Below are 144,179 nucleotides of genomic sequence, written 5' to 3'. Positions count from 1 at the left end.
CTTCCTTATAATATTTTCTATCGTTATGTGTAATTTCATTGTATTTGAGTAAGTAAATATAAAATGGCAGCCATTTAAAGTCAAATTCTTGTTGTTAAAAAACACATGTTTGTCATTATTTCGAAAAAAGCTTATATCATGATTGACATTTTTCTAACTTATTTTGTAGCCCTGTTCATTTCCTGCATTTTAAAGAAAAAAAAAATGGCCGAGCTATTGATAAATGAACGCATGCAAAACCGGTGCGAAAACACCCAAAAATATCGTTTTTTGGGAATAACTCGACTTCAGAATGTCCTACGGCAAAAAATAAAGCAATGAATTGTTCGTTGAAACATTTTCTATCAATTTAGTGCACAATCTTTTTGTTGAAACAAATAAAAAATAAGTAATAATAAGTCAAAGTCGTTTTTTTGTTTAGCAAACTCTTGCCTTATTATTTTGCAAACGGTGCGAGTATTGGCTAAGAAAATAAAATATTATTGTAGTCCTTTAAATTATCTACAATTCAAAAAAAAATTTAGCTTTTTACGACCCACGGGAGCCGAGTTATTATAATTTTAAGAAAGCATTAATACGTACGAAAATTCAAAAAAATTTCCCTTGTTTATGATTCGAATACTAGTTCTCAGTGAGAGGGGTTGTTTTCATTGTTTCTTGTTATAAGAGAATTTGTCTTATGTATGTTTTTTCGTTGGTCATTTGGACCTTTTTTAAAAAATTAATTTCTCGGCTCGTGTGGGTCGTAGAGAGCTAATTTTTTTTTTAAATTGTAGATAATTTAAAGGACTACAATAATATTTTAATAGCCAATACTTGCACCGTTTGCAAAATAATAAGGCAAGAGTTTGCTAAACAAAAAAACGACTTTGACTTAATATTACTTATTTTTTATTTGTTTCAACAAAAAGATTGTGCACTAAATTGATAGAAAATGTTTCAACGAACAATTCATTGCTTTATTTTTTGCCGTAGGACATTCTGAAGTCGAGTTATTCCCAAAAAACGATATTTTTGGGTGTTTTCGCACCGGTTTTGCATGCGTTCATTTATCAATAGCTCGGCCATCTTTGGTGATAAAGAGCTCATTTTTTCTTTAAAATGCAGGACATGAACAGGGCTACAAAATAGGTTAGAAAAATGTCAATCATGATATAAGCTTTTTTCGAAATAATGACAAAAATGTGTTTTTACAAGAATTTGACTTTAAATGGCTGCCATTTTATATTTACTCACTCAAATACAATGAAATTACATACAACGATAGAAAATATTATAAGGAAGAGAATGTATGTTTATTTTTTGGTCTACGATAATCTGGAGCAAAGATATTAGCTTAGAAGTAAAATATCCCAAAAAATGAATTTTTGTGAATAACTCCGATAAAAAGAATGATCAGGTGGTGAGAAATTGGGTTTAAGCCTTTTAAATATACCCCTATCGATCCATGAAATAAAAACAGACAGTGCCTCTCAGCGCAAGGTCAAATGACGCTTTGACTGGAGTAATGGCATCCATGTTGGATTCAAAAATTTTTTTTTTTCACAAAAAACCAAAAATGATCTGTATATTCTTAGCTACATTTTAAGACCATGACCATTAACATTAGTTGCGTCGTTCTTGTGTTATAAGCGTTTGAAGGTAGCCATATTGAATTTTTTTTCGATTCTCTTAAAATCAAATGTGAAAACTTTTTTATTTTTATTTCTAATTTTTCGAAAAAACTTTGGTAATTTTATATACATATCTGTTCAACAATCTTATTAGGATCCATTTAAGACTTTTATCTGAAAAGTGCATTGCGTATATCTCGAGATATTAACATTTTAATGCAACCATGTCAAACAAATTTTTGATTATTTTTTTCTATGAGAGTTTTTTTCAAACCTCGTTTTCTCCGCTTTTTTTTTGTTACTATTTTCAGATATTTCTATATGAACACAACAATTAAACTACCTTGGCACTACTGTTTTTATCGAGAGAAAGTAAAATCTGGATAATTATCTGGATTTTTCAAAAATCTATACAGATAAAGTTTTTGTTGTATTTAACACGTAAATTGTTTTGATTTCAAAAATCTCGATGTCGTTTTTTTGCACAAAATGTATATAGATAAACAAAAAAACACACCTAATTTTAATTTTATGTTGTTTTGTATTTATTATTGGAACTAATATACTATTTTTGTTATGTTTAACTAAACAATTTCCTAAAAATACTCCATCTTCTATTTCTTTTCCTAAACAAATCATTGCTTCTTCATTTTGTATTGGTAGTTCTATTATCTTTTTTGATCTGGGAGGAATTCTTATTTCCTTTTTCAAAGTTAAACTAATATTTTCTTTATTTATGTTGCAAGTGTTTTTCATTGATTCTAGTGGTAAATTCTGTTTACCTATTCTAGTCTGAAGAAATGTGTTTACTAACATGAGTCTATTTACTACGATATATAATAATGTTATAACCTTTGTCTGGATAGGTGTGCTTATTAATATAAGTGTATGTAAAATTGTATATGATAATGTTATTATTAAATTATAAATATTTCTTGTAATTTTGTTGTTGTATTAATTGAGGTTATTTTGAGGTTGTATTAATTGAGCTAAATTTTCATCTTCTACTTGTTTTATAATTTTATTTGTTTGTTGGTGAAAACCATTTATTGTTTCTTTTTCCGATGTTTGCAGTGTATTAATTTTTCTATCTAAATTGTGGTCTGTGTGTGCAGTACCTATTTTCTTCTGGTTTCTATGACCTTTCTTATTATTTTTTACATGTTTATTTTCAGAAATATTTATATTCATCATTTTTCTAATTTCTTCTTGTATTTTTGAAGAAATACCATTATTTGGGGTACACGAAGGTGTTTTAGTTCTGATATTCCTTTTTCTAAGAGATAATTTTTTCTGCTTACCAGAGCCACGTCGCAATGATACTTTCTGCAGTTTTACTTCTTCTCCAGTTGCACTAACTTTTTGCCCATCGTCTTTTTGTTCCACTTTGCGAGGCAGATATTGAGACTTTGGTGATTGCAAACTAGTGGTTGTGCTCAAGGAAGCTAAATTGGTGGTCAATAAACTTTCAGAACCTTTGTCTAGGCCGGTCGCAATGTTGCGCCGCAAACTACATTTTTCTTCAAGTAATTTTTTCTCCAAATTAAGTGTGTTTGAACCTTTTCCCCTCACCTTTTGATTGTGGCGTGTTTGGGTTTGTTGCTGTGTTTCGTTCTAGTTATACACGTGCGAGTGATTTCTCGTGAAACAACTTCCATTGTGCGAAATGGACAACCCTTTCTCTGTAGTTACATCGGATTCTAGCAGTGGGATACTGAATACTTCACCAACGTGTGTTCCCGTGATACTTCCGTGTATTTGTGAAAATGTTAATAATTTGTTTGGGCCATCTACATTACAGTATTTTCCCAAAAAATTATACCCTAGAATTCCATCACCTGGGATGGCTAGGTCATCTTCTATAACTTGAAATTCACATTTGGGTAGTGTTGGTATTTCAATTTTTCCTATACATTCTCCTAATGTTCGATCAGAACCACAAGGTGTGTTAATGGTTAACTTTTTTTTAGTGTTAATGAACGTTTTATATCCTAATGCTCCTTTTTTAAGGAGACTGACCTCTGAGCCGGTGTCTACCAATAACCGTGTTGTTTTGGTTCTTCCGACTCCTATTCCTATTTTTATTGAAGGTAAATTTATCTTTTTATTTACTGTTAATAATTCTGAGTCCTGTATAGGATCAGGTTTCCTTGGAACTTGGTGTTTCCAATGGGATTGCCCTAAATTTGTCTTAATTTTATTTAAAGTCGAACGGGGAAACTTTCGGTCGACTAGTTGGAGTTTCCCGACTGGGTATTCTCCCACTTATTTCTGAAAGAACACTCATTGATTGTGTGGTTTTTTCTTCCACAAAAATCACAAAAGGTTTCCATATGGAATACTCGTTTTTCATTGTTATTTTCTATTCGGTTTTGAGAGTTTGGATTAATATTTCTAAAAGGGTTTGATCTATTTTGATCTTGAGTTCTCTGATTATTGTGATAGTTATTTTGTTGATTACTCGTGTTGTAGTTCTGATTGCTGTTGTTGAAGTTTTTTCTGCAAGTTTCTGCTTCATGTCCGTAATTTTTGCATAGTTGACAAATTGGAGTGTTTTGTCGTTCAAGGCATTCACTGTTTGTGTGACCTTTAATGCTGCAGAAGCTACATATTATATTTTCTTTCGCTTGTAATAAAGTATTTAGATCATTGCAAGTAGGCGCGGCCGCTTGAGTGTGGTTGCACGATGTATGTAAGAGTGGTATTGTTTCCATTCTCTGCACGTGTTTTTCCATGCTAAAAGCGGTTCTTATTAGTTCTTCTAAAGATTGATTTCTTAAAGTAAATAAGTATTGGCCTAATTGCTTGTTTGAGATCCCAGAAACAAGGGCTGATTTAGCAAAATCTTCTAATTGATTTTTTACAATATCAGATTTATCACCATACTTAATGTCTGCTGCCTCTCGACATTGTATTAACGAATGTCGAAGCCTATTTACAAAAGTATTCAAAGTCTCGAATGGACTTTGGCGACTGGTGATTAAACTATTTACCAGATCATTATAATCTTTAATTGGTAAATATGCTGTTTAGGATTTCTTCAAACTCTTTAAATGTAGAGGGCTTTGAAGTTGATATAAGGTCAAGAGCATCCTCTCGTAATCGAGTAGTTAGGCCCATTTGCTCATACGGATCATAAAATTGATTCATAGCTAGGTCGAACATAGTCCTTGTGTTTTACTTAGTTTATTCTAAGTTGTTAAAAAAAATTTATGTTTAACCTAGCAATGTTTTACTTTCATGCGAGAAATCGCTGAGAACTTCAAATTCGAATGTCAAATCGATACAAACACGTCAGTTAATTTTATTTTTTTTTGAGCAATTAAGCTGAAATTTTTTAATAATTTTGTTATTTTGTGGTTTTTTATTGCAAAAATTAATTAAATATAGTGAAACTGTTAAAAAATGTGTGTTTGATTTGATAAATTAATTATTCATGTGATGGAAATTTTTTACAAATGTGTTTGTGTGTCACAATTAAGTGACAGAAAATTGACAAATATATACAAAAAAAATGACAAATACTTCTGTAAACATTTATGCGACCATGGTTAACGTATAAAAGTGAGTTGACCATTCTTTAATTAATTACTGATGTAAATTTTATAGACAACATCATTTTTAAGGGATGTTATGGCTTTTTGCTCAATAAAAATTTCTTATGTAGATCATAAAACCCTTATGTTCTACTATTTCTTGCCCCTAAGTTATGTTATACTTAGAAGAATTTATGACACGAGTTAAAGTTCGTGCAAACGATTATGTAGAACTTTAGGGTTTATGTTTCACATAAAGATTTAAGTTCCGTTTCAGCAAATGGGCCTTAGTATTTCTATGAATAGTTTTTCATCTATTTTAGGTATGTGATTTTGAATGGGACGTAAGCATGTCCAAAAAATTTGTAACTTCTGTGCTATCCTTGGGTCACCTCCCGAAAATTCAGGAACGCCGTGTGATAGCTTGAGAAGTTTTTCAAGCCCTAACGACATTTTTTATCGCTTATGTTGGTTTTTTTATAACGAGAGTGATTTTATTTGACTCTGAATTTTATCAGGATGAAATTTCATTTTTTTTTTATTTTATTATTTTATTTTTAAATATTGAAATCAGGAAGTAAATTAAAAGTTTGAAGTGACTTGACTTCAAATAAAAGCATGTCAGTGGAAACGAAATTGTATTTAAAATTTTTCTTTTTTAGGTTCGTAGGATGGCATGCTGAAGCTGGAGGATGCTTCAGTTTCTAAGGCAATTGTTTATTCTCCAAACGCCATACCATCCTACCGGCTGCGCCATTTCATGTTACGTAATCTTTCATACGTAACGAATATTAATAAAAAGGGTTTGCCGTAAAGGCAGGGGATGTGAACCCGACAAGTGGGTTCTTCTCCCTTTTAAAGCAATTTCCCTAATTTCCCTATGGTCCAGTTGTTAGGCACACTGGGGGCCAGTTATGGTAGAGGCAACTAAGGCCCACTTCCTGAAAGAGAGAAAATAAAAGATTAGTTACTTTGTTTTTGTTGTTGTTCTTACATTTATTCGTTATATTTATCCGTTAAGTAATTCTTCTAGCGTATAATCCTCTATTCAGTATAGTTCTCTGCTCAGATGTAATTCTTACTCCTCAGTGTAATTCTTACTACTCTCACTTAGTAATTCTTAAACTATTTATACAATTCAATTCCACTACCAAACACTAATACTAACAAGGCCAAAGTTTACGATATAAAGTATTATCCAATTACAAAACTAAGATTGCTTACATCGCAATCTTGGGTAATACTTTATTTTATTGCTAATTAAATTGACATACAAAGAATTACCCAATTACAAAACTAATATTGCATACATTGCAATTTTGGGCAATTCTTTGCTTATTGTTTATTAACCTATTTTTAAATTATACCTACTTAATTTCTTCTACTTTATTTTGCGTCATCCTCAATTTCTTGGTGACGCAATTTGAGCCATCAACACTCAATAACCAATATGACCCATCAGCAGTTTTCTTTCGCTTATTTTAATTGTGACGATCCAGTATGTTTTGTCACCGGATCGTCGACCTGCCGTCGCTTCAACTTATTGTTGAAGTTGAATCATTGGCCAGGTGTTTACAATTATTATTGGCCCAATTAATTTGAGTAATTCGTTTGTTTTGTTTACAAAGCGAATTACTCTTGGTGCCCTTGAATTAATGAAATTAATTAATTAATGAATTAATGAAAAGGTCATTGAAAAACGCTTTGGAGATGGCCATATGCAGGAGGTCTTCCGCGTCCAACTCAATACAAGAGTCCAGAAAAGAGGAGAAACTCTGCAACAGCTCCAAGCTGATATTGAAAGGTAAGCTCATCTTGCATATCCGACAGCAGGAGACGACATTATCAATCAGTTTGCGACAGAAGCCTTTGTTCGTGCTGTTTCTGACATAAATCTTCAGCGAGCGATACGAACAGCTGGAAATGGTTCCCTTCCTGAAGCATTAGCGTTCGCACTTACTATATGGAAGCAGCAGAACAGGCTTCTCAAGGCGTTCATCGGGTAAGAAAAGTTGCAGTGGAGGAATGCTCTTGTCAAAAACTCGCATTCCAAAGAAACCAGCGAGACGGAGCTGCTCGATGCTGGAACTGTAACAAGACAGGACATCTCCAGCGGCAGTGCAGATTGCCACCAAGAAGAACTGCTTGCGAACACTGTGGAAACAGGAATATTGCCCAACAACAGGTAAGCGATATTACCAACACTCATGCTCAGCTTGATTCCCATTCGGGAAAACGAGTAAGAACCAACTTCGAGGGGCAGAAGCTGGTTTCTGGTATCGATGGCCCCAGAACCACAATTCAAGTCTCACAGACTAAACGAGACAACGAAAGTCTGACAGTGGAGGCGACCATAAAAAACAAACAACACGTGGCTACAATTGTGCCACCGGTGCCACCGCCTCTATTGTACGAAGAGACTTGGTGAAGATGACATGGCTACATAACATCAACAGCTACCGTCTGAAGACCGCCACAGGAGAAGCAGCAAGGGTGTACGGTGAAGTTCGTCTTACGATCCGTATGGCAGAACTAGAGTTTTCGCATGTGTTTTTGGTGGCAGATATATGTGACGAGTGCATCATTGGAATCGACTTCATGAAGGACAATGTAATCATTTTGGATACAGGTAATCAAGTCCTGAAATACAGAAATGTGGAGATCCCAATGGTTTTTGGAAACGAAAATTCAACAACAATTAGAACTGTCATCAAAGAAGACATGTGCCTGCCTCCTTCTTCAGAAGTTTTTGTGTGGACGAAACTAAAGGGGAAATTTGGAAGCCATCGATACCTGATGGTATCAGAAGTTGAGCAAAGTTCCGAAAACATCATCATCGGGAAGACTCTTGTGGCACCAAAGAACAACATGGTACCTGCACGGATACTTAACATCAAACCGTACCCAATCAAGCTTAAGAAAGGAGAAGTTGTTGGGCAATGTCTAATATGGCCGCAATAACTAATATCAACGAGGTGGATACACAGATGACTATGAACTCGGAGAAACTAAAGAAACAAATTCTCAAATCAGACAACTTGAGTCAACATCAGCTTAATGTTGCGGGAAGTCTTCTTCATGAATATGCTGATATCTTCTCTTCACCCAGCGGGCAATACGGCCGAACACAACTGGTGCAGCATCGAATCGATACAGGATATGCTAGGCCGATTCGTCAACCAGCAAGACGTCTCCCCTTGGCCAAACAAGGTGAAGTTGAAGAAATGATAACAACAATGAAGAAAGACGGGCTAATCGAAAATTCAAAAGCCCTTGGGCATCACCGGTAGTTCTCGTCAAAAAGAAGGATGGAAGCACTCGATTTTGTGTCGACTACCGCAGGCTGAATGATGTGACGAAGAAAGACAGCTACCCACTGCCAAGAATCAGCGATACTGTAGATGCAATGGAAGGAGCACAATGGTTTTCGACTTTGGATTTGAAGAGTGGCTGCTGGCAGGTAGAAATCCATCCAGAAGACGGCTTTCTCCACAGGAAATGGTCTGTGGCAGTTTAATGTCATGCCGTTTGGGCTATGCAATGCCCCAGCTACTTTTGAGCGCTTAATGGAGTGTGTTTTAAATGGATTAACCTGGAAATCTTGCCTAGTCTATTTGGATGATGTCATCGTTTACGGGAAAACATTTGATGACCATTGTGAAAATCTAAAGGCTGTATTCCAGAGGCTACGAGAAGCCCATCTTAAGTTGAATCCAAAGAAATGTGCACTTTTCAAGACCGAGGTTAAATATTTGGGGCATATCATCTCATCCCAAGGAGTGAAGACTGATCCTGAAAAAGTTGACACTGTGAAGAACTGGCCAACCCCTCAGGACAAGCATCAACTTCGGAGTTTCCTCGGTCTGGCAACGTACTATCGACGATTTGTGAAGGATTTTGCGAGAATCGCCAAAAGCTTGCACCAACTTACGGAGAAGGGCAAACCCTTTAAATGGTCAGGTGAGTGTGAGAAAAGCTTTCAGGAACTGAAGCTGCGGTTATGTGAAGCTCCTGTGCTTTCCTATCCGACTCCAGGGAAACAATTCATCATTGATGCAGATGCAAGTAATGTTGGAGTTGGTGCTGTTTTATCGCAAGTTCATGACGGAGAAGAAAAGGTCGTTGCCTATTTCAGCAAAGTACTTTCGAAACAAGAAAGAAACTATTGCGTGACCAGAAGGGAACTTCTAGCTCTAGTATTGGCAACAAAGCACTTCCATAAGTACATCTATGGACAGAAGTTCCTTCTTCGCACAGATCATGGTGCACTAAATTGGCTTTTGAACTTCAAAAATCCAGAGGGTCAAGTAGCAAGATGGATCGAGATACTTCAGACGTATCAATGTCAGATTCAATATCGAAGAGGAAAGCTGCATTCAAATGCAGACGCATTATCTCGGCGCCCATGCAAGCAAGACTGCAAGCATTGCACACGACTAGAAGAAAAGGAAGTTGTCGCTGTTAGAAGAACGAGAGCTGATCCCATTTGCGGCTGGAGTAATGAAGAACTCAGAATGGCCCAACAGGAAGATTCGGACATCGAACCCATCTTTGCATGGAAGGAACATGAAGAGAAACCAGAATGGGCCTACATCTCCGACCGAAGCCCCACTCTAAAAGCATATTGGGCACAATGGGACTCACTTCATGTGCAAAAAGGGCTACTCAGGCGTAAGTGGGAATCCGCAGATGGTAAACCTTATGTAATGCAGCTAGTCGTACCTCAGTCAAAGGTAAATGATGTTCTCCGAGAGATGCACGGTGGAATTTCTGGAGGCCATTTAGGCATCAACAAGACGCTGGAAAAGCTACGACAGCAATTCTACTGGTTACGTATGAGAGAAGACGTTGAAAAGTGGTGCCGAAAATGTGATACTTGTGCCGCTAGCAAAGGACCAGCTAGAAAAATCCAAAGCAAGATGCAGCAGTACAATGTGGGTGCACCTTTTGAGAGAATTGCAATAGACGTAGCAGGTCCTTTTCCCGAAACCAACAACGGAAATCGATACATCCTTGTAGTGATGGACTACTTCAGCAAATGGCCTGAGGCATTTGCCATTCCAAACCAGGAAACTAAAACAGTTGTGGATAAGATTGTCTTTCATTGGGTGAGCAGGTTCGGAGTACCCATGGAACTTCATTCCGACCAAGGAAGGAAGAGAGGTTTGCTCACTCCTTGGCATCAAGAAGACGCGAACAACACCGCTTCATCCACAATCTGATGGGATGGTTGAGCGATTTAACAGGACACTTAAGGAACACCTGTCAAAAGTAGTCAATGATAATCAACGAGACTGGGACCGACATATTCCATTATTCTTGATGGCTTATAGAAGTGCAACACATAGTTCTACTGGACATACACCATCGGAAGTCCTATTTGGCTCAACAATACGCCTGCCAAGTGAAATAAAATTTGGAAGTGTTCCAAACGAGCCACATGAAATGGATGAGTACGTAGATAACCTGAAAGGAACACTGGCTGACATTCACCAACGGACAAGGACAAATATAAAAGCGTCTAGTGACAGGATGAAAACAAGATATGACGCACGAGCGACAGCAACAGGGTTTCAAGAAGGAGAACTTGTGTGGTTTTACAATCCCCACCGACAAAAGGGACTATCACCGAAGCTACAACAAAACTGGGAAGGTCCTTACACAGTAATGACCAGAATTAACGATGTGGTTTACCGTATACAAAGAGGGGTAAGAGGCAAACTAAAGGTAGTTCATTGTGACCGTTTACATCGTTATAATGGTGAAAGAAGCAATGGAGTTGTTCGGGACGAACAATCCTAAGAGGGGGGCAATGTAACGATGAATTACTGAACTACTTTTAAGATAAAAGTCTGAACACACTACCTACTACTGCAAAGGTAGAAATGTGAACGGACCTTTAATAATCAAGAAACTACCTACCCTCTGAACACATCCCAAAATATCCAACTAGACTGGAAGTATGAAGCGCCCTTTCTTGGAAAGGAAGTTTCGAGAAGCAAAGACGAGAACCTTCGAAGACATTCTCGAATCTCGAAATTCCGGTATAAAAGGGCAGCGTAAACACCGACCGGATACAGTTTAATCTTGAAAGTGAAAGAGTACAGTACAAAGTGAAATAAAGTGTTGCGAATTGTTAGTAGTAAATAAAGTGATTTAAAAGTGTGTTTGTTTGAGCGAATAATAAAAGTAAATTGAGTTGAAATAAAGTGTGTTCTTATTTGAACGGAAATATAAGTGGAAATTAAATAAGTTTTATTGTGAACCCGGAATAAAACGTTACACTATATTTTGTTTCCTTCACGGAAGACGAAAATCGTCTTAACGTACACGCAAAAACGTTGACGTTTGGACGATAGCTAAATAGGAAATGGTAACGGAGTTACGAATAACAGAGTTACGCGCGACAGAGTTACGGCCGTCAAAGTTACGCGAAACCGAAAATGAGTACGTAGATAACCTGAAAGGAACACTGGCTGACATGCACCAACGGACAAGGACAAATATAAAAGCGTCTAGTGACAGGATGAAAACAAGATATGACGCACGAGCGACAGCAACAGGGTTTCAAGAAGGAGAACTTGTGTGGTTTTACAATCCCCACCGACAAAAGGGACTATCACCGAAGCTACAACAAAACTGGGAAGGCCCTTACACAGTAATAACCAGAATTAACGACGTGGTTTACCGTATACAAAGAGGGGTAAGAGGCAAACTAAAGGTAGTTCATTGTGACCGTTTACATCGTTATAATGGTGAAAGAAGCAATGGAGTTGTTCGGGACGAACAATCCTAAGAGGGGGGCAATGTAACGATGAATTACTGAACTACTCTTAAGATAAAAGTCTGAACACACTACCTACTACTGCAAAGGTAGAAATGTGAACGGACCTTTAATAATTAAGAAACTACCTAGCCTCTGAACACATCCCAAAATATCCCACTAGACTGGAAGTATGAAGCGCCCCCTCCTGGAAAGGAAGTTTCGAGAAGCAAAGACGAGAACCTTCGAAGACATTCTCGAATCTCGAAATTCCGGTATAAAAGGGCAGCGTAGACACCGACCAGACACAGTTTAATCTTGAAAGTGAAAGAGTACAGTACAAAGTGAAATAAAGTGTTGCGAATTGTTAGTATTGTGTGTGAAAATTAAAAATTCGACCGAATTTTTAATTTTCACACCTCAAAATTGATCCTCACGTGGGCAAAAATTTTTTCCGCTTCGCATTAAAATTCGGATTAGAAAAATTTTTTTCCGCTTCGCATTTGAACATTGGAATTAAATTGAATCTACTTATGTTACTACGAGTAAGTATATAACTCAATTTTATTTATTTTGAATTTCTTAAATGTATTTTTGTTCTTCAAGTTGAAGGGAGAAATATTTTGACACAAATTTGGATAAACTTATTTTCCACCATAAATGATGGAATATAACGGAAAAGTAGAAAAATTACGCACAACAGATTTAATTTTTAAGTTAGTTCCCTGCACCGATTAAAGGTGGGTGTTAGGTTGGGTTTGAGCATATTTTCTTCAAAATTTTAAAGTTTCTAGGAAACTAAAAGAAATATTGAATTCACTCAACCTTGCCTCCACCCCAAATCCTATAATATGCCCTAGGAAGGGGGAAAGGCGTTGTAGGGGGCTGCATCCCCGCTTATTCATCTGATGTTTATACGCTCTGAACTTCACATAACATTTAAATTTTTTTTAAAGAATGAAGTTTGGAAGTTCAGATGTTCTTGTTTTCTACTTCCAAGTAGAAAAAACGAAATAAGGACCGACGGGCCTAATTTCGTTGTTGAAATGGAAATAAGGCCGCAAGCACTGTCAGGGCCTAATTTCCATTACAAATGGAAATAAGGGCCGATGCGACCTTATTTCGTAGGGCGTTATTTCACGTCACCAAATTGAGTTGAGTGTGTTCTTATTTGAACGGAAATATAAGTGGAAATTAAATAAGTTTTATTGTGAACCCGGAATAAAACATTACAATATTTTATTGAAAATATATTAAAAATTGAGATGACAAGAGTGCATAGAATAACGTGAACATTTATGTAATTTTCGATAGAAAAAAAGTGTTTTTATTATAGTCTCGGGTACGATCGGGTAAAAATGTTTCTTTTATATTTAGGTGTACATCTTTGTCATCTCATGCACATAAAAAAATTTCCCCATATTGCCAGCTTTTTTTTTAATGGGTATTTTTAATCAAATTGCCTTTTGTTGCTACTTATTTTCAAATTTTTGTTTTCTTTAACCTGAAATATTATTAAAATTTAAAAATTTCATGTAAAAATTAGTAGGTAATATGAATTAAATAAAATTGAAAAAATTACTTAATTAATTTTATTTAATTAACTAGAAAATTTTTTTCAGTGTAACTTTTTAATGCATTAAGTTATAGAATAATATTTTAGGCCAATTCCAATAAGAAAAACTTAAAAAATATTTTTGACCGGATTTTGAGGTCGAATACTCCTCTGTGCGTCGCAGTGTGGTAAATCGCCAATCTAACTGGACAAAATTAAAAAAAAAAGTTTAGACCTTTGATTTGAAATTATGAGTTTAGCTTCTCAATACAATGGGTAACAGTAAAACATGTGTTGTTTTTGTGTCTTTATCTCGGATTCGTGAAAATAAGGCTTGAAAGTTGGTTCTTTTCAACAGTTGATAGAAATATGAAGTCGTATTTTAATTTTCGTAAGAGTTCGGTTGACGTTTGAAAACACAATGTAGCTTTTGATGTCGATTTTTTTTTTATTATTGTTACTCTATTGTCGTTTTCCAAAATTATGGGAGTGAATCACTCCTTTTTTGTGCAATTTAGGAATTTGTTCACGACAAATTTGACAAGTGGAGTGATTTGACATTGGCTTTGCATGTGTTTGTAATACTAAATAATAAATAAAATAATAAAACAATCTTTTAAATTCATTTCTATTGATTTTTTACAATACTTTATTGAATTTTTTTATAAATAAATATAATTTCCTTCACAAAAAAAAAAATTAAAACAACCACCCAACAATTTGACAAGCAGTCCATTTTTTTTTTTTTTTTTTGACGGGAGGAAATCTTCAAAAGACACTTCGCAGTATTCGACACCACTTTATCAGGACCAATCTTGAGAGATCGACATCAGATTTTTCTTTCTTAACTTTGTAAAATCACTTTGGGGGAAGTTTAAACTTTTAATACTTTCCCATGTTTTTTTAGACCATAAGCTCATGAGGCTTGGTTCTTCTTAATCTCCGAACATGGTTTCTTGTATTCAAGACGGACACCATTTCAGAATTGGTATGACTTTGCAGTCTCTGATTATGCGATACAGCGTATTTTTTAACAACTTCTGTAACCGTTTCTATTTGTAGGTCACGATGTAGATCGCTATTTCTTATGTACCAAGGTGCATTAACTATTCCACGAAGGACTTTGTTTTGGAATTTTTGGATGATTTCGGTATTTGTTTTCTTTGTACAGCCCCATAATTGGATACCATAGGTCCAAACAGGCTTTAGTACTTGATTATACAGCATTATTTTGTTTTGGGTTGATAAATCAGAGTTGTTACCAAGTAACCAGTACATTTTTCTATATTTCAAGTTTAGTTCTTCTCTTTTCTTTTTGATGTGCTCTTTCCACTTTAGCTTTGCATCCAAAGTCATTCCAAGGTATTTGGCCGTATTGGCGTAAGGTACAGCTTGATTATTAATGAATATTGGAATATTGTTTATCTTTTTATTTGTAAAGTTTATATGTGAAGATTTTGTTTCATTGAGTTTGATACGCCATTTTTCGGTCCAATCTCTGACTGTGTCGACGGCATATTGCAGCTTTACTGCTCCCCTAGAGACACATTTGTCGGGTACCAAAATTGCGGTATCATCTGCAAAAGTAGCCATTATGGTGTGATTCCCAACTGGGATATCCCTTGTGTATAGTAAATACAGGGTAGGACCTAGGACACTTCCTTGTGGTACACCGGCTTCTATTTTCTTCAATTCCGAATATTCTTGATCGTACCTTACTCTAAACAATCGGTCTGAGATGTACGATTTTAATATTTCATAGTACTGTCAGGGAAGATCCCTTTGCAGTTTGTACTCAAGTCCCTCATGCCAAACCTTGTCAAAGGCTTGAGCAACATCTAAGAAAATAGCTGAACATACTTGTTTTTCTTCTAATGCTTTTTCTATTACATCCGTTATTCTATGAACTTGGTCTATCGTGGAATGTTTATTTCTAAAGCCAAACTGATGATTTGGGATTAACCTTCTTTCTTCTATAATTTTGCTAAGTCTCTTCAGAAGCAGTTTTTCAAAAACTTTTGCCATAATTGGTATAAGCGATATTGGTCTGTAAGACGTCACTTCTGTAGGTGGCTTACCTTGCTTGGGTATGACAATAACTTCAGCAATTTTCCAATGGTGTGGGACATACCGTTGCTTAAGGCATGCATTTATTATATATTGGAGTTTTATGAAGGCTTTCAAAGGCATTTCTTTCATAACCTGAGCAGTAATTAGATCGTAACCTGGTGATTTTTTATTTGATAGTTGATGTAAACACATACTTTTTATTTCTTTTAATCTAACAATTGGTATTTCACTTTCATCTATCTTATCAACTAACTGTAAGCTATTTTCAGCCGCGTTTGTTGGGTATGGCTGAACATGGACAAGCAGTCCATGAAGTCAAATGTAGAAGTATTGGTAATCACTCCGTCACTCCTTCAAAATTTTGGGAGTGAAGAATTCACTCCTTTTTCAATTTTGGAATTTGAAATCACTCCTCTTGGGAGTTATTATATAGCTAGGAGTGACACAAACAGTAGATGGTGACACAAAAGTGGAAAAGAATTTTAAAAAATTTAAAAATCTCCTAAGTGCACCTATCCATAAGGAGATAGTTAAAACCAGTGAAATCGCTCCCCGCAAAATTGGAAAAGCATATTCCGATAAACCGTAAAGGATTTATCGAAATTTTCTTTGAGAGAAAGAACAAAATGTATAAAAGATTAAGTTTTGATCGTCTTGAACCGCTGAACCACTGGAATTTTCAACTAATGACGCATTATCATTGATGAACAATGCTTTTCTGTTGGAACATCAACTAAACAAGTTCAATGCAAAAAGCAAGCAAGTGCAAAAGGCCAAAAATAGTGTAACGAAGCAGTTTTGACCATTATTTACTTGAAAAACATCGAAGGTAATACAAACACACTTATGTTTCAAGTTTGCATCAAACAAAAGAAGTTACTTTTTTAAATTATCTTCAGATATTTTTAAAGGTGATGCCATTTTTTATGATTGTGAAATATATTTAATTTAAATCATTGCAAAAGTTTTAATTTTAAGCACGATATTGAGAAAATAAATCATGTATGTCACCTATCAAACACGTGTGTAAAAGTTCTGTTTCTTAATAAAAACTGATTATTCTGCCTCTCTTTTTTCGTGAAAAAACAATAGTTTTTATTTATTGAGATTTTTTCAAGCGTTTTTAAAAATAATTAAGTATATCCAATCATAAAATATGTTTATGGAAACATAAATTCAAATACTATATACACTGCGGTTCACTTGAATAAAGGCACTAATATTACAAAAGATAAAAGCGATTGGTGCTGTGGTTTGGTAACTTAACAGATTTTCGGTTTTGGATTTTCAAAGAGTAACTTATTACAAACAATATTGTAAAAACAAAAAACCAAAAACAGAAACTGTGTGGCTATTAGTTGCGTTTTTTCGCATGTCGTCACAAAACACTTTTTTTTTGCGTCACTAGAATAAAGGCAGGCTTTTAAATAGTGTTAAAATGATGAAAAAGTGTGGACAAAATTAGTTTTAGTATAGGAAAGTGAAACTTTGTAATAAGTTGTGTATTTTAACAAAATCTGCGATTAGAGCTACCATTAGGTACCACAGAAAATGCAAAAATAAAAGCTAACATTAAAAATGAATGGTGTTGATAAATACGCTAAATTTGTATGAGAATATTTTAAAATTAACGTAAACTAGTGATTTAATGTAAAAGTAAAGCATTGGGCACCTAGACAAAGAGCCAAGAGAAAAATAATTCAAAAACTAGCTGCACGTTCCATAAAGGTTGGCGCTAAAATCAAACGAAAAGTGATGTTTATTTGATGTAAGTGTGATGGTTTATACCTTCACTGAAGTTATGAATGTGTAAAATATTTAAAAAGCCTCAAAATACAGAATAAGACCACTATTATAAATAAGGTAATATAAAAAGTTCATTATTTACGGTTGAATTTGAAGAAAACAAAAATGGGGTGGTGAGTGGTTTTTGGATGGAAAACAAACCATCTGAAAAGTTCCAGAACGATATTAATCTTATTTCTTGGATTTCGAAAGGAGGTACATTTTTTGCATCACCAACAAAGGTCGCTAAAAAAGTGTAATAGGAAACAATATTTTTTTATAATATGCAACAATTAACTTTAAGTTACATGGTTCGAAAATAATCGCAAACTTTGACAAACAAATAACAGTGGAAGCTTTCGTTATGGTTAACACTAGGGTTAAACAAACGTCATGAGCATTCCATAAGGTAAATGCCCGAAATCACATCTCAATAGAAATAAAACTGATGCATATTGGACCGAGACGAAGGTTCACTGGACTAGCCTTCATACTCATCGAATGTAAATGTTATCGAAAACTATAATTTCTTACTTTTTAAGATGTTACCAAGCATGTTATGAAATTTCTCCACTTTAGTCCGTGATTGTGCACTGTGAAAATGTATTTCCAGTGCAAACTTCGATTTTCTCCTTTTTCGTGGTTAATAATAACAGCTCTTGGTCCATATTTGGTTAAAAAGCACAAATAATATCAACGCTTCACTTTTCTATACTAAAACCAGTTTGATCCACCGTTTTTCATCATTTTTACTCGATTTGATAGCCTGCCTTTATTCTAGTGAATTACTGTGTTTTGTGAAGAGTTGCGAAAAAACGCAACTTGTAGCCACACGGTTAGTGTTTTGGCTTTTTGTTTTTTCAATATTGTTTGTTATAAATTGCTTTTTGAAATACCGAAACCTAGAATCTTGTAAGTTATAGGTCGTTTCAAATCAAAAGTCCTGACTCAGAGTTTATTTTCTCCCTTCCAATAAAATTGAGAACAAATAAACAAAAAACTCAATTTTATTGGCTCATTGCGACAAATCAACTCAAAAATAACAACAAATCATGTTTGTTTGAATGAAAGAAATGCTAGAGAAAAAAATAAACAAACGAAAAATCTGAATTTGTTTATTAATGATTTCTATGGTAACGACTCCAAAATAATTGAAAAATAAAAATAAGATATTTACTGCCCAATTATACAAATGAAAAGATGTGAATACTATTTTAAATTATGAATTGCTATCATATAAACTGGACATTTCTGGTCCATCTTCACCTAGTCCTATAACAATATCTTCGGCAAAGTTATCCTAACTGCCTTCAAATGATAAATAATTAAATAATGGTATGTTTTTTGTATTGTCCGCGGGTATAGAGTGATGCAAGCCCGGGAGACTTCCCTCCGCTTTCTGAGGCTAACCCAGTGAATCTCACAGACGGATTAATTAATTAAAATAGGCATATCAAGAACTGTTCTTCATTATTTTATCGTAATTTTAGAAAAAGTTCTGCTGCCTTATAAATGCTTCCTTCCAGTAAGAGAATGAGTTTTTTTTATTTTTGCTCAATTTTCCATGGGACTTTTGATTTGAAACGACCTATACCTTACCAAAGCTCCAATCGCTTTTTTTCTTTTCTAAAATGTGCGCTTTATTCAAGTGAATCGCAGTGTATATGCATTTTTTTCTTCAATATTTTGACCCACTTTTTGCAGAAATTATAGATTTCTTTTTAAAAATCTTTCTTTTTTATAGAATTTTATCCATTCACATTCATTTGCTTAAAACTGTTTTAACCGATTTAACGCGAGTTATTAATTTTGTCCAGGGACCCTATTTCGTATTACGAAACGAAAGGCAAAACAACGATACCCAGGGGCCCTATTTTGTAAAACGAATATCGTTGAAACTACGTTCTTTTTCAAATGCGATTAGCTACTACGATAATCGTTTGATTTCAACGATACTCGTTAATGCTTACGACTGTCATTTCCCTATCGTTTGACTTTCGTTCTCGTTTGTCTTGCTTAGAAAAAAAAAAAAAATTGCCAAACTTCGAAGCCAATTTTATTTCCACTGATTGCAATGAAATAACAAATATATAAACATACTCAAATATTAAAACGAAGAAGCAATGTTTTTTTATTATTATTAAAGCACCACAAGACAAAAAAACGATAAAACAAACAATTGATCTCAATCTTCATGTCCAATTAACAATGGCAGAGGTAAAGTTATCGGAAAGATGATTTTCTTCTTTAAACTTATAAAATAAATAGTAGAAATCACAAAATATGTCCATAAAGTCAATTTTATTAAGTTTTTGAATAGAAAACATTATTAAATAGCACAAGAAAAGTAAAAGAAATTTTTTTTGCGACTGAAAATTTTGTTTATCTACTTATTTTTTGACAGCTTTTCATTGGCGTGAAGTTGGTACGCTTGAAAAAAAATTTTTTTTTTTCATTTTTATCTGGCAATATTTTCAACCATGCATTATTGTTGTACTAAATCGCTCTATGTCGTGACTATCGTTGTCCTGGCCTCCTGGGTATCGTTGTTTTGCCTTTCGTTTCGTAATACGAAATAGGGCCCCAAGACAACGATAGTCAAGAGTCACGACATAGAGCGATTTAGTACAACGATAATGCATGGTTGAAAATATTGCCAGATAAAAATGAAAAAAAAAAATTTTTCAATCGTACCAACGCCAATGAAAAGCTGTCAAAATATAAGTAGATAAACAAAATCTTCAGTGGCAAAATAATTTTCTTTTACTTTTCTTGTGCTATTTAATAATATTTTCTAAAAAATTTTTTTCTATAACCTCAAAAATATTGAAAAAAATGTAAAAATACGATTTTTTTATTTTTATCTTTTACAAAAATAGTTGGATTTTAACAAAACTTGGTTAAAAATTACTTTGTTATGTTTTCTATCTATTAAAAATGTTTTTTGAGCAAAAAGTTAATTTTTGGATTTTTGACGAATTTAATTTATTTTTCATTCAAAAAAGTTACCGACAAAATTTTTGATTTTTGAAAAGTTTGGAATACAATTATTTAGCTTAAAACCGTTTTTTTTAAAATTGTGTGGAAAAACTATACTTTTGTTTTAGGAAATATTGAGAAAAATTGAAAAAAAAAACAAAAAAACGATTTTTAAAATTGATTTTTCCGTAAATGACAGTAATATTGGCGAGAAATAATTTTCCATAGCAACCAAATTATACTTTTCTAATGGTCATTGACCTTTTTAATTTGAATCAAGCACTAGAATAGCTCTAACGTGCAAAGTTTTTGAGATATTGAATTTTGAACGTCGCAAATACTATTTTTCTGATTTTTGGCATGGTAATATGTCAAAAACGTGATGTGATAGAATTTTTCTGACTTCAGATTCGAGCTCAGCGCACAAAAAACCATTAGAAAAATATACTTTGATTCCTATAAAAAAAAAACTTTTTGACTAGTGAAACCGAACAGGGCAGAAAAAATCGAATGCCTTTTGGGAGTTACGAGGTTTGCTCATGAGACCGACGATATTAATTATATGTTAAGTTAACCTCTAAGGTTTCTTAGCTACTTAGTAAATTGCTTTCTTTTGTTTATAATATTTTAAAACTTCAATAACACTGGTCAACAAAATTGAACTTATTTTTTGCCACATGAACAAAAATTGAACTTATTTTTTGCCACATGAACAAAAATATACTTTTCTATATGTTTTTGATGTACGGAACTCGAATCTGAAGTCCGAAAATTTTTCTTGGCCTCCGTTTTTGAGATATTACCGTTATAAAATGCTAAAAAACGTCATTTTGGCTGTTTTCGAGCTTCTGTTTTTATGTGGTGTAATTCATTATAAACAAATTTGTACCGGTGATCATAAGAACAGATATTCTTCTTTCAAAAACAGTTTAAATTTTCCCGATATCTCTTTAATTGCTCGAGATATCTTAAGTTTCAGTTAGTAAGCCAAAGAGAAACTAAATTTAATCTAAAGTATAAGTCCCTGGTCATAAAATTTTTGCCACAAGAACCAAAATATACATTTCAAGAGGTTTTTGGTTTGCTAAACTCGAATCCGCAATCAGAAAAATTCTATTAGCTTCCGTTCTTGAAATATAACCGTTATAAAAAAACCCTTTTTTTGCATTTTATAACGGTAATATTTTAAGAACGGAGGCCAATCGAATTTTTCTGATTGCAGATTCGAGTTCAGCAACCCAAAAACCTTTAGAAAAGTATATTAATATGCTTGTGGCAAAAAAAAGTTTAATATGGTTGGCCATTGCTGTTTCTGAGTCAAAGACCACTCATTAAATTTTAAATATCTCGGGCAGTAAAAGAGATATCCGAAAGATTAAAACATTTTTTGGAAGAAGTTCTTATAGGCACCGTTTCAAATTTTTTTCATAAGGAATCACCCCACATAAAAACATAACCTCGAAAACAGCCAAAATGACGTTTTTATGCATTTTCTAACGGTAATATTTCAAAAATGGAGGCCAATAAAAATTTTCTGACTTCAGATTCGAGTTCAGCACATTAAAAACATATAGAAAAGTATATTTTGGTTCTTGTGGCAAAAACCTTGTTGACCAGTGTAATTGAAATCTTGAAAAGGAATTTCGTTTTGTCAAAATTTCAAAATAATGTTTAATCAAAAATAAGTTTAATAATTTCTTTTGGATAAGAAATTCAAATTTTTATCAAAAACAAATTTAAATACAATTCTAGTCAATTTTGCAAGAAGCTAAGAAACCTTAGACGTTAACATATATTTCATATCTTTAACTCAAATATTTTAAGTATAGATAAATTTATTTCTTTTCTAATATTTTTAAGACATGTTTTTTAATAGAGTCGTGAAGAAGGGTATAAGTATTCCCGAAACGTATACTGGTGTTGTATAATAGGATCATTAGAAAAGACCTATAGCCCTCAAAACAAAAGAATTTATTTTTCTCAAATAAGGTCACGCAAGAAGGAACAGTGAGTAATAATAATAACCACCAGGAAAAAAAAAAACAATTTCATACTGTATCTTTTTTCCTGATGTATATTCCTGAGCGCTATAACCTATAACCCACCGCTTTGCAAACGATATTTACAAATTCCAATCCAATTAATTCTAATTGCAATACCAAATTTTGTTGGGCTAGAATGGAAGACATGTAGTTTCAGAAATACGCAGGTACCACAACTCACACAACATATTCGGTTTTTGCTTATTACAACAAAAAAGCTCTTGGTACTTTGACAAACGAGTGAAAATCACATCATCTCCAAAATTGTCATTTGAAAACTTAAACAACTTTTAAATTAATATTTAGTTTTTTTTATTTAAATGACTTGGTTTTTAAGTTTAATAATTTTTATATTTGATATACAACAGATAGGGTGTGCCTATGACTTTCCTTTCTTGTTTGCATTTTTGACCTTGACTAATTTATTTTTTCATTGATTTTTTTGAAAAATATTACTTTATTTTGTCTATACATACATGCACATAATATTTATATTTATATCCATTTTTTTCTAGCTATCCCAATTAAATAATTTAAGTAAAAAAACAAAATTACTGATATATGTTTAATTACAAAAAAAAAAAGAAAAAAGTATTTATAATTCTTCGGGTATAAAAGCACCGTACAAGTTTGAAAATAAAACAAAGCAAAAAACCAATTTGGATATTCATTCATAACAAACTGTTGTATACCAAAAACCAAAACTAAAAATAGAACCTAGAGTTTTGTTTTTAACTAAAAAGAATTAAATTTAGTTTTAATAGTAATATGTACTAACTTAACATTATTAGTGGTATTACATAATATAATATATTTACTTTATAATATTTGTATTGTGTTAAGATTATTTAATTTTTTTTATAATTTATTTTCATTGATTTTTGTTTTATTTCTTAATATAAAACAATAAAAGTAAACTAGCTAGAAGTTTTTAAACGTATATTTCTTTTTATAATATTTTAATCTTGATATTGATTCAAAACGAGTTGTAAATGAAAAAAAGAGCCTATGTACTATACACTGACAGGCGCCGCCGTGGTGTATATTGTTAAAATAAATTAATTTAATTTCCTTTTCTATTGATTTTCATATGATTTAGCTATTACATATTTCATTTGTTAGGATGTTTGATAAAAACATTTTAATGATTAAATCTTCACAGCACATTAAAAAATTATTTGTTTTTTGTTTGTGTTTTTTTTTTCAAAATAATAAAAACAAAACAAAAATATGGTAGGTAGGGTTTTGATTTTAATTGATGAGAAGTTGCTACTATTGCTGAATGGTTTGTTTTTTTTTTTTCCATTCCCTATAATGCTTTCTTATCGATAAAAATGTTTACTTTCCTACATTTACTTTTATTTTAAAATAAACTAATTATTTCATTTTGTTTATAAAATATTTTTTATGATACAATATTTGTCCGTTGGTGTGTATAAGTTGCATGTGTGTAGCTGTGTAAAATGTTTATTGCTGGCCCAAAAGTATTTTTGTAGTTATTTACCTTTTATGATTAGGGATGAGACTGTTTTTAATAAATTACACAATTATTTCGTGTATATTGAAATTTAGTTATTTTTGTAAATATTTGTTTATTTATAAATATACATACATGTATGCTATTAACTTAATATACCGACTGCCAAAATTCCCTTCCATAAAAATACTTGTAGATTATAATATTAAATACAATTATTTTGTTTATCAATTTACTGAGATATTCATAAAGTATAAATATGTTATATCTAATAAAAAATGTATGTACAATTAGAGAATTTCAGCGAATAGCAGCTACTCAGTCAGTGGGAAGGAAGCTGTATCTTATCAAACATTAATACAAAAAATAATAATAAAATGAGTCAAAGAAATAAATACACACAAATTTAATAACATGTTGTTGTTGTTGTTGTTTGTTTTGCATTAAAACGTCCTCACATGTATTCACTTTCGCAACATGTATTATCATTCAATCTGATTTTATATTTTAAATAAAATAAAAGAAATTATTATTTAAAACTCTACTGCTATTGTAATTTCTTTGATCCAATGTTCTAAGGAATTATGTAATGAAATTGCAATTTTGGAGTTTTATGTTTTTGAGTTAAGCTGTTGTTGAATAACATAAACTTCTTTTTTTCTTTAATTTGGTATCAAAAGATGAATTAGAGCAACTCTTGTCTATAGAAATAAACGGGTATGTACTCAAAAACTCGATATTTTTTTTTACATTAAAAGAGCTTTTATCGACTTTGCCTTAGTACCTGAGGCAGTGGTGATGGCGTAGCGTTGTTTTTTGCCGACCGGGGCAAAACCAATTTTTGACGCCCCTAATTATTTTTTTCTGGTGCAATTAGATTTTTCACCGGAGTTAAACAAATTCATATGAACATAACAGCAGCCGCAGAGTGAACCTTTTTATAAAATAATAATAACTCATAGATTAATGCTTTATTCATACACTGCCGCTCATCTGAATAGGTTCACATTTTAGTTAATTTTACATTTGGCCTGTCGTGGAATTTAATGCAATGGCACATCTTTTTTATGTATGTAACGAGAGAACATCTTTATGCGCTTAGTTTAGGAGAAAAAAAATCGTCTTGGGGCCTACCGTTCTTCTCACACGGTAGCTAGACCAAATCTAGTCATAAAATCAAGCATATTTTTTGGCTCATCTGAATAGGTTCAAAAGCAAAAATGTTAATAAATGATGAGTTGCATGGGTCTGTTGGACTCAAAATTGTGTCTGTCAATAAATCTGATTGTGTATAACCTGTAAGGATGAAAACGGGTCATGAAAAATCTTTAGGCGCGGAAAAAATGTGGAAAATAAAAGAAGCCTCCAATACCAAGACAGGCCAAATGTAAAATGAACTAAAATGTGAACCTATTCAGATGAGCGGCAGTGTACATTCATTTACTAATTCTGTGCTGAATTGATGGAAAAATACACTTCTTTTCCAAAAACTAACCCGCAAGGGTCGTATTCAATATTATCGATCATTTCCAGAAAGTCAAAGACAAAACGCTAGTTCTTATTCATTTTTAACGATTTATTTATTAAGATTCTTTAAAAACAGGATTAAATTTCGTTCTGTAATTCAGATTTTTTTTACCGTATGATTTTCTTAATTCATTTTTATAAATCAATATTATATAAATAAATTTCATTTAAGCATAAAAAGAATAGGCAAAGGCATATTAAATTATTCTTGTACAGTGATGTTGATATTTCGAATTTTGCCACCCTCTAACAAACTGTCCTCACGCTACGCCACTGACCTGGGGTGGAATCGCATAAGGTGATTGGTAATATGTAGTGACATTATTTGTGACAATCAAAAATGTAGTCAAGTAAAATGTTTCGTCTGTGTAAAGTAATCACCAAATTTGTTTTGGCATATTGGCATTCAATGGGAAAACATGAAAATGGCACACGTTCTGTCAAATAGCACATTAGGTGTCACAAGAAAAAGTCATAAAAATGCTATAATCACATGTGACGATGCTCAAGCCAACAAAGTTCTCAAATGAATTGAACTTTTAATTTGTAGTCCTGTTAAATTGTTCAGTCAGCAAATCAATTACAACCTATTCCGAAATCTATCACGTTTTGTTGGACATGTTGCAATGATTATGATACGGTATGTATAAATTTTATTACACATCCAAAACCTCTGGATCTCGGGAGGTAAAACTTGGCAAATAAAAAGTATGGTTTAACACTATATACCGCGCCTGGTTCGTGAAGCGATTGAAATAAAACGACATCAAAATTTCAATCGGGACGACAGTTTTAAGCTATCTCGTACGTGGGACCCTTTAATTAACTCGTCACGTTCTATACAACTGCCGCTTCACACCAACAAGGATACAGTGAGTACGGTTTGCTCCCAACTTGCAAGCCTACAACTAAACACGGAACCTCCTACGCCCCGCTACAACTTGCGTAGCCAAAATCGCTTATAACATCTCGCTGGCAGTTTCCTGGTGACCACGCTCATTGCAATTTGAAGCGAAACGTTCGGGGTGAGTACAGTAGTGAACTCACTTTATATTTACATATATATAACGCGGATAATCCGAAAACCCTAATAATGTCATGTGTTAACAACCGCGAAAACCTTAAAAGTTATATGGTTTAACTTTTCTGTATTTGGTTGAAATCATTTTAATTAAAATTTCGAACTCATTTTTTTTTTCAAATTAAAGTAATTAAGTAGTAAATTAATTTTCAAATTTCATGCTCTTATTTTAATACAGTAAAATAAGGAGAAAAAAGGGGTAAATCTCGGAATGAATGTTAGTAGAAATTTTTTTTGCTCAATATCTTCCTTTTGCCATTCTATAACATATCTCAAAAGTCTAGAAAAATCTCATGTCCGCTTGTCGCGATTTCAAGGTCAAATCGCGAAATGGAGATTTTCAAAATTAGCAAAAGTAGGCTATGGTAGTATATACACATATGATACATGATTTCAAGGTGTTTTTTAATGCTGATTCCAAAAGATGAACAAGAATCTTCTTTAGTGCATATCCTAAAATTTGCTCCTCCATCAAAAAATACCATTATTTCGTAGGTATATATATTTTTTGTAATGAATTGTTTTGATTTTTAATAATGATGGATTCTAAAATCTTCATGCAAAATTTGGTTCATCTACCATAATTTTTAAGGGTTTTTCGGCAGTAAGTTTGCAACTGTTATAATAATATGAGTTGACAGATAGAAAACTTTTTCCAGAGACGTCAGATTGTCTTGATTTTAGATTTTTTGGAATCAGCATTAAAAAATACCTTGAAATCATGTATCATATGTGTATATAATACCATAGCCTATTTTTGCTAATTTTGAAAATCTCCATTTCGCGATTTGACCTTGAAATCGCGACAAGCGGACATGAGATTTTTCTAGACTTTTGAGATATGTTATAAAATGGCAAAAGGAAGATATTGAGCAAAAAAAATGTCTACTAACATTCATTCCGAGGTTAAACCCTTATTTAACTGGATTATTTGCTTATAAACAAAAGCAGAAATTCATATACAAAACTGTTTTTGAGAAATTAATAAAAAAACAAAACTACTTTTTTCTTAGAAAGCTTGGTAAATTAATCTATGAAAAATAAAGCCGTCGCCAAACATCTTTTCTTACGGTGGAGCCATCATAAGTGAAGACCCGATATCCCTGCACCCTTACGAGCACTTAATGTATGGGTGGATGTTCTAGAACAGGCATGTCAAACTCAATGGTAACAAGGGGCCAAAACAGCGAGATAAAAATTTGTGTGGGCCGCAGAACATGTTAAGCTACAATTTTTATATGTAAAAGAATTTTGTAAAAAAAACAGCGAAAATGAGGCAACTATTTTTTTTTTTTCATTTACCATTTTTTTTTTTCAGACCAAAGTTAGTTATTCAGGATTTTTTACGTAACTCATTCCTCTTAATGACTGAAATAACTGCTCGCATCGACAGGTACCTACTGTGAAATTTGCATTTGAATGCACATTTGCTTTTGAATGTTGCATTTGTTCACATATTCGTTATTATTATGAATTTTACTCGCAGTTTTGAGTTTAACTCAATAAATGTTTTGCTACATCTAGGTAGGTATCATGAATTATAAACTCTGCAACCATTTTAGATAGCAAGACATGCTGGTTTAAGGACTTTTATCATTAAAAACTAAAAAAAATTCCAAAGCCCCAAAATCGTTTGTAGGTTAACTCAGAATATTCGCTTCCTAGTTCACTTTAAGAAATCACATAACTTACCCTGATTTAGCCACGAGATCTTATAAAATTTACTATTTTGTTTGGTTTTGTCCCATATTTATTTGATTAGGAAAAAAGGAGTTGCATGTGTGTCAAAAGCTGTGAACACAAAATCTAAATTATAATCTAAACTCAAAACCAAAAAAATTTTTTTAAGAATCACAAAACTTTGTATCAACGAATTGAAAAATGGCCGAATATTCAGCAGCAAAAGTTTATATTATGGTTAATATTTTTCTAACCTATTTTGTAGCCCTATTCATGTCCTGCATTTTAAAGAAAAAATCAGCCTTTTATCACCAAAGATGGCCGAGTAATTGATAAATGAATGCATGCAATATCGTTTTTTGGGAATAACTCGGCTTCAGGATGTCCTACAGCAAAAAATAAAGCTATTTATTGTTTGTCACAACATTTTCTATCACATTATTTTTGTTGAAACAAATAAAAAATAAGTAATATTAAGTCAAAGTCGTTTTTTTGTTTAGCAAACTCTTGCCTTATTATTTTGTAAACGGTGCAAGTATTGGCTAACAAATTAAAATATTATTGTTGTCCCTCAAATTATCTACAATTAAAAAAAAATTATCTCTCTACGACCCACAGGAGCCGAGAAAAGGGCTAATAAAGGGCTGATTTTTTCTTTAAAATGCAGGACATGAATAGGGCTACAAAATAGGTTAGAAAAATATTAACCATAATATAAACTTTTTTCGAAATAAAAACGAAAATGTGTTTTTTAACTACTAGAAGTTGACTTCAACTGGCTGCCATTTTGTAGTAACTCACTCAAATACAATGAAATTACATACAACAATAGAAAATATTATAAGGAGGAGAATGTATGTTTATTTTTTGGTCTACAACAAAGTGGAGCAAAGATATTAGCTTAAAAGTAAAATATCCCAAAAATTGCATTTTTGTGAATAACTCCGCTAAAAAGAATGATCAGGTGGTGAGAAATTGGGGTTAAGCCTTTCAAATGGCTTTATACAAAAAATTATTTCGCACAATTTTATATATAAAACATTGAAAAATGGACAGAAAATTGATAGGTACATTTTATCTATTGAGTTCTAAATTAAATTGGCAATACTTAAAAACAAAAATTTTAAATAATCCAAGTTCTTTGGCATGAGCTAATTATACTTCACTTTGAAATTTAACAATAAACTGAAATTGTTTAATTTTATAATTTGAAACAAAAAAATAACGAAATGTTGTACATACAATTTTAAAGTTCAAGTGACCTCAATTCCAAATTTATAAAGCGTTTCGCCTACTTAAAATAAAAATAATTTTAATAATTTTTTATTATTTTTGTTATTTTTCTTCGTTATTAAATGTTGTACATAGGTACTACAACCCCATAAACCCCCCCCCCCCCCCCTAAATACGGCTATGTCCCAACACGAAAGAAAAAGAAAGGAAGGCCTAAAAACTCCTGGTTCAAGCAAATGCAAAAACACCAGCATTCAGTTGGCCTTAGAAATGGAACAGTACAAAAGCGGGAGGCTTGCCGCCGATTTCTAAGGTCAACCCGGCGAACCCCCCAGGGGGATCACTAGTGTGAATCAGATACGTGGGATAGTTATGATCCCCTCGACATCGAGATCTTAACAGCGCCAAAAAAAGTAAGAAGAAGAAGTCCAGACAAAATAAACATAAAAAAGGGCAAACCCAGAAATAATTCTCATAGAGCTGAAAATTGGCACAGAGCATTTAAATGTTGATTAAAGTAAAATTTCAAAAGTCCAATGTGTGCATAAAAAGTTATTCAAGTTTTTATGTCGATAATGTAGGTTTTTCATTTAACTTTGAAACGGGAGAACCTATCAAAAAAGTATATGGATGACTTGTAGATTAAAAAAATGTTATGACACTTTTTTTCTACGAGATATCGCTTAGAAGATATCGTGGTTTTAAAACGTGTCAAATGTCGAAAATATCGATTTTTTGCCTATTTTGATCTAAATCTGTCAAAAAAACTATTTTTGATCTGTTCAACTATAATTAAGTAGTCGTAACAACAGTTTTTTGATAGATTTAGATCAAAAAATAAATTGATTTTTTTTACCAAACGAAAACACCATTAAACAATAAGTCTTATCGAAAAGTTGTCTGTGAAAAGCTGGTAGATTATGTGCTCGTATATGCAGAGGGATAGATATCCACAAGCAAGTAAACTATTTCCTAATATAACATGTTCCAAACCGGTTTGAGTGAGCAAATAATATTTTTGCACCATAAAGTAAGAAAAAAATGTGCGAATTGTAAAGTCTAACAAATTATTTCAAAATAAATAAAGAGACACAAAAATTCTGCGTTAGTCAGCATTGATTATGGGTACACCTACATCAGTTAGTATTCGGTGTACTCTCTGCAGTCGGTGTATTTGCTTACGAGTACCCATTTCTATGATACTCTGAACTAAATGTTTTGAAACAAATGGGTGAAATACTCCGTCGCTAATGCTATAGGAAGGAAACAGCCATCATTTCTCTTCTTGAATAATTTTTTGAATTTTCCTTCCTTGTAAGAAATGTAAACACAGCGCGGTGCTCAATTTTCACCACCATCGTCTCTGTCGCCATTTTTATTGTGTTTAACAAAATCTTAAACGCGAATTAATAATCACAGGTATATGAAATTTCACAGTAATGCACTAAATAATAGAATTAATTAAAAAATCAGTTCAAAAGGCTTTTAATTCGATACTCCACATTATTCAACTCAAAGTTATGACATGATTTCGATTTGCAATAGTAAGATACACAAGATTTTAGTATTTTTAACTTTCTATGGAATTAATTTTTATTTGTAGGCGGAAGAAGAAGAGGTTTCTTCAACAATCCTCTTAAAAATTCGTATAAAACAATAATTGAAATTCGCTGAAAACAATCGGTATATCGTCAGCCTCATAAGGAAACATCGTAACACCCAAAATCAAAATTTTACAGGAGAGAGTAGTACAGAGTAGTTAGGGAGTAACGTGCTGTGGAAAATTTGAATTTAGTTCTATTTAGAGTTTTCGGAATGAATTTAAATTTTCTGGGTTGCTCCGCTGACATATTTTCTAAAAAATGACACTCAAAAGTCACCTTCGAAAAAAGGTGGAGCTACGATGTTTCCTCATGAGACCGACGATATATGATTTAGTATCTTCAATTCTTTTTTTCTTCGTAAACTTCGAACCTAAATGCCTAAGTTTCATTTCACTATACAACACGCCTTTAATATTTTTACTGCGAAAAATCCCAATTCTTTATAAACCTTGCAAAAATAAGTCTATTTAGTAAGTCCTTTAAAATAAAATAATTAAGAGGTGTAAAAGAAAAATAGTAACAAAAATAATTTTTTTCAGCTGCTCAAAAAAACTAAAACTATTTGTATAACAAATGTCTATTTGAAAATAATAAATCGTTTCTATGAAAAATATTAAAATTTAAACAATATTTCAAGAAACCTCGTTATTGCTTTTTTTAAATATAAAACACTAAAATAAAAACACAGATATTTAATTTAAATAATGTTAGGCTAAATAATTTTTTTTGTAAGCTTATTAGTTTTGATTTTGTTTTTACAATTATATAGTTTGTTGCAAATGTTGACATTTATATAAGATATAATATATTTGTTTTTTTTTTTATTTTTATTTTTCATTGTTCTATTATACATTACTAAGGACTATGGCATAAATGTATTACAATGCAGTTATATTTATTTAATATTTGTTTTTATTATTATGTATATATATTATTTTACAAGTGATAATGATGGAGAGGATACTATTCTTTGTGATAAACTAAATGTATTTAACGTATCTCGTCTGTTTGCCTTTTCTTAATTGTACTCAATTAAATATGTAAAATTTTGAATGCATAAACTAAATGTAAAAGAAATACATACAACAATTATGGTCAGTTTAAGAACATAAATTAAGTAAAATAATCTTGTTTGTTGAGAGGCCTGGGAAAATATATGTCTTGCGAGGCTGTTATACGCTGCTTCAGTGTGTGTTTGTAGCTTTAAAGCGCAAAAAGAGATTATCAAACTTTTATTGCTTTAGATTTTAATAAAATGTGGAAAGCTATTTTTAACAAGGACATGAAATGCTGTCTAATGGAAGTTTAAGCTCTGAAATTTATATGTTATACGAAGACTTTCACGGATTATTGAACGAGAAATGCGATCTCAATTCGAAACAAATATGTACTTATATAAAAACTACGTACACGGCTACACTTAAAAAAAAAAATATAATAATAAAAAACATGTGTTGATTGATATTTGGAGTGTAAGATGTGTTAGTTGTGAATTGTAATTAATGTTATTTCATAAACTTGGGGATTAAGTTTTAAGAGATAATAAGGGCTCAAATGACCAACTTAAACACTATTCAAATGTTCAATTCATTGTGAAGTCACTCCATATCTATAAGTATGGTTTTTAATTTTATATTTGAAAGATTACACGGATTTTTGTTTAAGTCAATACAAAAATGTTTCTTCTTATAAAAAAAAAAACAAAAAAATCTGACAAATGTTAATGTTAATGCAAAGTTTATATTTTCGTGACACACAAAGGCATACAACAAATAACTACATTTATATTTATACAATATTCTGATTATCTTTGAAAAAAAGTTTTTTAACCTCCATTACTTCATTTAAGTTTTATTACCTATCCAAGTTTCTTTTTCCATATTGTTATTTGTTTTCATATAATAGTGTTTATTTAAATTATACATAATATCTTATATTAGGAAGGATAGGAAATAGGAGCAATTGCGCATTTATTTTTATTGTTTTTTTTGTTTTAATTTTTTTAATAATTCTTTATTATTGTTCTCTATTTTGTTTTTACGAATTAACATAGAATTTTTGTATTAATTTAATTTCTTTAAAAAAGAACGTTTCAATGCTCTTTGATAATAAACATTTTTGATTAATTTACTAATTTTAATCATATCAAAATTTATATTAATCAAAATTATAATTTTGAAGAGAAAAATATAATTAAAGCTTATTATGTTTTTATTTGTTTCCATGCTTTAATTACTTGTTATTTCCTTTATTTTTCATAATTTTAATTTTATTTAGAAATGAAAAAAAAAAAATTTATAGTATGTAATTGTATAATTATTTACTGGGGTTTTATTTATTTTTCCTGATATTCAATATATTAAAACGGTCATGTAGACCAGTACATGGAAGTAAATAGCAATAATTATAATTGTATTACTCTTTCGTTTAATATTATATTTATATAAATTAATAAAGACGATTTAGAAATTCTAGAACTATTTTACCCATGACTCGATTTTATTGTCCATCGTAAAATTGTGTAACTTTACTGTTAGCTACCTCTTCCCAAGCTGAAAAATAATTATTTGATTTATTTTAGAAGAATAAATAAAATATAACTTTAGTTTAAAACAAATTTAAAAATACAATTTAAGTTTAAAATAAAATCCATGATTGAGACGAACGTACTAGGTACTATAATAAAAGAAGTTTAGATCTTTAAAGTTTTCTTTATATAAGAAAGAAGACAACAAAATGTAAGCATTTCTTTTAACAATCAATCATCTATATATGTATGTACATTTGCGGCGTTTAGAATATTTGGTAAAGTTCATCTGAAAGTTGTCTCTTAAAATTTTTAATTATATGATTGAACTTTAAAGTTTTATGTTTTATTTGGGCTTTGATGATTTTATTTTTGTGATGCTATTAAAGAAACTCAAATTCATCTTTTTGCTACCCTAACCCTACCCTTTCGCCGGTTTCATTCCACCTTCCTCAGGGGTTTATATTTTAATTTGACTAATATAACCAGAAATAAAATTACAAATAAGATTCTTTAAAAACACAAGGAGCATATTTAAATTTTTGTAATTGAACTTAATTTTGGTGGTGAATATTTTTCTATATTTAACGCAGTTAGTAATTTCTAAACTAAGTAGAATAATTTGACAAATGAGGCATCGTTGGATGAGTATAAGCCTATTGAAGTCTAATTTAAACAAATAGGTCTGTTCCAGACTTTTTGTGCATTAAATTAGGAAGTCTGTCAAATTAATGAGAATTGGGATAGAATTATCTCAGTAGGAAATAAAACTACGAAAGACTGCCAAAAAGTGTGGAACAAGTTGAGCACTATTATACAACACAATTTAATATTTTATGCTTAATTCGATAAACATTAACACTTTTTAATGCAAAAAATACGTAAACGCGATTCAATTTAAAAATCACTACAATTTGATTTGTTTTCTTCTTTATTTATTTGTTTGACATACGTCAACTTTTACTCTCTCGTGAGCGCTCTCTTCCATTGAATAAGAAGTACTTCTTATTTAAAGCTCTCTTCTACACAATTTTTAAAGTGGGGAACAGACTCTGACCAAAAATAACCAAATATTACTAAATTCGGCAGTTTTAAACTGAGTGTAGAACGGACCTAATTTAATGTCCTTTAGTCTGCTTTTACATGAAGACGCAAGAGTCAAGATTCAATGAAGAGTAAGGGAGAAAGAAAGTTCGAAAAAGAGGGATGGAAGATTTTTTACCCTGTGAGTCTCCGGTCGAAAATTTTGAGACTCATTTTGACGTCTCTCTTTGATCTTGTTCTTTTTTTTTGCTGTTTTGCTTTAATTGATTTCGTCGGTGGCAGAGTTCGCTTCGTCGGTGATGCGTTCTTTTATTCGACGATGTTAACTATTGTTAACAATAGTTAACTCTCATCGTTCCTAAATGAGAAAAAAGTTACAAAGTGTAACATCGTGACGTCACAACATCGTTCCTAAATCCAGTGTTGAAGTGTCAAATAGTTACATTTTGTTACTTTTTCCAACTCAGCTTCTGGACTTGAGTTTCAATGTTAATCTGTCAAACACAACTAAATGGGGAAGAGAGGGGATGATGTGAGAAGAGAATTTCTTGTTTGTTTCCATATTTGAAATTATTGAATGCATATTTTTGTTTCAATTTGCTTAGAATTCAATTAAAAAGAATTATTTCAGTACCAAATTAATTTTTTCTTGTTTATTCATTCATAAAATTAATCTCAAAAATTTTTCTTTTGACAGATCAACAAAATGTAACATTCAGTCGTTCCTAAATCAAAGTTAACATTTTGTAACAAAATGTAACAAAAACAAATACAACGATTTTTTTGACATAACAACAATAGTTAACATTGTTCAATAAAAGAACGGACCACGGATGTATATTATTTGGGTGTATACTAACTTTTATTAATTTATTTAAATGTTTTTGTTGCACATAGAGCCCCCTGATGTTGTTTTTTGTATATTTTGGTGCTTTTTTTTAAATAAAAATAGATACGAAAACGAGAACAAGATAAAATAAAAAAAATAGCTGTCAAATTTGCGTCTTATAAAAATTACTACGTGTAGAAGCGCGCGACTTACCGAAGGGAAAATCAAAAGGAAATTCGAAGATAATTTCTGCGCCTTGCGTCTTCATGTAAAAGCAGACTTACACCCCGCCTCCACAGGAGATATTTTTCTCTAACTCAATGTCTAAGTCTGCTTCTACACGAAGACGCAAGGCGCAGAAATTATCTTCGAATTTCCTTTTGATTTTCCATTCGGTGCATCGCGCTCTTCTACACGTAGTAATTTTTTATAAGACGCAAATTTGACAGCTATTTTTCTTGTTTTATTTTGTTCTCGTTTTCGTATGTATTTTTATTACAAAATAAGAACCAAAATATACAAACAAAACAACTCCAGGGGGCTCTATGTGCAACGAAAACATTTAAATAAATTGAAAAAAGTTATTATACACCCAAATAATATACATCCGACGAAGCGAACTCTGCGACCGACGAAATCAAATAAAGCAAAACAGCAAAAAAAGAACAAGATCAAAGAGAAACGTCAGAATGAGTCTCAAAATTTCCGACCGGAGACTCACAGGGTAAAAAATCTTCCATCCCTTTTTTTCGAACTTTCTTTCTCCCTTACTCTTCATTGAATCTTGACTTTTGCGTCTTCGTGTAGAAGCAGACTAACAACTACAACATAAAAATTTTTTTTTTCTTGGCTGGGCAAATTCTGTTTTCACATTTTATTTCATATGCCTCGTTCGCCAGAGGATGATGTATGATTTTTAGCGGACAAAATTTATTTTATATGCAGTCAATTTTGTAAGAATACTTCATTTTGTAAATTTTTTTCAATTTATACATGTACCTATGGCTTGGATTTTTTTTTTCCTTCTAAGAAATAAACAAGCTTTTTTTACAAAATCAATTATAATACCTGTTAAGGCTTGGCCACACCGAAGGGTACATGCGGTAGCTGTACAATTCAGCTATGGAAGTTTTTTCATACAATTACCCGTACCGCTACCTTTAAATAAATTCACATTAAATAAATAAATTCAAAAAGTATATTTACCATCTCATTTAATCTAATTGAATTCAACATAAAACATGCAAAAATTCGCAAAACAAACAAATGTATTTTGTCGTCCGCTACTACGGAGACAACCTTGCTCATGAGAGGGCAAAAAATAATGAAAAAACTACACTTCCAAAAGAAAAAAAAACACATCTGTCAAATTCGTTGTTAGACATCCGTGTTCAGACAAAATCGAAGACACGATTGTCTAACATTGACATAACAAGAAATGGCGAGCCTCCACAAGACATTTCTTGTTAAGACACGTCAACATGACAAAAATTATCTCCTGTGGAGGCGGCCTCTTAGATGTAAGCAGCACGCCAACTGAGGCATAATTATTAGGGTGTGTCACTTTTGTATGGCCGAAAAAAAAGTACCCTAATTTTGCAATGTAATAGTCAAAAGTTTTATTAGGGTCTAAGGTTTAATAATATGTAAAAAAAAAATTATAATATCGTTCGTCTTTGGCTCGCTCATATCGGTTGAAGTTGTTAGAAAAAAACGATTTTATATGAAACAAATATTTTTTTTTTGCATATTATTTCGCAGCTTCTTTACTAAGTGTTCAATTCCAACAAATATAAGCTCAAAAGTTTTTTCTTATAAAGATATATATTTAATATATTTGTTTTTGTATTCAAACAGCGCAATTAAAAAAAATATATATATATTTCATAAATTTCTAAAAATTCAAATTTCTTCGATTTCTTCCTATATGTTGATGAAGATATTTATTTAAATGAAAATTGTAAACGCAGGATTTATTTTTGATAAGTAATCCAACTTTTAAAAACTATTACATTTGAAAATTCCATGCTTTAGCATTTTGACACACCCTAATAATTATGCCTTTTAGGCATAATTTTATTAGCTAAGGCATTGAGGCTTATTTTTGGACAAAAAGGCATGGTTTTTTTTCATTCCACTCTTGGTTTATGTTTTAAAAGTGTTTTAAAATATATAACATATCCTTTAAAAAAAAGTTTGTTCGAAATTGTATTTACAGAATTTGTTTTTACCATTTAACTCTTGGTAGTGTTTCATTTTTCGAAGAATTTTGTCCACACTTGTCAATTTTACTAGTAAAGAATCTGCAATAAGCGATTTTATTGCTATAAAAAAGTCTAAACGCTTGCAAATAGGCCATTTTTTCTTTGGTGAAAAAAACTGGCCGCTAATTTCTTCCAATTATGTAAAGCAATGTATTAGTTCCCTTGAAAAATTCCTTTCGAAGAAAATAAGTTGCCGTTTCGTGACAAATAAGTAACCTAAATGTATAAATTAATGAATTAAACGTTTCGTTTTGTGTACTTGCACTTTTTATACAGGGTCCCCCAAAAGTAATGGATCAAACGAAATATGGTGATAGGCCTACTTGAGGACTCTTAGAATTTGGTAACTTGTTCATCCCAAATCCTTACGGTTTTCGAATAAATGCAGTTCTTGTGAAATTTCGAAATATCCCGACTTTGCAACAGTATTTGACTTCCTCCGCCCATAACTGATTTTTGTTTTTTACAATTCTTTCACTAATACATTGCCTAATAATAAGAAACAATAAATCAATAAATAAATATTTTTTATTTCGTACACCATTTTGCTGCAAATTAATTAACAGTTCCAAGTTTTATGAATACTCAATTTCTCACGTATTTTTCAGAGAAATGTTTATATATATATACATATATATATATAATTATAATATATATATTTATACCATAAAATACATCGCAACACAGAATGGATTCAACCCACAAATAACACTGGTCAACAAGGTTTTTGTTACAGAAACCAAGGTATACTTTTCTATAGGATTTTGGTATGCTGAGCTCAAATCCGAAGTCAAAAAAATTCTATCACATCACGTTTTTGAGATAATCCCGTTAGAAAATCGAAAATGCCGCTTTCTTACCAGTTTTCGAGATTATTTCTTAGCTTTTGGTTATTTGTTTTAAATAAATTTGTAACGGTTTCTTATAGAACTAAATGTTGTCTTTCTAAATCCGTTTACATCTTTTAAAAATCTCTTATCTTCTTTGAGAAATCTGAAATTGAAATCAACGTGTTTGGTATATCTCATATTTATTTGCTTTTCATAGTAAATCTCGAAACGTTTTTTGCCAATCGCTTTCAAATTTTGACACAACGTTTCATTTACATTCCAGTAAGTTCTTATCTTGTTTTTAACAAGAAAAAAAAATTAAATTTTTCTCACAAGTAATTATTTAGTATAAGTATCTGACACGGTCACGCTTTGATGTATCTCACTGCGATTCACCACCTTCGCAAATATAAAAATTTGCAAGATTTTAAATGGAACGTTGTGTCAAAATTTGAAAGCGATTGGCAAAGAACTTTTCGAGATTCGCTATTAAAAGTAAATAAACATGAGATATACCAAACACGTTGATTTCAATTTCAGATTTCTCAAAGAAGATAAGAGATTTTTAAAAGATTTAAACGGACTTAGAAAAACAACATTTAGTTCTATTAGAAATCGTTACAAATTTATTTAAAACAAATAACCAAAAGCTAAGAAATAATCTCGAAAACTGGTAAGAAAGCGGCATTTTCGATTTTCTAACGGGATTATCTCAAAAACGTGATGTGATAGAATTTTTTTGACTTCGGATTTGAGCTCAGCATACCAAAATCCTATAGAAAAGTATACCTTGGTTTCTGTAACAAAAAAAAAAGTTTAATTTTGTTGACTAGTGTAATAGATAAACTAATTTATAAAAGGAGAAATAAAATAAAAAAACACACAAAACCAACAAACAGACAGAAAATTCATAGCAATAGAATACACGAATATATTATCACAAGTAATTAAAAATGAATTTAATAAAATAAACATCCAGGTATCATTCACCACCAACAACAACATTCAACAAATTCTACAAAAAAGTAAAAAAGAAACAAAGTCTTGTTCGGGAGTGTATAAGATCAAGTGTAATGACTGCGACTGCTATTACATTGGCCAAACAGGGAGAGCATTCTACGAACGATTTTGTGAACATAAACCTACTCCTAACACTAAATCTAATTTCGCCTTACATCTAATACAGAACAAACACAACTATACAGACTTTAATAACAACTTAATCCCATTGCACATATGCAAAAAAGGGAGACTACTCGATGCGTTGGAAGAGTATGAAATATATAAATCTAACAAAACCGAAAAACACAAATTATTAAATGACAAATTGATATTTACAACGAATGGACTACAATAGTCGGAAAAAGTATTTTGACAAAATGAACATTTTTTTAACTGATGAGAAAAATCTATAACGGTTAAACATTAAATAAGGAAGTTGACGGTTATTTAATAAGTATGTTATGGTGAATCTCATGATGGTTTATGTCAGTCATATAGTTGGTATTATGCTTAGAGGCTGCATTTTTTGTATAAAAAGTACTAATTTTTGAGGGAAAAAAGTATTTTGACAAACGTTCTTTTTCAACGTTGGTAAGGTAAGGTAATGCATTTTGCGTGTTTCAAGCACGTATACAACTGACAGAGTTATTAAGGCTCCGATTTGTAAAAAATTGGACAAAACGGCGGAACTTAACATCGAAATTAGTGCATCTTCTGTTGCAAGTCATAATTTCGGTGTGTCTGTTAAAAGATCTGTGGAGAACTGAATTTATCACGGGAAACTAAAAATTACCAAATATGACAACACTAAAATATAATTATCCTATGCAAAATTTTAGAGATGAGCAAAAAATCACGACCTGTGATTTTTAACCTGTGATTGACAAATCACAATCACTACCTGTGTGTCTTCAAATAACCTGTGATTACCTTAACCGTGAATTGGATATTCACTTTTTGCTTTACAGTTCGCAAATTTTTTTGTTAAAAGTTAATTAAAGTGCATTTGCGGGTTCAAAACAATTCCCTTTTATACTAGAACTGTTGTAAAAAGTTATTTTTTCCAAAATCACAAGTAAAAAGTCATTTTCAATGCGTTTTCGTGAATTCCGCGTAAAATAATTCACGTTTACACTTGACCTGTTTCAAAAATTTATTTTTCCAATATCACAGGTCAAAAGTCATTTTCAATGCGTTTTCGTGAATTCCGCGTAAAATAATTCACGTTACACAAGTGCATTGGAAATTCAAATTATAACCTGTGATTTTTCAAAACAGCTATTGCAACAGTTCTTTATTAAAAGTGAATTGGTTCGACTGAAATTCACGCAATTGCTTTGGATTTTTTTTGTTTTTGAACTGTGATTTTTCCCAAAACAACTTTTTAACACTTCTTTATTAAACGTGAACTGGTTTGACTGGAATTCACGCATTTGCTTTCCAATTTTTTTTAACCTGTGATTTTTCCCGAAACAACTTTTGCAATTATTCTTTTGTAAACGTGAATTGTTTTGACCGGAATTCACGCAAATGTTAAGGATTTTTTTTAAACCCGTAATTTTGTTCAAACTAACTTTTGCACCAATTCTTATGGAAACGTGAATTTAAAGCGGAATTCACGAAAATGCATTGAAAATTACTTTTGACCTTTGATTTTGGAAATAAATAGCTTTTGCAACAGTTCTTGTGTAAACGTGAATTTTTTTATCGGAATTTACACAAGTGCATTGGAAATTATAACCTGTGATTTTTCCCAAAACAACTTTTCAGCAGTTCTTCTGTAAACGTGGACTGGTTTGAACGGAATTCACTCCACAAGTGCTTTGGAATTATTTCTAACCTCTGATTTTTCCCAAAACAACTTTTTAACAGTTCTTTTGTAAATGTGAATTGTTTTTTTTTTACCGGAATTCACGCAAGTTCGGTAAAATTAATGTTTTGTTTACCCCTCACAATCTCGATGGCTCCAGAAGAATCACGGTTTGCCCGCAAATATTTGCTGTGAAATCGCAGGTTGCCCTGATTAGAATAAGGGTTTTCAACGTTACTTTTCCCGTGATATAATAAATTTCTCCCGTAAAATCAAGAGTCGCTTAGACAAAATAATAATTTCCCCAGTATAATCACGGATGGCTTTGGTAAATCGCGGATCTGTTTGCTTAAACCAGGAGTTTTCCTCATAAAATCAGCTCCATTGTTTCAAATACACTCGTATTTGAGCTTCATTAGTACTTCCTACGTGAAAAATCGTAATGAAATGTGTATATTGGAAAATACAAACGTTAATAATGCTACGTGTAATTTTTTTTTTTTTGGATTTTCATTAATAAAAATTTAAATCACGGTTAAAAATCACAGGTTACAATCACCGTGAATTCAAAATCACAGTCACAGGTATACCTGTGATTGAAAAATCACGACTTAGCTCATTTCTACAAAATTTACACGAATGGACAAAAAAATGAAAAAATGCATTAAAAAAAAAGAGACGCATTTTGAGGAATTCACTTTAAATCCGGAATGACTGCAAAAAGTCTGGATTTGGAAATGCCATTCTCTTATCAAAAACTTTGTGAGCAAAAGTTCCCTTTACAGGAAAGCTCGAAGAAGACAATTTTACCATGTTTATGGGGAGATAATACAGTACTTATCTCATAAAAAAAAAATTAAAAAAAAATCGAATTCTCAAAGGGACATGTTGTTGTGCTTTTCGCTTCTGGAACAAACTTGACCAAATTTTTACGGAGTTTCAAGAATGTGGTCCATGAAACTTTGTTTTTGAATGAAAGAAGCATACCAATATGTTCCTTTGAGAATTCAATTTTTTTCGATTTTTGTTTTATGAGATAAATACTGTATTATCTCCCCATAAACATGGTAAAATTGTCTTCTTCGAGCTTTCCTGTAAAGGGAACTTTTGCTCACAAAGTTTTTGATAAGAGAATGGCATTTCCAAATCCAGACTTTTTGGAGTCATTCCGGATTTAAAGTGAATTCCTCAAAATGCGTCTCTTTTTTTTAATGCATTTTTTCATTTTTTTGTCCATTCGTGTAAATTTTGCATAGGATAATTATATTTTAGTGTTGTCATATTTGGTAATTTTTAGTTTCCCGTGATAAATTCAGTTCTCCACAGATCTTTTAACAGACACACCGAAATTATGACTTGCAACAAAAGATGCACTAATTTCGATGTTAAGTTCCGCCGTTTTGTCCAATTTTTTACAAATCGGAGCCTTAATAACTCTGTCAGTTGTATACGTGCTTGAAACACGCAAAATGCATTACCTTACCAACGTTGAAAAAGAACGATTGTCAAAATACTTTTTTCCCTCAAAAATTAGTACTTTTTATACAAAAAATGCAGCCTCTAAGCATAATACCAACTATATGACTGACATTGACCATCATGAGATTCACCATAATATACTTATTAAATAACCGTCAACTTCCTTATTTAATGTTTAACCGTTATAGATTTTTCTCATCAGTTAAAAAAATGTTCATTTTGTCAAAATACTTTTTCCGACTATTGTATATGACACCGCGTTAAAAAAGAAAAATAAACAATAGTCGTCTCAATTAACACCAAGTAAATGTGCAACAATGACTCAGCCAGCTGATTTGACTTTCTTTTAAGCTTTCAAAGTAATTATTCGCCCGAAGATGGAATATTGTATCCGAAACGCGTCGCGTAAACAATAATTAAAATCATAAAAACTAAATAAGTTGTTATAAATTAAATATATTATTAAATAAAAAAACATTCAAATTTAATATTAATAAAAAAATTTTTATGTTTTTGTTTTATTTTTCATTAATTAATTGTTCCTAAATATTTGGCAATGTTTTTGTAAAATAATTAAAAAAAAACAAAAATCAATGATGGGCGCAGGAAGCAAAATAATGTTGCAAGGTAGGGATTTTTCGAAATTTCACAAGAATTGCATTAAATCGAAAATCGTAACGATAAAGGATGAACAAGTTACCAAATTCGGAGAGCCCTTAAGTTCCCCAATCAGCATATTTCATTTGATCCATTACTTTTGGGACACCCTGTATACTAGGGTGCTTCTTATATGGTCGAAAAAATCTTTTTTTCGATTTTTTAATGGGACACCCCTGCATTATGTTCTACCATATAAGCATAGTGTATGGTATTTTTTTCCGATTTTAATATTAAAATTTAGGGGTCGCTACCATTCACTAAAGATTTAAGTAAAAAAAAAAGATCAATTTCAACAAAATTTTTTTTGTTACAATATAAAGTACGTTTAAGACCCGATTTTTCAATCTTCTAATAAACAGTCAGTTAACTGTCTGTCGAATAAAGATATTAGGCTCATAAACGATCAGATAAAATCATTGAATTTATTCCATTAAGCTATTTTACAGAATAACACAAAAAATGTCAAATTCAAAAATATTAAAAATCAAACTTCATTTTTATTCCGCTGTATTTTTATCAAAACTTCTTTTAAAACAGTTAAAGATTTAATATAAAGTACTTAATTCTGATTACAAATTTTTAAATTTTCTGAGAAAAAAAACAAAATTTGGTGTATTTTTCAAAACTTTGAGTTGTAGTAGCGACCCCTAGAACGTGTTTAAACTGGACCAAATTTTACCCAATTTATATTTAAGGCAGGAAGAACAAAATGAAAGGGTGTCCCATTAAAATTTCGAAAATTGATTTTTAAGAAGCACCCTACTGTATACCCTGTATAATTTTTCAAACATAAACTAAGAAATCTAAATTGAGGCATAAAGGCTTGGCCACACCGGAGGGTACGCGGTAGCGGTACGGGTAGCGGCAACGATATTTGTATTAAAAAAATTCCACACCCGAACGTTGATGTGTCAGTTTGGAATTTTTTCCATACAAATACCCGTACCGTTACCTGTACCTCTACCGCGTACCCTCCGGTGTGACCAAGCCTTAATTTATTTAAAAACGCATAATTTTTTTTTCAAGTGAGGCATAATTTTGACTGAATGGGTTGGTAACGCTGGCATGTAAGTTATAAAATATTAGTTAAAAAATTTTATCTGACTAGGCAATGCCAACGTCAGCGCCATCTTTAATTTGATACCAAACTCGTCCCTGTGCACTGCGGGCCGAAATGAGCAATTCTCATTGCAATATTTTTGAGTAAGTTAAAAAAGAACAGTTGTTTGAATGCAGTTTTGTTTTTTTTTTTTTTTTTTTTCGAATTCTTTTCGAGGGAACCCTGCCTTTACAGATTTTTAGATACGTAGCCAAAATTCCAGCTCGATTGGATAAGGCTAAATGGTGCCGACACTCGCTCGAAGTTCCAAAAATCTCTGTTTTTAACTGTTTGCGAAGAAAATTAGCTGTAGCTCCCATTTTTCACGTTTAATATATTAAATTAAAGGTAGTGTTTTTACACATAATTCAGATGCTCAATTTTGTTTTTTATGTTTTAGATTGATGTAAGCAAGGGCGGATCCAGGGGAGGGGGGGGGGGGGGTGTCCGGGACACGTGTCAACTTTAGACGTGGTACATACTTAAAGCAAATCAAATTATAACAGTTGTTAAAATATATTAATAAGATAACAGAAAGAACTTGAGTGAAACTCTAGGCTATTTCTGGCTGGAAATGTCAATTTTATTGTTTGTTGCCAGAGGCGAATGTAACGAAGCAAAAAGATAAGATATATTTGAAATGAATCACTTTGGACACAAAAGAGACAAATTATATTCTTCAGTGAAATGCATAATAAATTGGTAGCCAGCCACCTAATATTTCATCTGAAAAAAAAAAAAATCCTCAGAGCCCCAAAAAAAAAGGAGGGCGTATACGTACTTTTTTATTTGTTCTTTTCTTTTCACCGATTCTTTTGAAAATTGGAACACTATTTCTGTACATAATTTACAAGGTATTCCTGGAGAGGTTTTCTCAATAATATATTCAATGGAATAATTTAAAAATCCATTAGCAAGGGTCGTTTTTAAGGAGTCTTTTTTAAATGCAACTTTTGAAATTTTATCAAAACAAAAAAAAAATAAAATGCACGACTGGGGTCGCACGTACTTGCTCTTATGCTTAAAGTTACTCTAATGTTAAAGCTTTTTATTCAAGAAAATTAAGAAAATTTAAAATTTGATATTTTCAAGATAAGATTCAAAATAATTTTTTATATATAAAAATTTTCTTACATTTTTCAAAAAAAAAAGTTGGTATGCCATTTTGAAGAAATAATTTATTTACGCATAAAAACGAAATTTCGAAATTTTTCATAAACCCGTTTTCAAAAAATTGATTTTTCAAAAAAAAATGTTGAAATATTTTTTAAAAATCCAAAAATGAGGTTTTTGAAAACTTTCTAAAATTTTAATATCACCTTCACCTAAACGCTTTTGTATAAAAATTTTCGTTGAAATCGGGGTGGTCTTGAACAAGATATTCATAAATCAAAAAAACCGTTCTATGACAGGTACCGTTAATAAAGGTAAAAAAAATATTTTTTTATTTTGAAAGTTGGCTCTTATGTGTAATATTACACTCAACAATTTTAATCAAAATCGTTAGAGCCGTTTTTGACCAAAATTAACTTTTCTATTTCCCTTATATGACAGGTACCGTTAGTTTTGGTCCTAAAAAAAAAATTTGAATTTGTCCTCTAGGGAATCACCCAAAACTGTTAACTACCAAGTTTGAACAAAATCACTCGAATAGTTTAGGCTGTAGCTCGAGGTACATACAGACAGACAGACAGACAGAATTGCCGGACCCACTTTTTTGCATTCTCCATCATCGTAATGTCATGTAAAATTGTTATCTCGAGTTCGATTTTTTTTACGAGTCCTAAACTTGCCCTATAGTACCTATATCGCAAGTAAAAATGGTTCGAAAAATTCTCTAACTCTAATGTGATTCCCTTCCTCTATATAACCTTCTTCAGACCCATTCTTGAATACGCCTCTTAAGTCTGGTCACCAGGTCTATGCAGTCAGAATCGAAACCATTCAACGTTGATTTCTTCGCTTCGCTCTTCGTAATCTATCGTAGCAAAATTCTTTAATCGTCTGAAACGAATTAATGTGAACATTTAAGAAGAACTCCATTTTTTTTTTATTTGCATCCCAAAGTATGTATGTACATCCTCGCAATGAACCCCTTACTCGAATGTTGCGGAGTATAAACTCGCTCGAACATAGACTATTTTGATTTTAACATCAGCATGTCCCTTCTTAAACACCGCCTCCCGCTTACCTTTTTAGTTAGCTATGCATAAGTTAGTTTTAGTTATTGTATTAAGCCGAATAAATGGAGTACTGCCTCCATCAAAATTAAATTACGGCTACGGCGACTGTTACCGTCAACAAAAGTTATTTAAGTGTGGATTATTCGTTAATTGCAGATTCAGGCAGAAAGCTCTGTGTAAACTGTCAAAGCAAGCATCTAACGCATTAAGGCTAAATTCGCTAAATATGTCATTAAGAGACATGGAAATCTCCAAATCAATCAACGGTCAAACAGATTGACAGCATTGCGATCGACATTATACATTCCTCCCCTATTTAAAAGTCTAGGTATTAGGTGCTGGAAAAAGTGCGTTTTTAGGATGTTCTTTTTAATTGAAAGTAAGGTGGTAGCAAAAACTTTTTAAGTATGTTACTAGGCAGCTAAAGGCAACTATGATTGAATCGGTCATTTCAAAAACCACTTAAGTCCAACAATTTGAATTTTCCAATAAAAATTGTTTCATGCTCAAGCAAACGAATCTCGAACGACTTTTTTAAGCTTAATTTAGTATATGAGTTGTAAGAAACTGATGTGTGAAATAACCGTCATATTTAATTAGAAATAATAATGAAAAAACCGGAGAAACTGTTTTGGACTTAAGTTGTTTTAGCAAGGAATAGCATAGATGGTATATAATTTAACCAATATAATCTCTTTTACTAATTTTTGTAATGGCATATTATTGAAAATTATTCTTTAAAAAATATTTATTTACATGGCACATTTATTTAGCATGTTTCATTATTTTAAGGTCCATTCTTATTTGGGTTGGGCCACTAACCGTTTCAGCAAAAAGAAATCTGGTTTACAGTAGGTGGCCACATGATTATGACTAATTTAATTTTATTTTTTCTGTTCAGTAATTATTATTACGGCTTTCTACTGTAACGCTAAAAGTGTCACGTCCTTCCTTAGTAAGAAAAAACAATGAATAAACAAGCTTGGCAATTTTCCGGGGATGAATTCCTCAAATAACGCTCTTTGGGGATTCGTAGCGAAATGCTGTAGAAAACCTTATACAAACTGGTGGAAAAGCTTAGTGGTGAGTGACTGAATCATTACAAGCACGGAACAACAACTCATTCAGGTAAAAATAGAGTTCCCGAAAGAATAAAAGCATTTTTGCAGCAAAAGGAAAACACACGAAATATTGAAAATGGTGGTCTCCTCTATCGTCATCAATTTTTTTGACTTTGCCTCTTTAAAAAAAAAAATTCGTAGTGGCATAATGTTTTAAACAACCTTAACCCTCTGTCGGCACACGGGTGCGAATTTGGCAGGACAAAAATAAAAAAATTACGATTTTTCAAAAAAGTGGTCACAAAAAAGTCTCTTTATAAGGGTGAAAATATTTTTTTTGGGAATTGTGAATACAATGTTTGAATTCCTCGGAATATTCTACATCAATTTCATACTTGATTCTCTATAAAATATTGTGACCGAAAAAAGTTCTAGCGACATGAAAAAGTATAAACCAAATTCGCACCCATGTGCCTATCACGTCACAAAAAAAAAGGTGTGCCTACAGAGGGTTAATAATACTGTACTGTATAGAAAAAATAAAATAAAATTAGTTTTTAGCGTTCTAGTTGAAGAATTAGTGACAAATTTTTGAAAATTTTCAGTCATAATCATGTGGCCACCTACTGTATTTCTAATAATTCCTCTATATTTGAAGCAAATATTAGCCCTGTTACATTGGAGGTGTTAGTCTACTAATAGTGGATGTTTTGGTTAATGTAGTACTATCATCTACTCATGCTCTTCTTCCCGAGTAGATACGATTGTATTGAATTCGTTAAAGGGGTTCCTTTGAAAATCACTAGTAAACTACTGCCACCTCCCAAAGGAACAGGGTTATTATCCAAATTGAAGACTAGAATATTGTTGAAACAATCAGGACAATGCTAATTTTAAACTCAGCCAGATATACCTATACCTGCCATCAAACATTGCATGCAAAAAACTCTTAAGTCCCTGGATTAAAGTTGTTTTTGGAATAACCGTTATAATTTGAAGGGGAAGGAAAGTATGTATTATCTTATCTGCTTTTTACCCAAAATACGCATCTACCTTTGAGGAACGATTTTCAAACTTGGTAAGGTGGTGGAGTGGTTAAGGAGTTGGATTGCTTCAATGTGCACTACACATGCGGGTTCGAATCCTGTTGTCGTCAAATAGTTTTTCTTTTGATTTTAAGTTTCAAAATAATTTGTCAAACATTAGTCATCATTTATATCCATTGGATTCTAACTTTTCCCTCACAACTTACTTGGAAAAATTTCCTTGGAAAAAATTATTCACGATAGCTATTTTATGGGGGAATTTTTTTCGAAGATGATTCGCGATAGCAAAGTTTCCAAAATGGGAATAGGGCTGAATATTTGAGAGATTGCACAAATATCACAACCATTTTCTTTTCGTTTTTAATGCTAACCCTACTTGAAAAATTCGAACAACCCTCACAAACGCTACAATTTATATCTTAATATATTTAGTATTTTAATACATTTTCCTAAAACAACTGTCAACTATAAGATCAAGTACGTTTAAACATGGAATTTTGAATACATTTTCATAGTACAACTCTCAACTATAAGATCAAGTACGTTTGACCTAGTCGGGCATTTTATTTACTAACGCCTTAGAGGATATAATATATGGAGTGCTTGTGCTGTTAGTTCCGTGAAGCTTTTATAGAGGGCTCTAGTTTCTTTAAGTTTTTCGATGAGTGCATGGTTCCATTTTATTTTCATTTGATGGCTGTCATCAACAAGCGTGTTTATTTACAGCTGCGGAACCGGACTCACACTGAAAAACGAAGGCAGCGATCCCTATCCATGCATATGGCGTTACAATGTATTAGGAATAGGAACAAGCACTCCATATATTATATCCTCTAAGACTAACGCCCACAATTCAATCGAAATTGAATTAAAATCAATTTTCAATTTCACGTGAAATGAATTTGCATGTTCTACATTTCGTTCGATTTCGAAAACTTCGAAATTGCCTTGAACCTTCAAATTGTCAATTTTGAAAGAAAAATGAAACCGAATTCAAAAGAAAACTTGACGAGGTGGGCGAGTGGTTAAGGGGTTGTATTGCTAATTCAATGTGTTCCGAACACGTGAGTTAGAATCCTGTTCTCGTTACAAAATACTTAAATTTTTCGATCAGAAAATGTAAATGAGTGAAATGCAGAACACCAAATCTCACCTTCGGCAAGTGAATGAGCAAAAAGTGAAATGCAGAACATATGTAGGTGTAAAAATAAAAAAAAAAAAAAAGGAGATAAGTTCTTTTCTATTTTACATCGTTGTTCCAAAACGACTAAAACAACAAATATAAATCTAACTTAATGCGACATGTATTGTATATGAATTAAACTCACCTGAACCAATAAAATTAATAATGGTTTCATTATTATGTACCGAGCTAATAGGTGTCGCTAATGTTGGCTGTATAAAATGCACATCAATTTCTTTTCGCTGCTGTTGTACTGCGACTCCTGTTCCACCACCAACGCTCCTACTACTGCTATTGCTATTACCGCCTCTTCGACTACTCTCTTTGCTCTGACTTAATACAGATGGTGGCGATGAAATCACTCCTTGTTGCCTATTACAACTATTTGAATGATTTAAATTACTGCTGATACTATTGCTTGTATTATTAATTGTAGATGCGTTGGTAGTAGTTGTAGTTGATCCCATTACTGACAAATTATTGATGCCCTTCGTGGTGTAGTTTTTATTTATCACAGAAGTGCTAGTTTGTTCGGCTGCAACTGCCGCAGCTTTCTTAGCTGCAGCTATAATTGCCGTTTCAATATCACCACATGTTTCGAGTGACGGTAGTGTTGTGGCATTTGCATTGGATTTAGCGGCAACACTTAAAGAACTACAACTGTTACTGCTATGCTCTTGTTGTCGTTGACTGTTACGTTTATTCATTGTTGAAACTTTAGTATTTGAAAGACTATTATTTGTAGGGGCTTTATTTTTGCTCCTATCTAAACTGTGTTTCTGTTGATTGTAGTTTGAACAAGATAAGGAGGTTGTTTTAGATTTGGACGATTTGCTTGCAGATAAAGTTATTGCTTTAGAAGCAGGAGCATTTAATACGTAAGTGCCCGATGATGCAGAAGAGTTTGATGACGTTGAGGAAGATGACGAAGCCGATGATGATAAGGATTCTTTGGATGGCGACGTCGATGCGGACAAATAAACCGTATTGTTAATTAATGCGTCCGTCGATAAGGATCGATTGGTGGATGCTATTGTTCCAGTTGACTGTTGATTTATTCTCTTTTCCTTTGTTGCAACGTAATTGTTACAAATGCCACTGTCGGACGATTGATCTATAACTAATGAAGAATTAGGCGATGAAGTGTGTTGCATCAAAATCAATGCATCATCGCTATTATTAGTCGCATCTGAAGCAGTGCTTCCGCCAGTTGTATTGAAATTACCTCCGGAATCATCAAAATTCTGTGGCGTGTTTGAATTTATTACAGTGGTCAAATAACGTTTATGAAATACTTCTGAGTTTAATTGGGAAGACGGTTGACTCTCGTCAAAAAGCCTCAGTTCATCTTCGTTAAAGTCACCGAAAGTAAATTCGTTTCCAATTGATGATGATAAACCACCAGCAGTAGTATCATCATTTAATATAATCACAGCTGGACGATTTGAATATTTATTAATATAATTATTACTGTTATTACTAGAGCTATTATTATTTGTATTATTATTATTATTATTATTATTATTAACATTATTATTATTTGTATTAATAATATTATAAGTGTTATTAATATTATTATTGGTATTGTTATTATTACTAATATTACTATTACTAAAACTACAACTAGATTTATTATTATTTAAATTATAATTATGATGATTATGGTAAGTTTGATTTTTGTTATTTATGTTAGAGAAGGACGTTGTCGATGATGATGTTATTGTTGTTGTCGACGGTGTTGTCGAAGAGTACTGCTCATTGGTTAATGATTTCTCTTTTTTACTCTTTTTCGTCGTCGAATGTTGTTGCTCTACAAGTACTTCATCACTGGCTTTGGTATTCGTTTTTGATTTTTTGTTGTTAGGAGGGGAAGAGTTTCCAATAGATGCACAATTGGTAATACTATTCATTTGAAGTGAAACCGTTCCTGACGGTGAAATTGTTGTCGGAACTCCTCCAACATCCGAACCACAAGCATTAGTAGTGCTGTGTCGTTTGACAGTCTTTTCCAAAGCTGGATACTGATCAATGCTATTATAAAAACTATCGGTCTCCACACTCTTTGATTTTTGCAGAGGCATTTGGTGTACAGGATGTTTTTGCATTTGCTTTTCAGTAGTTTTTGTTGCTTCTGTTGGCGAAGATCCTTGTAAAACATTCTCGGTTGTGGAATCTTCATTTTTACCTGCGGACGTGAGGCTTTGAGAATAGGAAATCTGTTTTACTGTTGTGCTAATGCTACTGGGGATGGTGGTGCTGCTGCTATTGGCTATTTCATTAGAAATCAATTCTGGGAAATCGGGCTTTATGCTTTTCTTTGATTTTTTTATAACAGTGTTGACAACAATGGGCAGGGGCGCATTCGCATTGACTTCTAGCTCTGTGTGCGATGAAGTGTTGCTGCTGGTGTTAGAAGTGGTTGAGTCGATAGCCCCTCCAGTTGTTGAGCAAACAACTGCGGCAGCGGCGGCAGCTTCTGTTTTGCGTGCTATTTCAGCATAAGATCTTGGTTGGTTCTGATGATGATGTACCTGAAGGGGGCTTCTCCCTCCTGCCGATTCGATTGGCAATGAATGAACCGAATCCAAGTCACTAGAATCAGATTTTTCTGAAGGGGGCATTGATGAAGTGGATTTTCGACGAGATTTATCGTTATTACTGTTGTTATTAAACGAACCCATGTACGCATCACGATCATTGCTAAAGTTTGAATGGTATTTTCGGTTTTGATACATTGGGTTCTTATGAGGATTGGATGAATTATTGTTTCGGGTTTCTTCTGTCAGTTGTCGCTGCTTTTTGGGCTTCTTCTTTTTAGTCACAACGTGAAACTCAGCCGACTCACATGAAATAGATTCCATTGAAACAACAAGATTAGAATCGTTCTTTTTTCGTTTTTCAACTACCTTCTCTAGTTTTTCACCTAAGTCTTTTTCCCTTGATTTCTTCTTCTCTTTGTCCTTTATTTTCTCTCTTACTTCTTCAATGGCATTATTCTCTCCCAAATAGCTAAGCTCTTCTGTTCCCCAGGAACGTCTTTCACTCTTTCTATTTGTTCCAGCATTTCCTCCAACAACCGACGAAGAAACCGTTGGTTTCTCTTTTATATCAACATTTTTATTTTTAATATTTGTTTTGTTTCGCATAGTAACATCGTCGCCATCCATTTTTGAACACGATCTCAGCTCCTCGAGGGAATTACTTCTTTTTATTTTGCCCTTTTCTTTATCTTTTTCCTTTTCCTTGTCTCGCTTTTTGTCCTTCTTTTTGCTATCAGTAAATTTGTTGACTTTTTCGTTTTGTTTCGTATCCTCAGAACTTTCAATATACTTAACCAGCTCTTCAATTGGATCTGACCCGCGATATCCCTCCACTGATTGCACGTCAAGAGTTTTCGTATTTCGTTCTGATTGAGTTTTTTTCTTTTTAGCTTTCGCCTGCGATTGGTTTACTGTGAAAGTCGTATTGAGGGAATTGCCGTTCTCGTCATATTGTTTCTGATGAAGAAAACAAAGAGTTACATATTATTAAATATAAACTTACACACACAGGCCTCAAATGTATACGCTCACCGAAATCGTTTTCGAGGCGGAAAATGATTGCATTTTGACGAGTTCGGATTTTTCGCCCAACACTGATTTGCATGCCTTGTAGTTTTCATCTAATGGTATATAGCTAGCGTCTACTGTGCTTTTGCCACGTTCTAAGGTTGTAAAGTGAACTGCTTCATCAACATAACAAGTAGTGTTGTTGGGTGAAAAATCACTTCTGGTCAAAACCGAACCGATTATGTTTGCCCGAGGGATTTTCATTTCAATTCCATCGAAACGATCGAATTGAATACCCTAAAAGAACAAAACGATGTTTTTTTTTAAACAATTCCCGCTTTGATTTTATAGAATACATAGTAAGATATTTATAATTAGACTTAACACTTTCGCAGACATTCATGGAGCTTTTATTGGAATGTCCATTTTTTGTTTGCAAATCGTAGATGCTTAACGATTGGAAGTCGTTAAAGAGCGTGAAAATGCAATGACATCGCAGCGCATCAGCCCGCGGAAGTGTTAAACAAAAGCAGGAATTGCCATTCGATAACTAGATAGCCTAAATTGCATGCTTACCTGAGAAAGCATCTCATTGTGCGGGTCAATGTAGTTCTCATTCATCTCGACCACGGTATCTGTACTACCAGAAACAACGGCTGTTGCTGTGGCTAAAGCAGCACATGTAGCACTTGTTGCACTTCCAATGGTTGCTGCAAGAGAAATTGCGCTCTTAATTCCTTTAACTCCTTTGGCTCCTTCGCATACACCGCCACAGCCTCCCACAATAGCAAAATCGTTTTTAGATGTTGCCGAACAAGCTTTAGTAGCGATAGTAACTTCGGCTACACCACCGCTGCTTGTCGATGCTGTTATGCCAGGCGCTAAGATGGGTTTTTTTGCTGGCAAAGCACCAACAAGCCTCTGACAAGCTGTTGTGCTAGCGGTATTAGTCAATACACGCGATTCCTTTTTTTCTTGACTTTGTTTGGGTGGTTCCTCATTCAAAAACGGTTGCTCGTAAACACTGAGACTGCAGTTAGAGACATTAACGTTACTCGGCAAACTACCCCCTTCGCGCTGTCGAGACGAAACAGATGAATACTTTTTTGGACGCGAGTTGTGGTTGTGACGACGGTTACGTTGACCACCGTAATTGTAATCACAGTCAAGCGAGTCGTTGCGTACTGCCTCAACTAGATCTTGCAAGGATCCACCTTGCTTTTGGCTATTTGAAGTCGAGGTACGAGGTGTATATAGTGATGTTAGCGCACGAAATGCAAATTTCTGATCTTCTTTTTCCTTTTCTGCTTTTTGCAGTAATTGCTGAAAGAGAATTAAATTTTTTTTAATTATTAAAAATCATTATTATTTGTACGTTGTATATGTTATGCAAATATGAAAACGACCATTGGCTGAACAAAAACGGAATAAATCTAGGTTTGCTATTTCGAAAACTATCAAATCATAAAGTGACATTTCACAAATGATCAAACCCCGAAAAAGTGATCTCTATGCTTTTTGGTGAGTTCCATTGATCAAATTTACAAATAAAACTTTAAAAAATATTAAACTATTTTAGAAAAAGTGATCTGTATGCTGTTTGGTGAGTCCCTTTATTCAAATTGACAAACAATTATCGTTATTTCGTGACCTTTGTGGAATTAAATATGTAATTCACATAGAATTACCTAGCAAATTGACAACAAAATTTTAAAATTACTTACCATATGGATACGTAAATACTATTACTATTTACACAGTCAATTCAATTCAATTTTGGTTTATTGAATTTGCTATTTACAATTGACTTAAAATAACTTATTTCTAAGATACACTGATAGATACAAAATTTTGTTGGCACAAAGGGGGCCTAACGTTAAATTATGACAAAGTTATAAAATATAAACAAATATAATACATGGATAAACTTACTTACACGGATACGTAAATAATAATAGTACTGTAGTAGCATTGTGTTAAAAACTAATAATGTAGGTGTGCCTGTCAACTGTCAACTTCGCATACCCTTGGTGGAGCAATGATGTTGCGGGAGCAGGAGCACTAGGATGGGTCAAAAAAATGGAAATTCTTTTTTTTTGATTTGGTACTTCGAAAACTCGATTGCTAGACACCTCTAGAATACACTCACCAAATATGAGCTCTTTATCTTAATGGGAAGGTCCTCCGCTTTTCAATTTTCCATTTTTACATCAAGCTTCTACCAAAAAAAAAAATAATTTTTTTATTAATTGACTTTTTAGCCAATTTTTTACATATTCTTGTAGAAAATTGAACGCTCTACAAAAAAGGTTAAATACACTTTTTTGAATTATCTAACCGTTTAGTAGATATTTGAGGTCCAAAAATCGAGAAAATCTTTAAAAATTCGTTTTTTGTTCTTAATTTTGTAACAAATTGAAAAATTATAATAATCAAACGCGCATGACATATTCTTGTAGGAAACAGATTGTTCCACAAGAAAGGTCTTAATAATTTTTTTCAATAATCTAACCATTCTAAAGATATTCGAGGTCAAGTTAAAAAAAAATATGAAAACATTTTTTACTTTTCAAAATTTTCTAATTCACTGAAAATTCAATATTTTCAAATTAGCAAGATGTTTTCTTGTAGGGACTTAAACGTTCTATAAAAAGTTCCTTGGCAGCAAATTAATTGCTTTAACCGTTTAGAAGATAATCGTATTCAAATCGCAATGCATACATGTCATAAGAAAACTATTGAAATCAGTGGGCATTGGTTTGGATACGAATATCTTCTTAACGGTTAAAGCAATTAATTTGCTGTCAAGGAACTTTTTTTAGAACGTTTAAGTCCCTACAAGAAAACATCTTGCTAATTTGAAAATATTGAATTTTCAGTGAATTAGAAAATTTTGAAATGTAAAAAATGTTTTCATATTTTTTTTTTAACTTTGACCTCGAATATCTTTAGAATGGTTAGATTATTGAAAAAAATTATTAAGACCTTTCTTGTGGAACAATCTGTTTCCTACAAGAATATGTCATGCGCGTTTGATTATTATAATTATTCAATTTGTTACAAAATTAAGAACAAAAAACGAATTTTTAAAGATTTTCTCGATTTTTGGACCTCAAATATCTACTAAACGGTTAGATAAACGAAAAAAGAGTATGAAGTCTTTTTTGTAGAGCGTTCAATTTCCTACAAGAATAAGCAAAGAAATTTGCAAAAAAGTCGATTTATAAAAAAAATAATTTTTTTTTGTAGAAGCTTGATGCAAAAATGGAAAATTTAAAAGCGGAGGACCTTCCCATTAATATAAAGAGCTCATATTTGGTGTGTATATTCTAGAGGTGTCTAGCAATCGATTTTTCGGAGTACCAAATCAAAAAAAAGAATTTCGATTTTTTTGACCCACCCTAAGGAGCACCCTTCAAAAAGGCAAGTTAAAATTCTGAAAACCTACAAAACTAGCCAGCTACAGTACCGTTGCAAAAAAAAAAAAAACGATTAAGACCGTCTGAATTGAATATTTTTGTTCGTTATTAAAAATGATGCCTTTCAACTTTGTCATATTTACCAAACTAGCAAACTTTAGCCTCACCTGTCACCTCGTTACAATGCTTCTGTAAATGCGTTTTAATCGTTTTTGCTTTACGAAGGTTACTTTTTTTAACAATATTTTATGATAAGGTTAATATCTGAGCCTCCACGTCATTTTGAAAAGTTTTGAATGACTGTCTGTATATGTACTTATTCCGGTTACTGTATTACTGTTCGTTCGAATTTTTGAAAACAGAAACGAAAATTGAATCCGTACGGATTGAAAACGGTTGTTCTGATTTCCATTCGACTTTTTTGTTGGAGAATAATGTTTCCGGTAGCTAATTGCTACCCGGATTGAAAATGGCAAACATTTGTCGTGTTGTAGGTCCGTTCGTTTTTCGAAACACCTATGAATTGGCAAAATGTGTTCGAATACGAAAGTCGAAACGGCTAAAATTTGAAAGCATTAGAAAATAGAATTCGAACGGAAATCAGAACAGCCGTGTATAAGAACATTTCATAACACACGCATACATTCATTTGAACGTAAGATTATATTTGTTCACAAAAAGCACATTCTAAAACATTTCGAAAATCTCAAATATCAATATTGAATAAACAATAATATGACACCGTCCAAGGTAAAAAAAAGCTTCTGTTCTTATCAGCAGTTACGTGTACATGTAAATTCCAATTAAAGATACGGATAATAATGCCAGAAAAGCAGCAAATTTTTTGAAAATGCATGTTTTTGCATATTTTCTTAAACTTTTTTTTTCTCAATTCAAATTAGTTTAAGACTGCATCATTGCCGAGGTTCTAGCATGAAAATTTGCATTAGTAAAGTGCCATTCATATAGAGATGCGACATGCGTCTGCAAATTGTCGCTGAATTTGACATTTCATTCATATGAGTGGTCGCAGAGAACTGCGAACTCTAATAGAATAAGTGAAGTTTTAAACAATAACAAAAAAAAACTTATTTTTGTTTTTAAAATGCAAAATGGCCGCTAGAGAAAATTAAAAAAGGGTGTTTTTTTTTTCATTTTTTTTTGTTATTGATTTGTTTTGTTAAAAAAAGATGAATATTTACGAGTAAGTAATAATTATTCGCAGACGCAGTTCACAGCTTTTTTTTTCAAAAATTAATATCATTGAATTGTCTCATTAAATTTTTTATTTCCGATTTTATAGTTATAGAATTTTATTACTAAAAAAATAATTGATTTTGATGAAAACTTTTGATAAAATACAATTTTATCATTTCACTGGTTGAAATTGATTCCAATCAACAGCTGATTTTCGATTTTAGATTTGGAGCACAAATCGTTTCACTGAAGGTGTTCGAATCTGTTTCTGTTCTCATCTGTCAGTTTTTGTTTCAATGATCAACTCTAACCTCAAATGTATACCTGCAGTAGTTAATTTCACTAACAGGGCTTTCCACTGATGTAAATCACAACAAAAACATAACTGTCAAAAAAAAGAGCTGTAAAAGAGATGTAAAAGTGTACCAAGTTCTAAAGTTTGTTTTTAAATCTGTATCAGTTAAATTTTGGTGAGTTCACAAGTGGCAGCGGTGCGGTGGTGCGATGCGTGGTGCGTGCGTCGGCCTCCAAACCGCTAGGTTGTGAGTTCAAGCCTCGCTCGGGCAATTTTCAAAATTAATTGAACATACGCGACGCACCACTGAAAGGAGTCTGATAATCGTGTTGGTCCCCGTGAAATAGCTATAACTCCAGCCTATTAACTTGGTGATAATACTCACAAGTTGTTGTTGTTCATTCAAAACCTTCAATATAAATTGATTACACAAGCAGCTGCCCTGCAAGTGTGAAAGCTATACACAAACGTCTTCAAATAGTGAATTAAAATTTGACCAGTGTCAACCTCTTTCCGCTCATCTCCCTCCTTGTATACGAACAACGAATTGTTGTCATACGAATAGAGTTGGAGAAAAAGAGAAAGAAACTCAATGAACAATAACAGACTTGTGTAAGTTAATAAAAATGCTATTCGGTTAAAGTAAACTTGATAATTGGAAAACCTGTTCGGGGTTATGAATTCACAAGTGGCAGCGGTGCACAGAGGAGTATTCGACCCCAAAATCCGGTCATAAGTGAAAAAAATAAAAATCGCATTCGACCCGTTATTTTTTGCTTTTCGCATTCCTCAATACCCATGCTAACTAAAACCGGTTTCAAAAAATAACTGTTGACCCCCTAATTCCCAGGATCTTAGTCTAAATCTAGTCGATTTTATAAGCTCACGTCACAAAAGCTTATTTTATTTTCTAATCATTAACACTTCAGTCTGATTTTTTTATTGTGATTTGTGATAATTGTGAAAAATTTTTTATGTATGTCCAAGGTCAAGGTATATACTTTATGTTAATACAGAAATTTCCATATATTTCATTGAAAATATATTAAAAATCGAGATGACAAGAGTGCATAGAAAAACGTGAAAATTAATGAAATTTTCGGTAGAAAAAAAAGTGTTTTTGTTGTAGTCTCGGGTACGATCGAGCAAAAATTTGTCTTATATAATTAACTGTACATCTTTGTCATCTCAAGCACATAAAAAAAATTTCCACATATTTCCACCTTTTTTTTTAATGGCGTTTTTTAGTCTCGAGGTATTTTTTGGTAAAATTGGCTTTTGTTGTTTAAAAAACTACTTATTTTCAAATTTTTGCTTTCTTTAACCTAAAATATTAACAATATTTAAAAATTTTATGTAAAAATTAATAATATGAATTAAATAAAATTGAAAAAAAAAAAAAAATATTTATTTATTTTTTTTTTTTTAACTAACCCGAAAATTTTTTTCAGTGTGACTTTTTAATACATTATAAGTTATAAAACAATACTTTAGGCCAATTCCAATAAGAAAAACATTAAAAATATTTTTGACCGGATTTTGAGGTCGAATACTCCTCTGTGCGGTGGTGCGATGCGTAGTGCGTCGTCCTCCCAACCGCTAGGTCGTGAGTTCAAGCCTCGCTAGGGCAATTTTCAAAATTAATTGAACATAAGCTAACCACTGAAACTCCAGCCTATGAACTTGGTGGTAATACATACAAGTTGTTGTTGTTCATTCAAAACCTTCAATTAATATCTTTTTTTTTATTTTATACTCCGAAAAATCGATTGCTAGACACTTCTAGAACATATTAACCAAAGAAGATCCTCCGCTTTGCAGTTTCCCATTTTTACATCAATCTCATAAACAACTTAACTGTCCAATGAGTCAAATATGACTCAAAATATATGTTACGCCCAAAGCCTACAGAGTATCATGTATCATATATGATTCATATACATATTTTACTAAAAACAACTTCAGTGTCCCCATATAATCTGATTAAAAAACCTCTCTACGTTCAATATTATTTTGTTTATTTGTTTATTTGAAGGATTCATCACTCAAAGAATATTTTCTGTATCGTGTTTCTGGAGTCCATGAGTCATATATGATTCATAAAGACGTGTTTCTAAAAACGTGTTTGCTATATAAAAATATTGCTATAGAACATAATTTATTCATGAATGTGTAGGAAAAGAAGAAATACTTAACCCTTTCAAACCCAAGCTATGAAAATCAATATAAAAAAGTGTTTTTTCAGGATCATCGTGTCAAAAACATCACAACTAAGAAATATGAATACCAAAAAGCTATTTTCTAAAATAATAAATAGCAAAAATAATGTGTTACTCTCTTGTTGCATGTAAGTAACATGCACTGCCTACGACCACCAAAAAAAGTCGGACAACTGGGAAAATAATTTTTTATTGAACAATAATGTATGCAACTTCTTCTAAGCCAAAAAACAAAACAATTTCTGGATTAACATTTTTTATATTTTTTTTTTTTTTTCAAAATTATGACCATATATAAAAAATGTACTGGACGTACAGATGATTTTGAAGGAGTTTGGGACAGTAATTTCTATTTTATGAAAATATGAGTTTGTACCATATATGACTCATGGGACTCTAGCGGCCAGAGAAAAATAAACTATATGAATCCAATGTGCTTCATGGGACGTAGAGTCGATGAGATGAGAATAATGCTGGACGTATAAGGTTCTTTAATAAGTTTCTATGGGGACAGTTAAGTTGTTAAAAAAAAATCATTTTTTTATCAATCGACTTTTCAGCAATTTATTTACATTTTCTTGTAGAAAATTGAACGCTAGCGAAAAAAAAATATTTTCACTTTTGTATTTTTGCAAAAAGTGGCCAATGTAGTTAAGCCTTTACAGATGAAAAATATTACACACAAAAGAGCAACTAAGTGCGACTTGTTCCTTGATTTTATTTCACTAAAGAGCTTTTAAAGAGTATAGTAGGTCATGTTTCAATCAACGGTAAATAAGTATACAAATAAATGTAGAAATAATTGTATTTGTGCGTTCCAATATTAATTCAAAAATAAACTTAAATAACTTTACATTGCGAACATAGCCTTCGAGACCCTTTGAGTTATCCGATTATCGGAGGAACCATCCTAAGAAATTCAATTTTTCTTTAATTGAGTATCGATACTCGAAAAAATTTCAATTTTGTATCCGCAGCCAGATTTAAGTTTTAGTTTTAGCAGCTGCGTATCCACTGCGGATACGGATAGCTGTGCCAAAAAAACACGCCTATTGGCGTCTGTCTGTCGGCTTTACATACCAACGAAGTTGGGTCTCAAACATATATGCATACATGCATAGAGTACCAAACGAAAACACTGTATTCGGGTATGAATGAACTACTTGCCTACCCTAGACTTCACTCTATCCTTTTTAGTTTATAGGAATTCTCAGCGCCTTTTAATATGTATTTTGTTTATTGGAAGGTTTTTATTTGATAATTTGATGTACTTGTACTTATCGAGTTAAATGGCAAATTTATTTTCGAATTGAAGGTAATTAAGGGCCATTTTTTTCACTATTGCTCAACTTGAAGCAAACTCTCGAGTTTGCCAACTTGAAAGTTGACTTTAACTCGAGATTTCAAACGCAAGTTGTAATTTCTTTTTATTCACTCTCCAGTTGAAGATCTAAAGTTGGTCAACTTCAAGTTTGAAAAATATCCCTGGGATATTTATGAAAAATTAAACAAAAACTTTAAATTAAAATTTGAATCTGTCATATCCATTAGACTGATTCAAAAAATTTTTTTTTTTGTTCAAAGCATTGTTGAAAATATTGTTGGAAATGACGAAAAAAAAATACTGTAAAAGTTTCAGCCCTTAATGTTAACATTTAGTACCGCCGCATCGCAAATTTCTATTTCCCATACGATTTGTATGGGAAAGATTGTGTATTTGTGTTTAGAATTTTTTATCTTTTTAATGGTTCATCAAAAAGGCTAGATTTAATCATTTTCTTGTATAAAATTGAACGCTCTACAAAATTGCATTTATAAAATTTAAAAAAAACGGACGCGAAAAATTAATTAAAATAATTTTTAGTTGAAAAAATGAATAATTCGAATTTATTGAAGAAATCTAATATGATAGTATTAGGGGTTTGAGAGTTATATAAAAAGATCTGTGAAACCAAAACACAACACAGAATACAAATATTCGAAAATTTTGCCAAATTTTTTGAAAAACCTAATAGTTTTGTCAAAAAATTGAACAAAAATGAAGAAAAAATACTTTTTATATTTTAAAGTTGAATAACTTCGAAACGCGGGGGTAAATCAAAAAAATTAATAAGAGCTTTTTTGTAGAGCGGAATTTTATAAAAGAAAATGATTTTGTCAAGCCTTTTGGATGAACCATTAAAAAGATAAAAAAAATTTAAACACAAATACACAATCTTTCCCATACAGATCGTATGGGAAATAGAAATTTGCGTTGCGGCGGTACTTAATGTTAACATTAAGGGCTGAAACATTTACAGTATTTTTTTTTTCGTCATTTCCAACAATATTTTCAACAATGCTTTGAACAAAAAAAAAAAAATTTGAATCAGTCTAATATCCATAGCATATTTGTATTCTATTTTGTGTTTAATTTTTGGATTTTTGTTTCCTTTTTCGATTCTTGTTTGCTTTGGAATAATAATTCGTTTGACAGAAAAATAAAAAAAATCTGAAGCAAACTCTCAAGTTTGGTCAGCAAACTTCTATTTTTTAGGCAAGTTGAGAAAACTGGAAGTTGACCAACTCTCGAGTTTAAAATCGAAAGTTGAAAACGTCAACTCGGAGTGAATAAAACCGAATTCGGAAGTTGAGGATAAAAATTCTCCAGTTATGTTCAACTCCGAGTGAAAAAAATGGCCCTACATCTATTTTTGAAAACTAGAAGTCTTCCGACCTTAAATACGGAAGTTTAAACGACCTATCCACGTCGTTATACCAGTTGAAAGCTATATTTTCCTAAGGGTAGTGTCTTAAGAAACAATTTGCACATGGGTTGCCTGGCGACATCCTGTCAAGGCATAGGGTTGCTACGCTTCAAAGGTCATATTTTGAGTTTTTTCGACAACGCCACCCTACTTATGTATATGTATTATGGTAAGTGTTAAAGAAAATTAAATGTAAAAATTTGAATATTCAGGATTTTTAGAAATTTGACATTTTAGAAGGGAAAACTGAGGTAAATTTTTTTTAGACATTACCCTTAGGAAAATATAGCTTTCAACTGGTATAACGAAGTGGATAGGTCGTCCTATGACGTGATTTTCTCCTTTATTACATTGAAATACGAAAATAAGTACTTTAAAAAAAATCCCTCCGCAAAAACGGTAAGTTAAATTAAAAATTTGACAGATACGTGTAATGTTATTTTATTTTTTCTAGCTTATCAAATAAAAATTATTTAAAAAATCTTTCATTCTGATTTTTGGTGAAATATTTCTCAAATATCCAATTTTAGTGTCACGACTTTAAAAAGATTGTATCTCGAGCATAGCCGTATTTGGGAGTTTAACCCCCCCCCCCCCCCCCGAAATTTTTTTTCAGAAAATCAAAAGATACCTATATTATAAACATATACAAGTCTAATATGTGCAGCACTAAATGATTTGTTTTTGTATTTTAGTGATTTGATTACCTACATGAAAATCTCCCTTAAAATCACTACCAATTTTGCATCGTTGCAGAAGCTGTCGATGAAGTTTGTAAAAAGGAAAACAAAAATTGTTTGGTCCTTTAAATACCACAAGTACTTATGCAGGGTTTTTGGTGCAGAGACTAAACTATGCTTTTTCAAAAGGTTTCGGTGGCCGAACTCGAATCCAAAGATCGGACTTATACTCGTTTTTGAAATATTACCCTTAAATCTATTTAAATCTTTCAGACATCTTTTCTACTGTCCGAGATATCTTCAGTTGCTTATTACCCACTTTTGTTCTATGTTAACCTTAAATCCAGTATGTAAGCGAAAATAAATGTATCGATTTATTCAGAGACTGTAGTACCTACCAACGCTAGGAAATAACCTCGAAAACTGGTAAAAAGCGGGATTTTCGATTTTCTAACGGGAATATCTCAAAAACGCGATGTGATAGAATTTTTCTGAGTTCGGATTCAGCACATAAAAAACCTTTAGAAAAGTATATCTTGGTTTCTGTAACAAAAACCTTGTTGGCCATATTCAAAATAAAAAAAAAGCGATTATACTTTTGCAATGGAAGAAAAACTTGTTTTTATTTCTAAAAATTATAAGAGAAAGTAACGGGACATTTTGTTCTTCTCAATATTCTTGTTTTTTTATCCCCTTTAATAAAAAAAAAATAGTAGGGTGTCGCTGCAATACTCGGTTTTATATAAATAGCATTTTTATATGGTGCGATTATACTTTTGCAAAGCACTGTATTTACAACATTTCGTTATTCTTTTGTTTCAAATTATAAAATTAAACAATTTCAGTTTATTGTTAAATTTCAAAGTGAAGTATAACACTGGTCAACAAAATTAAACTTCTTTTTTGTTACAGAAACCAGGGTATACTCTTCTATAGGTTTTTTGTGTGCTGAGCTCGAAACCGAAGTCAGAAATCACATCACGTTTTTGAGATATGTATTCCCGTTAGAAAATCGGAAATGCCGCTTTTTACCAGTTTTCAGGGTTATTTTTTAGCGTTTACTTATTTTTTTTAAATTGAATTTGTAACAGTTTCTAAAAGAATTAAGTTTTGTCTCTCTAAATCCGTTTAAATCTTTTAAATATCTATTTTCTTCCTCGAGAAATCATAACTTGAAATCAAAGTGTTTAGGGCATCTCATATTTATTTGCTTTTAATAGCAAATATCGAAAAGTTCTGTACCAATCGCTTTCAAATTTTGACACAATTCTTTTAGAAACTGTTACAAATTTTATTTTAAAAAAAATAAGTAAACGCTAAAAAATAACTTTGAAAACTGGTAAAAATCGGCATTTTCGATTTTCTAACGGGAATATCTCCAAAACGTGATGTGATAGAATTTTTCTGACTTCGGATTCGAGGTCAGCCTATAGAAAAGTATACCCTGGTTTCTGTAACAAAAACCTTGTTGACCAGTGTAATTAACTCATGTCAAACAACTTGGATTATTTAAAATTTTGGTTTTTAAGTATTGCTAATTTCATTTAGAACTCAATAGATAGAATGTACCTGTCAATTTTCTGCTACACAATTTCAGTGCAAGAAAAAGTCCATTTTTCAATGTTTTATATATCAAATTGTACGAAATAATTTTTTTTATAAAGCCTTAGAATGGTTAAAATTTGTTTCTTAAAAAAAATTTTCTTCCTCGCTAACGCTCGCAATTTATATCAACCAACTTATCACCCTTATAAAATAAATGAATAAAAGTTTTGTGAAACCTTTAGTTCGTCTTTTTTTTTGCCAATGGGGGTTTTCGAAATTTAAGCTTAACAAACATATATCGTCGCTTTCAAGGCAAAGTGGCATAAGTCGGAATTTGCGAATTTTCAGGAGAGACATTAAAAGTTTTTTGAATCATTAAAAATGATTTTCGTTGTCAATAAAAAACAAAACTCAAAAGTTTTATAGAAAACGCAATATTAAAAAAAAAAATAGTTTGGAGTTATGCCATTTTTCGAAAAAAAATACAATGGTCGGAAAAAGTATTTTGACAAAATGAACATTTTTCTAACTGATGAGAATAATCTGTAACGGTTAAACATAAAATAAGGAAGTTGACGGTTATTTATTAAGTATATTATGGTGAATCTCACGATGGTCAATGGCAGTCATTTAGTTGGTATTATGCTTCGAGGCTGCATTTTTTGTATAAAAAGTATTAATTTTTGAGGGAAAAAAGTATTTTGACAAACGTTCTTTTTTAACGTTGGTAAGGTAACGTAATGCATTATACGTGTTTCAAGCACGTATACAACTGACAGACTTGTTAAGGCCCCTATTTGTAAAAAATTGGGCAAAACGGCGGAACTTAACATTGAAATTAGTGCATCTTCTGTTGCAAGTCATAACTTCTGTGTGTCTGTTAAAAAATCTGTGGAGAACTGAATTTATCGCGGGAAATTAAAAATTACCAATTATACAAACAGAAAAATATAATTATACTATTCAAAATTTACCACAAATGGACAAAAAATGAAAAAAATGCACTAAGAAAAATTGAAGCATTTTGAAGAATTCACTTTATCGCGGATTGACTCCAAAAAGTCTGAATTTGGAAATGCCATTCTTTCATCAAAAACTTTGTTAGCAAAAGTACCCTTTGCATTGAGATCAAAGAAGACAATTTTACCATGTTTATGGGAAGATAATACAGTATTTATCTCATAAAACAAAAATTGAAAAAAAAATTTAATTCTCAAAGGGACATGTTGTTGTGCTTTTCGCTTCTGGAACAAACTTGACCAAATTTTCACGGAGCTTCAACAGTTCCTTTTCGTTTCCCGGATCATTGATATAGAAATTTGTGAGAATGTGGTCCATAAAAGTTTGTTTTTGAATGAAAGAAGCATATCAATATGTTCCTTTGAGAATTCAGTTTTTTTCAATTTTTGTTTTATGAGATAAATACTGTATTATCTTCCCATAAACATGGTAAAATTGTCTTCTTCGAGCTCAATGCAAAGGGTACTTTTGCTTACAAGGTTTTTGATGAAAGAATGGCATTTCCAAATTCAGACTTTTTGGAGTCAATCCGCGATAAAGTAAATTCTTCAAAATGCTTCAATTTTTTTAAGTGCATTTTTTTCGTTTTTTGTCCATTTGTGGTAAATTTTTAATAGTAGAATTATATTTTTGTGTTTGTATATTTGGTAATTTTTAGTTTCCCGCTATAAATTCAATTCTCTACAGATTTTTTAACAGACACACAGAAGTTATGACTTGCAACAGAAGATGCACTAATTTCAATGTTAAGTTCCGCCGTTTTGCCCAATTTTTTACAAATAGGGGCCTTAACAAGTCTGTCAGTTGTATACGTGCTTGAAACACGTATAATGCATTACCTACCTTACCAACGTTGAAAAAGAACGTTTGTCAAAATACTTTTTTCCCTCAAAAATTAGTACTTTTTATACAAAAAATGCAGCCTAGAAGCATAATACCAACTATATGACTGACATTGACCATCATGATATTCACCATTATATACTTAATAAATAACCGTCAACTTCCTTATTTTATGTTTAACCGTTACAGATTATTCTCATCAGTTAGAAAAATGTTCATTTTGTCAAAATACTTTTTCCGACCATTGTAGAACTATTTTCGAAATTTTTTTTTTATGACTCTATGGAAAAAGTGCCGTTTTGCACGTTATTAAAAGAAAAAACTAAAAATATAAAAATATTGTATTATTTCAAGTCATTTTTATTTATTTAATAACGAAAAAGAAAAATGAGATTTTTCTAGCATATACAAAGAACATAAACAAAAACTTATTTAAATTCATCTTTTTAACTCAGTTACAGTTACTTACAAACAGAATACGACAAAAAAGCCAAAATGATGAAAAAATCTTACTGGGTTGCTCTTTTTTTATGGGACATTTTCTTAGTTGTGCCGTTTTCTTGGGAAACACAAAACCAATCGTATCTTCGATAACGGCATAACTAAAGAAATGCCATTAATGTATACAAAATAACAGGGATATTTGTGAAAATTAACAGCGGCACTTTTTCATAACGTGGGAACTAGAAGAAGTAGAAAAGCGTTTTTTTTTTTAAATCAGTTCTGTGCTCTAAACTCAAAAATGACAAATTTCGACTTATGCCACTTTGCCTTGAAAGCGACGATATGTATCTATATAATATATAATAAATTATACTTACTAAGAAAATTTCACTTTTATTTTCTTTATCGCGCGGATTTTTGTAAGAATATGCTTCGTCTAGCAGCTGTTTAAAACGACAATAATCCCAATCTTTTAGTCTGCTTTCTTCCCAAGACTCCGATTTCTGAAATAAAAAAATGATATACCTATATTTTTCTATAATTATTGGCTTTTAAAATATAATAATTTGAATATGTAATTTATTTGAGGAGTTATATGACCCAGTGTTAACATAACAGTGTTAAAATAATAGCCTATGTAGAAATAACCAAGTTTGGGCAGGGTTCGATTGAAAATTTTTCTTTTCAACAAGTCATTTATAAATCATTTGCTATAGCCGTTGTGTTTTAAATGGAAGGAACATACATCGCAAAATATACAGGGTTTCTCAAAAGTATGATCCAAACGAAATATGGTGGGAGACCAATTTATGGGTTCCAGAATTTGTTAAACTGTTCAACCTGAAACTTTATGGTTTTCGATACATCAATCAGTATTTTGCTTCTCCTGTCAAAATTTATTTCTTTTTTTTACAATTTTTTACTTATAAATAGCCAGGGTTTATATCTGACGATTGATTTGTTTGGGTATTTCTTTAAGAATGAATGAAAGCACTATCTTAAAATGAGCTCTTAATCGTAATTGTAACCAGCATATTGAAGACGCAATCCAAAGTCGAGGTTTACATGGAACTAGTCAAAAGTGGGAAACAAAGCAAGTTTCTTCTATCTGAACACCTCAATCTTGACGATGCGATTAGTAGAACTCAAGATATAAAGCGTTTGAGCCGTTATGGTTTTGATTATTTTTTATTTGTTGAAAATCCCGATATGGTTAGTTAAAGAATCTTAAATCTTCACTTTGACGTTAGATTGCTTCTACAATATGATGGTTAAAATAACGATTAAGGGTTCATTTTATAGATAGTTAGGTATATTTAAGATAGTTAGATAGTGTATAGTTTATTCTTAAAGAATCACCAAAACAAATCAAAAGTTCGTCAGATATGAAAAAATGTCATTTTGCCCACACCTTGCGAGACAAACCCGGACAGTGATCAACTATTATTGACTTTATTCAACTCACGAATTCGTTTATATATCTTTTTTTACATAATTTTATTGTGAATATGTCCGTATTTTGGTAATTTTCAATTAAAATCAATAAAATTGGAGCTTTTAAATAAAAACAGTACTTTTCAACCTCTTTCCCAAGATAGCAGCTGATCAAATTGAGCATACACCCGAATACATTCTATGAAAAAAATGTTGTCCCGCAAAAAATGCGATTTCATAACCATATTCTGACTAATTTACCTAGGCTATTGAGCATTACTTAATAAATACACTCCTGCTCAAAATTAAAGCACACTTTTTCTTCCGTAGTTATACCCCTGTATCTTATTTTGAATGGTTTTTTTTGTTTTTGCTTATTGTTTAGCAAGTCGAAAAAATGTCTAAACGGCAACAGTATCAACCGAAAAAAGATCAGTAGCTCCGTAGGTGTTGTAAAGCAGATTTTACTCCATGAAAATGTATGACTCACCTCTAAAAGGTTCACGGTTGACGGACAGACTTCTCTCCAAATCCCCCTCACAAACATTTTCTTCCATATCTTGAATTTAAGATCACTCCTGTCTCATTTGTTACAATAACCATGTTAAGCATCTGATGTGCGACCAACGAATGAGCGAATGGACGAACAAATGAAATTTAATGTACATATTTCTAAAGTATTTTTTTTAATAAAAAACTCTATTGAATATAATAGTAGCAAGGTAACTTAAGTTCAAATTTTTCAAAAAAAAAAAAAATTATATTAAAATATCTAAAATAAGAAAAATATGAAAAAACAAATTGGCCGTTGTGAATAAAAGTTTGTTCGTATGAACAATTGGTTTTCTCACATTTTTCTTATGTTAGAAAATGAAATCTTATAATTTTTTTGAAAAAATTAAACACTATACTCTGTCCAACAAAAATTGTCAGTACAGAGGATCAATTCTCGTTCTGTGAAGCTGTGAAGTGATAAAAATAATATCATTTCAGTTTTCACAGCGTTTTTTCATTTTATCACTTCACAGGCACCCCTAAGGCGATTCTCAAACTCAATGTGATAAATCCTTGAAAAAGTTTGTAATAAAAAGTACTAATAGCCCAGGGTCGATAATTTTTGAAACCAAAAAAAAATCATAGTAGGATTAAACCCATTGGAAAAGGAGGTGAATATGATAAAAATGAAAGGAAAAATAAATTACGGGCGAGCCGAGTTCGGGAAGTGAGGGGGTTGAGTTTTTAATGGTAAAAAATGGTATATCTCGATTTCCGGCAAAACTACAAGTCCTATGGAAAAAGTTGTATAGCAAAGTCGTAGGTAATAAAAATATCTACAATTTATGTATTAATAGTTTTTTTACATAACCTCAAAATTTATGTGAAAAATTCAAAAAACCGAGTTTTTGGTTTTTTATTTTTATCTTTTTCAAAAAAATGTTTTTTTCTTCGAAATTTGGTGAAAACTTACCTTATTATGTAAGTAAGTAATTTATTTGATCTTAAATATTAATTTTTTCACCTTATATTGACTTAATATCAAAAAAACATCCTAATTTTCAATCGAAAATTAACGTGTCAAAATAGGTGCAGGGAAATAATTCCACGGGAATCTGCTCCACATGGGAATTTATTCCACCTCATGTGGGAATCTGTTCCACTTTTTGAAGTGGAATAAATTCCCGCCTCGAGTGAGAATTTATTACACTTTTTATTGGGAAATAAATTCACCTTCAAATTTGATGATTTATTCCTTGTCACTTTGGAGAATGATTCTACTTTATGTTTGTATTGTATGTGCAATCTGGAGAAAAGCTGGATTTTGCGGAAAAAGATAGTATCTTAAGGTACAAATATCGTATGTAATTTTGAATGAAAATTATAAGCTTAGTTGATTTTTCACCTTAGAAAATTGTTTCAAATAGTCAGAAATTTATAAACCATTTTCATGCCTAGAAAAGTAGAGCTCTTTCCAATTCGATCTGGGAAAATAATATATATTTCATAGCAAAACAATAGTTTACTGAAAAGAGGAAGAGGATTTTTTTCAAGTCTCATAGATTTCAGTTCGCGTGATTTGAATAAATATCTTACAAACAAAGCGGACAAATAATGAGAACTTAATGATCAAAAACATATCAATCCTTCTTGTAATAATTGGTTGAAAGCGAAGCGTAAAAAAATTTGCTCACATGAGAATCTTCTCAAATTTCACAACCGAAACGCGAAGCGGAAAAAATTTTGACCACGGGAGAATCAATTTTGAGGTGTGAAAATAAAAATTCGCGCGAATTTTTATTTTCAGTTGAATATTTCAGTTGAAGGAAAAACTATTTAATCGTTTGTTTTGAAAAAGAATACAACGTCGTTTTTTTAAAATAAAATATTTTGGTAAAACTAAACCTTCTATTTCCGTATACATAAAGTATTGATTAACATGAATTCAAATATGGCTCTCAAAATATTCAGAAATTTATCTATTTTTCAGATTTTTGGTGGGTAATAATTCCACAAAAAAATAGGTGTAATAAATTCCCTTATACGGTGAGAATTTATTCCACTTCAAAAAGTGTATTAGATTCCCACTTGAAGTGGAATAAATTCCCATGTGGAGCAGATTCCCGTGGAATTATTTCCCTGCACCGTCAAAATATCAGCTTTTTTCAAAAAATCTTTTTTCCATAGGACTTGTAGTTTTGCCGGAAATCGAGATATACCATTTTTTACCATTAAAAACTCAATCCCCCCACTTACCAAACTCGGCTCGCCCGTAATTTATTTTTCCTTTCATTTTTATCATATTCACCTCCTTTTCCAATGGGTTTTATCCTACTATGGTTTTTTCCTACTTTTTAATGTTTTTGAAGGCTTCGGCATTGGTCTATAAATGAAAAAGTATGTCACTTTCATTTCATTTTTTAATTTTCAAATTGTTTTTTTTTTTTTATTTCAAAATTTGTTTTAATAAAATGTCAAGAAATTATGGAAAATAATACCATCTGTGGATAAAAGAAAGGTATTTTCATCTTCAAATTCAAAGATATTAATGTTTTCAAGAAAAAATCCGTGTTTTCTCTAGGAAAAAAGTAAGAAAAAGACGACAAAAATCAAAGCAAGAATTTAGCGCATTAGAAGATTATTTGTTGGATTTGGCCCTATTCACACAATATTGAATTGCTTTTGTACGCGTACGTTTTAACAACATGAAGTAATGGGTTACACAATTTATGTAGTACCATTGATTAGACGTTTTTATTGTATATGTTTAATCGAAACATATTTAATAGCATTAATTAAAACTCAAATGATGTTTACTTATTGCTTCACTTCAACCCTTATTGCGTCGTCACAACAAAATTTTTTGTGATAAATAACACGGTGTTACAAAAATGAGGTTTTAAAATATACGCGGACGGAGACCTATCAGGTTTTGTAGAGCTAGTCGCACTGAATACGAAACGGTATTTTAAAATCCCCTAACACCCCCAAAATCTAGAGTTACGGGCAAAAAACGGTTTTTTGGACCTTCACCCATTGAAAAAATTCTAGCTTCGACAATTTTTTACCCATTTTCGATTTTGTTACAGTTTCTGATAGAAGATAAATATACCTTTTTAACAATGTATAAAACATGTAACTCGGTTAAACCACTTAGAATTTATAAGATGTCAAAGTTCAAAAATTCAATTTTTTTTGTCATTTGCCCAAATTCGGCATCAATTTAAAGTATATGTTTTCAAAACAACATGCTATTTAAAAAATATATTCTAAAACTATATCTATTTCCCAATTGATCGAGGTATTTTTTATGAAAATCACTTAAAAATTGGCTTAGAAAAAAAAAATTTTCGATTTCAACCCAGATACAGAAATTGGAACTTTTAGGTATAGAACAAAAATGTTGTTTCGGCACGTAGTAGGATAAGTTGGGCGCCAGGATTTGATGAAGGGTTTTTGTAGAGAAGCTCAATACAAAAATTTTTTTCTTTGGGAGGGGGGTCTATCTCCCTCCTTTTAGGTGGGAGGGGCATTTTTCTAAAAAAAATTATCAAAATAAAAAAAAATTGTTAAAAAACAACGGCAACACTTACAGTAATAAATGATACCATTTTCAAAAGGCAAAATTGTGCATTTGATTCTAATTTTTAAATCAAAATAATATTCCCAATAGTTTTTGAAATAATCGATTTCAAAGTTAAAAATAGGGGAAACAAATTTTTTTAAAACTCATTTTATACTATTTTTGTCCAGACTGTGAATTTTAGTAAATAAATTACTTAAACAGAAAACTGCCTCAATTGATTCCTTATCGAACCGTGAAAACTATATGAAAACATCTATTAAGTGCACAAAAATAAGTAAGCCCAATAGTTTTATTTCATCTTTTAAAATTGTAACAAACCCAACTTATTTTGATTCCATTTGCAACACTCATAATTGGCCCCTAGAAACCTTAGTTAAAGAGTTCTCTATCACAAAAAAACACCCTGTATCTAAAATACCTTCGACAAAAAACTCAGCAGGATTGCCCTCTTTTACCAAAACGTAAGGGGGTTACGCAGCAAGCCGCTGACATTTTCATGAATTCACAAACATTTCCACATGATATATTTATTTTAACAGAAACTTGGTTAAATGCTAGCTTTTTAGACACGGAACTATTTTGTCAAGAGTTCTTAGTTTACAGAAAAGATCGCCACGCCGGAAATGCAAAGGAACTCGGAGGAGGTGTCTTAGTAGCGGTTCGAAATAAATTTGTTTCTTCTTCCATATCATTCCCGTTTAAGCTCTCAATTGACTTAATCTGCGTTAAAATTTCTTCAATGACTAAATCTATTTATATTCTAAATGTATATATCCCTCCAAAAAGTACATCATCCTCTTATTAGTCTAAGAGCCAGGAGCAGATTTCTTGCGTGAGAGGTAACCGATTCATATGAATGTCAGAGGTAGCGTGGGTCATGGTGATGACGAATACCTTAGTCTGCCTGCATTTATTTGGGCCGTTGTCGAGAAAAAGCGCATCAAAAGTACCATTTTTCTGAAAATCGATTTAGTGAGGGTAACCACTTAAAATTTATTGATAACCAACGCCACATACTCACTGATAACAAATATACCAATGGCAGACATTTTAAGTGCGGCCAAAGCCCCGGCAGACTGTCCCGAAAATGCGTTTTTTTTTGGCGTTTTTAGACTTTGGGGTAACCACCTAAAATTAATCGCATCCTGTAGCGGTGGACTCCCTGATAACAAAAATACCCATGGCAGACATTTTGAGTGTGGCCAAACCCTCGGCAGACGGTTTTGAAAATGCAGTTTTTCTGAAAATTGATTTATTTAGGGTAACCACTTGAAATTAGTCGCATCCTGTAGCGGTGGACTCCCTGATAACAAAAACACCCATGGCAGACATTTTGAATGCGGCCAAACCCCCGGCAGACGGTTTTGAAAATGCAGTTTTTCTGAAAATTGATGTATTTAGGGTAACCACTTGAAATTAGTCGCATCCTGTAGCGGTGGACTCCCTGATAACAAAAATACCCATGGCAGACATTTTGAGTGTGGCCAAACCCTCGGCAGACGGTTTTGAAAATGCAGTTTTTCTGAAAATTGATTTATTTTACTTTTTCACATAACTCGCGTATTATTGGACCTAGCAGAAAAAATTGTATAGCAATCTTAAAGACAATTGAATTTCCTACAGAATATGTTAAATAAGTTTTTTCGATTAAAACTTCGGTTTAAGAGTTAGCGTGGTTTTTTTGAAGCAAGTCAAAGGGTGATTTTCTTATTTTCGTCATATCTCTTTTATTTGAGCTTTTTTACAAATTAATTTGAAGTAAAAGTTGTAGATCTTTTTATTACCTTCATTTATTACATTAACGGTTTTTCGATTTGACAGACCGTTTTCGATCTGCAGGAAAAAAACTTCAAAAAGTTTGCAATTTTTTATATAGATATTTATATTGGAAAAAGGTTCTACATAGTACAGGGTAATTTGCAATAGATATAACAAAAAACCTAGGCGTGTAGGTTGCACTCAGGCAAGAAAAAATTGTATAGTTTTAGGCGGGGAGGGGCAAAAAGATTGCAATTTTTTATATAGGAAATATCTATATAAAAAATTGCAAACTTTTTGAAGTTTTTTTCCTGCAGATCGAAAACGGTCTGTCAAATCGAAAAACCGTTAATGTAATAAATGAAGGTAATAAAAAGATCTACAACTTTTACTTCAAATTAATTTTTAAAAAAGCTCAAATAAAAGAGATATGACGAAAATAAGAAAATCACCCTTTGACTTGCTTCAAAAAAACCACGCTAACTCTTAAACCGAAGTTTTAATCGAAAAAACTTATTTAACATATTCTGTAGGAAATTCAATTATCTTTAAGATTGCTATACAATTTTTTCTGCTAGGTCCAATAATACGCGAGTTATGTGAAAAAGTAAAATAAATCAATTTTCAGAAAAACTGCATTTTCAAAACCGTCTGCCGAGGGTTTGGCCACACTCAAAATGTCTGCCATGGGTATTTTTGTTATCAGGGAGTCCACCGCTACAGGATGCGACTAATTTCAAGTGGTTACCCTAAATACATCAATTTTCAGAAAAACTGCATTTTCAAAACCGTCTGCCGGGGGTTTGGCCGCATTCAAAATGTCTGCCATGGGTGTTTTTGTTATCAGGGAGTCCACCGCTACAGGATGCGACTAATTTCAAGTGGTTACCCTAAATAAATCAATTTTCAGAAAAACTGCATTTTCAAAACCGTCTGCCGAGGGTTTGGCCACACTCAAAATGTCTGCCATGGGTATTTTTGTTATCAGGGAGTCCACCGCTACAGGATGCGATTAATTTTAGGTGGTTACCCCAAAGTCTAAAAACGCCAAAAAAAAACGCATTTTCGGGACAGTCTGCCGGGGCTTTGGCCGCACTTAAAATGTCTGCCATTGGTATATTTGTTATCAGTGAGTATGTGGCGTTGGTTATCAATAAATTTTAAGTGGTTACCCTCACTAAATCGATTTTCAGAAAAATGGTACTTTTGATGCGCTTTTTCTCGACAACGGCCCAAATAAATGCAGGCAGACTAAGGTATTCGTCATCACCATGACCCACGCTACCTCTGACATTCATATGAATCGGTTACCTCTCACGCAAGAAATCTGCTCCCGGCTCTCGGTCTATATACAGAGCTTTCGATGGCTTTAGATTACGTACTTGACCTGTCTTGCTCCAATAGCAACATATTACTTTTAGGAGACTTCAATTTACCTCACATTGATTGGGTCCCTTCCGATGATGAAACATATCAAGAAGCTTCACTAACATCTTCACAAAATGATTTTTTTTTAAAATAACGTTTTATTTGCATTTTCGTAACTTCTTATATCGGCGAGGTTGGTGAATACGCTATAATACACAGAGCGTGGCCGGCTGAAGTAATTATATTAAAAAATTATTATGCAGAAAAAATATGATTTTTTTCTTGATCAAAACAATATGTAAAATATTTTTAATTACATAAACAGCTTTTTGTTACTTGTATATGGTAAGAAATTAATAAAAACATCGATGTTTTTATTTTTGTGATCCCCTTGAAGCTGTTTCTCAAAAAATGAATTATTTTGAGTACTTGACTCTTAGCACATACATAAATGTGAATATCTCCGGCAATAGCAAACAGAAGTAGACCAAACTTTGCCAATATTAAGTATAGACCTAAGGCAAAATAATATAAAAAAATTATCGATATGATTTTCAATGTTTTTTTTTTTTAATTAAGTTTAAAAATAATTTTTTTTTTTTTTGGCTATTTTCCAAAGAAATTTTAATAACTCATATATAATTTTATAAATTAAAATTTTTTTTGCTATAGGTTTTACAACAACACTCAAATAAACAAAATAACATTAACAAAATTTTTCAAACATTCACCAAACGTGAAATATACACTCTCAAAGCTTCGCTTAAATTCCTAAAAATATTTTCGATTTCCGAGGTAGGTACTCATATTTTGGAGCTTATTTTGAATGCATAACCTGGGTTATTTTCTAAGATAAATATGTTTTCATATGAGTTGACACTTCTTAATAATTAAAGACAGAAAGGTACACTTCTTATACTCGTACAAAGTTTTATTTTCAACAATTAACGTTTTCGAGAATAGCAATTCTCATCTTCAGATTGTATAGCAAATTAAAAAAATTATTTAAATAATTTTGTCAATAAAATCTAAACATAAATTAAAAAAAAAAAATTTCTCAATAATAATTTTTAAAGGTTATAAACGAAATATATAATAAAGTTAAAGTGAATAAATGCATCTAGAATTTTGTCTCAAATATTTCTTTGGCCGAAAGTCGTTCTAAAAATTTGTGCAGCAAAGATCGTTCAAATGTTTAATTTTTGTTCATATTTTTTGTTTTATTTATGTAAATTTCTTCAAATGCATCTAATAATTTAGGTTTATTTACTTGTTTTAACAAACGAAATCCAGCTAAAACATGGTTGTTATTGATCATATGGTCGGCAGGAGTGGACTCGTTTATTTTTTTATAAAAAATTGATTTGTAGTGTTCTGACCATCTTGTCTTTACTGATCTTCTTGTCTGACCAATGTATTCCTCATCACAATTTTGACAAATAACCGAATATATCCCGGATTTTTCAATGGTTTCTGTTTTATCTTTAACTGTTCCTAAAAGATTTTTTACTTTATTCCTTGTTGTATTTGGAGATAATTTAATAAAATACTTTTTGAATATTTTTCCTAAAGAATAAGTTAATCCCTCAACGAATGAACTACTTATGTATATAAATGGATTACCTATAGATGGAGTTAATGATGTTTTAAATCTTTTTTAATTTTATGCTTTTTTAACGTAATGCCGGGAATTATAAAATTTACATTTGAAAAAGAAATTGACTTTTGTTTACCATTTTTAGATATTATGGTAAAAAGAAATGAAAATCATGTTGAATTCGATTTATCGCAAATCCACAAGCACTGATAGATGCATTACATCAAATTCGTATCACCCTAAACAAACTAAATTTGCAGCTTTAAATTTGTTTTGCTACCGTGCTATCCAAATTCCCCTTAGTGAACAAAATTATAATAAAGAAGTTAGAAATATTTATCGAATCGCTGAAGTTAATGGATACAATAAAAATGTAGTAAATTCTCTATTAAAAAAGCATAAAATTAAAAAAGATTTAAAAAATTTAACATCATTTACTCCATCTATAGGTAATCCATTTATATACATAAGTAGTTCATTCGTTGAGGGATTAACTTATTCTTTAGAAAAAATATTCAAAAAGTATTTTATTAAATTATCTCCAAATACAACAAGGAATAAAGTAAAAAATCTTTTAGGAACAGTTAAATATAAAACAGAAACCATTGAAAAATAAGGGATATATTCGGTTATTTGTCAAAATTGTGATGAGGTATACATTGGTCAGACAAGAAGATCAGTAAAGACAAGATGGTCAGAACACTACAAATCAATTTTTTATAAAAAAATAAACGAGTCCACTCCTGCCGACCATATGATCAATAACAACCATGTTTTAGCTGGGTTTCGTTTGTTAAAACAAGTAAATAAACCTAAATTATTAGATGCATTTGAAGAAATTTACATAAATAAAACAAAAAATATGAACAAAAATAAAACATTTGAACGATCTTTGCTGCACAAATTTTTAGAACCACTTTCGGCCAAAGAAATATTTGAGACAAAATTCTAGATGCATTTATTCACTTTAACTTTATTATATATTTCGTTTATAACCTTTAAAAATTATTATTGAGAAAAAATTTTTTTTTTTAAATTTATGTTTAGATTTTATTGACAAAATTATTTAAATAATTTTTTTAATTTGCTATACAATCTGAAGATGAGAATTGCTATTCTCGAAAACGTTAATTGTTGAAAATAAAACTTTGTACGAGTATAAGAAGTGTACCTTTCTGTCTTTAATATTTAAACTCATACAGTTCCTGAACGTATTTTATACGTGTAATTAATTCTTCTTAATAATATTTAAATCGCAAAAATATTAACAACAAAAAAAAAATGATTTTTCATAAGGGGACGACACACTGTGCGCCCCCATTGTCAGCGTGAGAATTGTGTCCAACGCTAAACTAAGCATAATAGTTATAAATTTTGAGACTTTCGCGGTTTTTATTGGATATGATAAAGAAAATTTCGGATTATTCCACGTTATTAATACGCTGAGCACCTTTGTACTTATTGATATCTTTGCTCCTTACTTTTTTAGTCTGACTAAGAAACAAACACAAAACAAATATTTAAAGCCTTGTTTATTTACATATGTGATGATACTTGTTTATTTACTAAATAATAAAGTTTATTTCATACAATTATCTTTAAAAATGTGAAAGTTACCCACCAATTTTTAAACGTTGAGTCGTTTATATGGTGGTACACTCAGCCTTAACTCGTAGACCAACACATAAAAAAACAGGACCAGGAAAACATCTGAATTTGGGAAGAAGATGCTATTAGTTATTATTACCTTTATTTTGACAAAAATATAGTTTTTTAGTCCGTTGAGATCCACAATGCACCTATCATACCAATCAAGCCAGGATGTGGACAGGAAGACCTGTGGTTTTCGTAACTACTAATAGCCCTTTTTCACTCCCGGTCTATACTAAAAAAAATTGTCTTGATAGACTTGAAAGATTTTAACGATTTTCTGGATTCTTTTGAAAGTATTTCAACAATTTTATATAATTTTGGGCTAATGCCATTGGATAATATATTTTACCGTAAAATTATATAAAATAATTAAAACATAATGATTAGTGTTTTCCCAAATCGTTTTAGTAACACAGAGGATTTCTTTTTTAAAACATTAAGAAGAAATTTTGTTAAAAAGTAAAATGCAAAAACAAAATGTCTTAATCCATCTCATTGTTTCGTTACTTAGTATAGTTTCCACGGGTGCTCTCCAGATAGATAAATTAAAATCTATTGTTTTTGCAGAAAAGCTTATACAAAAATTTCATACAACTCGGTGTATTTTCTTATTTCAAGGTTTTTCCAATTACAATGTCGGCGAGAGAACGATAATTTAGCGGTGGAAAAAAAAGGGAAGCCTCGTTAACCTTTTTTCCAATCAGAAATTCGCACTGCTAACACAAAAATGACAACATCAAAGCATAATACCACCCATATGACTGACTTTGACCATCATCAGATTCATCATAATAAACCTATTAAATGACCGTTTACTTGGATCTTTTATCTTTAACCGTTACACTTCTGTAGTATCTTATTAATTTTTAGAGTTTATATAAGCTTATAAAAGACAAAACTTTAGTCATAGAAATAAGATGTCCTTCACACAAAATCAACAAAAACTGGTAGTCAAAATTTAATACGCATTTGGAAAACTACTAGTACTACTAATTATACCATTTCAAATTAATAATATGAGAAGAATAGTAAGCTATTGAAGAAATTAAACACAAATGTAAAAAATCCATCCCATAAGTTGTTCACTGGAGACACCAATAAATTATTAAGTTTGAATCGTACATAACATAAAAAAGTACCGAGTAAATATATATACATACCCATATTATATCAAATGTATTTTTTTACCTGTTTTAAGTTTCATAAAGAAACCAAAATGGTGAAACACAATTAATATTCACAATTAAATATAATTAATTAATAAAAAAAAATTAATACTTTTTACCTACCGAGCAGATATGTTTTATAACTTTTTTTAATTAAATTGATAAATGGATTCCAGATATTATAATAAAAATGAAACACAAATGTTCGTTTGAAATTCTTCTAAAAATGTATTTTTTGTTTTATTTTATTTATAAATTTTCCTTAAATTTAACTGAAAAATCTAAAATAGTTAATGAGATTCTGTTCACACCAATAAATTCTTGGAGTTGGTGATAACGGCATATAAATGCTGTTAATCAGTTATTTGAATATATGTTTTTCTCTTTCCTGTTTTGCAATCAAACTGAGTGACTTTTTGTTGAGTGGAATTTTATTGCAGCTTTATGTATGCTGTATGTTTAAGGCATGATACATTAACAAAATAGAATATCAATCAAATTTTTTTTCGAGTATTGAATAGTGTTGCCGGATTTTTTTTTATACAAACATGCTCTTACTGGTTCAAATAGTAATTTTTTTTAATATTAAAAATTCTTTAATTTTAAAATTGTTGAATAAAACTTGTAAACAAAAATTTTAAATTCGTTGCCTGAATGATTAAATAAATTTCTTAAATATACAGGCCTATTCAATTTCAATTTTCATACAAGCTCAGAAAAATTAGTCAAAATTTGAGCATGAAATCAGATTTTTCGCTGGACAAAATTTTTTACATGGAATGTGTTCGGGTGGTTATCCTTATCATAGAAGTCATTATGTTGGGATGATTGGAGGTCGGGAGCAGCCGCCATCTTGGAAAAGATATTGGTATCGTTTTTATTGAATTGCTCCTATGTTGTTCATTTTAACAAAAAAATGACAAATGTTAGACTTATTAACAATACAATTATTTCAAAAATGATATACAAAACAATTTCGTGAGTTGATTAAATAAAATTTTATGGTTGGTCAAAGTGCGGGTTTGTCTCGCAACTTTGTGGCAAAAGACATTTTGTCATATGTATATCTAACGAACTTTTGATTTGTTTGGGTAATTCTTCAAGAATGAATTGTGGTACTTATAATTATCTATAAAATGAGCCTACAATCGTTATTGTAAACATCATATTGTAGAAGTAATCTTAATCCGAAATTCTCTATGTACTAGTCAAAAGTGAGAAAAAAGCAAGTTTTTTACCATTAGGCCGAGCAAATTTTGGGAGTAGAGATATAACCAGAATATAAGTATTCAGTTTTGAAGCCATACGCGTCTTAATATCGCATTGGTCTGAAAACTTTAGTTTTGTGCTTTATACGGTTTTCGGGGGTTAAGTAACGTAAGTTTTCCAGTTAATGTGAATAGGCTAAACTTATACTATTTGAAATTATAAATATAAGCTGATGCTCTATCATCATCTATAACACTGTTTTGAAGCTATTTCCTTCGAAAAATTCAGCAATATTTCAAATATTTATATCAACTTTTGTGTCAAGATATTTTTATTAAGGAGCTAGGCAATTTTTAAGGTAATGGTAAAAATCCCCATTTAAAAAAAAAGGTGGTAGCAAAAAAATTTCTTAAGTATTATGTTTGTCAGGTATCTGAGTATTATTACAAAAAATAATACTTACAAGGCGTACAGTGAAATGCTGCATGAGCCTTGTTAAAAATGTATACTATTTAAAATTATAAATCATTTTTCCTAAATCTGGACACATCAATTTCGGCGATGCGGTTAGTAGAAATCAAGATATAAGCTTTTTTAACTAACCATATCGGGATTTTCAATTAAAATAAACAAACAAAAATTGAAACACAAAAGTCTCTAAAACATAATCGCATAAACGGCTTATATCTTGAGTTCTATTGGTCACATCCTCAAGATTGTGGGTTTTCAGAATAAGGAAAAATGATAGACCATCAGTTTTTATAATTATAATTTTAAAGAGGATAAATTAAGCCCTAACTGGAAAACTTACGTTATTTAACCCCCCGAAAACCGTATAAAGCACAAAAATAAATACATCAGACCTTTGAATTCGATATTAAGACGCGTATGTCTGCAAAACTGCGTTATAGTAGAGGTTATACCTCTACTCCCAAAATTTGATCGGCCTAATTGTAAAAAACTTGCTTTTTTCTCACTTTTCACTAGTACAAAGAGAATTTCGGAGTTAGATTACTTCTACAATATGATGATTACAATAATGTGGGCTCATTTTATAGCTTATTATAAGTATTATAATTCATTCTTGAAGAATTACCCAAACAAATCAAAAGTTCGTCAGATATATAAAAAAATGTCTTTTGCCCCAAACTTGCGAGACAAGCCCGCACTTAGATTTGTATATAATTTTTTATATAATTTTATTGTTAATAAGTCTTACCTCTTTCATTTTTTTTTTAAATGAACAACAATGGAGATATTAAATAAAAACGATACCAATCTCTTTTCCAAGATGGCGTCTGCTCCCGACCTCCAATCATCGCAACGTATTGACTTTTATGATAAGGACAACCAACCGAACACATTCCATGAAAAAAATTTTATCCCGCGAAAAATGCGATTTAATTTAGTAATTTCCCTGGGCTACAAAGGTTTTGGCGATTAAGAATGATCATTGTCATTTTAAATTGAAAAATTAAATTTCAATTAATAGTTGGGTCATGGTGTGATAAATTGACAGTGAAAATTTCAATACGTTATAAATTAAAACAACAGTCTTTATAAATTCAACGTCCTTAGATTTTCTAGGGCGGATCATTAAAGACAGATTCTGGGCTCTGTTTTCCGAATTAAGCCAAGAATTAAAATTAAGCCTCATCATACATTTTGTTATTAATGGTTTTTTTATCATTGATAAGAAATTCAAAAAATGTTCTTATCAAATTTAACTTTAAGAAGTTTAGTTGATTATAAAATTCAACTTAAAATTCTTTTTAACAAAGTGACTAAAAATAATGCTCTGAAATACCATGTTTTGTTGAATTCAAATTGTTATACTTTTCGATCTTACTTAAACTTTGGAATCGTTTATACTTTTTTGAAAACTGCAATACCGGGACAAGTTTTTAAAATAATAAACCAGTGTCACACCATACAAAATTTTTTCGGCGTTTTGATTTGAAATAAAAGTAAGAAATTGAGTTTTTATATAACTCTTAATTAATTTGCAGCAAAATGGCGTATAAAATAAAAAATATTTTGATTAGTTAATTGTTTTTTTTTTTTTTTTTTTTTGTTAGGGAATGTTTTAGGGAAAGAATTGTAAAAAACAAAAATCGTGTAGGCCATGCGTTATAAAAAAGATCTAATCCTTTCCCTGAGTAACTAGTAGAATAGTCTTTTGGAGCTTCTCAAGAGAAAAGTTGCAGACAATCCAAAATAAGATGCAGCCTTAAGCTATGTTACAGGTCGATAATAAGCTCAAAACTAAAATAAAATCATATTTAAAAAGTATGCTTATACATACAAAATTTCCAAAAAAGGTGATTTCTTTTTTTGCATATTATTTTAACCTAAACTTGAATATTTCTTTTATCTTTTTAGTCAATCCGTATTTACATAATAAGCATAAGTAAATAAGACCATCAAAATATAAGCTACTTCTATAAAAACTCTAATAAATTGAGCAATATAAACGAAAAAGATATATTATTTTAGTATGGGAGTGATATCTATGTAGTCGCTTCCCAGCGCTTTACTCCGAAAACGGTTAATTTTGCAGAAAAATGTTATGGGCATAAATATTTTATAGATAATTTTACGACAAACAATTTTTATAATGATTTCTATTGACCTCCGAGCAATGGGTCGCGGGGTATTTGTTAAAAACTGATTTTCCGTCACTTTTATCCTCTATAACTTTATTAGCTGGCACGTCAATTTTCGAATCTTCATAACAACGCCGGAATTTTCCGCATTGACTTTAGAACTGAAATAAGCCACATGAAATTATTTAACTTATTATAAAATATAATTTTTGAAAAATTAATTCTGATAATCAAAATTTTGAAAAAAAAAATTAGAACTAATTTTGAAATTCAGCTTAGGAAAAATTAATATGGTTTAAAAAGTTCCTTTGTTATTATAAACTGCTTGCGCACATATTATTTTATTGTTTTGCATTAAAATTAAATAATTTTCTTGCCTTAATGCCTTTAAAGCTAGAATCGTTGGGCGGGCGGGCGGTGCGCCCCGGATACAGTAAAAAAAATTCACAGGTCACTTTTCAGGTGTTATCAATGGAAAAAGTTGATCAATTCAGGGGGGTCATTCCGTAATTTTCAAAACGTTTATCGTGGACGTGATCGTCCACAATTTGCTTCACGTAACTCAGCGAAATACGTTTCGTCTACGTTTATTTCTTCATGCAGTTTGAGAGCTTTCAGAAATTCTCAAACTGCTTTAAATGTCATACTGACTCTGTCTGTCATTAAGAATAAGAGGAAGAAGATGCGTTGTTGTTTTGTTATTTGTGTTGTTTTTTTGTCCTGTCATTTTTTTTTGGTGGTGGGTTTTGGTATAAATTGAAATATTAATCGCAAAATAAATATTTGTTTTAATTTTTTGTGTTTCTTGTTTGCATTTTTCTTGCAAAAACAATTATTTTATATGTTTTATTTATGCACATGTAATCATTGCGTTTGTTAGTACAAACTCGTCATTTAAATTTTTTTAGAGCAACTCCAAAAATTAACCATCATTTGATGTTCTTGTATTTATTAGTACAAAAAACACGAATCTAATATTGGATTTGGTCACAGCACAGCCTTGAAAAAATAAAAAAAAGGTATTAACGTATGGAAAACGTGAGCTATTTAGCTATCGTTCAAACGTGAACGTTTTGGCGTGTACGTTTAGACGATTTTCGTCTTCTGTGAAGCAAAAAAATTATAGCTAAAACGTGATCGTTCAAACGATTGACGTTTTCAATTTTACGTGAAGCAACTCTATCGTCGAAACGTTAACGTCTGACGATAATCGAGATACGGAATGACCCCCCAGGGTTAATCCAATACTATTTCCCTTTGTTGTATCCTCAGTCAAGTCTAAAGCCACGTAAAAACGAAAAAAAGAAGTTTCTCAGAAAAAAAGTAGCTTTGGTGTTTTGTTAATTTCTTAATAACGACAAGATATTTTTGCAAGCAGTTTTCTGTTTTTGCTTAAAAACAAATAAGATCATCGAATTTTAAAACCAAAATAAGTACTTAATTACATAGAATTTTGAAAAAAATTATTTCGAATTTTATTTTCAAAATTTTGATTTTTAGAATTAATTTTTCAAAAACTGTGCCATAAAATGGCTTTGTTTGAAATCTAAATAAAAGATGATGTTTTTAGCTTAAAAAAAAAACAAGATATATCACGTTATTGTAGGTGTAACCATTGATTTTTAATACTTTTTTTAAAAACTATGTACCTAAGTCAATTTTTTTTTAATTGGCCCTCTCGGCTAAACGAGGGGGAATTAACCCCAAATGATTTTTTTCTTGTCTCGACCAAACCTACACGCTCTAGCTTTTTGGCACATTCCTCCTGAATCACCCTGTATAGACATCTTTATACATAAAACCAATATACAGGGTGTCCCACAGTCACCGCCCCAAATGAAAACCATGGATTCCTGAGGTCATTTTAAGTCGAAAAACTTATGAGGTAATTTTCTCGTTTTCGTCCCGCTTTCGAGTTACCACGGTTTTTATGATTTTTGCTCTCTTGTCCTTTAACTGGCCTTATCTTTGCCAAACTACGTTTGATTTGAAAGATTTTTTTTGCAACCAATCAAGAATTTATTACAGTTTTAGTTTGCCTCAAAACTTTTTTCTCTGCGGACAACCGTTTCTCCACAATTTTGCATCAAACACAATTTTCTTTGTTTTCTAAGTTGTTTTTTACACTTTCATATCACTTAAGTCAAAAAAACACGTTAATGAGTATTAATTTTTTGTGCTATTAAAGCCCAGTTTATTTTCATAAAAAAAAAAAATAAGTTTTATTTCATAAAAAAGGCTACTGAAAGTAATTAAAAAAAAATAAACAAACTGAGTGAATTAAAAAAAAAATAATTTTTAAATACAAAATTAATTTAAATGAATTCAAACTTTTTCTGAGCTTTATCTATTTGTTCTTTTTAACCACAATAGCTCAGAAAAAGTTTTTAGTTCATTTAAATTAATTTTTATTTAAAAATTATTTTTTTTTTTAATTCACTCAGTTTGTTTATTTTTTTTAACTACTTTCAGTAGCCGTTTTTATGAAATAAAACTTATTTTTTTTATGAAAATAAACTGGGCTTTAATAAAAAGCACAAAAAATTAATACTCATTAAGGGGTTATATCTAGTTGTAAGTGCAAAAAAAACATTTTTTTTGTGGATTTTTTGTGAAGAGGTATTTAATTATATAAATATAAAAAATACAAGATATCTCTAATCCAAGTCACTTAAAATTAAAAAAAACCAAAAGATTCGTTTTCAGGATAGATGAATGCAGGTAATGAACGAAGGAATAGTCAAAATTTTGATTTTTGACAAAATGGCGGCTTTCCAAAGAAAAAAGTCGTTGTTTTTCACGAAAATTTACACTTTAAAGTGGCTTAAAAAATCGAATTATTGCCAAAAACCTTTTTCCTTCGTTCATTACCTGACAAAAGTATCTAAGAAAATTCTGTAAAAATTTCAAGCCGATTACTCCAGCCGTTTCTGAGAAATTTTGCTCACCGCCAGACACCTTTTTTTTGGAGGTCGTCTAGAAGATCTACTACAAAAATAACGGAACCCAATATTTTTTTTAAATACACAGCGAATTTTTTTAATACATTAAATTTGCTATATTGATAATGTTTTCTTTATGTTTATATAATTAAATGCCTCTTTACAATAAATCCACAAAAAAAGAAGTTTTTTTTGCAATTACAACTAGATATAACCCCTTAACGTGTTTTTTTGACTTAAGTGATATGAAAGTGTAAAAAACAACTTACAAAACGAAGAAAATTGTGTTTGATGCAAAATTGTATAGAAACGGTTGTCCGCAGAAAAAAAAAGTTTTGAGACAAACTAAAATTGTAATAAATTCTTGATTGGTTGCAAATAAAATCTTTCAAATCAAACGTAGTTTGGCAAAGATAAGGCCAGTTAAAGGACAAGAGAGCAAAAATCATAAAAACCGTGGTAACTCGAAAGCGGGACGAAAACGAGAAAATTACCTCATAAGTTTTTCGACTTAAAATGACCTCAGGAATCCATGGTTTTCATTTGGGGCGGTGACTGTGGGACACCCTGTACAAAATCTTTCTTAAATGAGCCAACCTAGAAAATAAAAGTTAGACATCGTGTTCAGCAAACTAGGTATTATCTTGACCTTTCGATGTTAACATGGGGTGTTCTAACACCCCAGACTTGATTTTTTTATATTTTTATTTTTTGACGATAGGTATGTACATACTATTATTTTTTTCATGAATTATCTAATTTGACCGCTAACTGTCGTTTTTTTAACAAGCACAGTTGTTAATTAACATGCGTGATAGTGTTATGCCCACATTACCTTACAACCTAACCCACTGTTCCTACTGCATACTAATTATGCAGAATGGCAGTTGTGTGTCACACTTAATGTGACGCAACGCTCAGTGGGCCAAGCCAACTTCCAGAATGCAACTCAGTAGGTCAAAGCTGAGTAATGCATTTTGGAAGTTCTTAAAGAAGTTCCAGGTTGGTCTATGGAACTGCAGAGAGTCCGATTGTAACCATTAATCTAAACGGTTGTTTCAATAAAACGTCATCGAAAGAACTTTAACAATAGATAGAAATAGGTGCTCTTCCTAATTTTCCTTGGAAAACTATTATTTAACGAAAGAATTTTCAATTTTAAATTTCAGATGATACAGCAACATGTTATGAAGGGCACTGCAATTCCACTTTTTTCTGAGTCACGTCAGAATAACAACATTGAATAATAACAAAAATTAACAAACTGCTTTTTTTATGAGTCTAAAGAATGTACCAATTTTCAGCCTGGTGCGAATTTTGTCTAGGAATCCTAGACAAAATTGGAAACATGTTTTCCCACCAGCGTCTTACATAACTTAGACTTAGACTCATAAAAAAAAACAGTTTGTGAATCCCATGTTATTATTCAATGTTATTATTCAGACGTGACTCGGAAAAAAGTAGAATTGCAATGCCCCTTATAAGTTGTTGCTGGATCATCCGAAATCAAAAATTGAAAATTCATTCGTTAAATAATATAGTCTAAGAGCACACAGCATATTTTGGGAGTGGAGGTATAATCCAAAAAGGGTTACATGTATGTGCAGGTATTAGCGTCCAAAAAAGATTTCAACAGTCTGGTAGGTTTATTTCACGGCATTGTATGGTTTATGGGGAGTTGAAAAATGCATTTTTTGCAATTTTTGTGTGGAGTATACAGGGTGTCCCACAGTCACCGCCCCAAACGAAAACCATGGATTCCTGATGTGATTTTACGGCGAAAAACTTAAGAGGTAATTTTCTCGTTTTCGTCCCGTTTTCGAGTTACCACGGTTTTTATGATTTTTGTTCTCTTGTCCTTTAACTGGCCTTATCTTTGCCAAACTACGTTTTATTCGAAAGATTTTTTCTACAACCAATCAAGAATTTATTACAGTTTTACTTTGTCTCAAAACTTTAATTCATTTAAATTAATTTTGTATTTAAAATTTATTTTTTTTTTTAATTCACTCAGTTTTTTTATTTTTTTTAATTACTTTCAGTAGCCTTTTTTATGAAATAAAACTTATTTTTTGTATGAAAATAAACTGCGCTTTAGTAAAAAGCACAAAAAATTAATACCCATTAACGTGTTTTTTTTTACTTAAATGATATGAAAGTGTAAAAAACAACTTAAACAACGAAGAAAATTGTGTTTGATGCAAAATTGTGGAGAAACGGTTGTCCGCATAAAAAAAGTTTTGAGACAAACTAAAACTGTAATAAATTCTTGATTGGTTATAGAAAAAATCTTTCGATCTGGGACCACTTCAAAAAGATCGGTCCCAGACGTTTCATTCGCGGCATTCCCCTTGTCAGACGTTCCCGAAAATGGTAAAAAATCAGGGGTCGAATTACGGCATACGTTCGTTAACGAATGGTTGCTATGTGTCCCTATCGTTTTCTAATAATTAAATAGAGAGAGAAATATTTAAAACGTTAACGTATGATCGTAATCGTGTGCCGTAATTCGATCCCAGATTTTGATGTCGGAGGTATAACCGCAAGTGTGATATACCAGAAAATCAGGTAAATACCACGATTACAAAGATCTATTTACCAGACGTCATTGAAATTCTGAAATGCATTTTTAAAAAAGTATTAAGCAAATTTTCTTTCCCCTTATAACCATCTGATGGTAACTCTTACAAAAATATTCCTACCTCTTGATAGTAAATTAAAAAGTCCCAGACGTTTTAACCACCGCCTTACCCCCACCAGACGCCCTTAAACAGTCCCGAAATAGCGACTTTCATACAAAAGTCAGAATATTATTTTTGTCTTGATGTATAACCACCTGATGGTAACTCTTAAAAAATTAAAGCTACCTCTTGATATTAAATTAATAAGCCCCAGACGTTTTAACCACGGCCTTACCCCCATTAGACGTCCTTGAAAAGTCCCGAAATAGCGATTTTGGGGACTCTTACATGTACGTACGGGTTACCCAGTTTTTATTATACCTCCAACCTCCACTCCTAAAATCTGCTGTGGGCTCTCGGCTTAATAGTTTTCCAATGTAACACTGGCAGGCTTTTTTGGAAATTTCAATTTGGGGACTGTTACATGTACGGGTTACCCAGTTTTTATTATAAATCCACTCCTAAAATCTGCCGTGGGCTCTCGGCTTAATAGTTTTCCAATGTAACACTGGCAGGCTTTTTTGGAAATTTCAATTCTTCACTGTTTTGGAACACTTTGTAAGGAAAAAGGGTAATAGTGTTCAAAATTTCAAAAGGTGCAATAGTTTTGATGGGCACCGACTTTGAAAACGTGAGTAATGGGGAGTAATGGGGAAAATGCTTTAAGCACTGACCATCGGAATAAAACACTAATGAGCGAAGTATCAAAATACTCAAAGCTTCGTCAATTTCGCTACAATCGACTAAAAATGTAGATGCACAATATTCTAAAAATTTAAATTAAACAAATGCTAAAAAAATGGTTGGCGACAACAGGCTCAGTTGAAACCTCTTCATGAGTCACACTTTTTCGTGCATGCACTGACCATCGGAATAAAACACTAATGAGCGAAGTATCAAAATACTCAAAGCTTCGTCAATTTTGCTACACTCGACTTAAAATGTAGATGTAGACACAATATTCTAAAAATTTTAATTAAACAAAAAATGCTAAAAAAAAATGGTTGGCGACAACAGGCTCAGTTGAAACCTCTGTATCAGTCACACTTTTTCGTGTATGCAGAAAGGCGTTAATTGATTTAAAAGACATTATTATGTCAAAAAATCTTATACTTAAAATAATTTAGTATAATTAATTTATAGGGAAGACAGGACTGACACACTACGGAAAAACAAGTAGTTAAACGAAGTTCAACTGATCTGAATCTCAGATATCAATGTGCAACCGTACGAGTTAAGACAAAAATTTAAACTCTCTTTAAGGTTCAGCTGATTTCAAGTTTAATCCTTTACTATAAAACTGGGGGATACCTATGTACATATTATAGCTCAGTAATTTTAGGCATTTTTTACCCCAATCTGCGGAAAAATTAATTAATTTTTCCGCATTTTTCCGGTCTGAAATTAATTAATCAATGTTTTGTGGAGTGTTGTCATTAAGATTAGCTAGTAACATGTCTCGCGTTTTCTCGACCGCCATACAACATTTTTCACTTTTCAAAAGTCAAGATTTTCAAAAAAAAACAAATTTTCGAAAAATGTGTCAAAACTGCCAAATAAGATCGAAAAGACAGTTTTTTGGTCTTTTAATGAGCAGGTATCATCTTTGGAACATTTTTGACGATAAAAAAAAATTAAAAACATATATAAAAGTTTTGTGCTTCAAGTTAAGCGAAAAAAAGATAAAAAGGTGGAAGACACATTGGACCGCTCTTTAAACATGAATTTCATTTTACTTGACCAATATTATGTGGTAACTAAATAAACAAAAACAGTAAATAGTGAAACAAAAGTAGAAAAGAATTTATAAAAATTAAAAACCGGGAAAAATATAACAAACGGAAGATTAAAAGTCTTCTAAGTGCACCTATCCATTAGGAAAGAGTTAAAATCAGTAGAATCGCTCTCCGCAAAATTGAAAAAGCATATTCCAATAAAACCGTAAAGGATTTATCCAAATTTTCTTTGAGTGAAGGATCAAAATGTATAAAGATTAAGTTCTGATCCTCTGGAACCACTAAACCACTGGAATTTTCAACGAATGAGGCATTATCATTTATGAATGATGCTTTTCTGTCGGAATATCTTAAACAAATTCAATGCAAAAACCAAGCAAGTGTAAAAGGCCAGAAATAGGGTCACGAAGAAATTTAGAGAATTATTAGCTTGAAAAACATCGAAGGTAATATAAACACAGCTGTTTTTAATAAGCCCTTACAACTTTGCATCGCACAAAAAGAAGTAACTTTTTTAAATTATCTGCAGATATTTTTAAAGGTGATGCCATTTTTTATGATTGTGAAACATATTTAATTAAAATCATTGCTAAAATTTTAATTTAAAGCATGATATTGAGAAAATAAATCATGTATGTCACCTGTCAAAAACGTGTGTAAAAGTTCTATTTCTTAATAAAAACTAATTATTCTGCCTCTCTTTTTTCGTGAATAACAATAGTTTTTTTTTTATTGAGTTTTTATTTATTGAGATTTTTCAAGCGTTTTTTTAAAATAATTAAGTATATCCAATCATAGAATATGTTTATGGAAACATAAGTTCAAATACTATAAAAATGCATTTTCTTCATCACTATTTTGACCCACTTTTTGCAGAAATTAAAGATTTCTTTTTAAAAAATCTTTCTTTTTTATAGAATTTTATCTATTCACATTCATTTGTTTAAAACTGTTTAGAAAAAAACTCGATTCAACGCGAGTTATTAATTTTGTCCAGCTATATTCGTGATTGGCCACACTGTGCGGCGTTAGAAGTCATAGATGTCAAAAGGTCACGATGTTTTTCTCGTGTATCTCGCGACCTTTTGCGATTTTTATGATTGTGAAACATATTTAATTAAAATCATTGCTAAAATTTTTGAAATACCACCTAGGCTAACAAACGGTAAAACTAACTGGGAAGGCTTTAAGAAAGATATTGAGGATAATGTTGAATTAAGGGTATCACTACAAACACCTCTTGAGCTTGAAGCAGCGGTAGATAATTTTGTGAATATTATCCAAAAAGCCGCATGGAACAATACCCCTTGCCAAAGAGAAATTTCAGGGTACAAAGATGCTAAATATCCGCAAGAGATAAAAGACGTTCTTAAAGAAAAGCGAAAAGCGCGCAAAAAATGGCAACAAATTCGTGCTCCTCAACACAAATCTAATTTAAATCACTTAAGTAATTTACTCAAAAAGATGATATCAGATTTCAAGAACCGCGAAGCTAAAAATTACCTTGAAAATTTGACGGCAGGTAAAGAATCTAACTACTCTCTATGGAAAGCTATAAAAGCCACGAAAAAACCTAAGATTCCAGCACCTACGATTATGAAAGACCAAAATGAATGGAAAGCAAACGTTTTCGCTGATTACCTAGAGGACACATTCAAACCATTCAATGGGCAAGCATTGAATGATAGTATAAATATGAATTTAACGTCAAGTGAAAGCTTAATCACAAGAAATGTTACACTCGCCGAATTAAACAGAGAAATCAAGAAGCTAAAGTCAAAAAAAGCACCCGGATACGACTTAATTACTGCGGAAATTCTTAAAATGCTCCCACGGAAAGGTTTAATAAACCTCCTCTATATAATGAATGCCACTTTAAGGTTAGAATATATTCCAAATCAATGGAAAGTCGCAGAAGTAATAATGGTCTTGAAACCTGGCAAACCATCACACGAAAAGAAATCATACCGACCCATTTCACTGCTTCCTGTAGTATCGAAGGTTTTTGAGAGAATATTTTTGCAGCGACTTCAGCCAATAATAGAAGAAAAAAGGCTTATACCTGAACACCAGTTCGGTTTTAGAAACAAGCACTCGACGATAGATCAAGTGCATAGAATCACCGATGTTATTGAGAGAGCTCTCGAAAGAAAAGAAAATTTGTTCAGCGGTCTTTTTAGATGTGTCTCAAGCTTTTGACAAAGTATGGCACGAGGGCCTCAAATTCAAGTTAAGACAAGTCCTACCTGAAGGGCTCTTTACCATTCTTAGAGAATATCTAGAGAACAGAATTTTCCGCGTTAGACACGGAAATGATTACTCAGACTTTAGGGAAATAGTGGCTGGGGTACCACAAGGTAGTGTTTTAGGTCCCATTTTGTACCTACTATTCACACGCGATATACCTCAAACAGAAAACACAATTGTAGCTACTTTTGCTGATGATACCGCAATACTTGCAGTAGGCAAAACAATCAACGAGTCGACAAGTAAATTGCAAAATGCCCTTAATAATGTCAATGAATGGACAAAAACGTGGCGAATAGCGCTTAACGAATTTAAGTCAGTCCACGTGGACTTTACATATAAGAAAATAAATAGACTACCTGTTTTTATTAATACTACTCAAGTACCATTTGCAAATGAGGCAAAATATCTAGGGATGACTCTCGACGCGAAATTAAAATGGAAACCGCATGTTAAAAATAAATGTGATCGATTAAATATAAAATTGAGAGAAATGTACTGGTTGCTAGGACAACATTCAAGACTTAGTATCGAAAACAAATTATTAGTTTACAAGCAGGTACTTAAGCCTGTCTGGACATATGGTATTCAACTCTGGGGTTGTACCCGCGATACAAATTTAAATAGATTACAAACTTTTGAGAATAAATTATTAAGATCATTTGTAAATGCGCCGTGGTATATAAGAAACGAAGATCTTCACAGGGATCTTGGAATCCCCACGGTTCGCGAAGAAATAAAAACGTTTGCCCAAAAACATCGAAAACGGTTAGTCGAACATACTAATAGAACAATACTAGAAATTCTCGACGAGACAAACTTAGTACGACGTTTGCGAAGGACTAAACCTTCCGATTTGGTACAGTGAAATTTTTTAATTTAATTCCTTTATCTCAAAATATCGGCATTGATTAATATAAATTTAAATGTCTTAAAGATTTTATTTGTTTAACTTCCTATAAAATGTTTTTTTTATACCAAAATTTAAACCATTACTTAAATGATTTAATTTAAAACAAATGTTATTTATTTACTTTTAAATATCATCAGTAGGAACTTTCATCGGGAAGTTACCTACAACACGTAACTTAACTTCGAGAAAGATAAATTGCTAGATAAGTTCCATCTGAACTTAGTTGCAATCGGGAGGAGGAGGTGGTTTTAGTGGTTAAGAGTCCCACATATCTATGAGCACGCGTTTTCCGGTCCTCATAGAATCTTTTGAAGATTTCAACACCTACCCACGGAAAAAAAAAAAAAAAAATTGCTAAAATTTTAATTTAAAGCATGATATTGAGAAAATAAATCATGTATGTCACCTGTCAAAAACGTGTGTAAAAGTTCTATTTCTTAATAAAAACTAATTATTCTGCCTCTCTTTTTTCGTGAATAACAATAGTTTTTTTTTTTTATTGAGTTTTTATTTATTGAGATTTTTCAAGCGTTTTTTTTAAATAATTAAGTATATCCAATCATAGAATATGTTTATGGAAACATAAGTTCAAATACTATAAAAATGCATTTTCTTCATCACTACTTTGACCCACTTTTTGCAGAAATTAAAGATTTCTTTTTAAAAAATCTTTCTTTTTTATAGAATTTTATCTATTCACATTCATTTGTTTAAAACTGTTTAGAAAAAAACTCGATTTAACGCGAGTTATTAATTTTGTCCAGCTATATTCGTGATTGGCCACACTGTGCGGCGTTAGAAGTTATAGATGTCAAAAGGTCACGAAAATCAGTTTTTCTCGTGTATCTCGCGATCTGTTGCTCGGAGGTCAATAAAGGTCTGCAGAAAAATTGTTCGTCATAAAATTATCTACAAATATTGCATAATGCATTTTTCTGTAACATCAACAGTTTTCGGAGTAGAGCGCTGAGAAGTGACTATATTATAACGTCGTCATTCAAACTACATAAATTTGTTAAAAGTTTCGATATGACTTTTAGAAGTAGTCTAATATTAATTAGGGGTGTTTTGACTCTCAAAAGCCTTTACCTTGAGACCAAAACGTCTCAGGGTAGGTAATTTTGACCTGAGGGTAAAAATTTACTGCTTAGATTTTATATTAGTTAGTAGGTTACTAAGTTAGTTAGTTAGTTAGTTAGTTAGTAAGTTAGTTTGAATATCGATTACAAGTGAAACTTATAAAAACGTATTAATAAACAGCAAAAGAGATTACACATGTATTTTTTAGAATTAAAATACAAAATTATTCACTCTTAAATAAAACAAACCTATTATTACGTATCATGTATGTATGTATTACGCTTGAAATCGCTCTATTCCGAAAACGGTTGGTTTTACAGAAAATTTAATAAGGCAATAATTGTATGACGAACAATTTTTCTATAGACTTTATTGCCCTCCGAGCACCAGGTCGCGAGATATATGACCTTTTGACCTCTATAACTTCTAACGCCGGCGCGACATCAATGTCGATTTTTCACATCTTCATAACAACGCCGCAACGAAGGTCTATACTAAAATTCAGCCCAGTAGGAATTTTTCCGCAGATAAAACCTAAAATTACTGGGCCCTATTTCATAAAACTATTAGTGTTGTACTTGTAGACTTGTAGTTACAAGCACAAATAAAGTATGGAGTTGTAGTTTTCTGTTTCATAAAAATTTCAATTCATTTGTAGTCTGGCGAATTCAAATTATTTTGCTTCTAAAAAACTACAAGTGTAACTAGGGGTAACAAAAATAAAAAAATAATAAACAAATATTCGAACTTTTTGTAGAAGCAGCGAGAGACGAAATATTATGAGGAATATTATTTGTGAAATATAATAAACATTATTGGCTTTATAAGCTAAAAGCTTGATTTTTAAAGATTGGTTTTTGGTAGATTATGGTCTTAGCATTTAGTTTAGGCTATAGAAAAGTCTATGTTTCTTGAGAAAAATGAAATGAAATTGAGCTTAAAATATTAATCAGTGTTGTTGTGTTCGATTTTTGAATGGCAAAATGTTGTGAAATTCCTTTGAACTAAAACATTGATGCAGTAAATATTACTTGGCAAAACAAATCATTTTTTGCAACTTTTGTCAAAAAAGCTTAAACTCATAAATGAAGTAAATATTTATCTACACTCACCGAAATAATTATAAAGGCAGTCGATTTTTTTCGTTTTTAAACAATATAAAGGATATTTAATTTTTACTCCTTGCACGAATTAGACGACAAGTATATACTGGATTGTTTGCCACCCTTTATTTTTATTTAATTCGTTAAACTTAATTTTAAAAATTATTTTTTGAATTTCTGGTGCGAAATAATTATAAAGGCACAGCTGATTTTCACATTAAAAGTGTGGTTTAGCGGGACAAAATGTAACCAAAAGTAAGCAAAACAGTTAGAAAATGAATTTAACCCATTATGAACATTTTTTAAGCAAATTTTTTCGGTTATTTTTAAATAAGGCGTGAAAAACCCTTGGCGCAGGCAGAAATGGGCAAAATCAAGGATTACCATGAAAATTGATTGTCCAACCGCGAAAAATCTGGAGGAGAAGAAAGGTGCGATTGTGTAATTGATAATTTAATTTACAAAGATGACAAGTATGGTTACCTAAAACGATCAGGAAGGAAGCCTTTGGTCGAAGAGAGAGCCAAAAGTGACAAAAAATGAACTAATTTTAGTGAGAATTTGATAGCAAGAGAAGTTTTCGAGAAAATAAACTTGGTAGTGGGAGTACGGCAAGTGCAGCAAATAATTAAGGTGGAATAAAGTCATTCCTACGAAAGAAAATGTGGAAAACCGGCGCTCTTGTCAAGGCATAAACTTTCTCGCCTTCGCCTCGGTGAAAAGTATAGATTCTGGGATGAAAAATGGAAAAACTTTTAAGTTCACCAATGAGAGAAAGTTTAATTTGGATAGCCTAGATGGTGTACACATCGGTTTTTCCATTTTTCATCCCAGAATCTATGCTTTTCACCGAGGCGAAGGCGGGAAAGTTTATGCCTTAACAAGAGCGCCGGTTTTCCACATTTTCTTTCGTAGGAATGACTTTATTCCACCTTAATTATTTGCTGCACTTGCCGTACTCCCACTACCAAGTTTATTTTCTCGAAAACTTCTCTTGCTATCAAATTCTCACTAAAATTAGTTCATTTTTTGTCACTTTTGGCTCTCTCTTCGACCAAAGGCTTCCTTCCTGATCGTTTTAGGTAACCATACTTGTCATCTTTGTAAATTAAATTATCAATTACACAATCGCACCTTTCTTCTCCTCCAGATTTTTCGCGGTTGGACAATCAATTTTCATGGTAATCCTTGATTTTGCCCATTTCTGCCTGCGCCAAGGGTTTTTCACGCCTTATTTAAAAATAACCGAAAAATTTTGCTTAAAAAATGTTCATAATGGGTTAAATTCATTTTCTAACTGTTTTGCTTACTTTTGGTTACATTTTGTCCCGCTAAACCACACTTTTAATGTGAAAATCAGCTGTGCCTTTATAATTATTTCGCACCAGAAATTCAAAAAATAATTTTTAAAATTAAGTTTAACGAATTAAATAAAAATAAAGGGTGGCAAACAATCCAGTATATACTTGTCGTCTAATTCGTGCAAGGAGTAAAAATTAAATATCCTTTATATTGTTTAAAAACGAAAAAAATCGACTGCCTTTATAATTATTTCGGTGAGTGTATAAGTAAATTAATCTTTAAGGATAAATAACCAAATTTAATCTTCATTACTTTTCCGCGTTATAGGGTGGAAATGCCTCGGGAACTTTTTGCACTTTTTGTTTAAAAAAATCTTTACCATCTAAAAAAATATTTTAGAGGTCTTAGCGTTATATGAAGCATCAAAAGTTTCTAGATAGCCTTCAAACCCATGCGCCCCAAATCTAATGCAGTAGGTAACGAAAAATTTAAACGCATTTTTCTCGAAACGCATTTTTTCCGCGCCGCACACTGGGGCCTAATATATGGGAGGGATGCCCAAAAGTCCATTTCTTAAATTATAACTTTTACGTTATTTTTTGTTTTATTTCATGAGTACATGTTCTTCCCTATCTATTTCCAAGCTTTATATCATGAATTAAGCACAACAGCTAAAAAAGTGAAGCATCAAAGTGCAAAGTTTGATACCATTGATTTCATCCAGTTTTAGTGGTTAATCATGGATATAATTTTTTTCTTCGTATTTAGTGAAAATAAAAATAACTAAAAATTATCAGCTATGGGCCAAGGTAAGTAGAGTTCACTGAAGTGTTTTTTAGAATTATACCTTTTAAAATATCAGAGATATTTGAGGCTAAAGTCGGAGGTCTTTTTTCGAGAAATTATCGATTTTCATTGAAATGCGCAGGAGGCTTTTACTTTTGAGTTCAGTTTTATGTTAAGAGTACCCCTATGCATTATAAACAGGCAATCGTTTTAAAAGAACCTTGCGCATTTCCATGAAAATCAATAATTTCTCGAAAAAAGACTTTGCACTTTGATGCTTCACTTTTTTAGCTGTTGTGCTTAATTCATGATATAAAGCTTGGAAATAGATAGGGAAGAACCTATACTCACATAATAAAACAAAAAAAAACGTAAAAATTATAATTTAAGAAATGGACTTTTGGGCATCCCTCCCATATAGTAGGCCCCAGTGTGCGCCGTCGCCGTGTAATTCAAAAACTAATGAAACTATTGAAATTTAGTGCAAATTAATTGTTAATTCATTGCATTTACAAAATTAGGTATTGGTATTTTTTGGAAAGATCTTTAAATTGTATGTGTCAGATGCCCAAGTCTTGTAGTCTCTTTAGTAAGGTTACACTGGTCAACAAAATTTAACTTTTTTTTTGCCACAAGAACCAAAATATACTTTTCTAAAAGTTTTTGGGGTGCTGAATCCGCATCTGAAATCGGAAAAATTTTATAAATATTACCTTTATAAAATGCTAAAAAACGTCATTTTGGCTGTTTTCGAGGTTCTGTTTTTATGTGGGGTAATTTATTATAAACAAATTTGTAACAGTGATTATAAGAACAGATATTTTTCTTTCAAAAACTGTTTAAATTTTCCCGATATCTTTTTTATTGCTCGAGATATCTTAAGTTTCAATTAATAAGCCAAAGAGAAACTAAACTTAATCTAAAGTTTAAGTCACTGGTCACAGAATTTTTGCCACAAGAACCAAAATATACTTTTCCGAAGGTTTTTGGGTTACTGAACTCGAATCCGCAATCAGAAAAATTCTATTAGCCTCCGTTCTTGAAATATTACCGTTATAAAAAAAAAACTTTTTTTGCATTTTATAACGGTAATATTTCAACAACAAAGGCTAATAGAATTTTTCTGATTGCGGATTCGAGTTCAGCAACCCAAAAACCTTTAGAAAAGTATATTTTGGTTCTTGTGGCAAAAAAAGTTTAATTTGGTTGGCCTGTGTTGTTTCTGATTCAAAGACCGCTACTTAAATTTGAAATATCTCGGGCATTAAAAGAGATATCGGAAAGATTTAAACATTATTTGAAAGAATAAAACCAGTTCTTATAGGCACCGTCACAAATTAGTTCAAAATAAACTACCCCACATAAAAACATAGCCTCGAAAACAGCCAAAATGACGTTTTTTGACAGTTTCTAACGGTAATATTTCAAAAACGGGGGCCAATAACAATTTTTTGACTTCAGATTCGAGTTCAGCACATCAAAAACTACTAGAAAAGTATATTTTGGTTGTTGTGGCAAAAACCTTGTTGACCAGTGTTATATGGAAAAAATTGCAATAAAACGCATTATTTACCGACTTTCAAAAAGGAGGAGGTATTCAATTTGTTTCACTTATATCCTTTAAAACGCTTATAGCTACACTGGAAAACTTCTATTTTGAGTGGTAATTGCAGGTTGTTGAATACATACAGATTTTTAAGCCAAGACTATTTGTCACTAGACAAAAAAGATTGATTTTAGTGCCAAACACTTTTTTGCCATCATTCAATTTAAAAAGACTGCATTATTATTTCACTCTAACTACCTTATGTCCTTCATTAAATGTCAACACAACTAGTACATTTTTTTTCTATCACTAACACCAAAAAATTGTTAAGGATTCTTGATTATAATGCTTGATCATTTAACTTATATAACCTTATCCATAAAGCACATTCAAAGAGCAAATGGCCCAAAATTAGACTCCATATTTTTCTTTATTAGTCTTTCTACTCTTGTAAGAAATTCGCTTGTAGTTACAAGTGTATCACTAATACATTTTTGCGCAAATACTTTTATGAAACAGAAACATTCGCCTCATTTGTAAATTTGCTTGTAGTTACAACTCTACGATACTTGTAGTTATTAGTCTATTCGAATTCTTTATGAAACAGAAATTTGCTGATAATTTACAAGCTACAAGTAAATTCACAAATAATTATTAGTCTTATAGTAGGGGAGCCCGAGATGCTAAATTTGCAGTTACTCGAGCGCCATGGGGACCTATTGGATTGCGAAGATTAGGTTCTAAAACGAAAAAAAGTATATTAGCCCAGTCATTTTAGTCATTTTTAAGCCCAATCTGCGGAAAAATTCCTACTGGGCTGAATTTTGGTATACAGCTTAATGACGGCTTTGTTATGAAGATGTGAAAAATCGACATTGATATCGTGTCCGCGTTAAGAGTTATAGGGGTCAAAAGGTCACAAAAACTGGTTTTTCACGATTTTCAGCAAAACGGTAAGTCTTATCAAAAAATATTCAATGCAAGAATTGTAGACCAGATTATTATATATAAAAAGTGTCATGACACTTTTTTTCCTAAGACCCACCGTTTCTTAGGTATAACGATTCAAAAAGTTGAAGTTTAGTTGTAATCGTCATAATCCTATTCCTGAAAAAAAACTCCTAACTGAAAAGTTCCTGAAATTTCATTATTTTTTTAGCTTGAATTTCGTTCCTCAACTGTTAAGAATATGGGGAGACCAAAAAAAAATGGAAATTTTCGTCATTTTTCCGATTGGGGCCCTTCTCCCGAAACCATTTCCCTGGGAATTTTTGTTTAGAATATGTCTGAAAATATACAGGGTGTGCAATAGAGAATGGACAACCCTAAAACGGCCTATAGCTACACTTATGATTGTTCTAAAAACAGATAGAAAAAAGTTCTATCGCAACCAGTTCATAAAATATGGACTTTTTTTCGTTCAGTGCATTTTAAATTTTATCATCTTATGTTTTCGTTCACTACAACCACGAATGAATGAATTTTATTTATTTCTTTTTTTATAATTTTCTACAATAATTGAATGAGTACATAAACACTTTAAAAATTTCATAGCTATTGCACATTTTCGTAAAAAAAATTTTGAAATCTGTTTTTTGATGCAAAATGTAAAAAAAGTATTTTATGAAAAATTTTAAACACCTGTGGTATAAAATAAATCTATAGAAACCTAGGTGGCCATCTTTCTTAAAAATATTCTCCTTATACCAGAATATTTTTAAGAAAGTTGGCCACCTAGGTTTCTATAGATTTATTTTATATCACAGGTGTTTAAAATTTTTCATAAAATACTTTTTTTGCATTTTGCATCAAAAAACAGATTTCAAAATTTTTTTTACGAAAATGTGCAATAGCTATGAAATTTTTAAAGTGTTTATGTACTCATCCAATTATTGTAGAAAATTATAAAAAAAGAAATAAATAAAATTCATTCATTCGTGGTTGTAGTGAACGAAAACATAAGATGATAAAATTTAAAATGCACTGAACGAAAAAAAGTCCATATTTTATGAACTGGTTGCGATAGAACTTTTTTCTATCTGTTTTTAGAACAATCATAAGTGTAGCTATAGGCCGTTTTAGGGTTGTCCATTCTCTATTGCACACCCTGTATATTTTCAGACATATTCTAAACAAAAATTCCCAGGGAAATGGTTTCGGGAGAAGGGCCCCAATCGGAAAAATGACGAAAATTTCCATTTTTTTTTGGTCTCCCCATATTCTTAACAGTTGAGGAACGAAATTCAAGCTAAAAAAATAATGAAATTTCAGGAACTTTTCAGTTAGGAGTTTTTTTTCAGGAATAGGATTATGACGATTACAACTAAACTTCAACTTTTTGAATCGTTATACCTAAGAAACGGTGGGTCTTAGGAAAAAAAGTGTCATGACACTTTTTATATATAATAATCTGGTCTACAATTCTTGCTTTGAAAAATTTTTGATAAGACTTACCGTTTTGCTGAAAATCGTGAAAAAACAGTTTTTGTGACCTTTTGACCCCTATAACTCTTAACGCGGACACGATATCAATGTCGATTTTTCACATCTTCATAACAAAGCCGTCATTAAGCTGTATACCAAAATTCAGCCCAGTAGGAATTTTTCCGCAGATAAAACCTAAAATTACTGGACTATATGGAAGTTTTCCATTTAAGTGGGGATAAGAGCTTATAAACACGTTAAGGAAATGTAAAAAAAAACTGTCGCATTGAAATACTCGAGCGCGTCAGATATTAATAGGGTATACTCGCATTGGCTTTGTGATAACCGATATATATTAATCTGACGATAAGACAGTGGTGGGTGGCTACAAAAAGCGGTAGAAAAAATAAAAAAAAAAAGTTATTCGAGCGTGTCAGATTTTGAGAGGGTACGTTCAGTAAACTCCAAATAGTGTTCAATTTGAATAACTGACGATTTGGACGTGGCCTAGACTTATAAATTATTTTTGAAAATGTAAAAAAAAATTGTTAACTTAAGTTACTCGAGCGCGTCAGATTTTTCTACTGTAGGTTCAGCTCGATGTCAGAGTCACCCTAAATGATAATCTGACAATTATGTTAAGGTGTATTGCTAATCTGACAATTTGAAAAAAAAAATTAGACAGTTTTTGAATATAAAACAATATTTTCGTTTCTTCTGGTTATTATACCTACTGGATGTTACACAAAATTTATATTATATACATATTATATACAAAGGTAAATCAATAATTTAATATTGATAATAACTGGATTCGTTTTCCAGGTTGTTTTTCAACTTTGTCGTCATCTCGTGTTTCTGTAAGCAAAAATGGTTATGATACTTACTTGATAATCTTTCCTTCGAATGATAAATTATTATTAAAAAGTAAACGTAATTAAAGTCATAAGTTTTGCTCGTCTGGTTAACGAAAGAAAAAAATACCCCGAATCTAAGAACATTACGTAATGACCAGACGATCGGAGCTGCTATATTTATTAAAGATGGGGCTTTTGCTATAAAGTTAAGAATGTCACGTTATTCCTCGATACACAAATTTGAGTGTTGGACCGGTTTGGAAATTTTCCGATAGTGAATTCCATATAAAACGTCTTTTGGGGCTTATTCCCTTTGGCACGTTATTTTTTATCAACTTTAATGAATTCTGTATGATTTTTTTATGTCAATCTGTATCCACATAATAAGTGTAGGTAAATTAGATAAAAAAATTAAGATATTTCGACAAAAACCTTAAAAACTCGGCATTATGAACCAAAAAATTGTATTTTTTTTTTACTGTACCTTCATGCTTTATCGATAATTTTGGCTATATTGCCCCATGAAAACCGTCAGATTATATGTTTTTCGTGTTCCTGATAAAATTCCCTTCAGAAAAATAAAAAATTAATCGCGCTCGAGTATTTCGAGGTGACGTTTTTTTTTTACAACTTCGTGCCTCCGCCATTTTCTTATGCCTCACTCAAATTGTCAGATTATTGAAATATACACTTTTCTGGACGTACTTAACCTACCATTTCTTAATCTGACGCGCTCGAGTATTTCCGAGGATCGATTTTTTTTTACTAATCTGACGGGCTGCCCACAACACAGACCACTGTATCAAGCTTTTATATTTGGTAGGAGTACATTACTAAGTACAAGCTTTCTCCCCATATGATTTTCTGACGCGCTCGAGTAACGCGCGAAATCCCTTCCTGGGCTCCCCTACTATTATTATTATTATGAAATAGGGCCCTGGCCTATTATGACTTTAACAATAGCTGTGTTTTATTTTCCTCGTGATCCAGATCAGATCATTGATTTATTTAAGAAACAATAACAAAACAAAATGTTGTAAAGCTAATAAAAAAATGATCTGATCCGGATCATGAGGAAAATAAAACACAGCTAATGTTGATATTTTACAGACAGAAAAACAATATAGTAAACGTATGTTATTGGAAATGTTGCATATTTTAAACACTAGTAATACTGTTAATAGGCGATCAGATTCCGAAGGACTGAACAATATCTATAGCCAGTTTGTCCATAGAAATATTTTAGGCTAAATTTTATATTTGACCTGAGGTCGAATTACCGCACACGATTACGATCATACGTTAACGTTTTGTTTATTGCTCTCTCTATTTAATTAGTAGAAGAAGATAGGGACACATAGCAACCATACGTTAACGAACGTATGCCGTAGTTCGACCCCTGATTTCTGAAGATCATGTTTGATTTTGACAGTTAAATTTTGATTTTCTTATCAAATGCGAAATTTAGATTTCATTATTTTGAAATTCGATTAATTGAAACATCTTTTTTAAGGCTTCAATTTTTTAATTTTGAAATATTTGCAAAAATATAAAAAAGAGATACCTACCAGAAAATTTACCACAACAAATTTTAAGAAAAATCTTAAAATTTATTATTTTAAAATATTGTAAGAATAGATTTTAATTTAGATTTTTTTAGTATTTTTAGAATAAAATTTTTACTTTAGAGTCCTAAAGAAGGGTGTTATCACGCCCGAAACCTCGACGAAATATTAAATCACCAAGACAGACCTACAGCCCACTTAGGATCATAACCTACATATTATGTGTAACAACTTCAGGTTTCTTGCTTCTTTCCATATTTACGTATCTTATCAACCATAAATAGGTTCATTGACCGTTTGTTAAGGTACCTTGGATTGATATCAAACAAAACATTCAAAACGTATCTGCTAAGCGCTATTCGCTCGCTTGAGTAAACAGTATCTTTTTTATGCTCACAAAATTATTCATTGACAACATGTTTCCCACTTGCTAAAAACAAAACAGCAAAATCAGCAAACATAAAAAGTATAGCGATAGATCAACTTATTGCAAAGAAGAAAAAAGTAAGTTATTTTCTGCCCTCTTCTTGTATTTACATCGAATATATTGTAATGGAATTATTAATCTATTTATAATCAAAATACAAAAAAAAACAACGAAATATTCTTAAGGCCAAGCAGAAAAAACCACAGAGCAATCAATACCAACATCAGCAAAATCATCAGAAGTTTTTAAATTTTTTTAGCAAACATTCAAATGAATGTTTTTTCAACTTTCTTTCGCCGCCCATGTTTCTTCTTGTCTTATTACCCAATTGTGGCTGGAGAACACATTGATAGACAGTTTATGTTTGGTAATGTTTTGCATGGAAGTCTGTATTATAGATCAATTCAAACTTAATATTATTGAAAGATAACCCTTAAGTGTAATATCTCATATGCTGCTATCAATTACTACAAACCTTATTTTATAAACTTTGTTTGATGACGAAATGTCTACTCTAATAAAAAAAAAACATTATTTATATTTTTTTAAACTAACCTACCCAGTGAAATATAAAAATGAGTTATTCACCGCAAATTGCGCATATTATTTATCCATGATCTAATTCGGATTTCTACTTTTATGGAGAATGAGATATATCTAAGCCTTGCGCTTTTCTACTCTTGAAGTTTACTTTACTTGCTTCATGTTGCATGGATGTAGCTCTTAAATTGTTCAATTGCAAATAAATATTATTATGCTAAGACTGCAATAATAAACGGTAAGAATAGCTTGAGTAAAATTGGAAACGCAATGATTTTTTCTTAACTGCGCACCGCACTTCCAAATGCATTTTAAACAAATCCAAACAGCTGTTAACTCGGCTGCGCAAGATTTTTAGACTGCCTTTTAATTTAGTAAAGTGTGTGGAAATCAAAACAAATAAAAAATAAAATGCACGACTGGGTCGCACAAACTTGCTCTTAGGGTTCAAGTTGCTTAAATTTTTGAGACTTTTTATATAGAAATTTGGGAAATGAAGGTACTATATACATAGGTACAACAAAAATCAAATTGCCCTCCAAAACAAGTATGCAGTTTTGATTGATACATTAAGATGCATTTTTAGAAAAAAAATTTTCAAAAAATTTTTTTAAAAAACTAATTTTTTATAAATATTTTTTTTGGAAAAAAAAGTTTTAAAACAAAATTTTAATGGAATTTTGTAGAAATCACTAATCAACATCTAGAAACAAAATTTCAAAAAAATTCAATGTCCCGTTTTCGAAAATTTGATTTTTCAAAAAAAAAAAAAATTCAAATTTTTTTTTAAAATCCAAAAATTATTTTTTTCAAAATTTTATTTTTGGCTTATATTAAAATTATATAAATGCTTCTTCACAAATCGGAGTAAATTGGATAAAAAAAAAAAACGGTACTATGTCAGGTACCGTTAATAATGATTTTCAAAAAAAAATGTTCATTAAAAGATAGACCTTGTCCTTACTGTAGAACAATTTTTTTCTTAGAATATACCCAAGAATCATCCCTCAAAGTCTTCTTATCATATCCCGGAACACCCTGTATTATACAGGGTAATTTAGAAGCAATGTGCCAAAAAGCTAGAGCGTGTAGGTTGGGTTGAGACAAGAAAAAAATCGTATGGGAGTGGGTCTATTCCCCTTCGTTTAGCGTTGAGGGCCAATTTAAAAAAAATTGACTTAATTTGGAAAAATAACTATTAAAAATCAACGGTTTCACCTACAATAACGTGCTATACTTTTTTGTAAAGCCAAAACCCTAGTCTTTCACAAAAATTTGAAACAAAGCCATTTTATGGCACAGTTTTTGTAAAATCAAAACTTTGAAAAAAAATTGAAAAAAAAAATCAAACTAATTTTTTTCAAAAATTATGTAATTCAGTACTAATTTAGTTCTCAAAATTCGGCGCTCTTATTTATTTTTAAACAAAAACAGAAAACCGAATTCAAAAATATCTTGTCATTTTCGAGAAATTAAACAAAAAAACCAAACTACTTTTTTCCAAAAAAAACCTCTTTATTTTCTGTTTTTACGTGACTGGACTTGCTGGCTCCGTGAAGCCAGAACTGCGACCTCAAAATTTTTGAACCAAATTTGTCTAATTCGTTTGTCCACCGTTTGTCCATGTTTGTCCACCCAAAATTTTCGTTTGTCCACCCTTCAAAAAAATTTTAGAGCAAATTCTTTTTTTTATAGGAAGTCTGAAAAATGAAAAATCGTCTAAAACGCTCAAATTTTGAGATAGGCGTATAAAACCAACTGCAATCGTTTGTCCACCTCGAGTTCTATATACATACCAAATATTATCGTTTTTCCACCCCCCGTTTAGGAGCAATTTAAAAAACAAATTTTGCACTGAAAAATTAAAACTCCCCTAAAATCACCAAAAATCAATTTTCATCAAAAATTCAAACTGCTGTCGTTTGTCCACCTCGAGTTCTTTACGTATACCAAAAATCATCGTTTGTCCACCCTCTGTTTAGGAGATATTCCAAAAAGAATTTTTTTATAGCAACTTAAAAAAAAGTACGCATACACCACAGTGTACCTCTACTGAAAATTAAAAAGTCCTCAAAAATTATTATTTTTCAAAAATTCAAACAGCAATCGTTTGTCCACCTCGAGAAATGTATACAAACAAAAAATTGTCGTTTGTCCACCCTACGTTTAGGAAATATTCAAAAAACAAATTTTGTACTGAAAGATTTCAAAGTCCCATAAAATCTCCAAAATTTGACTTTGTTCAAAATTTCAAATTTCTGTCGTTTGTCCACCTCGAGTTCTACACGTATGCCAAAAATCGTCGTTTGTCCACCCTACGTTTAAAAGATATTCAAAAAACAAAATTTGTACTGAAAATTTCAAAGTCCCAAAAAATCTCCAAAAATTGACTTTTTTCAAAATTTCTGTCGTTTGTCCACCTCGAGTTCTACACGTATGCCAAAAATCGTCGTTTGTCCACCCTACGTTTAAAAGATATTCAAAAAACAAAATTTGCACTCAGAAATCGAAAAAACAAAAATTACGCATACACCAGAGTGAAAATTACAAAATCCTCAAAAATTACTTTTTTTCAAAAATTCAAACGGCAATCGTTTGTCCACCTCGAGAAATGGATACAAACAAAAAATCGTCGTTTGTCCACCCTACGTTTAGGATATATTCAAAAAACAAATTTTGTACTGAAAATTTCAAAGTCCCATAAAATCTCCAAAATTTGAATTTGTTCAAAATTTCAAATTTCTGTCATTTGTCCACCTCGAGTTCTACACGTATGCTAAAAATCGTCGTTTGTCCATTCTACGTTTAAAAGATATTCAAAAAACAAATTTTGTACTGAAAATTTCAAAGTCCCAAAAAATCTCCAAAAATTGACTTTTTTCAAAATTCCAAAATTCTGTCGTTTGTCCATCTTGAGTTCTATACGTATGCCAAAAATCGTCGTTTGTCCACCCTACGTTTAAAAGATATTCAAAAAACAAAATTTGTACTGAAAATTTCAAAGTCCCAAAAAATCTCCAAAAATTGACTTTTTCAAAATTTCAAAATTCTATCGTTTGTCCACCTCGAGTTCTACACGTATGCCAAAAATCGTCGTTTGTCCACCCTACGTTTAAAAGATATTCAAAAAACAAAATTTGTACTGAAAATTTCAAAGTCCCAAAAAATCTCCAAAAATTGACTTTTTTCAAAATTTCAAATTTCTGTCGTTTGTCCACCTCGAGTTCTATACATATACCAAAAATTGTCGTTTGTCCACCTTACTTTCAGAAAATATTTAAAAAAACAAAAAATTCAAGGTCCCATAAAATCCCCTAAAAATTTTTGTTTCAAAAATGTTACCGCTTATTCTTATTCAAATAACTAAGCACCCTCTCAGTACTAGGTTCACTTTATCTAATTATATGAAAAAAAGTATCCAAAAATGGTATGAAAAGCCAAAAATTTGTTTGACAATTTTTAATTTTGCAGTAAGAAAATTTTTTTTTATTAACTTACTTTTTTTTTGAAAATTAAATGATTAGGTATTTCAAATGTATCCTTTCATTTTTTATAAAGTTAGTGATCCGTTGTTGAGGTATGAATAGTTTAATTCAAGAGTATGAATATTTGTTTGAAGACTGAAAATGAAGTCTTTAAAAACAAATAAGCAAACGACTTTATCAAAAAAAAATTTCTCACTTCCTTAAGAGAAAATAAGACAGTTCTATTTATATTTCCCCATTTTAAATAAAATCTTTACTTAAATAAAATCTTTACCAGAAAAATGAAGCTTTCACATGCTTTTTGTTTTGTCATGATACGATTATTTTTCATTTTGAAAAAAGTAAAATTTTGGAGATTTTTTGGGACTTTGAAATTTTCAGTACAAATTTTGTTTTTTGAATATCTTTTAAACGTAGGGTGGACAAACGACGATTTTTGGCATACGTATAGAACTCGAGATGGACAAATGACAAAAATTTGAAATTTTGAAAAAAGTCAAATTTTGGAGATTTTATGGGACTTTGAAATTTTCAGTACAAAATTTGTTTTTTGAATATCTTTTAAACCTAGGGTGGACAAACGACGATTTTTAGTATAGGTGTAGAACTCGAGGTGGACAAACGACAGAAAATTGAAATTTTGAAAAAAGCCAGATTTTGGAGATTTTTTGGGACTTTGAAATTTTCAGTAAAAAATTTGTTTTTTGAATATCTCTTAAACGTAGGGTGGACAAACGACGATTTTTGGTGTACGTATAGAACTCGAGGTGGACAAACGACAGAAATTTGAATTTTTGAAAAAAGTCAAATTTTGGAGATTTTATGGGACTTTGAAATTTTCAGTACAAAATTTGTTTTTTGAATATCTTTTAAACGTAGGGTGGACAAACGACGATTTTTGGCATACGTGTAGAACTCGAGGTGGACAAATGACAGAAATTTGAAATTTTGAACAAAGTCAAATTTTGGAGATTTTATGGGACTTTGAAATTTTCAGTACAAAATTTGTTTTTTGAATATCTCCTAAACGTAGGGTGGACAAACGACGATTTTTGGTGTACGTATAGAACTCGAGGTGGACAAACGACAGAAAATTGAAATTTTGAAAAAAGTCAAATTTTGGAGATTTTATGGGACTTTGAAATTTTCAGTACAAAATTTGTTTTTTGAACTAGAACTCGAGGTGGACAAACGACAGAAATTTGAAATTTTGAAAAAAATTAATTCTTGCAGATTTTATGGGACTTTGAATTTTTCAGTACAAAATTTTTTTTTTTGAATATCTCCTAAACGTAGGGTGGACAAACGATGATTTTTTGTTTGTATACGTTGGTGGACAAACGATTGCCGTTTGAATTTTTGAAAAATAATAATTTTTGAGGACTTTTTAATTTTCAGTAGAGGTACACCGTGGTGTATGCGTACTTTTTTTTGAGTTGCTATAAAAAAATTCTTTTTGGAATATCTCCTAAACGGAGGGTGGACAAACGATGATTTTTGGTATACGTGTAGAACTCGAGGTGGACAAACGACAGCAGTTTGAATTTTTGATGACAATTGATTTTTGGGGATTTTAGGGGAGTTTTAATTTTTCAGTGCAAAATTTGTTTTTTAAATTGCTCCTAAACGGGGGGTGGAATAACGATAATATTTGGTATGTATATAGAACTCGAGGTGGAGAAACGATTGCAGTTGGTTTTATACGCCTATCTCAAAATTTGAGCGTTTTAGACGATTTTTCATTTTTCAGACTTCCTATAAAAAAAAAGAATTTGCTCTAAAATTTTTTTGAAGGGTGGACAAACGAAAATTTTGGGTGGACAAACATGGACAAAAGGTGGACAAACGAATTAGACAAATTTGGTTCAAAAATTTTGAGGTCGCAGTTCTGGCTTCACGGAGCCAATAAATATACACTGGGTAATGAAAGATTGTTGAAAATAAAATAACAAAATTTGTAATAAGTTATACATTATATTTTGTAATTTTATGCTTACAAGGAATTGGATTTTGTGCGGTATTCATCGAAGTATTTTGGATGAAGCTTGGAGGATAAAACGGTTTGAATAGAACACTTGCAACATCGGAGACGCTTTTCTGCTTTGCTGACAGTGTATTTGTTATGTCGAAACGGAGCACTTCATTGGAATTTCCTTTCGTTTGAATCTCTGTTTCAGTGTTTGTTTCTGAACGAAACAGGGAACCTTCAACAAATGTTCTAAATTCTTGTTGCGGTGTTTTCTTTACAATTTTTTTTTTATTTTCCATACGCTGCATCTAGAGCACTTGATAAAATTGACCAGCTTCACACTTTTAGTCGAATTCGAATCATAGAGTTGCTTCTAGCGTTATCAAATAAGACAATTTCACCCATTGTTATGTTGTAATCACGAATGGAATTTGAATATTGAAAAGTTTTCATTTTATAATTCGATCAAACCGTTTTTTCAAATCATCAAATGATTTGAAAAGACTTCCACGGCTGTTTTTCATTAGTTTGGGTTCGGTCAACCTTGCTTTACCAATTCTATTTTCATGAACTGTGAATTTAAATAGAAGAAGAGTTGCATTGAGAGTAAATCAAATTAACTTTTAGAAAGACGTTTGTGATACTTAAAAAAATACTCGATTGTTACCGGGTGCTGACTTGCTACAGTGGCGACAAAATACATAGCACAAGTACCCTAAAATTTGTAAAATGAAAGTTTTTCGCACTTTTTTAACTTAAAAAAGCTGTTTTATCAATGAGGAAGTAAGAACACAGATAATTACTTACTTAGGGTGACCATAGGGCGGCTACAATCCGCTGTGGATTTGGGCCTCAACCAACAAGCTTCGCCAGCCAGCTCTTTCTTTAGCTCGCTGCTTCCAGTTTCGCACGCCAAGTTGATTGAGGTCCCCTTCCACTTGGTTGCGCCACCTCAACCGAGGTCTACCTCTACAGCGCCGTCCCTCTGGGTTGGAGTCGAAAACTTTCCGTGCCGGAGCATTGTTGTCCATGCGCTCCACGTGACCTAGCCATCTCAGGCGCTGCACCTTCGCTCTCTTGGCTAGGTTAGCGTCCTTGTACAATCCGTAAAGCTCGTTGTTGTATCTTCTTCTCCAATCACCATCAATGCACACGGGACCAAAAATCGCACGAAGAACTTTTCTCTCGAAACAATCCAAGATGTTTTCATCCGCCTTCGTTAAAGTTCATGCTTTTGCACCATATAGCAGGACTGGGATGATAAGGGTCTTGTATAGGGAAGGGACACCTTAGTTGCTCGAGAGAGGGCTTTGCTGGTCAATTGCCTTCTCAAACCAAAGTAGCAGCGGTTGGCAAGAGTAATTCTCCGTTTGATTTCAGCGCTGATGTTGTTGTCTGTGTTTATAGCGGAGCCTAGGTAGACGTAGTCCTTTACTACCTCGAAGTTATGGCTGTCGATGGTGACGTTTTGTCCAATGCGTGGGTGTTGTGTGTCCTTTTTGACGACAGCATATACTTGGTTTTGCCCTCATTGACCCTTAAACCCATTTTTGCCGCTTCCGTTTCGATGCTTACAAAAGCATTCACCGATTATGTGAATATCGTCGGCATATGCAAGCAGCTGTACGGACTTTTGAAAGATAGTGCCTCTGGTGTTGACGTTTGAGTTCTGTATAATTCTTTCAAGGATGATGTTAAAGAAGTCGCATGACAGTGCGTCGCCTTGTCTAAAACCCTTTTTCGACATCAAATGCTTCGGTTAGGTCTTTACCGACTCTGACGGAGCAGCGTGCTTTCTCCATCGTCATACTGCACAGACGGACGAGCTTTGCAGGGATGCCAAAACTAGACATATCTCTATACAATTCATCTCTGTAGATACTGTCATACGCGGCTTTAAAATCGATGAACAGCTGGTGGATATCGATTTGTTGTTCCTGGAATTTTTCCAAGATCTGCCGTAATGTGTATATTTGATCGATGGTGGACTTTCCTGGTCTAAAGCCACACTGATAAGGACCTATCAGATTGTTGACGAACGACTTCAGACGTTCACATATTACGGCAGAGAGGATCTTATATGAGATGTTAAGAAGGCTGATTTAGACCAGTGCCAATCCGGTTTTCAGAAGGCAAAAGTTGAACAAATTATTAGCAGTATAAGGGTGGTGGGAAAGTTTAGGATAAATGGTATATGAAAGGGGAATAATAAATTGCCCACAAAAAAATTGGGGGAAAGGGGGTGGGCGGGCGAAAAAGTGGGGTGGGTGTCAAAAATCATGGTTTTTTACGATTTCTGTCAAAATTAGACGTCCTATCGAAAAAAATCAAATGCAAAAGTTGTAGGTAGTACAAATGTCTACAACTTTTGCTCAAACAATTTTTTCTATAACCTCAAAAATATTGAAAAAAATGTAAAAATACGATTTTTTGATTTTTTATTTTTATCTTTTACAAAATTGGTTGGATTTTAACAAAACTTGGCTAAAAATTACTTTATGTTTTCTATCTATTAAAAATGTTTATTGAGCAAAAAGTAATTTTTGGATTTTTGAGGAATTTAATTTGAAAAAATAGCTTTTTTTTCAATCAAAAAAGTTACCGAAAAAATTTTTGATTTTTGAAAAGTTTGGAATGCAATTATTTAGCTTAAAACTGTTTTTTGAAGATTGTGTGAAAAACTATACTTTTGTTTTAGAAAACATTGAGAAAAATTGAAAAAAACAAAACGATTTTTAAGATTGATTTTTCCGTAAATGACAGTAATATTGGCGAGAAATAATTTTCCATAGAAACCAAATTATACTTTTCTAATGGTCATTGACCTTTTAAATTTGAATCAAGCACTAGAATAGCTCTAACGTGCAAAGTTTTTGAGATATTGAATTTTGAACGTCCCAAACACTATTTTTCTAATTTTTGGCATGGTAATATGTCAAAAACGTGATGTAATAGAATTTTTCTGACTTCAGATTCGAGCTCAGCGTACAAAAAACCATTAGAAAAATATACTTTGATTTCTATAAAAAAAAACTATTTTTTCAAATTAAATTCCTCAAAAATCCAAAAATTAACTTTTTTCTCAATAAACATTTTAAATAGATAGAAACATAACAAAGTAATTTTTAACCAAGTTTTGTTAAAATCCAACTATTTTTGTAAAAGATAAAAATAAAAAATCAAAAAATCGTATTTCTGCATTTTTTTCAATATTTTTGAGGTTATAGAAAAAAATTGTTTGAACAAAAGTTGTAGACATTTGTACTACCTACAACTTTTGCATTTGACTTTTTTCGATAGGACGTCTAATTTTGACAGAAATCGTAAAAAACCATGATTTTTGACACCCACCCCACTTTTTCACCCACCCACCCCCTTTCCACCAATTTTTTTGTGGGCAATTTATTTTTCCCCTTTCAAATACCATTTATCCTTAATTTTCCCACCACCCATATGCTGCTAATAATTTTTTTTATTTTCAAAAATTATTAGCACTGGTCTAATTCCCCTGTAGTTGGCGCAGGTTAGAGGGTCTCCTTTCTTAAGGATCGGGCACACGATGCTGAGATTCCATTCTGTGGGCATGCTTTCCTCCGACCATATTCTGCAGATGAGTTGGTGCATACTCCTCATCTCCTGCTGCTTTAAATAGTTCGGCAGCAAGGCCGTCAGCTCGAGCGGCTTTGTTTGTCTCAAGCTTGGATTTGACTGCCTTCACTTCTTCCAGGTCGGGGGGACGGAAATGTTGGATTTCATCGTCGATATTGAATGGTGCAATCTGTCTTTGTGCGGGGTTGGCTTCGTCATCGCCGTTGTAGAGATTGCAGAAGTGGTCTTTCCATATACTCAGCTTCGCTTGCGTCTCTACTACGATGTTTTCCTGTTGGTCTTTACAGGGTTCAGTTCTAGGTTTATATCCCTGAGATGTTCTTTTTACCTTCTGGTAAAACTTACGAACTTCATTCCTGTTATAGCATCCCTCTATTTCTACGATCGCTTCTTTCTCGTGTTGCCTTTTTTTTCTCCTGAGAAGTCGATGTTTCTCTGTTCTTTTCCGCTTGTAGAGTTCATTGGCATCTCTGGTCCTTCTGTGCAGCGCCGCTTTGTATGCTTTCTGTTTAGCTGCATGTGCTTGCCGGCATTCATCATCAAACCAGGGGTTTCGTTGTGGTGGCCTTGTGAAACCCAGCACTCAGAGGCGGCATCTCTAATGGCTTCTTGGCAGTGCTGCCACTGGTTATCTATACTTGCTGCTGGCGGCTTAGGACTTCTTAAGAAGTTATTCGAGACGCGATCGGTATTTCCTTCTGTTGGCGATGGTCTGGAAATCCGCATCCGTACATTGGCTACAACCAGGTAGTGGTCAGACTCAATGTTGGCTCCTCGGAACGTTCGGACGTCCATAATACTGGAGGAATGTCTAGCGTCGATCGCAATATGGTCAATCTGGTTGACGGTTGATTGATCTGGAGATTTTCATGTCCCTTTATGAATCTTGAGATGCGGGAAACGCGTACTTGCTATGACAACATTTTGTCCCGCAGCAAAGTCGACTAGTCTGAAATCCGTTATCGGATGTGTTGTCGTGCAGGCTCTGCTTCGACTGTGCTTCCAAAGATATCTTCTCTTCCTAGCTTTGCATTAAAATCTCCCAGGACAATTTTAATATCGTAGCTCGGGAATTGCTCGTAGGTTTTTTCGAGGAGCTCGTAGAAATTATCTTTGGTGGTATCGTCTTTCTCTTCCGTGGGGGCGTGTGCACATATCAGGCTTATGTTGGTGAATTTAGCCTTTATGCGGATCGTGGTGAGGCACTCGTTGACTCAGTTAAAAGTCAGGACGTTCTGCCTGAGTCTGCCTCCGATGATAAATCCACATCCAAATGTGCCCTGTTGACGGTTGCAGTCGCCGTAGTAGATGTCATGGGTCTTCAATTTTCTGAAATTCCGGAATTGATCTTGAATTTTTTTGATTCACAGCCATTAAACAATATAGAGTAGGATCTATCAAACAAATAAGATTTTATTCATCTCACAAAGCATTCACTAAATCCCAATTTTTTTAGTTTGGAAAGCAGAACACGGTGTGAAAGCTTATCAAAAGCTTTACTGAAATCAGTAAACACACATTCTATTTGTTTTTTATTTTTAAAATAGTCAATACAATTTTCAGCCAATTCTAATAAAAAAGTTACAGTTGAGCGACCTTTTGTAAAACCATTTGCTTAGGAACAATAAAAGATTTAACATAAAAACATAACGATTCACAAATATTGCCTCAAAAAGCTTAGGTATCACAGATAGTCTGGCAATAGGCCTATAATTTTTAACTTCGTTTTTTTTTACCTTTTTTTGTGAAGAGGGATAATGAAAGAATTTTTCCAAATACATGGAAATACACATGAAGACATTGAACAGTTGAAAAGAATAGATAAAGGCAATGACAATTAACGTACACAGCTTTTTAAAATAGTAGACGGTATACCATCAGGACCAGGTATACAGCTATCGTCAAGGTTAGATATAAACTTTTCAATGTTGTCAATGTTAATATTGAAGTTTATATCAGTCAAGTATGTAAAAGATTTTAAATGGTCAAAATTTTGAGCCATTTCGTCGGATATATCACAGGTTGAGGAATCACAGTTTAAGGTATCACAGCTTAAATTATCACAGTTTGAAGTATCACAGTTGAAGGCGCTTTGAAAAAAGTTAGAAAGCAGTTGTGTTACTACCCGGGGGTCATGACTTGAAATGTCATTTAACTTAAGAACAGCTTAAGAACAGACGGGTAAGGACAAGATTTCCTTTTACTATTAATAAAATTCCAAAAAATATTTGGACTCATTTTCAGATCTCTTTGCACCTTCTGAATATAATAACGAAGAAAAAAGTAACAAAAATAATAAAAAATTATTAAAATTATTTTTATTTTAAGTGGAGTGATTGAATATAATTCAATATAAGTTCAAGTGACCTCAATGAATATAATTAAGATACTTTAAACTTGATATTCTATTGAAAATATCCCTTGACTCACAGTAAGTTTTGAAATTGATATCTGTTGGAGTTTGTTTAAAAATTGACCATAACTTGTTTCTTCGATTTTTTAAACTTTTGATTTCGCTATCGTACCAATCTGGAACATAAGATCTTGATTTTACAATCGATATAGGAACTGATTTCAAAAAACAATCAAACAAAATATTATTGAACTCAAATACCATAACGTTAACATTTAAACAGTTATTCAAACAAGACCAGTCAATTTGTGACAACAATAAATTAAGCTTTGAAAAATCATTAAAAGAATACAAATTATCACACATTTCATTATCCAGATTACAAAAGTTGTTAAAAAGTGAATATATTAGGGATTGGTGATGATTATCCTCAGGCACTAAAGGCTCGGTCGATTTTGTTATTTTAATATCGTCATTAATGGTAGTAAATGCTAGATCAAGCAATTTTCCATTATTATTCAAAACATCGTTTAGTTGAAGAAGTCCAAGTGATGTTAAATCGTCGATGAGTTTTGAGTCTTCAGATCTGAGGTTACCAGTTGGCAACATAAAATTAGTTTCAGAACAGCGAGACTATGCGACATTGGTAAGGTTGAAATCACCAAAGCAGATGATTTCATCTTGATATTCCAGTAGATCGTATACATAGCTGAGATATTCAAATGCTTTAGAATAAACTTCGTGTGAGCTTCCAGGAAAAATATATAATACTATAATATAAATGTTTTTGTCCTTAAATGATATTTTCACACAGAGAATTTCTTTGTCCAGTGCAACAGGTACATTAATCGGTGAGGTTACAAAGTTAGATTTTATCGCTATTAGTATTCCACCTCCAACAGTATCGATATTTGGATCAGAATATCTATCTCGTCTGTAGACATTAAATGTTTCGTCAAAAATTTCAGAGTCACTGATACCTGCATGTAGCCAAGTTTCGGTGAGACAAATTATATTATAAGAGCAGATCGAAGATGAATAGTAGACCTTGTTGGTCTTAGTCCGAAGTCCTCTAACGTTTTGGTAAAATATGTCAATTAATAGCGACGAATTGTCTGTCTTGTCCATGTTTTTTTAAAAGGATTACGATTTCGAACAGCATTTCTTTTGTTCACAAATTCGTGAACTATGAAGTCTTCGGGCCAATAATTCTTTTCCAGTAGATGGTTAAACATGTCAGGTGTAACATATAGCTTAAACGAGGAATAATCTATACTTTTAGCTGGAAGTTGCTCAATTTTTAGTTTTGCTTGGTCGAATTGTATAGTGATGTAAGCAGATATGTCCTCACTGCTAGTATTGGGATCAAAGTTTGATAAAAAATGCACTTAAATCGCTCAGCTGCTTTAAGTTGAATTTTAAGATCCTTATTTAAAACAGTTTCAGGATCATTTGTTGACATTGAATTTGTAGGAAGTGTGATGGTAGACGAAGAATTAGGAGAGAGAGATGTTGAAGAAAATGCTTGAGATGGTGTTGAAGTCGATATTGTTATAGTTGCAGGGTGAGTTGTTGTTGAAACAAAAGGAGGCAAAGTTGAAGTTGAAGACTCAGACACACATACAATCGGAGGATTAAGTGAGGAAGTAGATGTCGTGAGTGATTTAGATATCGAAGGTAACGTAGCAAGTGTGATTGATAATGAGGATGAGACTGATGGCGTGGATACAGATGATAATGAGGTTGATGACGATGAGGAAACAAATATGGAAGATGTTGAAGAAAAAGAGTTTGCAGGAGTTATTGATGACGAAGATGACAATAATGTAGAGGAGGTTGATGATGTAGTAACGTTTGAAGACGATGAATTACTAGGCGCATGTGATGGTAGTGTCAGCTTCTTAGTTTTTTGATTTAAAGGTGTGAGAGCACAATTTGCTCTTTTTTTAGGTATTACGCGTGACACGAGTAGATGCAGAAGATACATTTATTTTTGGAAATGATAACAATGTTGTTTTCCTTAAATTATCAATTCATGGTGATTTTGGTGTAATTTCCTTACTCGTGGACTTTGTATATAAAATCTATAGTACTATCATGAAGTGAAATTTTTTAGTTTGTTCGCTACCTGAGTGGTCGCGAGGGCGCTTAGATCGAATTCAATAATGGGAGTAAGGAGATGAGATATACATTTCTGTTTGAAATTTGACATAGTTTTTAGTTCGTTCGCTAGCTTACTATTTTAATGGCGCTGTTTTTTTTCATGATAGTACTATAGATTTTATATACAAAGCTCGTGGATGGTTGATGAAGTGATAGGTGCTCTTTTATAAAAGCAACCGGGTCAATAAGATTTTTAATTTCCAAAGAATTAATTTCAGCTTTCAAGATACCCATTTTTTAATTTGAAGTTCTTAATTTATTTAATTTATTTTGTTATTTTTTTTTTTTTATTATTATTTATAATTGATCACCCTATGCAGTAGTAATAGGGTTTTTGGGGTTTCTAGGTCACGATAGGTGGCGCTGGGGTAAACGTCAAAACTGATGGATGATGATTTGTTGTTTTTAGACGTAAAACAGCTGATGTAAGAGTAGTGAAATAAAGAGAAAACAAAGTGTGGTGTGTAGTCTCTTGAATAGTTACTCGGCAGAACATAGACTAAGATGAACTCACCGGGAAGAAATTTACTCATGGCTTGTATGTAAATGGATGCAGTGATGCAGTAAACGTTTAAAGATGAAAAGGGCAGCGGATGGGGGCAAGCAGATGCTCTCAGTGTGATGAATGCTGGTGGCAGGCGAGACAATGATTTTTGTCGTCACAAGATGTAGAGAAGTCCAGTTTTGTCCGCAGTCAATGATTTGATTTTTATAATGCAAAGAAAAACCAAGGGTGATGGATATGTAGTCATCAAATATGTGCAAGGCAGAACATATACTAAAGTTGTACTCACTGGGGGGAGACAATTAACTGAGTTAGTTCTATTCTCAATTAAGAGAAATTATTAACAGTGGAGAAATTTTTAACAGTTGTGGAAGTTTTTGTTAGATACAGCAAAACACAATAATTCTAAATAGGTTCTATTATTTTTTTTTTTAATGGCAAATAAATAAAACTTTTAGGTAAAAGTTAAATGAAAACTAATTGGCAAAATGGATTAAAATTAACTTAAATATGTCGATTTAAACGTTCAATAATAAAAAATATTCGGAGCAGAAATAAAACACAGCCAATCACTTAGAGAGTTATAAATGAAAATGAATGAAAGGGGGGGGGGGGGGAAGGGGGGTAATTGGTAGCAACAGCCTACTCCGCTTCGACCTTTCCACCATGGGAGCCCCTTCTGCAAAAACAAGTTTCGCGATCGCATAGCTCTAAGCTTCATAGTAGTAGTCACCGTAAGCCCATCCGCCACGACAAGGCTTACCCCCATGGCCCATATGGGGCATTTCCAAATGATCCATATGGAAATTCCCCGCGTGGGGCAATTGAAATGTGACCCGCAGTATAACATATAGACTTTTAAGGATGGTGGGGCTAGTATTCTTGTTTGGGGATGTTTTTCTTGGCATGGTGTGAGGCCACTTCATCGGATAGAGGGTATTATGGACCACCTTAAATACAAGGAAATCCTGAGCGACACTATTCTACCTTTTACTGAGAAGGAAATGCCTTTAAAGTGGACATTTCTACAGTATAACGATCCAACACATAAGACTAAGTCTGTGAAACAATGGCTATCAGTCCAAAAAATCGGTGTTATGGAATTGCCAAGCCAGTCCCCAGATCTGAATCCTATTGAGCATTTGTAGAGTGACTTGGAAAAAGCGATTAATAGATCTGATACCTCAAATTTGGACAAACTTTCGCAGGAATTTCGACATCTTGGTACTCAGTACCTGTTGAACGATTTCGGAGTCTTGTTACGTCTATTGACCGCCTGTTTTATGCTGTGATTAATAATATGGGTTAACCAACCAAATACTATTTATTTTCTTTTAATTGTGATAACATTTTTGTTAATTTGTTTTTGTTTTTAGGAAGTGTGCTATTTATTTTGTCCTAAAAAACTTGAACTGTATTAACAATTTTGTTGTTATTTTTTGTTTAAGAATTCAATGTACTTAATTTCTTTTTTAATTAATCAAATATATAGTAGAGTAACTAAAGCAAATTATTAGGGAACCCGGCCGAACAGCTCTGATTTTGACAATTTTTTTTTTTTTCAAGTGTAGGTAACTAAAAATACTTAAAAGTCTATAGATTAAAAATTGCCGATGTTGCCGTATTGAACAAAACCATTTTTTTGCATAAATTTCATAAAACAAATGATTGCAAAAGATTCTCTAGGTAATTTAAGGAAAAAAAAATAAGAGAGAGTAAGGGACAATCTTCCATCGTCTAAGCGATAAATGCAATTTTCTCACAAACTGACTTCAAACACAAAAAAATATTTTGAACACAACGGCAACACCTACAGTATTTACAGAGACGTTTTTAAAAAGCCAGAATCTCATTTCTATCTGTAAAATTTAAATCCACTAAATTTAATCAAGAGTTTTTGAAAGAATAGTCCTCAACTAAAAATTTTGGAAAAAAACGTTATTAAAAAATTTTAAATGGCTTTTTTTTAACTTTTTCGTAGTAGAATATGAATTTATTTAGAAAAATTTGTTTGGCCATCAATATTATCAGTTGAATTCCGAAGAGGAAAAGGTAATATATACATATTACAGTTTTGAAATAAAATATAAAAATTACTTCAATTTCATCGGATTTTCTTGATAAAAATTTTACATTGAAATAATTGAATTTCTCAATGAAATAAGAACTAAAAACTTTTGCTATCTAACTTTCAACAATAAGGGTATTGAATGAATAAAAAATAACTAAATATTTAAATGTGGAACTTTAAAAAAAAATAAGATAATTTTTTTTTTTTAATTTCTATTAACAAAAATTTCTTCGAAAATTAAATACTTTTTAATTTTTTTCATAAACCGTAATACATTTTGACATTTCCGTTTATAATTTCAAATCAAAATAAATGTGGCCAAAAAAATTTGAAAATAAATGCATTTTATAATACGAACAAAATTTTAAAAACGGCATGTTAAAATTTTGTCAATATTTTTTTTTTTCAAAAATCTGAGTTCAATTACCATTCTTTCAAAAGCCCTTCATTCAATCAACTTAATTTTAATTTTACAAATATGACTAAGCTTTTAACTTTTTAAAAATGTATATTAAAATATTGTAGGTGTTGCCGTTGTGTTCAAATATTTTTTTTTGTGTTTGAAGTCAATTAATAAGAAAATTGCAGCTATCGCTTGAACGATGGAAGATTGTCCCTCACTCCTATATATTTTTTTCCTTGAATTTCCTAGACAATCTTTTGGCATCAATTAATTTATGAAATTTAAACAAAATTTTTGTTCACAAAAATCTTCAATAAAATTTAAAAAATCAAAACGGCAACACCGGCAATTTTTAATCTATAGACTTTAAGTATTTTTAATTACCTACGTTTGAAAAAAAAAGATCATCAAAATCTAAGCTGTTCGGCCGGGTTCCCTAATATTGCCATTTTTTGAGCTTTAGTTACTCCACTAATATCTGTGTTCTTACTTCCTCATTGATAAAACAGCTTTTTTAAGTTAAAAAAGTGCGAAAAACTTACATTTTAAAAATGTTAGGGTACATGTGCTATTTATTTTGTCGCCACTGTATATCGATTTATGAAAGCAATCAATTCAGAGAAGTTTTCACTAGGTTTCACTAGCTATTTTTCATTTTTGTTTTTTGACAACATCAAACAAACTGTCATCAAAACGTTGTCGCAAGAGTTCCAGTCAAACCGTTATTTCCTGCAGGAAATTTAATATCTCGATTCATACCCAAAATGCTTCGATGAATACCACACAAAAAACCATTCTTAGTAAGGATAAAATAATATTAAAATATAATGTATAACTTATTACAAGTATGTTATTTTTTTTTTTAACAGTCTTTCATTACCCGGTGTATCTTTATTTGATTAATTTCTTTATAAAAATACTCAAATAAAACTGATTCATATTCCATGTAAAAAACATGTATGTTAAAAATTTTGATACCCCGGCGAGCATTGCGAAAACGCAACGTGAATTTTATTCAAAACAAAAAGCTTTTCCAACAAATTTTTTTCAGATTTCCTCTAATTAGACCAAAAACAGATAGTGTGTAAAATTTCAAGTTTCTAAGTCAACTGGAACTGGTAGCCGCCGGAAATGGGTTAATTACATACAATTTTGAAAAAAAATAGTTTGCAATCAATTGGACAAGTGTTATTTTTCGCATCAATTCTTCTTAACTCCGAGCCCAATCCTAAACGGCTGGACAGATTCGTTTGAAATTTGGTGCTAAATAATTATAACAGATATAATTGTTAGTAAATGCTTTTCTCGAAAACGGCTCTAACGATTTTGATTAAACTAAGCATACACAAAAATCAAAGCAATTGCAAAAAAACTGCATTTTTAGTTTTCCTCAAAAAAGTCAAATATAAAAAAAATTAAATTGTTATTAACAACAATTTGTTCTCCATGTCGGCTCTTCCCTTACATTAACCAAATTTCTTTAAAATTTATATAGAGGCAGCTCTTATAATTAACAAGTATGTAAACTTATATAAGTGCTTTGAACTGCAAGAGCACGTACGTGCGACCCCAGTCGTGCACTTTATTTTTCAAAGCTTTTGAACAGTGATCTTGTTGGAATGGATGTTGTGAACAATAGCGTGGATGAATAAGCAGAAATATATATAACACTGTGCAAGTTTTTTTTTCAAAAAATATTTTAAGGCATCTGCGCCATTGAGAGCCGTTTGTTCAAACGAAACTTAAGGATTTATGTTCTACATAAAACATTATGTGACAGTTTACGCAGAGGAAAAGAAGGGATTAAGAGATCATGTTCTACATAAATATTTAAGTTTCGTTTCAGCAAATGGCCCTGACTGTTTCCCCCTATTTCGGACCTGAGAAGTCCGAAGAAGAAGTTTATATTGCTATAAATTCTGCTGAATTTTTTTTTAAATACTGACATAAAGACAGTATAAAAAATTTTGAGCAATTTATTCAACAATTTATTGATTTTTTTTTCTTTGAAAAAAATTCAAAACATTTGGATTTTTTTTGCATTGTTATCGTTTTGTGTTTTAGTGGAGTAACTAAAGCGAATTACACATTCAATTTTGATGATTTTTGTTTCTAAACGTTGCGTCGGTTTACTGTGACGGAAATAATATAAAATATTGTTTGAGTGTTTTTGTTTAAAAACTTTGTGAAAATTGAAAGCTTCGTCATGTTCAAGCTTTTTGGCTCGACTACTTTTAACATATAAGACAGAGATGTACAAATTTGTTACTAGGGGGAACAAGAAAGAATATCTTGTTTACTATTTTGTAATTTTTTTGACTTTGTGTTTTTATGTATGTATGTATGTAGTAGACACACCAAGTTTCAAGAAAAAAAATTGCTTCTTCAACGTTAAAATGTCCTCAATGTTAAAATGGAATGGCCGACATCTAATCTTTATAGTTAGTGACTTAAAAAGACAGGTTAATAAAATGTTATTTTAAACAACACCTAAAAACATTAGGTGTTGAAGCTAACAAGCCGAAACAAAAACTGGGTGCCGTGAAATAACGCCGAATTCCAAAATTCGGCGTTATTTCACTTTACAAAAGCGAAATAGCGCCGAGTTTCAACATTCGGCCTTATTGCGCTTTGTCAAAGTGAAATAACGCCGAGTCCCAAGTGAGAAATAAGGCCGAATGCTAGAAAAGTGAGCATAGAAGGATAGAAGTGGACCTAAGTTAACCCGTATATTAAAATGCTAAACTTTTTTATTTTCAAAGGTATATAAGGCCCTAATTTATTAAGGCAGAATGGCCCCAATACCAATTTGGGACTTATGTCCATCCAATCGAGGTATAGGTTCCAAAAAAGTTTTTTGTCTTATGTGCCTTTTATTTATTCATTAACAGATTAGTCTCAAGAAGGTACAAAAACATGTCGCAGGGACAAAAGGCTCAGGGATATAGCACCCACTTTTTATTTATGGGAGTTATGTTCCACTTGAGTGGGTTATTAAAGAATTATATCCCACTTGAGTGGGACATAAGCTCCATATATTTTTCATTTAAGTGGGACATAAGCCCCACACTTTTCGAAATATAAAACAATAATGAACAATTATAACTTTTGTTATATTTTATTCGCGTTTTGTTCCAGATTCTTTTAATGCAAAAGAAACTTTGAATAAGATAGATCCTACCTGTTTTAATTAGTGGAAAGCAAAGCGGAAAAAAATTTATGGATAACCGAAAATAGGTCATATGTATGTGTAGGTAATAGCATCCTGATGAAGAATTCGAAAGTCTGGCAGGTTTATTTCACGGCATTCTATGGTTTATGGGGAGTTTAAAAATGCATTTTTTCCGATTTTTGTGCCGAGTATATAACCACTTTAATTCATATAAAGCCAATAGAGGGTGATATCTTGATTTAAAAAAGTTCGGTCCCAGACGTTTTATTCGCGCCATTACCCTTGCCAGACGTCCTTGAAGATTCGCGAAATAGCGATTCTCATACAAAAGTCAGAATATTATTTTTTGCAAGATGTATAACCGTCTGGTGGTAACTCTTAAAAAATCACCACTACCTCCAGATAAAAATTAAATTAGTGCCACGGCAACCACGGCATTACCCCCACCAGACGTCCTTGAAGAGTCCCGAAACAGCGATTTTCAAACAAAAGGCAGAATATTATTTTTTGCAAGATGTATAACTAAAAAAGCTCTTTTGTTTTTGAAGTTTTGAAATTTCAAATAAAAAAAAATTCGACTAAGAGGAATCTCTTTAATGTTTTTGCTTCAGGCGGTTTCATTAAAAACGGTAAAAAAAATTTGAGTTAGAGGAAAATTTGACCTAAAGGAAGTACGACTTATAGGGAATCGACTGTATTTGAAATTTCAATTGTTTGTCAAAAGAGCTTCTTTTTTTTTGCAAAATGACAGGAACTATGTGATCGAAGAGCTACCTTACGGAAAGGATATAAAATATTGTTTGAGTGTATTTATTTTTAAAACTTTGTGAAAATTGAAAGCTTGGTCTTGTTCAAGCTTTTTGAATCGAATACTTTTTTAAAATGAAAGAGAAATATAAAAACAAGCTACTAGGGGGAAGAAGAAAAAACATCGTGTTTACTTTTTTGTACTTTTTTGACTTTGTGTTTTGATGTAGTTCAGGCTTAACTCAATTTGGACCGAGCACTAGTTAGGACACTTTCTTGGGTTCAGCAGCTAGTGTGCGCACAGACAGCCAATTAAATAATCAGCTTGCTAGGAAATATTTTAGTTTAAAATCTGTAGTTAGCGGGAGCTCTAAGAATTTTACTGATTTGACATCAATCTAATTGAGGACCCCATAAACAATTCGTTTGTTTTTATTTACCTAGAAAAATGTTTACTATCCTGCGCATATAGTTACCAATTTAAATTTGGATGAACTTTTTTATTAACAATAAAAGTTGGTACCTGCAGTGACTTTCAAATATAAGATTATAATTTTAGATTCTAGACTCACATTTGGTTTTTCTTCATCGTTTCCAGTTGTAGTTGCTTGATCTGGAGCTGTACTTGCTAAAGTGTATATCGAAGGTGATGCAATGCTGATTGTTGTTGTCGAATTACTTGCCATTGATGTTACAGATGCGATCGACATATCATTGGGATTTATTGCTCCGACAGCAGCAGCGCCACCACCTCCATTTCCAGCTATGACATTGCAAGGTGCTGTAGTAGTTGTTGTTGTTGAGTTTGACGAACAACTTGCAACCGATGAGGACGATGCGTTCATATCATTGTACATTTTTGTTGAAGTTCAATTTTATATTTGCATTTGGAAAACAAAATTGTACAACGTTGGCCGGTTAACCGACCTCAACCAAGCCAAGCACCCTGGCTGAAGGTTAGAGAGATCAAGATGATTGACGGTATGATGCAATTAATTGATTTTATGCGTCTACGATAATGGGCACTAGAAATTGAATTTATGTTGACACCAATAGCAACCAGAAGAAACTTATAATTTTCTTTGGCAATTAGTTATCCATTGCTATTATTGTAGAATATTGATATTTTGTTTCTTTTTTTTTTAACTTTATTCAAATAAAATGATATAGTTTGTTTCTATACGGTTTTTTTTTGTCTGAAAACTAATATGTATTGCATTTCAGTTTTACTCATTAGCAAAATTCTTATAAGCACATACTACAATCTTGTTAAAAAGTGAAATATATACGACAGAAAGAGAAAGCTGCTGTTGATAAGATACTCAAAATACCTATCTTGATTTACTCGAAGAATAGCCTTGGAAAGATTTGGAAAAGAATTTAACTAGGAAAGGATAGTATATAATATATCTAATTTTTTTTTTAATTAACAATAGAGATCAAAACTTTATTAATAAAATGCAAACCTGCAAACAAAACCATATATTTTTTAAACACAGTCTATTCCAGATAATAAACACTCTGTTTGTTCATGGGAAAAGAAAACACACCATCTTCAATTAACGCACATTGAATGGAATGAGAAGAAACGCATTTGCAAGGTAGAAAATTTCTGACAGACAAAAACTCTATCTGTCTCGTTTTAATGTTCAAAAATTACAAAACACACACGTCATTTTTCTATCGGTTCTTTTCTACTCTTTTTTTTTTCGTTGGTTCGTTCGTTCCTATATGGACAGACTGGGGGCAAGAAAAATTGTACATTTACACCACCATTTTTTTCAACAAGGATATAATTCTAATATCACTTTCCCGATGCTGTGCAACAATTAGTTTCGTTTTTGCAATGTATTATTATTAAAAATGAATTTTGCAAAGGTACTACACCATTAAAATCCATAAAAATATCAATATGACGAGATCACTGCCGTCACACGGTCACACTACGCCTGCTGCAAGTCACTGCCACTGGGGCTGCAATATTGAGAAAGATAGAATTACTTGCATTATTTGCAAGAAAATAAATGTTTTTTTATTTTTTATATAGATTTATTTCATTTTATACAGCATTTTTTGAGGATAATTTTCATCTTTGTCAAAAAAACGAAAAAAAAATGATTATATGTATGTGTCCTTTTCCTCTTTGCGACTTCCTATCAAACGAACCGACGGATTTTTTTTTCACCTTTCCTACACACAATTACACGGTTTTTTCAATGATTATTTGCAAGATTAATAGAAGGTAAACTACACAATCAGTAAATATATCGTTTATTTAATTAGTTTTTTGATTGATTGTGCGTTTCTTTTGAGGAAAAGTTTGAATAAAAGTTATCACAAGAAAAACGACGACGGCCATGACCAGAAAATCTAGTAGTAAAGTGTAGCACTTTTGCGATAAAAAAAAAGTTCTTTTTTCAGCCGATGATGGGATGAAAAAATGGATATTTCCCTGTGAAGTTGGTTGAGTCTCGAGTTATAAAAAGTTCGAACTGTACCTACTTGAGCAAACGAAAATAGAAAATCAAAATCGAACTGTACTTTTGATTAAGGAAGGGTTCACAGTTCACATGTCTGTGGTCCGTTCTTTTATTGAACAATGTTAACTATTGTTATGTCAAAAAAATCGTTGTATTTGTTTTTGTTAGATTTTGTTACAAAATGTAAACTTTGATTTAGGAACGACTTAATGTTACATTTTGTTGATCTGTCAAAAGAAAAATTTTTGAGATTAATTTTATGAATGAATAAACAAGAAAAAATTAATTTCGTACTGAAATAATTCTTTTTAATTGAATTCTAAGCAAATTGAAACAAAAATATGCATTCAATAATTTCAAATACGGAAACAAACAAGAAATTCTCTTCTCACATCATCCCCTCTCTTCCCCATTTAGTTGTGTTTGACAGATTAACATTGAAACTCAAGTCCAGGAGCTGAGTTGAAAAAAGTAACAAAATGTAACTATTTGACACTTCAACACTGGATTTATGAACGATGTTGTGACGTCACGATGTTACACTTTGTAACTTTTTTCTCATTTAGGAACGATGAAAGTTAACTATTGTTAACAATAGTTAACATTGTCGAATAAAAGAACGCACCACTGCTTCTGCACGAAGACGCAAGACATGGTATAAAAAGAGATGATCATTAGAAAAAAACTCAGTATTCGGAATTTCGCTTAGCCGTCAGTACCAAACGAACAAAAAAAAAATAAAAAAACTTGTTTCGTAAACCGGGTGAAAACATAAACAAACCAAATTTTCAAGGACGCGCGCAATTTCAAAGCATTTTTTGTCTGTAAAAAAAACTCATACAAATCGATTTAATACTATGTTTAGACCTACGCTAAATCCGAGATTTAGCTAAGTAGATTTAGAATAAATCTCGAGATTTATTTTAAATCTACTTCGCTAAATCTCAGATTTGGGCTCAGCTACCCTAAATCTAAGATTTGCACCTACTTTCAGTCCGAGATTTAGAGTAAAACTCGAGATTAATGCTAAATCTACTTAGCTAAATCTCGGATTTAGGGTAGGTGGAAACGTAGTATAAAGGGTTTTATGGTAACTACTTTCTACTAAAACTTAATCTAGTGTCTAAAAACCGAAATAAATACTAAATTTAAAACACATTTCAATGCTATATTTTTTGTTTTTTTGTTTAGTTGGTTTGTTTTTGCTGGTTTGTTTTGATTTTCGCCAAGTTTAAAACGTCAAAATGGTAACTGTAAAAGGAAAGAGAAGACAAGGACAAATGTTCGAACTTCCTAATCGAGAACTGTCAAAACTTATGGCTACTTAAGGTTTTGACAGCCCAGCCCATTGAAATTGTTGTTGTAAACAAATTTGTCTTGGCAATTGTTGTTGCTTTTGACTTTGCCAAATGCCAAACGTCAAAACCTTATTACCCCATTTTGTAAGATGGAGGCTCTAATAATCATACCTTGTCTTTTTATACCATGAACGCAAGAGGCAGGAAATTATCTCTGAAGCCAGAACCATAATTGGCGGATGGAGTCGGAAGCTACTGTCAATTGTTGTTGTTTTCTTTGTATTTTCGACAAGTTTTCATCCGTCGAGTGCGGTTGCGATCGCTGTTCCCCTCCGTTTTCTTCCGACGATCCGACAATTATAGTTCTGGCTTGAGTTTCATTTTGTTTTGGTGCGCCTCGCGCTGCTACAAGAAGACGCCAATTTGACGTTTTGTTTTATTTTGTTCTCGTTTTCGTATGTATTTTTATTCCAAAAAAAAAGCACAAAAATATATAAAAAAAAATCTCCAGCGGGCTCTATGTGCAACGAAAACACTTTAATAAATTAAAATAAAATAATATACACCCAAATAATTAATAAACGACGAAACAGTAAAACAAGATCAAAAAGAAACGTCAAAATGAGTCTCAAGATTTTCGACCGGAGACTCACAGGGTAGAAAATCTTCCCTTTCATCTTTTCGAACTTTCTCTCTCCCTTTCTCTTATATGAGACTTGAACTCTGCGACTCTGCGTCTTCATGTTGAAGCAGAATGTCTGCTTTTACATGAAGACGCAAGAGCTTTGTATATAAAATCTATAGTACTATCATGAAGTGCAATTTTTTAGTTTGTTCGTTACCTGAGTGGTCGCGAGGGCGCTTAGATCGAATTAATAATAGGAGTAAGGAGATGAGATATACATTTCTGTTTGAAATTTGACATATTTTTTAGTTCGTTCGCTAGCTTACTTTTTTGGTGGCGCTGTTTTTTTTCATGATAGTACTATAGATTTTATATACAAAGCGCAAGAGTCAAGATTCAATGAAGAGTAAGGGAGAAAGAAAGTTCGAAAAAGAGGGATAGAAGATTTTTTACCCTGTGAGTCCCCGGTCGAAAATTTTGAGACTCATTTTGACGTCTCTCTTTGATCTTGTTCTTTTTTTTGCGGTTTTGCTTTAATTGATTTCGTCAGTGGCAGAGTTTGCTTCGTCGGATGTATATTATTTGGGTGTATACTAACTTTTGTTAATTTATTTAAATGTTTTCGTTGCACATAGAGCCCCCTGATGTTGTTTTTTGTATATTTTGGTGCTTTTTTTTAAATAAAAATAGATACGAAAACGAGAACAAGATAAAATAAAAAAAATAGCTGTCAAATTTGCGTCTTATAAAAATTACTACGTGTAGAAGCGCGCGACGCACCGAAGGGAAAATCAAAAGGAAATTCGAAGATAATTTCTGCGCCTTGCGTCTTCATGTAAAAGCAGACAATAAGTCTGTTCACTGACGTTGTGCTTCACTGTTCTAGGCAGAAAAGTACAGCTTTTTGCTGTTCATTGAGATTTTTTCTGTGCTGAACTGTTCTAGTTTCCTGTTCATTGACAAAACTAGAACAGTTTAGAACAGGATTTTCTGTTCTTGGTTTTGAGTCAGATCAGGTTAGAACAGATGCGTGAGAAGTGTCAAAAGCAAAGCTGTCATTTTTTCTTTTTGTTTTGATTTAATTGTGCGAATATTTCTCGGGTGCTCGTGGTTTTTCTAACTAAAAACATTTTTTAATTATATTTTCCGCAGTAAAAACTCAAAAAATATATAAAACTAACGAGAACCGATAAGCAAAAAATTCATATAATTTACAATTTGTTTTTTTTTTTTTTTTTATTTTGACAACTGACGTTTAAATGACTGTTCTATTTAATTTACTCTTTAATTTCCTCTCTTTCTTTTTCCATTTTCATAAGAATTCCTCTTTGCTTTTTCTTTACAGCTGATATTTGTAGAACCAAACTCTTTGTCTTATATCGTTCCTTCTGTACTCCCAACCATGCAATTTGACCTTTAGTATGCGATCAATTAAAGCTTTTTCTCGCATTTTAAGTAATGCAGCTAAATGGTCTGATTTACTTGTCTCATTTTGAATCAATTTTTCGTACTACAGGAGAAAAATAACAATAATAACTAAAAATCATTAAAATTAAAATCTTAACTTACCATTCCAATACTCGAATAATTTACAGTCGACGCCGAAAAACTCAATGACAACACAGATATTTTTATATCAGATTTATTAGAAATTCTAACAAATACATTATCCATTGAGGAATTTATAAATTTCGACGAAAATCTAGCTTGAGATTCTAAAGAAACTTTATAACTTGGTGGTGGTACAGTTGATAGTAATTCAACTCGATCATTATAATTAATAATCCCCACGCGAAGTGTTTATATGACTTTTAATATAGTCATCATGTTGCGAGGTTTCTAACGAATCCAAAGAGTATTGATTTCCTGACATATTCTCCTTGTTGGGTGATTCGTCAATATTTTCCTCATGAATTGTTTGAGTTCTTGTTGGTGTTTGCACTCCAGTTTCTTCTGAAGACACAGTAAATTTTTATGTGGAGACGGTGCTTTTAGTACCCTTTCAGGCCAGGCTTCTCTCGCTGAAGTCTTTAAATTAATTTCTGATTCCTTATTCATTCTATTCTTCTTGGCTATCTTGACATTCTTATCTACATTCTTTCGAGTGTTTTGCCGAAGTTTTTCCAGACGCTTCTTAATCTTAATCTTTATCAATTGCTGATGGCTTTGCATCATTGATTTGAAGGGAACTTCTTTTCTTTTTCTGCTCTTGCATATAACGTTATATGTCTTCTGACGGAACTTGGCTGGGCTGTTTTTATCATATACATTTGCTGATTTGCAACGTGTTGTTTGTGCTTCTTTACTTGGTTGAATCTTTCGTGCGGTAGGACGCCGTAGGTTTGTATCAGTCTTACTTCTCTGAATGGAAGTTGTCGGCTGTTGTTTTGGTGGTTAATGTTTTGCGACTACAACTTTGGGTGGGTCATCTACCGTAGCCGCAGTTTCCTTTTTTTGCTTTGTTGAAGTTTTTGTAATTTCATTGAGCATTTCTTGGATTTCTTTGACTTCTCTATCACGGTCTTGGCGTTTCTTTTGGAAGTCTCCCACCTCAGCTGTGACGATGCGGTCTTTTCGTTTTCATTCACATCATCTCGATTGATTGAATTTGTTGTGGACGCTGCTGCTGTTGTTGTTGATGGATTGTAAACTTGTTTTGATCATTGAATAAGAAGTACAGGAAGGGGTGTTTATCCAAATAAGTGAAGCCGCTTTTTATTAGTGTGAGTTGTACAGATGCACATGTATTGGTAAAGGGTCGGAGTGCAGATATATTGTTCACTCAAGGGGCGCCAACAGAAAAGTAACTGGTCTCGTGAGAGACTTCCGTATAAGTGCTATTTTTTATCATAATTATATACGAATTTTAAACTGTTTTTTTCTCAACTAAAAACAGACTGAAAATTGTTTTAAAATCATTAAGATTAGCTGAAACATTGGCGGTCAATGATTGCATCGCCTTGTCTTCACCAATAAGAGTAAGTTCGCCCATGGAAAACGAGCTCGAAATTTGACAGATTATATAAAATTTTTGACAGTTTATATAAAATTAATTTTTTTTTTATTTTTTTGTGGCTTCACTCGCCAACTCTATAGGTGTGATATACACCCCTTCCTGTACTTCTTATTCAATGTTTTTATTTCGAATATTGTGTTTTTTTTTTCTTCAGCAACAACAACTGTTGGCACAATGCGGAGTCATAGTCCAAGGAAGATGAAAACCCAAATATCAAAACCATTGAATAAGAAGTACAGGAAGGGGTGTATATCACACCTATAGAGTTGGCGAGTGAAGCCACAAAATAATAAAAAAAAAAATAAATTTTATATAAACTGTCAAAAATTTTATATAATCTGTCAAATATCTGCACTCCGACCCTTTACCAATACATGTGCATCTGTACAACTCACACTAATAAAAAGCGGCTTCACTTATTTGGATAAACACCCCTTCCTGTACTTCTTATTCAATGAATAAAAAGTGAAATTATGTTTGATTTGTTTGATGTTGATTTTATAATGAAATGAAATGAAGAAAATAAAATATAGCTAACAAATGTTTGACAGATGAGCTGATCCATAGATAAATAACACAAGAGATGTATAACTCACATTATTAATTGAAACATAAATAAACACAGCACAGCAAAGGACGCAGTCGGCAGTCCCTTTCGCATTACCTGCCAGATCATAGGTTTTGACTTCGACGGAACCCCACATCTGAAAAGCCAATGCAACTGGTCGCTCTTCCAAAACAGTTCGAGATTTCCTCAAGTACAAACAACATTTTTAAGTAACTGACAAACATAGTGCTGTTAAACTGGCCATTAAAGCTCTCTTGGGAGTAACACAATCAGGACAGAAGAATCTGAGATTGTCACGGAAAAGAACAAACCACTAAAAATGCTCGATACATGTTCAGTAATTAAAAAATACGTAGCGATTATGAAAAACGAAATGGTAACGGAGTTACGAATAACAGAGTTATGCGCGACAGAGTTACGGCCGTCAAAGTTACGCGAAACCGAAGTTACGAAAAACTAGAGTTACGAATTCCAAAGTTTTGTTAAGCTATGACATGTGATTTTTGGGTTGGCAACAATTGCGAGGAACGATATGGAATTATGGAAACATAAATAAGAGAATATCGATACGTAGGTGCAATATTAGTTGGACAAATAAGAAGTTAATTTCAATTATGTCCCCCAAACTTACATAAGTATACTTATGTTTTTTTTTTTTTCTGTTTCAACGTTTTTGCGATCTTCTCACAAAAACAAAACCATATATGTATATCTATACCAATCCAATCAAAATTTTACAAGATTAAATAACACCCATTTTCGCTTAACTCATTTAGTTCAGACCTATGAGAAAAATGTTAATCTCTTGTTTGTATTTCCATGATTCCATATCGTTCCTCGCAATTGTTGCCAACCCAAAAATCACATGTCATAACTTAACATAACTTTAGAATTCGTAACTCTAGTTTTTCGTAACTTCGGTTTCGCGTAACTTTGACGCTCGTAACTCTGTCGCCCGTAACTCTGGTATTCGTAACTTCGTCGGTTTCCCATGAAAAACACGTACCTAGCCTTGTACGTGTATATTTTTATGAAAGCAATTATTTTTTTAATTTGTTTTAATGAACCAAAATGTAGCTATTTCAATATTGTACTTGAAAAGGTAAAGTTATAACCACGTGGCGTCCCTTGACGTCCTTAAAAGAACAATCGAGAAGCTGAGTATCATGCCTTCTATAAACCTGTCCAGATGCTACATTTTGTACACCTGTAAAGCTTTATAAGAATAAAATTGTTATCATGATAAGAAGCTTTTAATGACCTCTGTCGTGGATTCCTATAGGATTAAATGCTTCTCGACATCGTTATAGTGTGCTTATAGATAACTTTCTCATCACACCTATAATCCCACTATAAGATACTCCTAAAAAGTTTTTTAGAAGTATAAATATCAGCGTTTACTAATAATTTTTTTACCGTGAGTAGTATACCAGCCTTATAGGTGCGAATAGCCCTTTAGACTTGAAACCCGTAAGCAAAAATGTTAGTTGGGCACGCAATAGTTTCTTTCTTGTTTCGAGAGTACCTTGCTATAATAGGCAACGACCTTTTCTTCTCCGTCATGAACTTTCGATAAAACAGCACCAATTCCAACATTACTTGCATCTGCGTCAATGATGAATTGTTTGCCGGGAGTCGGATAGGCCAACACAGGAGCTGCACATAATCGCAGCTTCAGTTCCTGAAAGCTTTTCTCACATTCACCTGACCATTTAAAGGGTTTACCCTTCTCCGTAAGCTGGTGCAAGCTTTTGGCGATTCTCGCAAAATCCTTCACGAGGAAACTCCGAAGTTGATGCTTGCCTTGGGGGTCGGCCAATTTTTCACAGTGTCAACTTTTTCAGGATCAGTCTTTACTCCTTGGGATGAGATGATATGCCCCAAGTATTTAACCTCGGTCTTGAAAAGTGCACATTTCTTTGGATTCAACTTAAGATGTGCTTCTCGTAGCCTTTGGAATACAGCCTTTAGGTTTTCACAATGGTCATCAAATGTTTTCCCGTAAACGATGACATCACCCGACTAACAATTTTGCTTCTATAAAGCTTTACAGGTGCTATAGTTGCTTGTGTAAAGCTATATAGAAGCTAAATTGTTTGTAGGGCATCCAAATGGACTAGGCAAGATTTCCAGGTTAATCCATTTAAAACGCACTCCATTAAGCGCTCAAAAGTAGCTGGGGCATTGCATAGCCCAAACGGCATGACATTAAACTGCCACAGACCATTTCCTGTGGAGAAAGCCGTCTTCTGGATGGATTTCTACCTGCCAGCAGCCACTCTTCAAATCCAAAGTCGAAAACCATTGTGCTCCTTCCATTGCATCTACAGTATCGCTGATTCTTGGCAGTGGGTAGCTGTCTTTCTTCGTCACATCATTCAGCCTGCGGTAGTAGACACAAAATCGAGTGCTTCCATCCTTCTTTTTGACGAGAACTACCACTGATACCCAAGGGCTTTTGGTATTTTCGATTAGCCCGTCTTTCTTCATTGTTGTTATCATTTCTTCAACTTCACCTTGTTTGGCCAAGGGGAGACGTCTTGCTGGTTGACGAATCGGCCTAGCATCTCCTGTATCGATTCGATGCTGCACTGCACCAGTTGTGTTTGGCCGTATTGCCCGCTGGGTGAAGAGAAGATATCAGCATATTCATGAAGAAGACTTCCCGCAACATTAAGCTGATGTTGACTCAAGTTGTCTGATTTGAGAATTTGTTTCTTTAGTTTCTCCGAGTTCATAGTCATCTGTGTATCCACCTCGTTGATCTTAGTTATTGCGGCCACAGATTCACATTGCCCAACAACTTCTCCTTTCTTAAGCTTGATTGGGTACGGTTTGATGTTAAGTATCCGTACAGGTACCATGTTGTTCTTTGGTGCCACAAGAGTCTTCCCGATGATAATGTTTTCGGAACTTTGCTCAACTTCTGATATCATGAGGTATCGATGGCTTCCAAATTTCCCCTTTAGTTTCGTCCACACAAAAACTTCTTAAGAAGGAGGCAGGCACATGTCTTCTTTGATGACAGTTCTAATTGTTGTTGAATTTTCGTTGCCATAGACCATTGGGATCTCCACATTTCTGTATTTCAGGACTTGACTACCTGTATCCAAAATGATTCCATGGTCCTTCATGAAGTCGATTCCAATGATGCACTCGTCACATATATCTGCCACCAAAAACACATGCGAAAACTCTAGTTCTGCCATACGGATCGTAAGACGAACTTCACCGTACACCCTTGCTGCTTCTCCTGTGGCGGTCTTCAGACGGTAGCTGTTGGTGTTATGTAGCCATGTCATCTTCACCAAGTCTCTTCGTACAATAGAAGCGGTGGCACCGGTGTCAATTGTAGCCACGTGTTGTTTGTTGTTTATGGTCGCCTCCACTTTCAGACTTTTGTTGTCTCGTTTAGTCTGTGAAACTTGAATTGTGGTTCTGGGGCCATCGATACCAGAAACCAGCTTCTGCCCCTCGAAGTTGGTTCTTACTCGTTTTCCCGAATGGGAATCAAGCTGAGCATGAGTGTTGGTTGTATCGCTTACCTGTTGTTGGGCAATATTCCTGTTTCCACAGTGTTCGCAAGCAGTTCTTCTTGGTGGCAATCTGCACTGCCGCTGGAGATGTCCAGACTTGTTACAGTTCCAGCATCGAACAGCTCCGTCTCGCTGGTTTCTTTGAATTGCGAGTTTTTGTTAAGAGCATTCCTCCACTGCAACTTCTCTTACCCGATGAACGCCTTGAGAAGCCTGTTCTGCTGCTTCCATAGTGAGTGTAAACGCTAATGCTTCAGGAAGGGAACGTTTTCCAGCTGTTCGAATTGCTCGCTGAAGATTTATATCAGATACAGCACGTACAAAGGCTTCTGTAGCAAACTGATTGATAATGTCGTCTCCTGCTGTCGGATATGCCAGATGAGCTAACCTTTCAATATCTGCTTGGAGTTGTTGCAGAGTTTCTCCTCTTTTCTGGACTCTTGTATTGAGTTGGACGCGGAAGATCTCCTGCATATGGCCATCTCCAAAGCGTTTTTCAATAACCTGGACAAGAGCGTTAAAGTTACAATTCTTTTCTGGTGGTAAAGTTTGTAACAACTCAGCAGCAGGACCTCTAAGAGCAAGAGTCAGCGCTATACATTTGTCATCGTCATCCCAGCCATTTGTTGTGGCAGCTGCCTCAAACTGTTTCTTGTAGATCGACCAAGAACTTTGTCCATCAAAGGTTGGTGGATGCATTTCTTTCTTCTTTAAATACTCACCAGAACTTTCTCGCACCTTAATTTTTCGAACCTTGTCAAGTTCTTCGGTAAAACTTTGCATTTTAACTTCCATTCCTTTCAATTTGTCATCGAATTTTATTTCTACTTTCTCGAGTTTTTCTTCAACTTTCTCGAACTTTTCTTGAGATTGTTTTTCAACACCTTTGTTCTCGATAGCATCAAGCTTACCTTCGATGAGGTGTTTCTGTTCATCTAGAAGGTTCTTTTGGGTTTCAAATTTTTCGAGAAGATTCTGTTGTTCACTCTTTTGCTCGGTACGTTGCGCCTCAATTTTTTCGAGAAGATTCTTCTGCTCATCCTTTTGTTCTTTACGTTGTTGTTCCATTTGATCTTTCTGTTCTTTGCGTTGTGTCTCAATTTGATCTTTCTGTTCTTCAAATTTTGCAAGGAGAACAGCCATCATGGATGACATATCGGAACTAGTACTTACTCGTTCTTCTATCATTTCAACTTCGAATTGAAATGTATCCAAATCTTCGTTTTTCTGGGTTAAATAATCCTGTAGACGAATAATGAGATCATTTGTCGATCCAGCAGTAGGAAGACCTCGCTTAGTTAATTCCGCCTTCAGCTCAGTCAAACTTAACTGATTTAGTGTTTTACCCATTTTAACTTTTCAAAACGCGAGCACTTTTACTTATTTCAAAATGTTTACACTTTGTTTATTGTTAAATCACACGCGCACCTTTTATTTTATTCGCGAAATTATCTGATTCGCACAAATAAATAAGTTTTATTCCACTTTTCTGACACCAATGTAACGTTTTATTCCGGGTTCACAATAAAACTTATTTAATTTACACTTATATTTCCGTTCAAATAAATACTTGGCCACACCGGAGGGTATGCGGTAGCGGTACGGGTAGCGGTAACGATATTTGTATGAAAAAAGTTCCACATCTGAACGTTGATATGTCAGTTTGGAATTTTTTTCATACAAGTACCGTTACCTCTACCCGTACCGCTACCGCATACCCTCCGGTGTGGCCAAGCCTTAAGAACACACTTTATTTCAACTCAATTTAAGGCTTGGCCACACTGGAGGGTATGCGGTAGCGGTACGGGTAGCGGTGAGGGTACTTGTATGAAAAAAATTCCAAACTGACACATCAACGTTCAGGTGTGGAATTTTTTTAGTACAAATATCGTTACCGCTATACCGCATACCCTCCGGTGTGGCCAAGCCTTTACTTTTATTATTCGCTCAAACAAACACACTTTTAAATCACTTTATTTACTACTAACAATTCGCAACACTTTATTTCACTTTGTACTGTACTCTTTCACTTTCAAGATTAAACTGTGTCCGGTCGGTGTCTACGCTGCCCTTTTATACCGGAATTTCGAGATTCGAGAATGTCTTCGAAGGTTCTCGTCTTTGCTTCTCGAAACTCCCTTTCCAGGAGGGGGCGCTTCAAGGCTTGGCCACACCGGAGGGTACGCGGTAGCGGTACGGGTAGCGGCAACGATATTTGTATTAAAAAAATTCCACACCCGAACGTTGATGTGTCAGTTTGGAATTTTTTCCATACAAATACCCGTACCGTTACCTGTACCTCTATCGCGTACCCTCCGGTGTGGCCAAGCCTTCATACTTCCAGTCTAGTGGGATATTTTGGGATGTGTTCACATTTCTACCTTTGCAGTAGTAGGTAGTGTGTTCAGACTTTTATCTTAAAAGTAGTTCAGTAATTCATCGTTACAATATATTGGCATCACACATTTTTCAAGAGTTTATTCTGTTAAGAGAGCCATTACTCACTTAAATGACTCTGATTCTTCTTAGTAAAGGCAGGGCGAAGGATTCAGATGATCTGTATTTTTCAATAATAATGTCAATTTAAACCTATTATGTGACATTCCATGAGCTTTCTGCATAGATCTTCCTATGAAATGCTAAAAACTGCCATTATTATAAAACATTTAAGCTACATACCTATTTGTATAACGAAAATTCATTTTTCTGAAGCAAGGTCAGAAAATCAAATGCAATTTTATTGAAGTAGATTTATAAAAAAAATCATGTGTGCAATTCACACGTGGTAAAAATGAAACTTTAGAAAATCATTTTTCTTGGAAAAACAAAATGGAAAAAATCTAACTTTTTTCCCATCACCTTTAAATCAATTTTTTTATCATCTGAAATCTTATTATCTTTTATATGACGCTTCAATCATATTTCTACGATGCCTACAAAAAAAAAGTAAGAATTCTTTTCATTGTTATTTCAGGATTTTGAATATGAAATTTATTGAAATTTTGTACAATTATAGTTTGTTTTATTATCAATCACACGTATAAATTTCATTCATTTATCTATAAAAACAAAAAAGTTATAATCAATTGATTTTTCCTGTCGCTTTTTCGTTTCATCGTGTTTCAAATCACAACGATACTAAAGAAGTTTTCACTTCAAAAAGTGTTGCTAATTAATTTTACTTTCTCCATTTGTCTTTTCAAATGCAGCCAAAAAAATAAAAATCTGAAAAAAAGTAAGAAAATCTCCTTTTTGTCAGATTTTCAATTTTCTCGAAAACTAGAAGACATAGAAACATATAGTTTTCAGTGTTTGGTAAGGAATCAATCAAGGCAGTTTTCTTCATAATTCAATTTTGTATGCAAATCCCCAATCTTGACAAAAATAGTATTGGATGTGTTTTTTAAAATGTTTTTTTTTTCAAAATTTTGACATTGAAATCGATTATTTCAAAAACAATTAACTTAAAGAACTTAATTTAAAAATTCGAATTAAGCGTAATATTCTGGCTTTTAAAAAAGGTATCATTTATAAGTGTTACCATTGATTTTTAATATTTTTTTTTGTTATTTTAAGTAATTTTTAAGAAAATCATTTTTGCGACCAAATGAAGTTTTCAATTGCCAATAAAAAACGCAGTGGCACCTGGTGGTAAATTTGGTCTTTATCGAAAGGTAATTTCATAAGGAAAATGTTTTTAATAGTCTCTAACTGTAGGCAAGTGTAGCTAAAATTATATATACAAAAATATGAAAAAATTAAGCCATTTTTGTCTCTTTTCTTAATGAAAAAACTGCACTTCCAAAAGAAAAAAAACACATCTGTCAAATTCGATGTTAGACAACCGTGTTCAGACAAAATCAAAGACACGGTTGTCTTACATTGAATCATAACAAGAAATGGCGGGCCTCCACAAGACATTTCTTGTTAAGACACGTCAACTTGACAAAAATTATCTCCTGTGGAGGCGGCCTTTAATGAAATGGAATGTCCGAACATATTTTGCCCAGCTAGTCAGCTATTACACGAAGCCTCAAGAGGCTTGACTCTTTATTAGAATTTTCTTTTGTGCCTGGCTACACAGTGGTTTTTCAATCGATTGAAAAATCACATGAGGTGGCTACACACTGTTGTGCCCAATCACGTTCCACTTTTACATTTTCTAAGAACAAACGTCAAAAAGAGGAAACATTTAGCAATGGAACTGTACTGCCCTCAGAAAATTCAGTTCCCTTCGTGAGCATCTTCCCCCTTCATTCCTCATCCCTCTTGCCTACAAACTCATTACTTAGGCGATTGAAAAATCACCGTGTAGCCAGGCACTTTGATAATCATTCTGTGAGGCGCGTACTATTACACGATTCCTCTTGAGTCAAGGACTCAAATTTGACATTTCTCTTTTGATTTAAAATTTGTTGTTGTTGTATAGGGAAGTTCGAACATTTGTCCCTGTCTTCTCTTTCTTTTTACAGTTACCATTTTGATGTTTTAAACTCGGCGAAAACCAAAACAAACCAGCAAAAACAAACCAACAAAACAAAAAAGCAAAAAATACAGCATAGAAATATATTTTTAATTTCGTAATTTTTTCGATTTTTAGACACTAGATTAAGTTATAGTAGAACCAAAAAAACACTTGAAATCGATTTGTATGAGTTTTTTTTACAAAAAAAAAAATTCTTTAAAATTGCACGCGTCCTTGAAAAATTTGGTTTGTTTTGGTCTTCACCCGGTTTAGGAGATATTTTTTTTTTATTTTCTTTTGTTCGTTTGGTACTGACAGATGAGGGAAATTCCGAATTGCACGAAGAAGCAAAAGAAATGAAAGGGAATGTTGAAAAAAAGAAAAGTGGAAAAAGAAACGTCAAATAAGAGTCTCAGAATTTTGACCCACGACTCTCCGGTCGGATAATTTGTTCGTTCATCTTCTTTCTCTTTTGCACTCATTATGTTTGGAAGGAGGCGCGCCTCTTGAGGCTTCGTGTAATAGCTGACCTAAGAAAATGAAAATTTTGTTATGTTGTAGATGTTAGACATTGACCCTTCAAGCAAGAAAACTGAGTTCAACAAAGAAACTCCGACCTCAGACCGCGAAAATCGGGCTTGCACTCACACACTTGCAACTTTTTGTGTATGAACACAAAAGTCGAACGAGAATCGTGGTGAAAAAGTGCGAAAAGGAAAATTGACGAAGGAAAGAGAAAGGGAACAGGAAAACAAAGCGTCAACTTCATTTTAT

General features: G+C 32.3%; 1 protein-coding gene across 4 annotated transcripts; it reads right to left on the bottom strand.

Annotated features, from left to right (window-relative positions):
* Window positions 1–31,668: 31,668 nt before the first annotated feature.
* LOC129919555 (serine-rich adhesin for platelets) lies at window positions 31,669–130,127 on the bottom strand. Of its 4 annotated transcripts, none has more exons than XM_056000475.1 (7): window positions 128,884–130,127; window positions 127,990–128,774; window positions 68,297–68,422; window positions 54,087–54,833; window positions 53,535–53,807; window positions 50,108–53,459; window positions 31,670–33,497 (listed from the first exon to the last, which is right to left on the bottom strand). In XM_056000475.1, the coding sequence occupies exons 2-7, from the start codon at window positions 128,272–128,274 to the stop codon at window positions 33,445–33,447; spliced, it is 4,836 nt and encodes a 1,611-aa protein (XP_055856450.1). In that variant the 5' UTR covers window positions 128,275–128,774; window positions 128,884–130,127; the 3' UTR covers window positions 31,670–33,444. The 4 variants fall into 4 exon arrangements, with proteins under 4 accessions (XP_055856452.1, XP_055856450.1, XP_055856451.1 ...); XM_056000476.1 differs by having other exon boundaries at window positions 127,990–128,620; XM_056000474.1 differs by lacking the exon at window positions 128,884–130,127 and having other exon boundaries at window positions 127,990–128,862.
* Between the last annotated feature and the right edge of the window lie 14,052 nt (window positions 130,128–144,179).

The sequence above is a fragment of the Episyrphus balteatus genome, chromosome 4 (genome assembly GCF_945859705.1).
Source record: "Episyrphus balteatus chromosome 4, idEpiBalt1.1, whole genome shotgun sequence".
Classification (NCBI taxonomy): domain Eukaryota; kingdom Metazoa; phylum Arthropoda; class Insecta; order Diptera; family Syrphidae; genus Episyrphus; species Episyrphus balteatus.
The sequence above is the reverse complement of the archived record's forward strand: the minus strand, read 5'-3'. Positions and strand labels throughout refer to the sequence as shown.

What these genes read in the sequence shown, in the direction of transcription:
- LOC129919555 (XM_056000475.1), bottom strand. Translation starts at nt 128,274, where the DNA reads ATGTACAATGATATGAACGCATCGTCCTCATCGGTTGCAAGTTGTTCG. An exon ending in ACAATGAGATGCTTTCTCAG is followed by an intron (nt 53,808 to 54,086) that starts GTAAGCATGCAA and finishes TTGTTCTTTTAG; the next exon opens with GGTATTCAATTCGATCGTTT. An exon ending in CCGCCTCGAAAACGATTTCG is followed by an intron (nt 53,460 to 53,534) that starts GTGAGCGTATAC and finishes TTTCTTCATCAG; the next exon opens with AAACAATATGACGAGAACGG.